The 112,441-nt window shown below is 38.5% G+C and overlaps 11 protein-coding genes and 1 non-coding gene across 22 annotated transcripts; 8 read left to right on the top strand and 4 right to left on the bottom strand.

Annotated features, from left to right (window-relative positions):
* The first annotated feature begins 285 nt into the window (after positions 1 to 285).
* On the top strand, positions 286 to 13,622 carry LOC111605013 (myosin-6). 8 transcript variants are annotated; one of them, XM_023323339.2, is made up of 16 exons: positions 286 to 531; positions 3,148 to 3,362; positions 3,446 to 3,513; positions 5,023 to 5,210; positions 5,282 to 5,472; positions 5,529 to 6,483; positions 6,544 to 6,756; positions 6,819 to 7,197; positions 9,521 to 11,237; positions 11,319 to 11,421; positions 11,486 to 11,656; positions 11,716 to 12,180; positions 12,263 to 12,769; positions 12,823 to 13,050; positions 13,119 to 13,358; positions 13,428 to 13,622. In XM_023323339.2, the coding sequence occupies exons 2-16, from the start codon at positions 3,181 to 3,183 to the stop codon at positions 13,485 to 13,487; spliced, it is 5,667 nt and encodes a 1,888-aa protein (XP_023179107.2). In that variant the 5' UTR covers positions 286 to 531; positions 3,148 to 3,180; the 3' UTR covers positions 13,488 to 13,622. The 8 variants fall into 8 exon arrangements, with proteins under 8 accessions (XP_023179107.2, XP_023179104.2, XP_023179110.2 ...); XM_023323336.2 differs by having other exon boundaries at positions 5,005 to 5,210; XM_023323342.2 differs by lacking the exon at positions 6,819 to 7,197 and adding an exon at positions 9,056 to 9,146 and having other exon boundaries at positions 13,428 to 13,493.
* An 8,759-nt stretch (positions 13,623 to 22,381) lies between these two features.
* Positions 22,382 to 26,830, bottom strand: LOC111605053 (heterogeneous nuclear ribonucleoprotein 27C). Its single transcript, XM_023323390.2, has 3 exons — positions 26,673 to 26,830; positions 23,922 to 24,698; positions 22,382 to 23,219 (listed from the first exon to the last, which is right to left on the bottom strand). Exons 2-3 carry the CDS (start codon positions 24,414 to 24,416, stop codon positions 22,443 to 22,445), a joined length of 1,272 nt encoding a protein of 423 aa, XP_023179158.1. The 5' UTR covers positions 24,417 to 24,698; positions 26,673 to 26,830; the 3' UTR covers positions 22,382 to 22,442.
* A 531-nt stretch (positions 26,831 to 27,361) lies between these two features.
* Positions 27,362 to 32,624, top strand: LOC111605054 (probable splicing factor, arginine/serine-rich 6). The gene is made up of 2 exons (XM_023323391.2): positions 27,362 to 28,091; positions 32,199 to 32,624. The coding sequence occupies exons 1-2, from the start codon at positions 27,655 to 27,657 to the stop codon at positions 32,536 to 32,538; spliced, it is 777 nt and encodes a 258-aa protein (XP_023179159.2). The 5' UTR covers positions 27,362 to 27,654; the 3' UTR covers positions 32,539 to 32,624.
* Positions 28,537 to 30,529, top strand: LOC111605052 (nucleolar protein 58). Its single transcript, XM_023323389.2, has 2 exons — positions 28,537 to 29,921; positions 30,128 to 30,529. The coding sequence occupies exons 1-2, from the start codon at positions 28,651 to 28,653 to the stop codon at positions 30,399 to 30,401; spliced, it is 1,545 nt and encodes a 514-aa protein (XP_023179157.1). The 5' UTR covers positions 28,537 to 28,650; the 3' UTR covers positions 30,402 to 30,529.
* On the top strand, positions 29,968 to 30,042 carry LOC111605055. Its single transcript, XR_002751784.1, has one exon. It is a non-coding gene; the product is annotated as a small nucleolar RNA SNORD53/SNORD92 (small nucleolar RNA).
* Positions 32,625 to 33,805: 1,181 nt separating the features above from the next.
* On the top strand, positions 33,806 to 36,632 carry LOC111605015 (wee1-like protein kinase). The gene is made up of 5 exons (XM_023323344.2): positions 33,806 to 34,781; positions 34,850 to 35,186; positions 35,249 to 35,944; positions 36,011 to 36,144; positions 36,214 to 36,632. The coding sequence occupies exons 1-5, from the start codon at positions 34,313 to 34,315 to the stop codon at positions 36,363 to 36,365; spliced, it is 1,788 nt and encodes a 595-aa protein (XP_023179112.2). The 5' UTR covers positions 33,806 to 34,312; the 3' UTR covers positions 36,366 to 36,632.
* A 432-nt stretch (positions 36,633 to 37,064) lies between these two features.
* LOC111605022 (DNA-directed RNA polymerase I subunit RPA43) lies at positions 37,065 to 37,983 on the top strand. The gene is made up of 2 exons (XM_023323353.2): positions 37,065 to 37,705; positions 37,766 to 37,983. Exons 1-2 carry the CDS (start codon positions 37,163 to 37,165, stop codon positions 37,979 to 37,981), a joined length of 759 nt encoding a protein of 252 aa, XP_023179121.1. The 5' UTR covers positions 37,065 to 37,162; the 3' UTR covers positions 37,982 to 37,983.
* Positions 37,984 to 39,335: 1,352 nt separating this feature from the next.
* On the bottom strand, positions 39,336 to 73,784 carry LOC111605032. Of its 3 annotated transcripts, none has more exons than XM_023323364.2 (14): positions 73,138 to 73,784; positions 62,237 to 62,318; positions 50,490 to 51,282; positions 45,513 to 45,745; positions 42,716 to 43,126; positions 42,457 to 42,652; positions 42,241 to 42,342; positions 41,984 to 42,179; positions 41,728 to 41,916; positions 41,520 to 41,662; positions 41,130 to 41,458; positions 40,918 to 41,073; positions 40,691 to 40,852; positions 39,336 to 40,638 (listed from the first exon to the last, which is right to left on the bottom strand). In XM_023323364.2, exons 3-14 carry the CDS (start codon positions 50,921 to 50,923, stop codon positions 39,596 to 39,598), a joined length of 3,594 nt encoding a protein of 1,197 aa, XP_023179132.2. In that variant the 5' UTR covers positions 50,924 to 51,282; positions 62,237 to 62,318; positions 73,138 to 73,784; the 3' UTR covers positions 39,336 to 39,595. The 3 variants fall into 3 exon arrangements, with proteins under 3 accessions (XP_023179132.2, XP_023179134.2, XP_023179133.2); XM_023323366.2 differs by having other exon boundaries at positions 42,716 to 43,123; XM_023323365.2 differs by lacking the exons at positions 62,237 to 62,318; positions 73,138 to 73,784 and adding an exon at positions 51,411 to 51,431.
* Positions 73,785 to 81,052: 7,268 nt separating this feature from the next.
* LOC111605029 (sodium/hydrogen exchanger 9B2-like) lies at positions 81,053 to 93,172 on the top strand. 2 transcript variants are annotated; one of them, XM_030224456.1, is made up of 6 exons: positions 81,053 to 81,199; positions 88,559 to 88,821; positions 89,123 to 89,237; positions 91,166 to 91,417; positions 91,506 to 91,678; positions 91,735 to 93,172. In XM_030224456.1, the coding sequence occupies exons 2-6, from the start codon at positions 88,573 to 88,575 to the stop codon at positions 93,013 to 93,015; spliced, it is 2,070 nt and encodes a 689-aa protein (XP_030080316.1). In that variant the 5' UTR covers positions 81,053 to 81,199; positions 88,559 to 88,572; the 3' UTR covers positions 93,016 to 93,172. The 2 variants fall into 2 exon arrangements, with proteins under 2 accessions (XP_030080316.1, XP_023179127.2); XM_023323359.2 differs by lacking the exon at positions 81,053 to 81,199 and having other exon boundaries at positions 88,406 to 88,821.
* Positions 93,173 to 96,182: 3,010 nt separating this feature from the next.
* On the top strand, positions 96,183 to 100,161 carry LOC111605023 (sodium/hydrogen exchanger 9B2-like). The gene is made up of 6 exons (XM_023323354.2): positions 96,183 to 96,277; positions 96,356 to 96,640; positions 96,903 to 97,020; positions 98,285 to 98,530; positions 98,593 to 98,765; positions 98,825 to 100,161. The coding sequence occupies exons 1-6, from the start codon at positions 96,269 to 96,271 to the stop codon at positions 100,097 to 100,099; spliced, it is 2,106 nt and encodes a 701-aa protein (XP_023179122.2). The 5' UTR covers positions 96,183 to 96,268; the 3' UTR covers positions 100,100 to 100,161.
* A 2,390-nt stretch (positions 100,162 to 102,551) lies between these two features.
* On the bottom strand, positions 102,552 to 109,411 carry LOC111605021 (HEAT repeat-containing protein 1 homolog). The gene is made up of 4 exons (XM_023323352.2): positions 108,151 to 109,411; positions 107,828 to 108,096; positions 103,949 to 107,725; positions 102,552 to 103,885 (listed from the first exon to the last, which is right to left on the bottom strand). Exons 1-4 carry the CDS (start codon positions 109,317 to 109,319, stop codon positions 102,729 to 102,731), a joined length of 6,372 nt encoding a protein of 2,123 aa, XP_023179120.2. The 5' UTR covers positions 109,320 to 109,411; the 3' UTR covers positions 102,552 to 102,728.
* A 392-nt stretch (positions 109,412 to 109,803) lies between these two features.
* Positions 109,804 to 111,651, bottom strand: LOC111605019. Its single transcript, XM_023323349.2, has one exon. The coding sequence runs from the start codon at positions 111,264 to 111,266 to the stop codon at positions 109,962 to 109,964; it is 1,305 nt and encodes a 434-aa protein (XP_023179117.2). The 5' UTR covers positions 111,267 to 111,651; the 3' UTR covers positions 109,804 to 109,961.
* Positions 111,652 to 112,441: the final 790 nt, after the last annotated feature.

Here is a 112,441-nt window from a genome sequence, read left to right as displayed (position 1 = left end):
GGAAATATTGTAAATTGAAAAGAAAAACAAATCATTTCCATAATATTCAAAGATAAGTTTCGAAAACGGTTTTGCATTTGAATTCTTTTTGAATGGGATATATGTATGTGGAGAGTGCGCTGCCATTTACGAAAAATTCTATGCTATTTATAAAACACAGCTAATTTTTCGGCCGTAAATTTTCGATAAAGTGAATATATCAAAAAAAATAATAAAAAAATAGCTGAAACAAACAAACGTCAAAGAAAATATTGAAAAGAAAATAAAGAAAAGCTTTACGCAATTGAAATGCTGCAAGTGAATTGAATTTAAATTACATCTATTTCCAAATGCAATTTAAAAGCAGTTAAAAAGTCTCGTTGCCTGCCAATAAAAATAAAATTTCTTGCGGTTACGCAATTAAACATTTGGTAAATGAAAAGTTTCGCACGATTTGCGTACGATCAGGAGCAAATGCAGCAGCAGCTGTAGCTGTGGCCCCATTCCCAACTTGCCCAGCTTCAAATTCATCTAAATGCGGAATCTTCTTGTGTGAGTTCTAAATTTGCAATTCGCTATACACTTATAAATACATACATATATTTATATATATATGTACTTAGTTGAAAAATGTTGATAATTATTTTTAACGTGCTAGGGATTTGCAATGTTGTAGCCCTCCTTTGGCAAGAGTACGTTTCTGTCTCACGCAGCTTTCCAAACACACACACTCTCTCTCTCTCAGTCTCTCTTGAGTGTGCTAGATTTATCACTCATTGTCTATAGAGTCTCATCGTTTATCTCTTTTATTTTAATTACCCAAAAAACATGCGCAAACCTGTGATTTCTGTCTGCGCGTTGCCCACCTGTAAAGCGATCGTAAATTCTCTTTAAAACTATCTCTCTCTCTCTCTCTCTCTCTGTCTCTGTGCGCATCTAAATATATATAGAAGGCAGTGTAAACATTTGTTATTGTTTATATTTACAAATAAACTGATGTTTGTCTATATAAACAACGGGGCAATTTCTTTTTCTTATGCCCGTTCATGAAGTACAAAGAGTATATTGGCTTTGAACAATGCTCAACTTCCTGTCCTTCCTGTCCTAATTGACTTCCAGACTTTGAGTCGGGTACTCCAATGCAAGATATATATTTATATATAACATTTATACAGCTACGTTCATTTGATCGGATTCGTATATAAACTGTAAACTCTAAGTATTTCTAGCAGTCAGTTAGTATTGTCCTTAGTCGTAGTCGAATCATTGTTAACCTGCTCTACAGAGTGACCTACAAATTATGACAACTTCGACAACATTGATATTTTACAAATTTTATACATATTTTATTCCACTAACAGGCATTATGCAGTCGATTGCACCCGACCGAAGCGTTTCAATTGCTTCAATTTGAATAATTCAATAGTTTCTTGATTCGGATATTTCAAATCAAGCAGCTCGTAAATTTCTACCTCTTCCATTTTTGCGTTTAATTTATGCACATTTCTTCAAATGTTGATTAGAATATTTTGCTGGACTATAAAAGTATCATCGGAGCGCAAATTTGCATATTCGATGTTAATTCAAATTGTTTTCGATTTAATTAAGTGCTTTTTAGGTTTTTTTTTTTAAATATTTTTTGAACATATAACATTAGAACTTAGAACTTCACAGCTGTTAGGATTTGTGCTTCCCTGAATATTGTGCTTCCTAGAATATAGGTTGCTTTAGCACTTGAAATGCTTGAGGTATTCTGCAATAAATAAAGGTTGCTATCGACTTTAAGCAATCTCAAAAATCCAACTTTTCTAGCTCAAATAGACTGATTTTGCTAAATCAACTCGTCTGTTGATCTTGATAGAGTATATACGTATATATGTACGTCTCCTTCTGCCTTGAGTTCCAATTTTATAATGGAAATTTCGTTTTTGTAGTGCTGAGACCAATGCAAGTTCTTTGGAGATTTATTTCATATACTATACAAAATACCTTATTTTCTAAAAATTAAAAATTCACTGTTCAGTATTCAGAATTGGTTCACGTGCTCCATAATTATTTTGATTATGACTTTGATTTACTCAAACGTTTTCTTTAGATGTTCTCAAATGTAGACAAACTGATTCAAGGTTTATTGATCTATGTCAACATTGAAAATAAAGAAAAACTTAAGATCTTTTGTAATGCGAAAGACAAAAGAAATTGTGTGTAGATCGGTTGATTGCGTTACAGAATTACAGAACAGGCAAATAGACAGACGAACAAACGAACATCTCTCTTTGCCATCAAATTTAGAACATTTCGTACAACATTCTTCAGCTTGCTTGGATCAATGCCAAAATTCCAATGAAAGCGTTTAAATTTAGTTGATGCCCTGCATATGATAGTGTCCACTGCAGATAGAGGGTGCATACTATACAATAAGTACCAGCAGCTCCAACAAGCAGGTGAGAAAATATGACGCATGTATATGGATGACGTACAGAGAAAATTATAGACAATATTATTTCAGTGCTTTGTTGCAATTTTTCAAATCAAATCAATTGCGGATATATATTATGATGATATATACCTTATGCATCTCAAATTTAAAGATATTTCATGAGTATTATAACAGAGAAACAAACTGTTATAATTAAGCGAGATCAGTAAAAATACTATGGTTACCTTTACCTTCAAACGAGAATTTATAGTATAACAGTTTACGAAATAACTTAAGTTTTCAACTTTAAAAAGTATTCGAATGCCAGTGTCTTAAATAGTAGAACCGTATAACAGTGTATAACAGTGGTAACGAGTATTTCTTTGAATTGCAGAAAAGTTTGATGATTTTTTATAGACAGCTCAATCACTCGCAGTGTTATAAATTGTATGACAGCTTAGCAGTATAACAGTACATATACCAAGAGTTCCCACATGAAGGTTAGATATGATCATTTTTCCATATTACCTACTAGAGATAGATTCGCGTACAGAGTGTTATATTGTATAACAGATCTAGTGCATAACAGTGGCATCCATCCATGAGAAGCAGCCAACTTACTGTTTACTTTTTATTCAGTTCTCCAACTTACCATAAGTATACTATAACAGTATAACAGTTTCAATTGTATAACACTTGCTCACATATATAAATTTGGTCTAATTGATTACTTTCCTTATGATTGACAGAAAAGGCAAAGCTGACAATTTATATAGACACAGATGCATCATCTGTACCCATCGCTGAAAGGCGATCAGCTCTGCCCGCTCGGCTTTCACCCACAGACGCGTTATCCAACCAGATGCAAACGCTGCTTTCGCGACTACAAGGAACATGGAGCCCGGCGAGCAGGCGAGGAGGTGGCCGCATCCTCGCCAAATCTTTCAGATGCGCAGAGTTCACGGTAGACAACAATCGCTACAAGATATCACCATCGATATCGATATCTTATCGATCAGCTATGACATTTATTTAATTCTTCCACAGGCCCTCCTCGCGTACATGGACATCCACACAGAACTTAAGCGCAAATTCAAATAACAGCAACGATATAGGTATGAGTGATGGGATATGTTGGCCTAGTTTCTGTTAAGTCGAATAGAAAGACGTTTCTTAAATTAATCAACATTCATAGAGTACTTCTTTAAAATATATTAACTTTAACTCTTTACTATGACTAAAGTGCATTGCGTCTATCCAATAATCAAATGACTCATAACATATTTATACTGTTCAGATTCTATAGTGTTATATGTTTAATCACAGTATTTTTTACTAAAATGTGTTAAGTTTTTATGTTATTCAAAGAAAGTTTAATGTTGTTTTGTAGTTGTAGTAGTAGCTAATGATTATTCAGTAAGTTGTTATCATGAAACAGATTTGGTTTCTGAACATTATCTCAACATGAATATCGAGAGCACATCACATTCCATAAGTAGCTTAGAAAGAAGGAAAACCCTTTTTTTGGTTTTTTTAAGTTTCTAAGAATTTTTAAATTTCTTTTAAGGTAGCTATTTTGTTATTTTCAATAACTTACGCACATTCAATGAAATTAGTTTTATAAATATTTTTTTTTTTAGATTTCCGGCCACTGCTTGTAGAGCTACTTGTTGAAAACTTTATAAAATAAAGTCTATAATCAATACCCAGCAGAATATATGAGAGTATCGCAAAAAAAAAAACAAAGTAATCCATGAATATAGATAGACACGAACTTGGGAGGACTATTCTCGTTGTTGAAAGGATCTCTTTGTTCTTTTATGTTTCATTTTATTTATTTATATAAAGTCAAGACTTTCAATCTTGTCTACTTCATAGAATACAGCTTGTCATCTTAAGATATCTGCCATTTTATCTGAAATGCCTTCCAAAAAACTTTGAAAATATTTCTGTTCAACAATTACTGGCAGATATTTTCATTTAAATAAATATCAATAGACTCCAATAAACAATTTAATATGAATAAGATATATAGATACTCAGTTAATAGATACTTAGTTAATCAGATACTTAGTTAATCAAGTTTACTATATCATGCATAATATTGCTCATCCAGATGCTATTTTTACCATATATTTCTGCAGGGGTTTTAATATTTCGGTATATATTCCGAAAATAACTGTTATTCGTTTCTTGTATCTTTCTCTTTCTATCTTTCACAATTGAACTCACTGAACTCTTGCACCAACTGTACTTTCTTGTGTGCTGGTATCACTCTCTCTCTCTCTCTCTTGCTCAACACTAATCTGCATAACGTTTGTTAACACTACTTTCTACTCACATCGTATACTGAGCTGTGCTGTTGCGCTGATGTAAATCACTTTTGTCGCACCTGTGTTACGTAACAAATAACGGCACTATTTGGTTGGCCAACGCTCATCGCCGAATCAATAAAAACAAAAACAAAACTGTGACTGTGAACGTGACTGTGATTGTGATTGTGATTGTGATTGTAATTGTGACCCAACACAATGATGTTCATGTTGATGTCCAATCCGCTGCTTGCTGTTTGCATTCGCTGCACTTGACGCTTTTACTCAACCCAGTTGTACACTTCAATGTAGAGCTAAAGAAACGTCCGCAGTCCTGGGCCTCCACGCCGGACATCGATGAGCCGCCGGATGAGCCGACCCAACGCCAAAATTCGGCGTCTGCGTCGGCTGGCCGACCCTCCGCCGATAACAATGTGGCTGTCACCCTGAAGCTACCAGTTCCTCCACGCCGTCACACAACTGCCTTGGACATGGCTGAGGTGAGTCCGGTGATTCATGACTAACTAGCTCGCATCGCTGAGATCAAACACCTTCCCTTCTACACTGGCAGGTGGAACAGACGCTCACGCAAGGCCGTGCCACAGCCTCCCCCAGTAAAACTTCAAGTATTCCAGATGAGCTAGTCATCCTATCGACAGACAGTCTTGCCGAGCGTGTGCGTAAAATGAATTTGCTCAAAAAGCAGCGTAGTCTCAACTCAAGAGAGTCCAGCCGGGAACGCTCTGTGCCGCGTCGAGATGAGTAAGTCCAAGCATCCATCATATATCTCTGTCCCAACTAAGCCTAGTGTATCTCAGGGAAAGCGAATCTACAGCGCCACCGCCAGATCGACCGGAACGCAGCAAGTCCGGCACATCGCTCAACCAGCAGACGGAGCTCAAGCGCGCCTCCCTGCCGCCAAAGAAGGTTCCAGTCGTAACAACGGCCACAGCAGCTGCCACTACAACTGCATCAGCGACCACAACTATAAAGTCCTCCTCATCAACTACATCTTCAAGTCACACAGAAACCAAGGTCTCAGCCTCCAGCTCTAGCTCGAGCAGCAGCTTAAGCAGCGCGCGTCGCAAGGAGACGGAAATCAGCAATGGCAAGGAAACTATCAAAAGACAAACTGTGCCGGCAGCAGCCACGCCCACAACCGCCAGCACGCTGAAAGAGCAGATGGCTACGCTGCGCGCTGATCTGGAGGCCATGAAGGCGCGAGCGGAACGCGCGGAGCGTGAGAAGAGCGACATACTGCTGAGACGGCTGGCCTCCATGGACACCGCCTCTAATCGCACAGCCGCCTCGGAGGCGCTGAATCTGCAACAGAAGCTGAACGAAATGAAGGAGCAGCTGGATCGCGTGACGGAGGACAAACGTAAGCTGAATCTGCGCATGAAAGAGCTGGAGCACAAGGACAGCCAATCTGAGCTGAAGCGTAAGCTGCAGGCTGCTGAGCAAATCTGCGAGGAGCTCATGGAGGAGAATCAATCGGCCAAAAAGGAAATCCTCAACTTGCAGGCGGAGATGGATGAGGTGCAGGACACGTTCCGCGACGATGAGGTCAAGGCGAAAACCAATCTGCAAAAGGATCTCGAAAAGGCAACCAAAAACTGTCGCATCCTCAGCTTCAAGCTGAAGAAGAGTGAGCGCAAAATCGAGACGCTCGAGCTGGAGAGGCAAAGCTCCTACAATGCCGAGCTGTGCGCCAAGGTCAAGAAGCTGGAGGAGGAGCTGCGTTTCTCCAGTGAGCTAACCCGTAAACTACAGGTGAGCAAGCCAAGTGCAATGATCTATTCAGTTCACTCATCTACTCCTGCTTCCCTGCAGACAGAGGCCGAGGAGTTGCGAAATCCGGGCAAGAAGAAGGCGCCTATGCTGGGCGTGCTGGGCAAGTCCACGTCGGCGGATGCAAAGATCACGCGCGAATCTCTGACACGCGGTGGCTCCCAGGAAGATCCGCAGCACTTGCAGCGTGAGCTGCAGGACTCCATTGAGCGCGAAACGGATCTCAAGGATCAGCTGAAATTTGCCGAAGAAGAGGTGAGTCCACATACCAAGCGACAACGAATTTAGATTAATCACTTGACAACCTTAACGTGAAGCGACGTCAACTCAAAGCTAGGGCGTCCAGGCAACGGGCTCAAGTGAATCGCGGCACCCAAACGGGTGACATGCTGGCCATTCCTTTAGGCTTCCCGCGCTCTACCCAGACAGCGCCCATAGCTCAAGCTGAAGCTGGCTGCAATACGTCGCCCCTGCCCGAAACTCAGGCCATGCATACGCAAACCCAACTGGTCGAGTCTTCCGACATGGCGACTCAAACCAATTTCGAGCTGAGCGCCAGAAATGTTTCCGTTGAACGTGAAGCTTCACCGTTCGTGTCGCTCTTTGCACCCAGCACCTCGACCAGGGTTGTCAATTCCACCTCTTTGCTCTTTCCCAGCGCCATGTCTCATGTGCTCTTGGCAGGCGCCTGCGCAGGTACCTAGTACAGCTCCTGCTCACTAAGATCTCACCAGCAATGACCACAGCAATGCGAATTTCCCAAATACTAAGAGTAAAGTGATTTTGCAGATACTATATGGAGGAGGTAGAAGAGGCGGAAGAAGGGCAGGAGAAGGAGCAGGAGCAGTAGCAGGAGCAGGAGCAGGAGCAGGAGCAGGAGCAGGAGCAGGAGCAGGAGCAGGAGCAGGAGCAGGAGCAGGAGCAGGAGCAGGAGCAGGAGCAGGAGCAGGAGCAGGAGCAGGAGCAGGAGCAGGAGCAGGAGCAGGAGCAGGAGCAGGAGCAGGAGCAGGAGCAGGAGCAGGAGCAGGGCAGGAGCAGGAGCAGGAGCAGGAGCAGGAGCAGGAGCAGGAGCAGGAGCAGGAGCAGGATCATTATAATTATCATTATCATTATCATTATCATTATCATTATCATTATCATTATCATTATCATTATCATTATCATTATCATTATCATTATCATTATCATTATCATTATCATTATCATTATCATTATCATTATCATTATCATTATCATTATCATTATCATTATCATTATCATTATCATTATCATTATCATTATCATTATCATTATCATTATCATTATCATTATCATTATCATTATCATTATCATTATCATTATCATTATCATTATCATTATCATTATCATTATCATTATCATTATCATTATCATTATCATTATCATTATCATTATCATTATCATTATCATTATCATTATCATTATCATTATCATTATCATTATCATTATCATTATCATTATCATTATCATTATCATTATCATTATCATTATCATTATCATTATCATTATCATTATCATTATCATTATCATTATCATTATCATTATCATTATCATTATCATTATCATTATCATTATCATTATCATTATCATTATCATTATCATTATCATTATCATTATCATTATCATTATCATTATCATTATCATTATCATTATCATTATCATTATCATTATCATTATCATTATCATTATCATTATCATTATCATTATCATTATCATTATCATTATTATTATCATTATCATTAGTTCGATCTACATTAGTTTATTTACAATAAAAAGTTAATTTACATAATATTAGTATAAAATCTGACGTCTACCTTTGGTCTTTGCTGGTTTTGATCTGTCCACGCGTTTATGTAGTGCAGTTAAATTTCTTGTTTCACTCTGTTTTTAATACGTACATTTAAATTTGTATAAATATGTTTTAATACACTTGCAATGACCATGATGCGAAAGTAAAGTATATTTAGATATGTCACATATATATATATACATATATATATATATATATATATATATTTATATTCCTTTGTCTGTCCGTTTGCTTGTGAACCAATTATTAAAGTAAAATTGTTTAAATATTAAAAACAAAAATATAAATATATTTTTCAACAAACAAGATAAAAGATAAAAGCTAAAAGATACAACTTATTGTAGAGAGCTCCACTAACCAAAAGCGAGGCTTATGAATAGTTAAGTCAGGTTCATTAGCCAAACCTCAGGAAACAGTGGCACTTTATATACGTTTTTGTTTTGTGAAGAATATGAGTTTCAGATTTATTTATTTAAATTAAATTGTTTCTATTTACGGTGCATAATTATAGTCTGCAAAGGTATTCAAGCTTCGGCCCGCCGCAGGAAACTTTTTCTTATTTCTGTTTCCATGTTTCCATGCCATGCTAACCCAGTAGGTTAGAGTTGTTCACTATTGGTATATCAGCTGATATCAGGGCAGAGTTTTTATCCTCGAATACGAAATGATTTTAATTGAGCTAATCAAGTTTTACATAAATCAAATGTTGTGTTTTATACATTTCAGGCTGAACATTTGAGGAAAAAGGTGACTCGGTTCGAGGATGAAAATGAGTCTTTGATGATGCAGTTGAAAAAAATGGCAACGCGCTCAAGAAGTACGATCAAAATTTGTTCACAAATTTATATACCTATATATATATTTAATACTTACATAGTTTTTACTAATAAAAAAACAGAAATTTTAATGCAAAACTAAAAAAAAAAAAACGATTCAAATGATATAGAGATTCGCAAAAGTCGTTTAAATCGTTTCTTAGACACGATATACTATATAGTCTATTTAACATATATATATTCTATCGAACTAACGATATTTCTCATGCGCTTCTAATGAATAAATTCAACAAATAATTTGCCATTTTTTGCGGCTGCTCATGAAATGTAATTAATCAATGTGAACCTCGCATGCGACTAATTAATACCCTAACTGTGAATATTTTTTAATCGACATTTCGCTATGCCCTAACAGCTCGCAAATTGAGTCCTGCGCCGCACCCGCATCGCTTGGCGCCCGAGGTGCACGCCGATCGGGATGAGGGCATTTCAGATGAGGATGATCCCGCCGAGCTGCGCATCTTGCTCGAGCTGAATGAGCAGGAGGCATCCATACTACGTCTCAAGGTGGAGGATCTGGAGAAGGAGAATGCCGAGTCGAAGAAATATGTGCGCGAGTTGCAGGCGAAGTTACGCCAGGATAACGCCAATGGCAGCAAGACTTCGCTGCTCAGTTTCGGCAGCTCCTCCGGCGCCGCTGAGAAGAAGCTGAAGGCGCTCAACGATGAGCTCGCCCAGCTGCGCAAGACTCTGCAGGAGAAAGAGCAGAGCGTGGAGACTATGCGCGCTCAGCTGAATAAGCTGACGACGCTGGAGAGCGAGAATGAGAAGTTGAGCAAGGAGAACAAACGGCTGCAGCTGCAGTCGCTGCGCAAGGCGAACTCCGTTGAGAAGAATGGCGAAACGGAGCTGCCCAAGCTCAAGGATGCCCTGGCCCAGGCGCAAAAGGAACGCGACGAGCTGACCGCCAGGGTGAAGCGCATGCAAGTGGAGGCCGAGGGCAAGCTGCCATCGCGGACGCCCAAGCGAGTCAATGATCTGACGCCCAAGAGTCACCTGAAGAAGTGGGTGGAGGAGCTGGAGGATGAAATCAGTGAAATGCGCGTCCAGCTGGGCAGCAGTGGCGCCGCTCAACTGAAGACGTTGCAACTGAGCAAGGAGTCGCTGGAGGAGGAGCTGCAGAAATGCAAGCAAAAGTTGACGCTGGCTGAGGGCGATTTGCAGCGCTTGAAGCTGCTCAATGGCAGCAGCAGCAAATCCAAAGAGCTGGAACAGAAGCTCAAGGCCAGCGAGGAGGAGTCCAAGAAGCTGAATACCAAGCTCAAGGACTTGGAGGATAAGTTGAAGAAACAGGAAAGTCAGCTGAAGCAGACCGAAGCCAGCAAATCCACGCTGGAGACGCAAAACAAGCGTGAAAAGGAGAAGTCGTCGAATCTGGAGAAGGATCTGGAGAAGCAAGCCAAAGAACGTGAAAAGCTCGAGTCCAAGCTCAACCAACTGGACAGTGAGCTACTCAGCGCCAAAAAGGCAGGGGAGAAAACGAAAGCCTCGCTCGAGAAGGATATCAAGGATCTGAAAACGAAGTCCAGCAAATCGGACAGCAAGCAGATGCAGGAGCTAAAGAAGCAGCTGGAGGAGGCTCAAGCTGCGATCAGCAGCGAACAAAAGCGCTATGAGGAGCTGAATACCCATTGGGAGAAGCTCTCCGAGGAAACCATACTCATGCGCGCCCAGCTAACCACGGAGAAACAGAATCTGCAGTCCGAACTCACTGCGGCCAAATACAAGCTCGCTGACATGGACACCATTCGGATTGAGCGCACGGACATGGCTCGCAAGCTGAATGAAGCGCAGAAGAAGATCAAGGAGCTGGAGGTGAAGAGCCTCAAGACGGGCAACAGCGGCGACCATGAGCGCTCGATGCTGAAGAACAAGCTGGCCGAGAAGGAGCACGAGTACGAGCGACTGCGTCGCGAGAACGAGATGAACATCGATCTGGTGTTCCAGCTGCGCAAGGACAACGACGATCTTAACAGCAAGCTGAACGATTTCAATCGCATCGAACAGGCGCAACTCTCGCTCAACGGACACGGCGCAAGGCGTGAAGCGGAGATCAAGGAATTGAATGAAAGGTAACTATCCAAGTGAGGAATAAGGCCATGGCCATACAAGCTGAATCGTTCCCTTAACTCACTTTTATTCTACTATTTTAGATTGCAATCCGCTGAGCTGCAGCTGAAGTCGGAGGTAGCCTCGACCCGTTTGCGCTACGAGCAGCAGGTGAAGAATCTCAGTGGAGAGCTCAACTCTATGCAGGTAAGCAGTGAGAGGAGCTATTGACATAGCCTAATCGAATACTGATGCTTCGAGTGCATTGCAGCGTCAGTGTGAGCGCTTCAAGAAAGACAGAGATGCATTCAAGCAGATGCTGGAGGTGGCGCAGAAGAAGATCGGCGATCTGAAGGCCAACAATACGGGGCGGCAGAGTCGCAGCTCGATGCACAGCAGCGACGACGATGACAAGAGCAAAATCGCTTACCTGGAGCAACAGGTGAGATCCAATTCAAGCTGTTAACTAAGGGAAACTGCAAGCCTTGAATGCCCTTGCAGATTGGGCATCTGGAGGATCAGCTGGTCGAGTCGCGCCTGGAGTCGAGCAAAGTGAAGACGGAGCTCGTGTCCGAGCGCAGCGCCAATGAAATCAAAATATCTGAAATGCAATCGAAGCTGAACGAGTTCGAGGAGGAGCGTGTCATCGGCTCAGGCAGCACCAAGCTGCCCGGCATGAAGACCAAACTGGAGCTGTCCTGGCAGAAGGAGCGCGAGGATCAGCAACGTCTGCTCCAGGAGACGTCGACGCTAGCGCGCGACCTGCGCCAAACTCTCTTCGAGGTGGAACGCGAGCGGGACAAGGAACGGCTCGAGTCCAAGCGAAAGCTGGATCAAACCAAGCGCGCAACCGAAGAGGAAATGGAGGAGGGTCGCAAAAAGATTGCCGAGCTGCAATGCGATCTGCTCGAGCTGCGCGACGTGCACGCCAAGCTGCGCACCTCCAATGAGAAACTGCGTAGAGAGGTGAGAATAGGCTCTCCAGCTTAACTAATTGAAATCTAAACACCTTTCCCTCCGTCTCCCTCTCTCTGCCCCGCTCACTCAGCGCGAACGCTATGAAAAGGAGCTGATCAAGCGTCGCTTGGAACAGGATGGTGGTGAGCGCAAGGTGGGTGCCTTGCTGCAGACTGTGGACGAGCTGGTGAAGATCGCGCCAGATCTGAAGATAGTTGGCGGTTCAGCCGCACGCAGTTCGTCCTATGCAGACAACAAGCTGCGCCCGGAGCAGGCGGATGTGCGACGCAGTCGCAGTCCATCGCCCACGTTGAGCAGCGCACAGATCACCAATGTGCTGGCCCGCTTAGCAGAGGCTTCTGAGGAGCTGCGCAAGTTCCAGCGCTTCAACGAGGACGAGCAGGAGCGCAGTCGCATACGCCGTGGCAATCTGCGTCGCGCCGCCTCGCAGGAGAACGATCCGCATGGCAGCACCAGCTCGGTGGCCAGCGCGGCGGGCTCTCAACGCGGTGGCGGACGTTTGTCCCGCAACTCAAGCAACAATGGCAGTCTGATACGCAAGAGTCTTTCGCTGGATCACTCCATACAGCGCGATCAGGTAGGCAGTGACCGCAGGTGTGGAAAGAGGAAATTTTGACTCTTTGCTTGCAGAATATTTGGCGCCAGGACGATGGCAGCGTATCATCCATGCAGTCCATTGACTCTGAGCTGGGCGGCTTGGTGCGTGACTCCAGCTTGGACTCACGCCTCGACTCACGCCTGTCCGGCGGATCCACCCAGAGCGACATACCACGCGGTCCACGCAAGAAGAAGAAGGGCATCATGGGCAAGCTACGCAGTCTGACCAAGAGCAGCCGCAATTCCGAGAGTGAAGTATCGGTGGGTTTGCGATAGAAACAATGTCGATGATGTCAATATATAAATAATTACACTTTCTTTTATTTTAGATTCAAGGATCAGATTCAGACATAAGCGTAGCGAGCGATATGAGGTCCAGTAAGAAGGACTTGCGTGGTCGTCTCTCGGGCATGTTTAAGCGTTCCGGCTCCAATTCACGCAGCGAGAGCATCGAGCGCGCCAGCTCGGAGCAGAGGCCGGTTGCTGTAACCGTCGTTGGCCATCCGGATGGACCGCATCCGCGCGACCCGCCGCCAGCCAATTCGCTTACGCCCAAGCCCATACGTTCGGCAAGTTGGAAAGCAGCAAATTCAAATGTTCGTTGGGAGTTACTGATTTCCGAAATTTCTTACTTATAGATAAAGCCGCCGACGGGCACGCCCACCACACCAACCACAAGACGGCGCCAAGCCAAGTAGCCAATTGAAGATCTAAGATTCATCAGTTAGTTAGTATATACCCGCATAGTCCACGGTTCCCAATGCTCGACGCACTGCAACTGGAGCTTTATCATTTTCATAACTTATTTATTTGACTTGCAAATGTTCTTCAATTATTTTATTTTCATTGTTTTCAATTTGAAATCAAAAACATATACATCTTAAAAAAGAAAACTTATCGCGACTTTATCTTTTTCTATTCATCTTTGTCATTCCACCACTAGGGGATGATAGAATTCGAAAATAATCGGGTAATACTCAAGATCTTTTGGTATGCTCACATGGTAACACAAACACGTAAACGTTGATACAAACAGGATAGTAGATACGACCAAAGTGAAGTGCCCTTCCGGGGGTGACTTATCAACGCCAGAAACGAAAAAGATTAAAGCGCTACCGACCACAAATAACGGAATTTCCAGCATTTTCTGCCTTGTTTTTTTTTTATATAAAAACTCGTAAACTAAAATTTTGACCTATACGACGAAGATAAGTGTATTCTGAGATTCGAATTCCAAATTTTGTTTATGTTAACTTTATGATATATTTGAAATTCTTCGTTATATTGTATACTTGGTTCTTCTGCGGATCTGAAGTTAAAAAACTTTTTTCGTATTTTTCGGAATATTTTATAGTAAGAAGCTGCAGTGATCTACTCTGGTTTCATGGATTTTGGAGTTATAAAAAGTATATTGCTCTATTATTATTCGATTTACTTGTGGGATATTTTAGCTCATATCGGGAATTATCATACATTTTAGGCAAAGACTTGGAACTTGTAATAAATTATAAATTCTAACTTATATAGCTCGTTCATCGAAGCCTGACATATCCCGATTATTTAAAGATTTGTAAAGAATTTCAGAATACTTGGTCCAACAATTTTTCATTCATAGTTGACTATATGTTAGATATAGCCTGGATATTTGTAGAGCCAATGAATAATGTTGAAATGCAGTTGAAATAAAAAGAGTGAGTGACATTTATTCTATTTACTTGCAATTTATGTATATATTCAAAGTATTTTTTTTTTGTTTTTTCTTTATGCTTAAAACTTTTTTTTTACAAACTACATTTAAAGTTAAACATAATTAAAAATGTATAATTCATTTCGTGTATTTTAGTAATTGTTTTTCTCTTTCTTTTTTAAATATATTAAACAATTGAAATTTGAAAACTTGAATTGCCAGACCAAGAAGGAAAGAAAATACAATAAAAAGGAAAATTATATACTCTATATACTTAATAGCGCTTTATATATATTTATATATATATATATTTTGTTATAAACAAACTTTGTAAATAATATTCAACTTTGCAATTGATGTTAATTTGAGTATGTGGCTTGCCTAGAGTTTTTATACTATATATACTATATACTATATGTATAGTATTTTATATAGTATTTATTTTAGATAACAAATATGAATTGGGATCAAAAGTTCAGATCTTTAAGCAACTTATTGTGGGTGGTCTTTGTTTTCTATGCAATATTTTGATACACATACATATATACATACATATAAATGTACACACATATATATATATATATATATATATATATAGTATTTTAGTTATATATGAAAGAGAGACGTATGTAGGGGGTACGTTGCTATATTTATTAGTACGGTATTTTATGTTTTTTTCTTCTTCGTTTTTTAGCTTCTGAATATTGTTTAAGTATGTCAGTTACATTTATACAATTATGCAATTTCGGTATTTTTGTTGGTATTTTTTTAATGTATTCTGCTTGAGTTTTCTTTGAATTTTGTTCGCTTCGCATGTTAATTATGTTTCTTTTATACAATTATGCAATTTGGTATTTTAGTTGGTATTTTTTATATGTATCTGCTTGAGTTTTCCTTGTTTTTCTTTAATCATGTTTTATATTCATTTAAAAGTTAGCTTTTATTAATTATTATTATTATTATTATTTGTTTGTTTGTTTGTTGTTGTGTTTAGTAACAATGTTTTTTTGACAGATATTTTGTTCATTTATTTTTTTTTTGTTTTTTGATATTACTTAGGCACTGTGTTCGTATTACATTAAAAAATTAATTAAAAATTTAAATTTAGGTATGTATAAATACATTGTAAAAAATTTCATTAAGTTTACCGTAAACTAAAACTTGCAACTCTCTATATCTCTGTCTCTTTCGCTCTATATGTATGTATGTAATTTCCATTGTAGTTTATGTTTCCTTAGCTTTTTCTTCTTCTTACTTTTCGTTTCGTTTTTTTTGTTTTGTTTTTTTTTTTGGTATTTTTAATATTTTTTCTTTGTTTATGTTTTTGTTGTATTTCTATGTATGTATGTAACTTGTCTGCCTCATAACAGGTTCGGTTCCTAATTTGTTATCTCTAAAAAGTACACGTAGAAAAGTCTAGAAAAAGTGAAACGAAACAAATCAAAAAATGTTTTTCATATAATATGTATGTATAGCTTTTCTCTATAAGTGTATTTGTGTGTGTGTGTGTGATACGTAAAATCTTGTAAGTTAAACTAAATACATATTTTTTATTATTAATGCCCAGCAGCTAAACCGGAATGATCAAAACACTTTTTTCCACACATCTGGCAACACTTAAATGTCTAAAAATACCGTTACAACTGCTTTACATGCTATAACTATATGTATGTATGTATGTACGTGTGTGTGTTTGAGTAACTGTTTGGTCAACAGCTACAGTTACAGCTAAAATTATACGCTTAGCCTGCCTTACATTTGTCGTAACTAATGCTTAGTTGTCATAAATAAAAACAGTTATATATGTATTTTTAGTACCTAAATAACTTTAGTCGCGCCTTTAGCCATACACTATACATACATAGTTAACAAAAATTATGAGTGTAGGTGTGTGTGTGTGGGTGTACGTGTAGGTATACGTACATGTGTGTGTTTTTCTAAACATGCAAAGTGAACAAAAAGTTCTTTTTAAAAAAAAAGAACTTGAAACTTTCTTACTGAAATCGTTGACAAAATATGAAATGCATTTACTGCAGATATAGTTTATATATATTTATATATAAATAATATAAATTATTCGAAAAAATATTGAAAAATTCTTCTGTTGCTGTTGTCTCTGCTTTTTCCTTAGACGAACTTATGTAGGTAGCCTATTCATCTGAGATTTCTTAGATTTCTTCGTTTGTCTTTTTTTTGGTTTTTTCTTTTTCTTGTATTACGAGTTAAGAGTTATTTTAGTTTAAGCTTTACTTTCATCTTATTCTCTGCTTCATTTGTTGCATTTGTTTAACAGTCTCAATTTTTGGTTTTATTTTGCATATTTTTTCTCTTTTTTTCGGTTTTTTTTCTCATGTCTATTATTATTTTTAAACTACATACAAATTACTTTTGTTTACTAACTGTTTTTTTGTCGTTCGGTTTATTTTCCTCTTAATTTCTTTTACCATATATAGATATACACATACATACCTCATGAAACGAATTGAAAGCCAAAGTAAGAAATCAAAAAGGAATTAAGAATAGTACGAATCTATATAATAAATTATTTTCTGGCAAAACTTGTATGTATCATACATCATATCATATTATATAACACGCCTCGAATTCGATTTGAAAACAAAGTATATGCTCACACACACACACATAGCCAGTTCATAAGATCTGAACTGATCTGATTCTGCTAGCAAGTTCCGAGTGTTTGTGCTGCTTCTTCTTCTTCTTGTTCATCTTTAAGCCTAACATCAATCTCTGTCTGTCATCATTACCATTATTATTATGATTATTATCATTATTGTGTGTTTCTCTATAAATTTAGTCATTACAAAAGGTGTCTTAGGTGGAATCGTTTTTGTCTTAGGAATTTAGCTTAGATAACTGTTAAATCTTTTTGTTTCGCACTCTTATTTCAAATCATTCTAGTTTAGTCTTACGAAAATCAAGAAATAAATTTGTTTCAGGTGAAAAATAAAAAAAAAATAGAATATTCAATCTTATTTTCATTTAGCTTAACTATTATTATGAGATACCAGTCGAAAATTGTAAACCCAAACTATAACCATAACTATTCAACGGACTTTACATTGGATCTTCGTTTATATATCTCTTTGTTTACCATAGATTTCTCAGTTTTTTTTCTTTCTTTATATATAACTTCTCTTTTTTTTTTGCATTTTGGCGCATTGTTCGTAAGTTGTTTTTTTTGTTTCGCTTAATTTTTAAAACATTTTTTATAGCTATTTCATTGTCAAATTTCAAGATCGACGAATTTGAAGCAGAGTTATATTATTGATGTAACAATTTCTCAAAAGACAACTCGAAAACCCAAAACAAAAACCAAAGAAAACGAAATACCAATTTTTTAGATCATATTTTTAGATCTGTCTCTCTCTCTCTTTCTTTCTCTCTGCTGTGCCAAGATTCCATAAAATGTAAAAGCAAAGAACACAAGAAAAATAATATAGATACATATATTATATAAATATATATATATATCTGTATATATTTCCGATTCACAATTGTAGAAATGAAAAGCCAAAACCAAATACACGAAATGAAAACACAAAACACAAAAACGAAAAAAAAACAAACAGGTTTAAATATTATATGCGTTTGGACATATATATATATATATATGGATATATATATATATACGTATTATAGTCCTTGATTCTTATATATGGACATATGCTACAACAATATCCTTATACAATCTAAACTTGATTTTTGCTTTGTTCATTAACTGAAGTGAATTTTTTAGCATAACTTTTTTGTTTTATGTTCATAGTTTGTTTTTTTTTTAGTACAATATTTAGATTTATTTTTACTGTTAAATTGATATATTTACGCATATATTTATGTATATAATAATATATATATATATATATATATATATATATATATATATATATATATATATATATATATATATATATATATATATATATATATATATTTATATATATGTATATATATATATTTATATGTAATTGTATATAGTAGTTGTAATTACGTTTAGATGCATATATATGTAGTTCATTTATTAGGTTTTTATTTAAAAAATTTTTGTTTTTTCTTTAACTTTAAATCATAAATCGTACGGATTAAAAAAGAAATTGTTTTACAATTAACAGTCAGTGTTTTTTTTTGTTTGTTTTTAATAATTTTTTTACATTTTCCATTACTTTAAACCTTGCTTTAACTATTTATGTATATATTTCCTTGAATTAGTTATTAATTTTACCATTACTTATTTCAAATTGTTAAACATCACTTTTTTATTTTAGATTTATTTTTGTGTTTTTTCTTGTTTTCTGTAAATTTTATTTTAACTGTTTCTGTATGAAAAAAGTGGGTTTTGGTAATTAAACAAAAGATATTTGTAGATATATATATAAATGTATATATATATATGTATATGTAGGTGTAAGTATGCAATGATCATTAATCAGAATAATAATAATAATGTTCTGCTTATAAAATTACATCAGGTGTTTTCTCTTAACTGCATTAGACCAACACATTTCGTTTACTCCATTCTCAATTGTTAATATTAGGTGTAGTTGTGTTGTTGTTTTTGTTTTGCTCAATTATGTATATATGTATGTATATTCATAAATATACACACACATGCATACATGTATGCTTGCATGCATGCCATATAACGGTTTTAAATGTCTAGGTTGTTGTTGTTGCTGCTGTAGAGCAGTTTATGTTGCTGTTATTCATTGTGTTACTGTTTCTCTTGTTCTTGCTCTTGCTGCTGTTGTTGCTGCCTGCTGGAAAAGAATACAGAAATTACAAAGAATTACAAGCGGAAAGGAAATGGAACAAAACTTCTTTCGCTCAACTTTGAACAAATCTTCAACAACGCCACGTGTGCGTCCCGCTGGCCAAGCGCAGTGATTTTCTATCTTTCATTTGTTTGATTTATCTTTCTTCAATATACAACATACAATTAGACATGTACACACACACACTCACACACATACATACACATAGACAAACAGACTCGCCGAAACTCTCACACGTACGAGCGGCAGCACAGCATTTTCTGCATTTTGATTTAAAAATTAAAGGAAAACAAAAGCAAATTTTTTGTTGGTATTTTTTTTTTCAAAATTTTCAAACGTTTTTTATACGTTCCACTTTACTTTGTCGTTCTCTTTTCTTTTTTCTTTTTTTTTAGATTTAGTTTTAACTTTTACTGTGTAGTTTTTGCATTGTTTACGTTAGTTTACTTTGTTAAAGAGTTTTTTAGGTGTATAATTATATAAAAAATTTAAGCATATGTTTATATGTATATTTGTAATTTAAACGAAATTAAATTAGGAATTTATGATTGTAGGATCTGCTTGCTAAGTAGATTTGTAAAAATTAGACGAAAAAAACACACTATGCAATAAATCACCGAAAAATAAAGTAAGGTATATATGTATGTATGTATGTGGTATGTATGTATGCAGTAGTATGTATGTATGTATTGTATATTGTAATTGTAAAATGTTCGCGTAATCAACAAATTAAAAATTACGTTTTGTAGTTTGTAATAGCAAAAAAATATTACTTCATATGTTTGTATATGTATGTAAATATGTAAGTATAAATGTATCTATTAGCGTAAATAAGCATATACATATATATAAATACATATATATATGTACGTAAGGTTTTTGTAATATGTAATAATAAATTGTAAAATCGCAATTATTTAAAAATTAGTTTACTTTATGTTGTTGTTTTTGTTTACATAACACATTCAAATGATCATGTATGTATGTTAAGAGTAAATAATATATGTAAAGTAATTAAAGATATATATATATATATAGATGTATGTATATAATCAATAAAATATGCAATTCTCATGTTCTCTTCGCGCGTGTGTGTGTACGTGTATATACGTAAGTCTGAGTGTGCGTGTGTGTGTACAGTTGCAGTTGCACGCACACACATACAGACGCATACGTACACATGCTAATTGTTGTTGTTGTTGTTGTGGTTGTTGTTGTGGTTGTTGTCTGCTTGGCAAACGATGAAAATTTAAAAAATGTGCAACGCAACTCTAAGCATCGTTTTCCTTCTTTCTCATTCTCTCTTTTTATCTATTTTCTCTTATGACTTTTGTTTTCTATGCTGCTTCTTTAACTGTAGTTTAAATGTATGTATATTATATATATACATATACACATACACATATATATGCATACATATATATATATATACATGTATATATATATATATATATATATATATATATATATATATATATATACATATATAGATGTATATCAGTATGTATATAGTTTTTTGCTTTTATTCTTTTTCCGTTTTTTTTGTTTTGTTTTTTTTTGTTTGTTTAATGTTTAGAGCGATTCGTATTGTTTTCCTTGTTTCTTTTATAGCTTTCAGTATTAATTAATCAAGTTGTTGTTGTTGTTATTAGCGATTCTCTCAATCTGTTTTTCTTTAACTAAATAATAATTCCAACACTATATAATTCTAGTTTCAAGTTCAACTTTCGCTTACATGCAAACGACATACGACATACGCTTATTAATTAGGTTTTCTTTATATATGTAGTTTAACTTTTAGCTAGTTGTGTTTACTTTACTTTTAAATGGTAAATTTATAAATTTTGTAACGTGTTCTCTTCATCCTTTTCTTGTTGTTGCTTTCTTGTTCTTGTTGTTGTTCAAAGCCAACACAGCCCGAAACACATGCCACGCCCTCGCCCTTGCTCGTAACAACCCACGGCAAACGTATTGACTAAGGCAAGCAGCTTTGCATTTCCTTTTTACTGTCTATATTCTTAACTGTTTGTATTTATAATTTGTTTTTGTTTTTCTTTTTCCTGTATAAGCCTTACATTTGTTTTTTCTTTTTTGTTATTTCACTGCTACGCCTTGTCGCCAAATAGTTTGCATGTTTGATCCGAGCTAGAGAGCGCGGCATGTGGGCGTGATGCGCTTTCTCTTATCTCTTTACTTTTTCATTTACTTCGCTTTTTTTTGTTTTTTTTTTTTTTGTTGCCAACTAGTCAATTTAAATGTACAATTTCGAATTTGTATTTACTAATTTTAGTAGTTAGGGGATGTTTTGTTTTTGTTTTTAAGTATAATTTCTTATAATTCCTTTTCTTTCCTTTAATGTTAATTTTCTTTTGTTGGTATTCCGTACACTTTTCTCTTGTGTCTCTAATTGGCTAAACTTTATACTTTAATATCTTCACAATTCTATTATCATTATTATTATTATTATTATTAATTTCGTTTTTGTTTTCAATATGCATGTATTTGTGATTTTAGTTGGATTGTTATTGTTAAAAAGGGAGGGACAGGACACAGCATATATATACGTCTGCTAAGAAGGGGCGGGGGAACGCATGAAAAATGTTTTTGTTGCGCGGAATTGAGTGCTGTTTTGTTTGCTTGTTATATTTTTGTTGCCTATGAATTTTTACATACTCAACGCTATATATATATATATATATATATATATACACATATATATATATATATACACATATATATATATATATATATATACTTATACATATATATATATATATACTTATACATATATATATTTATGTATATATTCACATATATTTATATATATACATATATATGTATATATGTATTTATATATATATATATATTTATATACACATGTTATATATAAATCTATGTACCTGCCTTGTTTCTAGGGATTCGGCTTTCAAGCTGATTTTGTGTTGTTTGTGTGTGTGTTTGTGTGTGTTAAATTATGTTTTTAAATTATTTGTTGTGTACACAAGAGTTACATTAATTAATTTCAACAACTGATCTCAAATAAAAAATATCTTTTAAAAATATGAAACGAACAGACGACGCTTTAGCTTACAATTACCACCATCTTTTTGTCTTCTTCATCATTCACCTCTTGGGGGCCGCAGGATGACACGAGACAACACGCGGGCGCTGGCTCTTTAGACAGCCTGCGATGCGGCGTACGGCGGCTGTGTGGAGCTGTCGTTTCCGTACGCTGCTCGCGGACCGGCGCCGTAGTTGGAGGCGCCCTCCTGCTTAACATAATTGCTATAATCGTAATCGTAGCCTGAGCCAGAGCCGTAACCGCCATAATCGTACTCGGATCCAGATTTGGAGGCCGAGTTGCCGGGTCCAGTGCGTGGCATGCCACCCACGGGCCCAGTGGTCGATGGTCCGCCCGCTCCCCATGTCTGGGCACGCGAGTACATGTCCGTGCCGGCGCTGGCGCCAGCACCTGGTGCGCCTGTTGGCCCAGCCGAGTTGGGTGGCATGTTCCAGCTATTCCAGTTGCCGCCTCCCGATGGTCCTGACGGTGCTCCGGTCGAAGTCGAGTTGTACATGTCATAGCCGCCGTAACCCTGGGTTTGCTGGGGTCCAGCATAGTTCGACCATTGTGGTGGTGGTCCCTGGGGGCCGGGTGGTGCTCCCCAACCCTGATACGAGCCCGGACCGCTATTGCCATAGCCATAGCCCTGCTGCTGCGGCGAAGTGCCCCAGCCTTGATAACCGGGCATCATGTTGGGCGCACCAATTGGAATATTCAATGGTGGGCCACCCATCTGACCATTCTGGCCTTGCATCATGTTGATTGGCGCATGATGTGGTCCCCAGTGGCTACACTCGTTGCCTAGTTTGCCATAGGCACCACCCACAGCGCTGTTGTTCGAGTTCTGTCCACCGGAACCATCGCGCGGCTCTGCTTTCTTAATTTCCACCTGCAAAACAAACACAAAATCATATTAAGCCAAAGATCTATAACAAAACTTGAGTTTTAGTCTTATATTATCTACTACACAATGTATAACTATGTCCTCATACAAATTATCGGTGTTTAATTTGACATTTTGTCACTTAACCTAAATGCGAACTTATATGCATTTCTTTATCAGAATGAGTCAATAAAACAGTTGTTCGTCTGTTTTTGTGTTGTATTGCAGTTATCGTACAATTGTCATACAACTCAAATGTTCTTATATGTCAAAACATTGCGAACAAAATGTTTATTACATTATTTACATATGATATATTATTTTTCAGATTATAATTTAACCTAGTCCACCACCAGCAAAATTTGTATATAATTATTTTTATTACTTTATTTAAATACATTTTAACTTTCTCTAAGCTGAACTTAAAATCGTATTTAAAATCAGTTGAAACAATTATAATAACATGTTACCTTCTCAAGTCGAAATATTTAACATATATCTTTTCAAATACTGTAATCTACATTTCTTTCTTTGTTCATATATATATCACGGAAAATCCCCCATAGCAAATCCTTCCCCACCTAAAACATAGGTAAACTAAACTACATAATATTTAAAAAACCGACTTTTTTGCTACTCTCATATTTATAATGGCCTATAAGAAAATTTGCACTTTTAATTAAACGCATAAACATTATAAATACGCACCTGCTTGCCATTCAGATTGATGTAACGCTCGTTGGTAACATGCTCCACGGAGGCCTCCTCCTCGAAAGATAAGAAGCCAAATCCACGTGATTTCTTCTTTTCCTGATCGTACATGATGACCACCTCGGTGACCTTGCCATAGCGACCAAAGAAGGTGCGCAGATCGGTCTCCGTAACATTCGATGGCAAGCCGCCGAGGAATACCTTGTATCCGCCGCCCTTTTTCGGCTTCTGCAGCGTACGAGGATTGCACGGCTTCGGATCAATGGTGCGTCCATCTAGCGTATGCGGCCCACTTTGGAGAACATGGTTAACGTTCCCGGGATCGGCGAAGGTAACAAAGCCGAAACCACGGGATCTGCCACTCTCATTATTCTTCATTACAACACAATCGATAATGTCGCCGAAGCGACAAAAGTAACGAGAGAGATTCTCCTGCGTTGTCTCCCAGGACAGGCCACCAACAAAAAGTTTGCCCCTCTCGTCTTCTTCCATGATGTTGTTTTGGTGATTGTGAGCTATTGCGCCGGGTAGATTTTCAATAATTGACGTAATTTTGCTGCTGTTTATGTTGCACTTGTGGACTTGAAATTGTTGTCGGATATCCGTTTGTGTTTTGTCGCTTATTGTTGCTTCTTGTTTACACTTTGAATTTTACACTAATTGCTGTTGTTGTTGTTGCTTATGTGTTTTGGGATTGGTTTTAGTTGCCAAAGTTTATTTTTTATTATTATTCAAAATAATAAAACAAAAGCCACGACGTTTACACGTAACTTTCTAATTATTATCAATGATGATGTCCATGCGTCGGTATTTGCGGAAGTCGTTTTTATGCGTAAAGAAAAAAATGCAAATCAGATCAGTTAAAGAAATACCAACAGTTAAACTTAAATCTTAACTAACTCTGGCCACATTGGGCGAGAGAACGGATGACAGCAGCAATAAAATAGAAGCACACAGGCATACACATACAGAGAGACACGCACACAGAAATGGAATCATATACACATAAGTAGCATATGTATGTACAGAAAGCAGCCAAAATAGGCACAAATAATTATGAAAGGCAGGTAAGCAGCAGCGGAAAGCAACCGGCCGGTACCAATACATACTTCCATACACATATATAAGTATGAATAAATATATACATGTATGTTGTCTTCTCTTGCCGTCTAACTGCTTTTTGTACACGTTCACGAGTTGTTCGGCGTTTGCAACGCTCCGCTTGCTCTCATGTGGTTTTGAAGCGCGCTGGTCGTTGATTGCCGTTTTGTCTTTTACACACTGCTCAGTTTTTCTCTTAATTTTTTAACGTTTTCTTTTTGCTGTGTAACAACATGCGCTAACGTAGTTGTCGTTGCGATGTCCCAGCCACAGACACAGCGTCATTCATTTTACACTCTCACACCTACATTCACACACACCACAAGTGCCTATCGAATAGTTGTGAGAACAACGAACTTTTTTCTCAAGGTAAAAATGGTGAAAACTGATTGACGGACAGAAGGGCAAGCATAAAGCAAAGTGCCGGTTCACCACATTTGCGCGCCATTTGTTCTATATTGCCACTTAATTTTTGTGCGACAGGAAAAAAAGAACATATATATCTATGCACTGCAATGAAGAATACACTCACGATATTATTTTTACAAGTCAACAAAGTATGCGAAAATTATTTGTGCCGTGTTTGCGAGACTGTAGCTACATGCGTACGTTTGGTATAAAGAGAAATATTTTAAAAACCATGTGGCAACGCCATGTGCGATGTGAAAGCGAATATAAAATGAAAAGAAAGATGCAAAAAGCAATGCCCTCAAAATGTACATATGAACAAATACACATACACTAGAACGCACAACAAAACACTACTTTCAGAGTACACACATTAAAACATTTTAGAATCTACACGTAATGACGTTTAATTACAAGAACTCAAAACAAACGCAATGAATTGCATGAAGTGCGAGAAATTCACCACGAATAGCAGCAGCGACAGTAGCGGCGCGGCGGCAGTAAAAATAAAAAAAAAAAACAAAATGGAAGACTTGTCGGTGACGACAAAAATGCTTCAACAAAGAAATCTGAAGAACTGATTTTGCAGACATAAATCTGTCCAAATGAATTGGGAAGAAACCATGCCACATGAACTTTTTTCTTTTTCCTTCCATTTAATATATATTGTCAATTAGAAACATTAAATTGACCGTCGAATATCGCGCACAATCTACACAATATTAAACATTTCCAAAGTTCGGATAAATTATTGCGTTTTCTTACTACGCAATTTTAAAATTTCGCATGATTTTTGTATTTTGCACCGCAATCTTTATACATACATACGCAATTACGCTTACAAGCTCACACGTGTCCATGTGTGAGTTTTGTATTAATGTGTGTGTATGCGAATGGCCGATGTGTCTTGTGTGTATGTATATGTTGGTGTGCTGTTATACATAGCATTTTTTGTATGTATAAAAATATGAAATTTTCCACTATAATAGGAAAATGAAAACTAAATTTGTTTCATTTACCACACACAAATATAAAAATACATTTTCGAATGAAAAAACACAAAGTGAACCTATAGTGTTTGCGGCGTCATAATTACACACATGAAATCTGTTTTGTACACCAGGCAGCTGCTGCTGTCGCACATTTAATTTTGGAAAGGAACGCAGTCTTCGTTTTTCGTTTTATAAAGCACCAAATTCGTTATGTAAAATTTATATTTGTGTTGTTGTTTATGCTTACCGTTTGTGCCAAGTGTTCGTCTGTGGTTTTTTAAAGATTTCGCACTGCAAATTCACTAAATTTAAGTGTTTTTTCCTTAAAAAACTAGCTTATAAATAATTGTATGATTTGATGCATACGATATATAACCTAACTTATGATAGAAAACTCGCCACCGCCACGTTTAATGGTGGTAGCCATTCACAATTCACCGCGAGACTCTTGTAATCGGTTGCTCACGGTTGTATTATATATTTATCAATATGGTCTTCAGGGGTGCAACTGCATATTCCTTTTTAGATTTAATACAATGTTTCTTAAAACAGAACTTTGGCTGTTATCAATTTCAAGCATAGAAACGTTGTAAATGCAATTGAAACTATTTTTGTTGCTGGTTTCAAGTTGCGATTGTAGCCCTGAATTGTGTTATTATGATAGAGGTTAATCTATAACTTACCAAGAAGCTTTAGACTTAAATTATCTATAACAGCTATTATTGTCAATGGGAGAGTAGATTGTTTGTTAGGAAATGTACATTTAAGCAAATAATAACTTTAAAAAATATCGCCAAGATGAAACTAAACATTGACCGGCTTCAAAGTATCGATAGTGTAGAAACTCACCACACTACAACAAATATTTAAGTTAAGTATGGTCACACTTATTGTGGTCTAGTTCAATTATTGTTTACATTTTTTTTTTTTGCTCTTGACAGAAAGAACTTTTGAACTAGTGCATCATTTCGTGAACAGCTCTGTTTGGTTCACTCAACCAACCATTTTGCGAGTCGGCAAAAAGTTTTGTGCCGAAATAAATATAGTGCCTAAATAACAGAAAGCCACAAATATTTACATAAAGTAATGATAAGCAATCAAGATTTCGATTAACCGAATGTGCTTTTGACAAGGGCAACAAACGCGAAAGTTTTGCACTCGAATCGATTTTTTCTGCGCTGCGCTGCTTGCGATTTTCACAGCGCCCACCAACAAACCCAAGCTAGAAAATGTCGCGGCATCCTAGCGACCGGAAAGTGTATGTTGGCGATTTGGGCAATAACGCACGAAAGAATGATTTGGAGTATGTATTTGGTGCCTATGGTAGTTTGCGAAGCGTCTGGATTGCACGAAATCCGCCAGGTTTCGCATTCGTTGAGTTTGAAAGTGCCCGAGATGCAGCTGATGCAGTGCGTGGCTTGGATGGACGTACATTATGTGGCCGCAGAGCTCGCGTAGAGCTGTCCACAGGGAAATACGCTCGGTCCGGGGCAGGTGGTGGTGGCGGTGGCGGTGGAGGAGGAGGTGGAGGCGGCGGTGGTGGTTTTGGAGGAGGACGTGACCGAGGAGGCGGTGGTGGTCGCAGCGACGATAAGTGCTACGAGTGCGGCATGCGTGGTCATTTTGCGCGCCATTGCCGCGAGCGGAAGGCTAGACAACGACGCAGGTTAGTGGACAATTTCATTCATAATTTTGTATTGTGTGCATACGTATACACACATACATATGTAAATGCATGAACACTGCATATCAAATTTAAAATTGTTTTGAGCATGGTGAATTTCGCAGTGGTGATTTAAAAAGAAGTGTGTACACATCTTGATATTGAAAAGGCGCGCAAAATGTTAATTTCACCAAATTTCGGCAATATGCTTTCGATATTATTATATAAGTGAAGTATGCTTATTCTTAACTGGTTTCGCAGTGCGTAAAGTAAAGTGGAAGCACATAAATACATTTTTTTAAGTGAAAACTCTTAAGTTACCTTGTCACTCTTGACAAAACGCGATATTCTTATGATAACAGAAATTTATCGATAGTTGCGTGGGCTAACTATCGTATATATTTTAAGAAAGAGCAACACTGGTTCCCGCACACGCACGTGTTTGCACGCCTCATTTTGGATTTTTCTTTTACACGCGGCGTTAGACTAAAGAAGGTTAAGTTCGTGTTTGCTGCGCGACAAAAAATATTTTTAACTTAAATTAATGCATTGAACGTGCATAATGTTTGTGTTATATGAAACGCCGGCGGGCTACGCAATTTTTAAACTGCTGGACGAAAAAAAACTCGAGCAGGTCGATAATTTATACTTGGAATTTGAGACACCTGAAAGGGCCAACAAATTGCTGAAATTGAAGCATTTTGAAAAATTCAATGATACTACAGAAGCTCTTGCAGCCGCCACTGCTGCTGTAGAGGGTAAAGTATCAAAGCCGTTGAAGAAGACACTTAAAAAGCTGCTCGTCGACGATGTACAGGCATCCCTCCTGGTGGCGGATGCTAAACTGGGCACAGCTATCAAAGATAAGCTAGCGGTACAATGTGTCTATAATACGGGTGTGCAAGAACTGATGCGCTGCATACGCCAGCAGGCAGACAGTCTCTTGGGTGGCCTGCCCAAACGAGAAATGACAGCTATGGCTTTGGGTTTGGCACATTCGCTCTCCCGCTACAAGCTGAAGTTCTCGCCGGACAAAATCGATACAATGATTGTGCAGGCGCAGTGTCTTTTAGATGACTTAGATAAAGAACTTAACAATTATATGATGCGTGCCCGTGAATGGTATGGCTGGCACTTCCCCGAACTGGGCAAGCTGATAACAGACAACATTGCTTTTGTCAAGACGATCAAACTAGTGGGCACCAGGGATAATATGGCTACATCCGACTTGTCTGACATATTGCCCGAAGATGTGGAACAACAGGTCAAGGAAGCGGCCGAAATTTCAATGGGCACTGAGATCAGCGAGGAGGATGTGCTTAATATTCAGTGCCTATGTGACGAGATCATTTCCATTAATGATTATCGCACGCATCTCTATGATTACCTGAAGGCGCGTATGATGGCAATGGCACCCAATTTGACGGTACTCGTTGGCGATACTGTTGGCGCTCGTCTCATTGCACATGCTGGCTCCCTCATCAATCTAGCCAAGCATCCCTCATCCACTGTCCAGATATTGGGAGCTGAGAAGGCCCTTTTCCGTGCCCTCAAGACAAAGAAGGACACGCCGAAATACGGTCTCATCTATCACGCACAGTTGGTGGGCCAGGCGAGTCAAAAAAACAAGGGTAAAATGTCGCGATCTCTCGCAGCGAAGGCGTCACTGGCTACACGAGTCGATGCGTTCGGCGAGGAGGCCACCTTTGAGCTCGGTGCCACACATAAAGTAAAGCTGGAATCGCGATTGCGTCTGCTCGAGGAAGGCAATCTACGAAAACTGTCCGGCACGGGCAAGGCAAAGGCCAAGTTCGAGAAATATCAGGCCAAGAGGTTAGTATATTCCAACCATTGCTCATATGTTTGGTCAAGTAAAAACTTTGTATGATGATTACAAAAGGTTTCGCAATTTGCTGAATTCCACAGTGACGAAAAACCTTGGCTGTCTGATTAAGTTTTCAACTTGTTCAAAGATCGTTGAGCATCTCATAAAAGATGTGTTCACATTTTTTGCTCACTTTGCCCGTTTTTCATTTTAGCGAGGTGTTTACCTATCAACCGGAGGCGGATAACACATTGCATGTTAAGAAACGCAAACATTCAGAAGTTGAAACGCCCGTTAAGCAGGAGCAGCAGGCGGAGGAGGAGCCAGCAACTGCTGCTGATGAAACAGAAAGTAAAACTGAAAAGAAAAAGAAGAAGAAGAAGAAGCAAAAGGATGAAGAGGCACCTGAAACAGCCGCGGAACCTTCAGCAGAAGCTGATGAAGCAACGCCTGCAAAAAAGAAGAAGAAATCCAAACATCAGGAATAAGAAGCAACACCTTTGGGGCTTTAAAATAGTGCTTAGGTATATAGTTATTAGCAATTACCCTATAGTTTTACAGCCAAGAATACACTTTTATTTGTTGTGTACCTACATTAGAAATAAAAAATGTAATATGCACTCTAAATGAAATGAAAATCGACTTTCTTTGCTCTAAGCTGATTCGTTGTGAAACTTAATCTAATCGTTTTAAAGCGATTGTTATTTATAATAAACATTTCAGTTTCATATATACAAATCTCAATTTATGTAGAGCATTGTAAATGGTAAATTTAAATTTGTTTTCTAGGGTCGATCATATATTAAGCGCGTCTATATCTATCTCTATACAATGACAGTAGTTAAGCTTCCTTAGTGCTATTATATGTTTCATAATTGACATAATGACTTGTCTGAGCTAATATAGCTTAGATTAAACTATCTAACCATCTATCTGTCTGCCTATGTTAATGGCAGAGGGGCATGCTCAACTAACCACCCATCCATTCTCTGTATTTCAAGCTATAGTTTTATTTATATAAGAATCGCCAGCAATGTGGCCCACTGTAGGCTACAGAGTACTTCGATTACGAGCAACAGACTACGTTTAGTCATAAAAAAGGTGTTTGAATGCGCGATCAAGCAGAAAATTTACATCAGTCGTTGGGTCTACAAAAGACATCTTGCATCACTCGGGTCTGTGGATTTTGCGGTGGGGCCGACCGAGCCCAATGCGTATTCGATATAAAAGCGCTAGATATGTCGAGACTTAGTGCTCAGTTAGACAGAATGAGGGGCCAGTTGAAGGTGTTGTTGGTCTTGGGCCTGTTGCTGACATTCGCAGCGGCCAAAAAGAAGGAGGCTGCTTCCTCCGAGGAGGAAGAAGGCGGCGAAAAGCATGAGAAGAAGAAATATGGCGACGAGGAGCACAAAGGCGAGCATGGCCACAAGGAGCACAAGGAATGGGATGAAGAGGAGAAGAAACATCATGAAGAGGAGGATCATGAGCATCACCATGGCGACAAGGGCGAAAAGAAGAAGAAGCACTACGACGAGAAGGACGAGTATGGCGAGAAGCATGAGCACGGCGCGCACAAGAAGGGCGGCAAGCATCATGAAAAGAAAAAGCACAAGAAGGGTCACAAAGAGATGGAATACCATAAGAAATTCAACAAGGACGAATACTACAAGGAGAAGAAGTTCTACGATGACGAGCACAAGGGCGGCCATCACAAGAAATACGGCAAGGAGCACAAGCATCACGAGGAGGATCACGGCGAGCAGAAGAAGGGCGAGAAGCACGACAGCGGCAAGAAGAAGGGCCACAAAAAGAAGGAGGGACACTACAAGAAGGGCCATCACGACGAGGATCACAAGAAATACAAAAAGGAGCACAAATACGGCGACAGCTATGACGAGAAGGAGGAGCACGGCAAGAAGGGCGAAAAGAAACATGGTCACAAGCATCACAAAAAGAGTGGCAAGAAACATGGCTAAGCGGACGTACACATGCGATCTACAATGTCTCTAATTTGTGCTTGTTAAAAGATGATAATAAACTGTATAATATCTATATGTAAATCTTGTTAATCTTTAGTTGATATGGATTAGCGTAGGGCGTCTATGGGACTTAACACTGACCGGAAATGACTAGATAAACTTAGCTTAAAATTCTGATCTGGAATATATATATATATGTACGATTCATTCTGTCAATAGAGTGATTTATTTTTAGATAGATTCCCGAAGCATAAATTTATGGAAAACATTTACTAAAAATTCTCATCTGTTTGGTTTTCATTGCAGAAGCAACTCATTGAGCAGATCGCGCAGCACATCGAGACGCCGCCGCACTCGCTCGAAATCTGCCACTCGTTCGCGCAGCCGTTCAGCCGGTTCGGTGGGCCGACGCTCTGGTCGCTCCCGTGAGAATGGCCGGGATGAGAACGGTTCGGTATCACGTTATAGTGACCAGGATCGAAATGGTAGCGGAGTGGTGGACTCGCCGCCGCCAGTGAAGCGGCGATACGATGATGATGATGATGACAGAGATCGGGGCTCGCGATCGCCATCACCGCCGCGTCGCGGTTCCCCGTCGAGGCGTCGTGGCGATTCCTCAGTATCGCGTTCCATGTCCAGGGATTAACGTTGCCAGGAACCTGATTTTGGCCATTTACAATAGGGCTCAACCTGCTGCTCCTTTCATTCCTTCAATCCAAACACAAAAAAAAAAGAAAAAAAAACAAAAAAAGTAAACATCCAAAACTTTACATTTACCTATATGTTCGTCAGGCAGTCAATCATTTTAGTTGCCCACATTCTTAGCTTAGAATATAATCTATAGATTAATATACACAGGCATTATGCATATACTCTCTTCGCTCTATTTTCTCCATCTCAACTGAGAATGCCAGGTAGAACAAATTATTTTGTGCCCGTTTCAACGCTCATTAAACAGAAAAGTTACAGATCGAATCAGTTTTTAGTATAGTCGATCTAGTCATTCACCACATTATTATTGAAAATCGTTTGCTTTTCACAAATACATACAAAGAAACAAACGTACATACATACGTACATACATGCATACATACATACATATATAGAAACATATATCAGGCTAAGAATGTTTTTGTATCCGAAGAAAAAAACGTAATTAAATTAAAGTGGCAGCTTGAATCTTTGTAGGAATATATGAAAATAATTTTCATTTCGGACAATTGAAATTCTATCCTCATGTCAATTTTATGATGTAAACTTATCACATTGAACGAATCCTTTTAATATTGAATGCCAGACAGACAGAAAACCCCGAATGATATTTTCACTTCAAGTTTGTAAGGTGTTTTTAAATATTCATTAAAATTAAGCAAAATTATTGCAAACAAATTCAGATTTCTCATACATTACGTCATAGTTAAGTATTATAATAATAATGTATGAATTTTTTGAAATGCGCATTTTGTATGTAACAGATGCGTATAGAACCTACAATACATTAATATTCAATCAATAAATCAAATGCCAAAAAATTGGCTTTGTTTTATTTAATATTATAAGGCAGGAAATTCAAAAAGAAAGTGGAATTTGGGAAATACTGACACACCTTAAATAGACTTAATATTACTCTCATCATACTTGCGTCCAGTTCACAGATACTGGGACACTATTCAACTACTAATGCCTCCTAAGTTTATAAACAGATTCTTTGTCCAAGAATTGGCCACCAAATACGAACAGTTACTCGAAGCTTGGTCTGGAGAATAAGGCTATGGCATAGTAATTGGAAATTTAAAGTCTGGCCGTCATTGTAATGATAACGACTTGGAAAGGGATCACCTTTTGCTTTAAACTCAACATTCCATACCTAATTGTTTGTGCTGTGTTTTTTTTTTCATTAGAAAGCAATGCTTTAACTTTTGAAATTCAAATTATTTCCCAAATTTCTTAAATACAAATAACTAGTAACGTATTAATCCGATTAGGATCAAATTCAGTTACTCATATGCATATCTGCAAAGGAAGCTAGTTGCAAGAAGAATTTAATTTAATATATTTTTTTCGGCGAACGATTTTCCGAATTTAAAATTTTGCATTACGATCGATAACACAATAGTTCGATAATCTCAATGCAGCCACAAATCGTTCAAAGGAACTCTGTGCTTGTTGATACCAATATAGCAATATCGATATTCAGTAGCGTAAGCCGAAGAATTCACACAGGCAGAAATTGTTATCGATGGACGCACATATCGATATAAGATCAATTGCGCTTCGCATTCCTACACTTAATACTGTTTTGTGTTTTTGTTTTGTTTATTTTTTTTTACTTGATCAAACTAAAAGCGCGATCAACAAAAAATTCAGTTCAGCAATTTGGTGAAGTGTGTGGCTAACGTAATATATTAATTGCAATTGCAATGGCAATGGCCTTTCGCTTGTCCAAGCACGAAACGAGCATCGTCAGTGCGGAAGACACATCGCTTGAGCAACTCGATTCTAGCATTGAGATGCGTTCGCGTTCCCCATCGCCGGTTTTATTTAATCCACGCAAATTGCGCTTCGCCGATGATGATTTTGACAAGGATCGACAGGAGAGTCCGCAACACAAAAAGAAGCCAAATGACGTAGCGCGCGACGTAGACATGTCGCCACCATGCCAAAAAGTGCGCGCACTTCGTCTTTTCAATACACCAGCAACGCCAAAGACCATATTGCAAAAGTCAACAACTAACTGCAATCATCTATCAGCCGCTGCAGCCGCGCAAAATTTGGTCAAACGTGAGGATGTCTTCAAATTAACAGAGCGTCCACGCTCGCTGCCGTTGCACAACCACAGAACGATGCAGCCACAGGACACAGCCAATGTCAATCCCTTCACACCGGACAGTAAGTGACAAATTAATTCATAATATATGAAGATCATATAGAATATCGACTTTATTACTTTATTACAGGTCTGTTAGCACACAACAAGAAACGCTGTCGCACTCAGTTCGGACGCGAGAATCTCAAAGTGAACGCCATGCAAAAATTTCTGCTCAGTGAAGCCGGCGAGGAGGATAGCGTGCAGGATGCCAGCGGCCTTGATAGCATGCGAGAGATACACCAACAGGCACCCAAACGTTTGGCTCTGCATGACACAAATATCAGTCGCTTCAAGCGCGAGTTCATGCAGGTCAGCGTAATTGGTGTGGGCGAGTTTGGAGTCGTCTTTCAGTGTGTGAATCGGTTGGATGGATGTATCTATGCCATTAAGAAAAGCAAAAAGCCCGTTGCGGGCAGCTCATTCGAGTAAGTTACTTAAAATCTCAACATTAGCAGATCTATTAATTTCCTGCTTTTCATGTTTTCAGAAAGCGGGCCTTGAACGAGGTCTGGGCACATGCGGTGCTGGGTAAGCATGACAATGTGGTACGCTACTATTCAGCCTGGGCGGAGGACGATCATATGCTGATACAAAATGAGTTTTGTGATGGCGGCAGCCTGCATGCGCGAATCCAAGATCATTGCCTGGGCGAATCTGAGCTGAAAATATTGCTAATGCATGTGATTGAGGGCCTTCGTTATATACATTCCAATGATTTGGTGCACATGGACATCAAACCGGAGAATATCTTCTCCACCATGAATCCCACAGCGCTTAAGGCGCAGCAGCACGTCAGCAAAGATGATGATGGCATGGATAGCGTGTACGAGGAGCTGCGTAGCTCTGAGAATCTCGTAACATACAAAATTGGTGACTTGGGGCATGTGACGTCCGTCAAAGAACCTTACGTCGAGGAGGGCGATTGCCGTTATTTGCCCAAGGAAATACTGCAGGAGGACTATAGCAATTTGTTCAAGGCGGACATCTTTTCGCTGGGCATAACGCTCTTCGAGGTAGCGGGCGGTGGACCGTTGCCAAAGAATGGACCCGAGTGGCACAAGTTGCGCAATGGCGAAGTGCCTGCTATACCAGCATTAAGCAAGGATTTTAATGAGCTGATCGCGCAAATGATGCATCCCGAGCCAAATGAGAGGCCCAGTTCCATGTCCATATACAGTCATCCGTAAGTATATCTATATATATATTTATCTTAAAGTGTACTCTAAACTTGGTCTCGTTTTGTCAATAGAATTTTGAGTGCTGTGGATTCTAAGAGCAAATTGCAGCTTGGTCTGGAGCTGACCGTGGAGAAGCGCAAAAACGAGATACTGATGAACAAATTGAGGGAGGCAAAGAAACAAATTAAGCTGCTCGAACAGAGAGGTGAGTAAAGCAATTTATTATATATTTATGAATCTAAAATTTTCATTATTTATTGTATTATTTTTGTAGTTTCTGTTCTGGCTGCTGCAAACACACCGGAACAATTGGACGGTCAACGTTGTCTGCGCTCCTTTACGAGGCGCATGCGTACACCGTTTGGATCGCATGGTAAATTTCATAATCTGGCCGATCGAAATAAGAATGTCATTACAAATGTTTGACTATTGAAATCAATTTACTACAAAACGCCGGCACTAAACTCTTCCGCACTTCAACGTGAACTAAGCTCACATTCTTGTTAATTTTAAGCATGTAATCGTAGTTGTAAGTTGTTGCTAATATCAATTTGCAAATCTCATGCCTCGATATCGTTTGAGGCCTGTTCCTATTCTATCAGCAAAAGAAAATACCGGATGAATGCTATATATATATCTATATTTCTCAACTCAGTGAATTTTCTTGAATAAAAAAGGCGCGTATTAAGGTATTGCCTTTAATTTTAATTTTTTTTTAATTTAAAAAAAAAAAAACAAAAAACAATATTTATGTATATATCGAGTTATAACTGTAAAATAGTATGTATTGTTTTCGTATTAAACTATTTATTATGTTATATTGAAAGCGAAAATATTTAAGAAAACATTCCATTCGCGAATAAAACGAATGCTATCCATTAAAATTGCATATACCAATATTTATTGTATTCATTGTTCTACAACCTATAAGAAAGTTCCAACTGTGAAAATCCAGTTTATTCATGTAAAATACATACGTACAGCGTTTGCATTGTTCTACCACGTTCTCGATCATATCCTGTTTTTGAACATAACAACCCCTAAAATAGACGATGCTTCGATATATACAGCTATCGATAAGAAGATTGTATAGAGATGAACTACACTTAAAATACATTTCGTTCGATAGTTGGTACACTAGGGTTGACACAGTGCCAAATGTATCATTGAGCAACAGCAGAAACTCATGTGGTTGCAAGTTCTCCAAGGTATTGATAAACAGAATGGCCAAAATACTTCAGAAATATATAAAATTTACCACGAAGGAGCTAGAACAGTATGCGGCCAACCCGGAATCATGCGTGCGCTGCGTTCAAACAGACCTACACCTGGCCATGGGTCCATACGGCATGGCCAACTTTAAGCATGCGTTGCACGAGCTGCTCATCCGCACCAAAGTTGGCATATACGATAGCAATGTGAATGGAATAGTACTTGGGATCAAGAACATTAAGGTTTTGGGTCAAACGGCAGCGTTACGCACCGATGATCCCACGCTGCACTTGCTTATTAATGCCGATTTTTACGTGTTCAGGCCAGTCGCTGGTGCGGTGCTCCATGGCGTTGTTCGACACATTTCGAAGCATCAAATCAGCGTTATCATCTACAGAGTGTTTAATACAACCATACGATTTACGAATAAGAAACAAAACAGAAAGGAAATCGTCATGGATCAGGAGATTAAGTTTCGGATAAAGGACTTTAACATAGGCAGCGCCATGCCATACATCGAGGGCGAACTATTGACCGATGAAGCCGTACAACTGGTAAGACCCAATACAATATATTCATGTCGACATAAATTTGAACCCAACTGCCTCTCACAGAGCAAAATAAAAAAATTCGACGAAAATGGAGAGGTGGAGCATACAGAAACAACAGTGGAGCTGGATGCTCTGGTAGAGCTAATCAAAGAGGAGACAGGCATAGAAGCTGAGGAGAAGGCGAAAAAGAAAAAATCGTCAAAGCGTAAGCAGACCTTACCGCCTGATACAGTTGTAGAAAAGTTGAAAAAAATAAAATCAGAGCCCATAGATATATAGAATACAAATGCCTTAAACTTAATCTGTTATTGGTACAAACTACATATTTAAGATATTAGTTGGCCTTGCTACGATTTGAATGAAAAACAAAGTCTCGTTTCAAACTCGTTTCAAAATCAGCAGCTCTATGGCAACCGAATGAACCGCACGCCTTGAATCCCAAAATGTATAGCCGCAATCGTTTCACCGCCATATACAATGAATACCAAATGGAAATATGCAAGACCGTCTCATTGTTGACCATGCTGCTTGGTAACTTGCTACTGGGCTCCAGACTACTGCAACACGAATAGGCAAAGCAACTTAAATGGAGAACAAGGATGCTGTGCTCAGATCACCTTTGGCATGAGTGGGTTAATATGTCAAGACGTCTGCATGCCCAGTTAATTATCGGCAGCGTTCATTTACCTTCTGCCTGCAAACGGCGTCGATTTCACAATGGTCTCCCTGCAAGCCAATAGCCTGGTTAACTATAGACATCGTTGGCATTCTAGAATCAGCCACTTATGTAAATACCTTGCAAAGCCAATAGCTTGTCTGTGATGTAAAGTTGTAATGCAAAAGAATTATCTGGACTATGTAGTTTATATCTCTCCTTGCTGGATCATACCCATCTGAGAGGCAGTATACGACATCAAAAATAGCATGCAGTGGATATGACGCTTCGGTTGCCATAAACCTATTGCTGGCAGACTCTTCAACTACAGTTTCCTGCTCTAAAAATAAAAAAACTTTCGGCCAAAAGTACCAAAAAAAGTTAAGTAATGGATCAATTAGCAATAAATTAGTAAAGTGAACACTGTGTGCCTATGATTCTCAACTAATTAAAGCCCAAATTGAGTAAGGAATAAGAAATTAGATTTGTTTTTTGTTTTCTTTTCAATATCATAAAAATGCAGAGTATACATAAGTATAATTTTATTACATGTGTATTTCATACAAATAGATTCAATATTTTACAATACATTTACTCGCAAATACATTATGTGTATTATATATATATATATATATATATATATATATATATATATATATATATATATATATATTTATATATATATATATATATATATATATATATATATATATATATATATATATATATATAGTATATTGTTGTAATATTTTAAAAGCTTGTTTTACTTGTACATAATTTTGTTTTATTATTTTATTTTTGATTTGGCTAATTATCAAATACATAACAAGCAAATATGTGGTAATAAAAATATTAGTTCTTAATCAGTTAGTCGAAATAAACGTAAACTATACACACACATATATATTTATGATGGAAAACAAACTCGATACGATAATAGAATATATATCATATATATATATAAATAGTTTACCTGGCGCTACATATTCCGATTTAGTTTAGGAACATTTACATAATGTACAAACAGACAATAAGTACGTACACATATACTTAACAGATTTATCAGATACAACTACGGCAAAGTATGCGAAGGATATATGGAAAGTATAGTTCAAGTTGGGCTGGGTCTATAGGGGTAAAATAAGTTCAAGCACTTTGAGCACTTTTCTTTAGAATTGAAATTCCATAAGCTAAGTTGAGAGACAGCGAGAGAGACGGAGACAGAGCCAGTGTCATGTTTAGACCGAGATTTCCTGAATATGTACACGTTTCTTGCCGCTGCTCGAGTTGCTGGCTCCACCTGCAGTGCCCGCCTGACGCAGGATTCCCATTTGCTGCTGCTGCTGTTGCTGCTGCTGTTGTTGCTGCTGCTGCTGTTGGGCTGCTAGAAAGGAGCGTGGTGGCGGCGGCGGCTCTGGTATATCATCGTCTCGCATGATATCTGAATCGCCGCTGCCGGCGCCAGCAGCTGCCTTGACTGCCTCCTCGATGGCCTTGAAGGACATTTGATCGGATGACTGCACGGCATAGTCGAACTGCAGCTGACCGCTGGTGTCCAGGAAGGAGCCGCGTTTGCTGCCCGGCGCAGAGGCCACCGCATTGGTCTCTATGACCGCTGCCAGCGGCAACGCACTGTAGCTGACCATCTCGATGTGCGAGCTGCTGGGTGCCGCTCCGTGTACCGCTGGTCGTGTCTTGAGCAGATCCAGCGTGCTGGTGGAGCATGCCTCCCAGCTATCCATCAGCAGTGTCGTCTGTGCTGTGTGCGGCTGCGGTGGCAGCTCCACGAGCAACTTGTCCTCCTTCATTTGCTTGGTCTTCTCGTCGTAGCAGCTGTACTCGCCAAAGACCATGCCCATGCCGCCCTTGGTGTCCACAACGCCGCCGCTCAACGTGTAGGCATCGCTGCCATCGCCAGCGCCTGCTGCAGCATTCAGCTTCAGTATGCTCGAGTTCTTGCTCGTGTCGCTATCCTGCAGCTCCTCCTTCGTTTTGGCATCGCGTGCCCGTTTCTCTCGCTGATGATAGATGCCCGCAAAGATCAGGACATTGAGTATGAGCAGGAAGCAACCAACGGCCACTGTGGCTATCAATGCTGTCGTATAGCTCTGGAACTGCTTGCCGCTCAGGCGGCGCAGCAGCTCCAGATTGCCAATGATGCCCGTCGATGCGGTGGCCAAATCCTTATGCGTCTCCACCTGTGTGTGCGTGCGATTGTCTTTCGGTGCTTGCGTGGTGGTGGTCAGCTCCGACACAGACATGGCGCCATCGATGCCGCATTCTGAAAGAATTGTTTCAGAGTGAGAATTCTAAGCTCGCACCCATTATATTACCTGTTGTGGCAGTTGCACCTGTGGCGCCTAATGCGTTTGTTGCGTTCGCAACCTCATGCTTCGAGGTCGCTGGCGGCGGGGCAGTTGTGGTGCGCGTGGCTTGCACAATTATGATATTATCATCTTCCGCTGGCTTCGTTTGCAGCTGCGGACGCACCACACCTGGGCAGAGGAAAGGTGACGGCTTTAGTCTTGGCTTCAGCTAGCTGGCCTAATCAATTGCTTACCCTCATATAGATCTCGATTGTTGAGATCGTCCTGGAACTGATGATGCCGCATCGACTGATCGTTGATGTTAAAGTGCCGATGTAGCTGGGGTATGAGATTGAGCCACATGGACAGCTTGTGGCCACGATAATGACTCTGAATGTTGGCCTTATTGCCTGAGAGGGCCGAGACTTAGCAGGGGATGCGGTACGCTACATCAGTGTGGACTTACCTAGCTCAATGTACAGCTGATTGACCACATCGTAGGCATCCCAGAAGGGCAACTCATCGCCATCATAGTTGCCCGTTTCCAGCTCAGTGCCGAGACTCTGCTGGGCTGCATTGGCATCGTTGCTGCGCATGCGTCGTCGTATGAAGGAGCGCTTCTCATGCATCGCATTGCTGCGCCGCTGATTGTAGATGACGGCCAGGTTGAGTGCCTCACCTGTGGCCAGTGCATCTTGATACCTCGGCGCTGAGCGTTTGCGCTGCGGATGCATTGTGGCTCGGCTCTGGCTGGCGGTTGGCAGAGCTTGGCCAGAAGTGGATTGATTCGGATTGCTAAAAGGTGCAAAAGGTGAGAATTCATGGATAATTCCATATCTCCGTTACCTGCACTCACCCTGTTTTGGCAAAGTTGGCCAGATAGCGCAGCATCAGTCGCCCAATTTGTTGCTCCTGCGTGGTGTAGTTGTGTGGGAAGAGCGGAGAGACCGGCAAGCCCAGCCAGAAGGGCACATCTTCGCCGCGCACCGAGCCAGTTCGCTGTGGAGGTCATCGGGTCAGGTCAAGGTTAAGGGGTCATTTATGCGCACTATACGTTTACCCACCTGTGGATATTCATCCTCAACAGTGCGATGCTTGAAGTGCACAAAGTAGGTGCGACCCCCACGCAAACTGTGCATATAGCCGAGCTTGATGAGGGGCGACGCCGTATGGCCATCGCTCAGAAATTGCAGCGTGGCATCCCGAGCGCTCAACGGATTCCTGATGGCCTTCTCCCAGTCCGTGTACTCGTTCTGCAGTTGCAAAGAGGGAGAAACTGTAATTGAACACCTGCGTTCTTGGCGCTTAGCCACGTCTCACCTTGAGCACCGCAAATATCTCATTCAGATGGTAATGGAAATTGTTGCGCACAAATGTTCGCAAAATGCGATCTCGACGCGTCTCATTGAAACCGAACTCCAGATCCTGAGCGCTCAAATCCAAATACGACTCCACAGATGTCAAACAGAAGATGAGATCCCGCTTGGGAAAGTTGGCATATTCAATTCCTGAAGTGCTGCTTGATGACCAGAGGAGCAAAATAAGCTCAAGTTGACTCTTGTGTGCTCTTGACTCACCTAACTATGGCTGAGCCCAGGGGCAGGGCTGTGCTGGACATGGCATCAGTTTTGGACGTGATGACAGTGCCATCCACAAAGGGAGCGAAGCCAACAAGGAAGCTGCAAGCAAGAAATTGAAAAGGTTTGCTTAAATTTAAGTGCAACTGCAGGAGAGAGAAATGCTCCATCAGATGGAGATGCTCAAAGGACAATCAATTGCATGTCCTGACTCACCGCGGATGATCGATCTTAACCGAGAGTAGTTCGGCGACGCTTTTGGTGCGCAAACAGGGCGCAAGATCGTCGTAGAGCATATCGCCATGGCAGCCAGTTTGCTCGGCCACGCGCCGCTTCACGAACAGCGGATTCTTCTGTATGGCCCAGGGCGAGAGGGCGGTGCCGCTGATGAGCACTGCGCGCTGTATGAGATCTATAGCAAACGACTCGATATATAAAAATGTTCTTTAGCATATTCAATTTGCATCTGACGCACCACTGGCCACGGGCGACACGGCCAATATGTTGGCCAGCACGGCTCCGGTGCCGTAGCCCAGGAGGGTGATGCTCTGTGGATTGCCACCGAAGGCGGGCAGGTTCTCCTTGAGCCAGTGCAGGCCGGCGACCAGATCCATCAGACCGAAGTTGCCCTGAGCGCTCTCCTTACCGCCCGTCTTGAGAAAGCCAAAGATGCCGAGCCGAAAATTGATTGTTACGACGATGACGTTGCCATGGGCGGCCAGTTCGGAGCCATCGTAGGGATTGCCGGAGTTCCAGTCGTAGGACTCGCCGTGTATGAACAGCACAGTAGAGAGCAATGAATTGGTACCAGAACTGGAGCTGGATCTGGAGTTTGAAGTGGAGCTGGAACTGGTACTCGCAGTATCATTAGCAGACTCATTATCTGCTAAAAATAAAACAAAATATAATGAATATTAATGGTATTAGTAATACGATGTGATAATGATAATGATAATGATAATGATAATGATAATGATAATGATAATGATAATGATAATGATAATGATAATGATAATGATAATGATAATGATAATGATAATGATAATGATAATGATAATGATAATGATAATGATAATGATAATGATAATGATAATGATAATGATAATGCTAATGATAAGATAATGATAATGATAATGATAATGATAATGATAATGATAATGATACTGATAATGATAATGATAATGATAATGATAATGATAATGATAATGATAATGATAATGATAATGATAATGATAATGATATGAATGATAATGATAATGATAATGATAATGATAATGATAATGATAATGATAATGATAATGTATGATAATGATAATGATAATGATAATGATAATGATAATGATAATGATAATGATAATGATAATGATAATGATAATGATAATGATAATGATAATGATAATGATAATGATAATGATAATGATAATGATAATGATAATGATAATGATAATGATAATGATAATGATAATGATAATGATAATGATAATGATAATGATAATGATAATGATAATGATAATGATAATGATCATGATAATGATAATGATAATGATAATGATAATGATAATGATAATGATAATTATAATGATAATGATAATGATAATGATAATGATAATGATAATGATAATGATAATGATAATGATAATGATAATGATAATGCTAATGATAATGATAATGATAATGATAATGATAATGATAATGATAATGATAATGATAATGATAATGATAATGATAATGATAATGATAATGATAATGATAATGATAATGTAATGATAATGATAATGATAATGATAATGATAATGATAATGATAATGATAATGATAATGTAATGATAATGATAATGATATGATAATGATAATGATAATGATAATGATAATGATAATGATACTGATATGATAATGATAATGATAATGATAATGATAATGATATTGATCAATGATAATGATAATGATAATGATAATGATAATGATAATGATAATGTATGATAATGATATGATAATGATAATGATAATGATAATGATAATGATAATGATAATGATAATGATAATGATAATGATAATGATAATGATAATGCTAATGATAATGATAATGATAATGATAATGATACTGATAATGATAATGATAATGATATGATAATGATAATGATAATGATAATGATAATGATAATGATAATGATAATGATAATGATAATGATAATGATAATGTAATGATAATGATAATGATATGATAATGATAATGATATGATAATGATAATGATAATGATAATGATAATGATAATTGATAATGATAATGATAATGATAATGATAATGATAATGATAATGATAATGATAATGATAATGATAATGATAATTGATATGATAATGATAATGATAATGATAATGATAATGATAATGATAATGATAATGATAATGATAATGATAATGATAATGATAATGATAATGATAATGATAATGATAATGATAATGATAATGATAATGATAATGATAATGATAATGATAATGATAATGATAATCTTAATGCCAATGCCAATGCCAATGCCAATGCCAATGCCAATGCCAATGCCAATGCCAATGCCAATGCCAATGCCAATGCCAATGCCAATGCCAATACCAATGCCAAAATAAATAAATAAATAATTTATAATTATAATGCTAATGATATAGCTACTGATAGCAGCGATGTGTGGTGCTCTGTATGCTGTATATACCGCACGCTCATTCATTAAGCCCAATTAGCTTCATTTTCGGAATGCTTCCATATGCTGTGTGTGGTCAGCGGAGCTGCCAATTCTGCAGCGCTTGCAGTAATTCCTTAAATCAACTGCAATGCACTACGGAATTGAAAGTTACGTAGCCATTGGTAATCAACTGCGCGCGCTTAACTGTTTGTTCGATGCGAAAGTTTGTAAAAAATAAATTCATTTAATTTCATTTTCCTCGTTTGGCCAGGGGCGAATCCCTTTCGTTGCCAATTAAGCTGTCAATTGAATCACTTTTGTAATTTTCCACATTTTATCTTTGAAGTTTCGCACTTTTTCCATAGTCAATTACAGTCTCAAGCAGACATTGAAAAAAGTTATTTAATATTTATGCTTGATTTTATTTATTTTATATATAATTCTAATCAATTGCTTCATTTAACATAATTGAAATCAAGTGTATAAAAAATATTGACAGCATAAAACTATGGCGCAAAACCGATTAACCGGAAGGATTTAGCATATCTAATGAGTTTATGATTTGATGATTTGATGAGGTTCTTTTTTTGAATAACTTACGTCTGGTTCGCTGCATTTCGTAGGGCACATAGATATTAAGGTATAAGCAGTCTTCCGATTGGTTCTTGAGCAAGGGCAGCAGCCGTCGCAGCTGGGCGAGACGAGCGCGTGGCAGCTCCAACAAGGCCTCCGGTCCATTGGGCGGTATGGGCACATTCTGCGGGCAGACGGGCGAGAATCGATCCGCGTTCCGGGCCGTTTTCCACGTCGATGGCGTTATGGGTGGCATAAATCTGCAATTCAATGGGAATGGCCCCAATATGTACAATATATGTGTACACTGTATAAATATATGCCAGCTACGCGCTCAACGTGCTAATGGTAATGGCAGCCAACTATCGCGACTGCGTCCGTTTGGCTATCTGAATCTGAATCTGGCAAGCGGAATCTGTGGGCGGATAAAGGGTTCGTGGAGCTAAGTACCAAATGGCCATCAATCACAATTGGCAAATGCTTTTGATTAATTGTGCATTTTATTGTTTCGCATCGAATGCCATCGATCAAAGACCAGCTGAGTGTAGCTCTTGGCCACGTTTATAGCGTTTATGCCCATCGCGCTGGCTTCAATGTTGATTTTATGACACAACAATTGAGGCGAAACCTTTTTGATTGTTTTCGCTCTGATAAGAGCTCAGCCCACAGCATCGCTGCATCACAACAGCCGAGCATTTTCTCTTCATTTTGTTGCCTGATGAGACAATAATGCTCATAATTTTTCGTTTTTCCACTTTCCACTCTACATTTCCCATTCTGGCTCTTCTGCCAACGCCGTGGCCTTAATCAGTTTCCACATTTTGCGGTTTCTGGGATGCTCAAATGGATGAAAGCCAAATTATGCTTTCAAATTAAACGGGGCATTTTGTGGGTTTCGCTTTTGGCTATAACAACGTCTTAACAAGCGATAAATGAATAAGTGTTCGGGTGATACCCTGTAGCATTGTGTCAGGTAGGGCATATCATGTTGGTAAGATTGAGTTTTACTACTACTTCTACAAGGGGCAAGAGTTGCTTGAAATAATTTTTAATCTTAATTTCTAAACATAGCAAAGGTATACTGAAACTTTACAAATTTTAAAGAATAAATAATAAAATATCCGCTATCGAAAATTTAATTTTGTTCATATAAATATTGTTCTTCGATGTTCAATAAGAATTTATAAGAAACCGAGCAGAGAGAGGGGGAGAGAGAAATATTTAGAATAAAGTCTTCTTATATTGAATCATTAAATTTATAATTTATAAATTTTATTATTATTATTTTCCAAATATATATATATTTTATATATATTGGAATTTAAAATATGTAGAAAATTATAGAAGTGTTTAGTTGAAGTGATATAGTATATTAAAAATGATTCCAAGTAAAATATACTTAGTTTCAAAGAAAGAAACAAAACCTTCAATCATAGAGAAGGTTTGTTCGCAAAGCATTGCGAAGGTTAAAAATTTGTATTGGCGTTGCGTTGATTATTTATTAGCCAAACCGCAATTAAATAAAAAAAATTTATTACCCAACACCAAGACACTAATGATGCCTCAGTCACCGTAGTTCGCAGATTTGGTCACCTTCGACTTTTTCTTATTATCAAACTTAAGAGGAAATAAGGAAAAGGACAAGATGGTCTTAATATTAAATATATATATAAATAATTTATTAAAGTGCTTTGAGGATGGGAAAACACGTAAACTTGTATCACTATATCCTGGGAATTACTTTGATGGGCACAAAATATTTATTTATGAATAAATACAAATTTTGAAAGATCTGAAGACTCGCAATAACTTTTGAGCAAAATACATCATCATATATCTCATTAAATTTATCTATATATTCTAACGAAATCAGAAGTTCATCTTCTAATACCCTACTTTAAACTCTGCTCAGTCACCTAGGGTATTTGAAAATAAAATTTAATTAGTTTTTAATTTGTTTAGTTGTTCACTCAGCAGATTTGCGCAGCTCTACGCTTGCTATTTGTATGTTGATGGATAAAGTTTGCTGGTCGCGAAATTTTGCAAGACTTTTCCAATAAACATGTATATGTATATATATATATATTTATATATACCTGATTTGCCCGACTTGTGTGCAGATTTTATAGCACAATGTTTGGCTAGGTAATTCTCAACATGACACAACTTTCTCTCTCCCTTACTTTAGCAGTCAAGAAAGAAAAAGAAAAAGAATTTCGATGAAAGATCTGAACAAAATTTAGTTTCGGCCCAGACATCAAGCGTGCTGCAAGCTGAAAGTAGTTGGCGTTGCCGAACAAAAATCTGTAGCAAGTTTGCGGCATATTGCAAAAGTTTTCTGCCAACACTTTGTCACCTCGTGGAGCGTGTCCTGCATCTGGGCTGTCCTGTCTGCAGCGTACTTACACTTCGAGTGTAGCTAATATATGTATATTTAGTCACAACAAGTGTGTGAACTGATTAGACGCTGTCTGTGTCTGTGTGTGTGTGGGGTGGCCCCTGTCGGGGCTGCTAAACTCTGGCAAATTGTTGTTTAATTACTTCCTGCATAAAGTGCCGAAGTCAATGGAGTTCGCTTATGAATCCTGGCTCATTGTTATGCAGCATCAACAGATGCCACAAATGAGCAACAGGACTTAATCAAATGCCACTGAATCTTTCGTCTGCGTCCCTCGCACACACACACACACACAGAGTCAAGCTGAAGTCTACGTGCGAATTATTCATGCTCCAATGACAATTGGCAGCCACTGTAGGTGGGCGTTGGGTGGGGACGCCGGGACGTGATATTTGACAAATTGACGATTTGCCGGATAGCAAGCAAAAGCTAATTAATCATTGCGTCTAAACAAACCAGTGTCTGTCGCCAAAGATACTAATCAAAAATTTCAAGACAAACCAAAACTTGTTTTTAATTCAATCAGAAAAAAATATACACGAAATTTAGTTAATCATTTCAGATGTTTTCTAGATATAGATAGTATTGAAATAGATAGTATAGATGATATAGATATGGTAATATAGGAGTAGAGGAGTAGAGGAGTAGAGGAGTAGAGGAGTAGAGGAGTAGAGGAGTAGAGGAGTAGAGGAGTAGAGGAGTAGAGGAGTAGAGGAGTAGAGGAGTAGAGGAGTAGAGGAGTAGAGGAGTAGAGGAGTAGAGGAGTAGAGGAGTAGAGGAGTAGAGGAGTAGAGGAGTAGAGAGCCTCTTTAACTCTACTACTTAGAGTAGGCTTTGAGTCGTACATACTATATATGGACATTAGGATGGATATTACTAAGCATCTATCTTTATATAGCCTTAAAATAACAATTATTATAATGGCTATAATCATCTGTTTGTCGCTTGCACACATATTCTTAAGTATGATCGACTCTGATAAATATTTATATATTTCTTAGCATTGAAACCAAGTTCCCCATGAGAGCAAAGCAATTTAATTTAAGTTTAGAGTCTGCACATAAAGCCATCATTATTTGCTGTTGGCTTTAAGTCATGTTATGCCAGTTAAAAGTTTTCTTATGAACATGACATGCAGAAAAACAAGTTGAGCTAGTTTGGCAGAGCACAAAGTTGTAGTTTTTATTCTTGCAGAAACTTTTATTACCTATAACAGCAGAGCTGTTAATAGCAGAATGTTAAAGTCAGCTTAACATTAGAGGAAATAGTGGATTAGTTTGTCGCCTTGTTTAGGGATTGCTAAGCGAGGCAACTGCTTCTTACATTGAAATAAATGAGCTCGTTTAACGTGCTAAGCTTATTAGGAGAAGCCACGCTCTACCCTTTGGGCCCCCATTTTCTTAGAGAATTAGTATTAAAATACAGCCAGCTGCTAATTGTAAAATAAACACGAGCTGCAGTTAGCTTCATTAAGAGCCCTTTGGCTATTGGCCGGGGCCGGGGCCAGAACCTTGGAACTTAAATCCAGCAAACAATGTAAGGCGCATTGTGGACAGAGAACTCTGACTCTGACTCTGGCGCTGGCACTGGCGTTGCTCTTTGTGTTGGCAGTGCAAGGACGTGCAAAGTTCCGGACGTTCTTTGTGTGGCCATGTTCACGTGCATATTATCAAAATAATTATTAAAATTGCTTTTTGCCTGGCTCAGGAGTCGAGATAAAGTTGCGTTGCGCTGGCAAAAAGTTGCGGGCAAAAATAATCAGAAAAGAAAAAAAAATTAAATAAAAACAAAGAAAACTCGAGTGTAAAAACTTTAGTTGGATGTGCTCGACTAGGATATGAGGTTACTTTATAATATTAAAGTTTTATTCCAGAGATAATAAGATAGAAATATACTCTCTTGTTCTTAGCTGAACTCTGTGGCATGTGCATTCTTGAATGACACTCTTAGGCTAAGTTTGGCATCTAGAACTGCATAAGATATCATGATAGGCTCTATGGGTTTTTACTGCATTTTAGCATATTCAATCTTTGGGCGGGTATCGAAAAAATAAAATATTTTAAGCCTGTGCATAGTGTCTTATATCTTAGATTTATCGAATATCTTGTGTTGATTCTTATTGAATTTTTCCAAATTTTTATATGCTGAATTAAGGCATAAAGTCTGAAATCTTAGCTAGCATCAAAGTTTTATAATAATATCTAGTTATTCTAAATAAAAAATATTTGTCTATACTATACAAGAGCTTACAGACATTATGTATCTCTAACTTCATACAATAATTTTTCTAGAATATTTCGAAAAGATTTTAAAATTTGATACTAGCTAAGTTACAGTTCTAACTGCCAAATATTAAGTCTTTGGTCATTGAAGTCTTCGAGATATTCACAGTCCACTGCGAGGCGGCTATCTTACATCTTCTTTGTTACATACGTTCACACACTACTAAACAACTCCTTCATAACACACATTCGCACTGGGTATATAAAAATGTTGCACGCAGACAACAGCTGCAGGCAGAGATCACACACACACACACACACACACACACCTATAGACACTTATCCGCGGGTGGTTAGCCCGCATTATCTGAGTTTGAAACTCACCTGAGACTGCCGACGGGCGGCGATGCATACGGAATGCCAAGGAATGCCTCCACCAGGGGCGAGGAGCGCACCACAATGCCGCGCAGCAGGCCGTACCTGGTCTTCACAGTGCTGGAGCTTAGCTTGGCGCCATGGAGGCACTCGCAGTCCGGCCAGAGGGAGGACAACAGCAACAGCAGCAGCAGCCACGTGCTGCAGGATGCCATCTGCGCCGGGTCCTGTGTGTGCCATAAATGGCGTTTCCTATGCCCCGATTGTTGATGCTGGCCCAGCTCCTGTATGCGCTGCCTTTGATTGTGTGCTGGCATGGCCAAAATGTGTAGAAATCTCTTTAATGTTATCAGTCTTATAATGCAAATGGCTCGGCTGCGGCGAATTTGCATTGCCTGCCATCGCGGCACGCTTGCTGCACGAATAGCTCTAATGTAGCTCATCAAGGAACCAATGAAAACGTAAAAGTAAATACGTAGAAAACGCGATTGGATTAGCTTAGTCTGCTTGCTTCTTGAGTTTGTCGTCAATTGGCTCGGCCCGCTGCCGTTTCCTGCTGTTGGCTCTCCTCCTCCACCGCCTCCTCCATGCTGCTGGCACGACTGATTGACGGCATTTTCATTTTGACAGCCGTGGTGCGCATGTGAAGCTTGTGCTTGAGATAGTGCCGCACCGACATGCTCATACCCTTTCGCTTTGATTTCAAATATTATACACTAAACGCGCTGTCCGCCGCACAACAACAATGTCGTCAATCGTTTCCTGCTGTTGCCCCTACGCCGCCTCGCCTCCGCGCTCTGTGCTGCAAGTAGAGAAAGAGACGGCCAGAGAGTGAGTGAGTGAGTAAAAACAATGGCAAATGTTAAGTATCCATTAACTTGGGTTCTGGCTTGAATGTGAATGTGTTTAATGGCCAGCGCCCGGTCGCACCTTGTCGCTGGCAAGCTCGAGTCCTAACTGTGCAACGCATCAGAGCGTGGCATCCTTAAATAGCCTTGGCCACAACTGGCCCGAGTTGCCTTTGAAAACTGGACTCAATGCATAGCCCAAGCCCCCCGGGCTGCCAGCCCACCTGCCTGCCCCAGCCTCAATACAAGCAATTGCTTCTTTTGACCTGGCTTTTATGCGCCATTTTAAATGCGCATGCCGCCTGCTTGCAGCGTGTCTCTTGCCCCCTGCCCCTGCCCCTTGCTCTGTGCCACTTGCCGCAAACGTTTTATCAAGCGTGGCACACGTGGCGCATACCTCATGAGCCAACCAATATGCCACACACACTGCAACTGCAGCAGCGCTTGATACACCTGCAAATGAACTGAATTCAATGGACCAAAGATAACAGTCATGAAATATAAAAACACTTTCACGTTTCGCTTTTTTCAAAAGAAACAACTAAAGATTTTCTGCTCAGTTTTTTCTTTGTGCACAATAAAAAGGAACTTGTTCTTCAGAATATAATACGTTTTTATATTTTTATATTAAATAGAAGTAAATTAGTTGATAAAAAGCTCTTTATATAAATTTATGTCTGCGTAAAAATAATCTTAATCTTGAACCTCGGACTGACTTTGCTAAACATTTGAAGCTTAAGTTTTACAGCTCTCAAATTATTTATAATTTATATTATAATCTCTAATATATTATTCCATAATATATATTCTTTATTTAGCAAAGAGAAATGTTCCTATTTACAAATAAAAAAGTAGAAAAAAAAAAATAAAAATAAAAATATAAATAAGAATAATATTTATAATAATACTAATTATAATTATAATTACTACTAATAATTACCTGACAGAATTTAGTAGAAATCATAATGGAGATGGACAAAGACAAAGAAACACTTGCTTGGTGAAACACTGGAAAGAGTGTCATCTGGAACACTAAGAACAATGCTTAGTTAGAGCACATAAAAGTGCTACACCTGGAATGTGTTTATAACACTTAAGTGCGAGGCAGCCAATGAAAGGTGCGAGCTTCCAGTCGGTAAGCAGCTAATGGCTAATGCAGTCAGGTTAATGGTCTATTAAAAATTAAATAAAAAATATAATAATAATAGTTATAGTAAAAAATAATTATAATGATAAGAAAAATAGTTATAATAAAAAAAAGTTATAAAACAAATAATAATTGTATAGATAGTTAATAAAAAACATAAATAAAAACAAAAACTATACAAATAAAGGTAATATTTAGTTAAGTTAAGCTAATCAATTGTGGGGTTAATATTGTCAACGATATAGAAAACTAAATTAAATTAAAATAATTATAGTTTTGATAAATTCTCAAAAGTCAAATAATATAAATAAAATAAAAATAAACAAAACAAAAATAAATTTAAGAATTAAATTGAAGAAAGAACAAACAAAAAGATATGCATAAAAAATAAATATAAATAAAAATGAAAGCAAATAATAAAAATTAATTTGAATATAAATTTGTTAAAAAAACACAAATATTTATTTATTTAGTTACGAATTGGCACAACTTCCGAAACTTGTAAACAAAATCAAATAACAAAACTGGGACGCATTTAACAAACTTTCTTTTATGTTTATAGATACAGTTTGCAGTTTTCTGTGCTATAAAAAATGCTATTCCAAAATCAGGCCACTAAAACCAAAATTAAATTGAATTTTTCTTTGATTTTCTGCTGTGCTCAGCCCTGGAAAAGCCCATATGTAAATATATATAAGCAAATATATGTGTTTGTATGTATGCGGAATTTCGTTTGATTGTGTGTTCACTGTAGCGAATCGCTGAATACAGTAATGTATCCAGGCGAGCGCAGTGAACTCGAAAGTTTTGTGTCCCCGTTTCTTGGAACTAGCTTCATAAGTGAAATGTGAATATGTTTATTTGCTATAATCAAAGGATCATTTGAATGTTATTTTTTGTATTTTTATTTTATTGCTTTGCATTGTTTATCTGGCAATTCTTTAGCGAAAAGGCAACATTTTCATGTGCTTGACAAATATTTATATTGAGCAGCAAAAACTTTGTGTAAACAAACAATTCCTGAAGTCGTTTAATTGGCTAGAAATTTGTCCTTCGATTTATAAATTTTTTCTATTGTTTAGTTTAAATTCTAAAAGCGAGTTTGCTGAGAACTGACCAACAAAGTCTTAATTAAGCCGAATTGAAATTCAATTATTTTAGACGTTTTGACATAGGTCAGGAATCCCCAAGACTTTTTTAATAAAAGTTTTTTAATGTGCTCAAAATTAATCTGAATTGTGTAATTGGAACTTCATACACAATCAGGCTTTTAGATATATCCTTCTTATCTTTAAGCTACATTTGGAAGAGAAGCAAAGGTAGTTATTGTATCTAAAGTTACCCCTCGCCCCATGACAAAGCCTTTTTAACGTTTTATTGTCAAAAGACTTTACTAAACAGCTAGCCTATACCGTTTCTTCTTCTCTATCCTTTCTCACTCTAACTTCTGTTGTGTCTTTCGTGCTTAGCTTACATTTTTGGAGCTATAACATCCATAATTTCAACCGGACTTAAACTGTGAAATTAACAATCGAACTTATCAGTTGCTCAACCAAAACCCGAATAAAAATGCGAAATTTCCCTAAGGGGTTTGCTCTGATCGAAAAATAAATCGAGACCGATAGCTAGGATTAGATATTGTAAAGAAAACATAGCTTAAGCTGAAACTCTAGCTTTAAGCTAACCATTTTGGGTCGAGCCAAATAGAAATTTAAGCTGAGGCATTGACTCAAGACCGAAACGATAAACCATAAATTTTTAACTTCAAGTAAGGCATTTATTTTAATCCAAGCCCCTAGAGCTGATAACTAAGCCTTAATTAAAATTTAAAATCCCCATAAATAGACACGCTACGCTCATTATAAAGGCGAGAAGGCTGCCACAAAAGGTTACAGCCAGGTTAATGCAATAAGCATAAAGTACCTGCAAATGTTTATACGAAATTTCTTTGTTGTGGTACAACATGTAAATCTGTTAAATATACACACACATATATACTTAAGCCATGAAGGGCTTAGTCCTTCACTAAACAGCAAAAAAATGAGGCGACCCCTTCAAAAAAAAAAAAAAACAAAAACATGGAAAGTGATGTGAGCGGTTAAGCTGCTTGGATCTCATTAACAATGCTCACACACACACTCGTGCCTAGTCCCAATGCTCAGACACATGACGAGTAGTGTAATTTATCTTTTGGTCTAAACAGACTCGTTTAAAACGCATATATAACTGAGGCTAAACAATTGACTGAAATGTAACGATTGTGTTGGTCTGCCGACACTCACACAGTTAGAGAAAGAGAGAGAGAGAGGGGAGAGGGGAGAGAGGGAGAGAGTGAGAGAGACTTTTAACCGGAGTCACAGCCGGAACGACAAGCGAACAATTTCTCTAAATTGCAGCTATAAAACTAAAGTTTAACTATGAGACCCGAATGCCACACACCACACAGCATCGCCAATGTACTAAGTATTCCCCTGACCAGCTACAGCTACGGCTCTTTCATTTCAATCTCTTTTTCTGCGAGTGTATGTGTGTAAGTGTGTGCGTGTGTTGACAACCAAAATGTCGGCACGTTTTTAACGAAATATTTGTATACCCTGTAGTCTTAGAAATGCTATAAAAAGGGTATACGAATAAATTAAATATGTAAATATATTTTCTTTGAGGGATCGAATTGAATTGATTTAGTACATTTCAATTTGGATTATAATTTAACTAATTAAAGATATTTTTAAACAGAATCGAAAACTTTTGCAATTCGCTTCAAACATTCATTGTCATGATTCTTTCGATAAAAATCTATAAATTCGTTGTTGCAGTGGTTAATAGTTGCCTACGCATATCGATAATTATCGACGTAGTTTTTAGTTAATGTGCCTAATAACCTAACCGTCACCGTCACTGCTAATAGATATATATATCTTCAATCATTTTTATAAAAAAAAAACAAATGTATTGATAGAGATATATCATTATATTATTGTTGCTAATCGCTTAATATTATGAAGACTGCAATTAGATAATTATCATTTTTGTTTTGGATGAACTCGTTTGTAGCTGACAATATAAATGCCTAAATAGAGATAAATATAAGTAATACAGCAGATATCTACTGCATTTATATCTCTTGGTATTGTAGAACTATTCTATATTATATTTGAATAGCTTAAAGATATAAGCTTAGTACGACTACCTGAATTTAGATCACTAAAACTCAATAATTACACAATATTCCGACATGCCAAACTTTCTATAAAAGTTTTCTTAGCTTATCTTTTCTATGACAGCTTCTTTCTCTAACTTTCTGAGCAGTTGGCTAACTTTTCACATTACTGGGTATCTGCTAGTCGCTTACTAATGACTACTTTTTCTCACATTTTTCGTATTTTTACTTCACTTAGTCGTAATTCTGTTTGGGTGTGAGTCATGACAACGCGTTGGCAGTTGGGGCGGGCGCGACCAGTCGGCGGGACAGCGAGTAACAAAATGTTTGGATTTTCAAATAAATTTCAACTTTTAAATTAACTAAAAGCTTAAAACGGCATTTGGCTGCAGCATTTGCAGCCCCCCAGCTCGAGGGGGCGGCGTGTGAGAGTGCGAGCTAAGCAGAGCGAGTGAAGCGTAGCAACATTCTTTTGCGATTTTAAGAGCATGTTTGGCGAGAAGGAAATATGGGAGAGAACGGGAGGAGGGCCCCTATCTACGGCTTACCAAGTACAAATTGAAGTAGACGTAGCAGAAGCAACGCATGTTTCCGGTATGATAAATATTTACATTTTTGCTTGGCAAACGTCTTTCATGCCATGCGTTTCACGAAGCTCTAAGCCCGGACAGTTTCAAACTCAGCTATGTAATCTGTATACCCTGTTTAGCCAGCAAAACTGTAGCATGGTCTGGGTGTGAAGAAATGTAAACAGGCAGAAAATCGAGATGTGCTTCAGATCTATTAGCAAGAAATGTGTGAAATTGTGAGAATTGTATTATGAGTCTGTCTTGATGTGCTCATAAGAATGAAATGATATGGCTGGACTAGATTGCTTACAGACTGCTGTAGTCGTAAGATAGTTGTAATATAGCTAATTAATCGAGTGTACTTCTTGAGCACTTCTTCACTTCGTTTTCTGGCAATCGATAAAAATCGATATCAGTTTATCTCTCGCATAATAAACAAACATTGAGAGATCATTTCTCTCCAGCCTATCTTGCTATCATATCTATCATATATTAACATAAATCATATGGAACCACTTGATGCTCCCATATTTATATCTTAAATATTAACAAAGATCGATAGCAATCAAAAAAGTATTTTCCCTAGTCTGTACAGGATAACTCAAAGTCGTGTCAACTGTCAGCTGACACACTTATGTGTTTTCCTTTTGATTTTCTTTTTGTGGCAAATCTGTAAAGACCGATAAAATTGCATATTTTTGAATGAAAGGCAGTCAGATGAGGTAGAATGCGAGCCAACAGTTGCACACAGCCAGTGGAATAAGTAGAAGCAACCGAAGCAGGAAAAAAAAACAGTAACAGAAGAGGAAGATAAAGCAGCTGAGGCAGCATCAAGTAGACATTACTCCAGGCAACTCACACGCCACTCAGATGCCAGACGTAGGGGGGAGTGGGGGGCGGGCAATGACTGCAAATCATGGCAGTGCAAACAGGAAATGTTGCAGTGGCAGACATGCAAGCAGCAGAGTCACAAAAAGCAAGAAAGCGACAAAGAAAATTGCCACACACACTAGCGCACACTCGCGCTCACATGCATCGCGTCGAGCGCGTGCAACTTTTTGCATTAAAACTCGAAAATAAAAGTTGCGAGCGCATTAAAAATTGTTGCATTTGCCAATTGCATTCACAGTTGTCATACTGGAAATGTGTCCTGTGTGTCGCCTGCTTGTCAGCGCTTTTCTTTCCTCTTATTTCAACTGCTTTTTTATTTATCTTTTATAAGCTGCCTGTGAATTCTGCAGACGAGTGCCGCGTGCCACATGCCGCATGCCGCATGCCGCATGCCGCATGCCGCATGCCGCATGCAGCGTGTTGCTCGTTGCTTGAATGCGTCGTCATTGTTCGAAGCCATTTAAAGTGAAGCGCATCAAATTCCCAGAGACGACTCATCAATTGCGTGTTATTGGCCAGTTAACGAGTGAGCTGCGTATGATGAACTCACAGATACCCTCGAAACGATATTTTTAAGTTATATAGATATATTTTCATCTGGATTTCTATACGCTGTTGCTATAGTTAAGCTATGATGTTATTGGGATAAATTATACTAACTTCGTGCTTTACTGTTGACCTCAGCTATAGATAGATAAATAAATTCAATATAAAAATGATCAATATATATCGATTATATATCAATATTAGAATATGTTGAATTGATGAACATAATATCTTCTACAATTTCATGTATATATTTATGAAATATATATTCACTTCGACTTCGAAGCAAATCATATCTTCTACAGCATAACAGCTAGAAGTCAGAAATTTAACTGTTCAAATTTGAGTTGCTGTTGACCTACTTTGATTGATCGAAACTGCAAATCGATGTCCATTTTGAAGGCAACAAATCAAAAAACAGCATCAAAACTAAATCTTGCATACTTTTGAGGCTCAAATCAGGATGCTTGGGAGATGAATCACAGTAATAGACGTGTCAACTGAACTGCTCTATAGATAGAACTATGAAATTGATAGCTGGAAAATATCGATTAATAAGTGTAGCTGTTTTTAGTGTTGATTTGTCTGGCAACCTGAGTGACAAACATACTGACTACATTCATATATACAATTTGAGCAAACTTTAAGCTAAGAATCACAGAGTCAAGTCCTCAGTGCCTAGCTGTGCATCAAATTTATTCATTGAAGCATTGCCTTAAGTAAGCTTATTATATTTTTTAAATATTTATTATTTAGTTACCAGAATTTTTCTTTTAAAAAACTTACAATTTTCTTCCAGTATTTAATGCAAATAATTGCATAGAAAAATCAACTCTTCAATTATAATTCGTTGCAGTTTAAGGAAATTCATTCACTTCTTTTGAAAAGAGGAAAATTTCTTTTTAAGGATACTTAGCTCAACAGTTAAAGGGAAAAAATGAAAGAGAAAAAATAAATCTTAAAAAATCGCTTTGTTGCGCAATCAATGAACAAAGTTATGGCTAAAAGGAGCATCGAAAGTGCGAGCTTTTGCCCAAGTTGGACGACAACTTCTTGAAAAAGTCGCCCTTAAAAAGGCATCTGAGTGGAGAGTAACGCTTGAAAGTTTCGCAAAAGGTCCTAAGTACATATGTGCCATATTCATGCAGCTCGTAAACATATATTTCAAAAAGAAAAGTTTCCGCTGAGAAAACTTGCTAACTAGACATAACTGTGACATAAATGTTATTTAGTTGCGCTGCTTTTAAAGTCACTCGAACGAAGTCCGATTTTGAAGCTCAAATTTTACATAACTGAGTCATTGAACTTGTCGGTTTTTATGCTTCTAGCCTATAGCGCAAGTATACAACAAATCTGAATATATTATGAGACGGAGTTATACACAAGTATCTCTTGTAAATTTCAAGCATTTAACAAGAAGATTTGATGTTCGATTAAAAATTTAGTTTGATACAGAAATCTCAATCTGATGGATATTACTGACTATATCTATCTTTATTTAAAGATATAAGTAGGGTAAGTATCTTTATCTAAAGCTATAAGCAGTGTATAAATAGTATATGTATGTTGTGTGAGATTATAATAAAATATTTGATAGAATATAGTATAGCATAGATCAGATATTTATCTTGAATGCACTCAATCATACTATATTTTTAAATATTTATTTTTTAAAAATTTCTTTCATTTAATTTTGCTTTCATTTCTGTTTAACAATTAAGATATTTGAATATATTATGTACACAAGTTGGTTGTACGTCAGCCGTTAGCCAAGTTTATCTTTGGCTTAGTCTGTTCACAGCTGTCCTTGCCTTCTTTCTGTCACCTTTTTGACCTTCGTCATTAAAATAATTAACGTACCTCAGGCCCTGCAGCTAGCTCTCAACGTTCTCTCTTTCAATTATAATTAAAAACTCAACTTCGTTCACTTTGCCGTTGCTTGATTTAATTCTTCATCATATTTTTTTTTTGCATTTTTTAACGCAAACTTTACTTTCTGCTTTGACTCGTCTCTACTTCCGACACACTTTGTGTGCTTCATTGACATTTTAAATTTTATCATTTAACAAAAGAAATACAAAAAGAATTTGTAAAAAGAAGGTAAAAGCATCACCTTATTGCCCCATGCATCCTTTAACTCAGGCTGGCTTACTCTAGCTATTTTTTTTAGAATATTTTCACAGGGCATGTTTTCTTAACTCTTCAATAAACAATGGAAATTAACAGAGCAAGGCGGAAATTAAAGAAACTTCCGAATGAAATGTTTGGTTTAAAAAAATTTCAGTTCAAGAAATCCAATGGAAGAAAATCGTTTGGATAAATAAATCAGAATGAGGAACTCCTTGCACTCTCGAGATTTTTCTTGGTGTCTACGGAACTTTCACACTGTTAAGAATTTTTCTCCCACATATTTGTATCTTTCCTTCACACTTGGTAATATTTAGATTTTCCCTGAAAGCTTTTTGCTCTTTGTAAAAAATCGTAAGAAAAGTTATTCGATTTTAATATATCAATATATCAATATATCAATATATCAATATATCAATATATCAATATATCAATATATCAATATATCAATATATCAATATATCAATATATCAATATATCAATATATCAATATATCAATATATCAATATATCAATATATCAATATATCAATATATCAATATATCAATATATCATATATCAATATATCAATATATCAATATATCAATATATCAATATATCAATATATCAATATATCAATATATCAATATATCAATATATCAATATATCAATATATCAATATATCAATATATCAATATATCAATATATCAATATATCAATATATCAGTATATAAATATATCAATACAGCAATTTTAATTTCTTCATCGTTTTCCTTTTGCTTTTCCACTTTCCAAACACTTTTTCATTAATTCGAGGCCCTTTATAATAATAATTCTCTTAATTCAAACAAATCTGAATAAGTAATCATTTGGGAGCTGACAAATTGCATGAGTAATCCACAAAGAACCTATTAAAAAGCAATTTCCCAGCTCGGTATTTGGTCATCATAAAAGTGAAAGAAAAAAGGCGACATGTTCCAGCTTCAATATGTTGGTCAACTTGTTTTCGATTTCCGCTGGAAAAGAATTGAGGCATGAGATGCAGGATGCTGGGCACACAGGAAAATAATTTCATGTTAGGGTTGGCCAACCGCAGCGCTGCCACTCGAACAGAAAAGAGAAATTTCTGCCCTGACATTGGACACTGAACATTGGACCATAAATCCAATTGTCAACTGCGCCGCAACTTTCTCATATTGTCTGCGTACAAAAAATCATTTTATTTTTCTAATTACAAACAGAACGACCTTAATAATATCCCTCCAAAGCCAAAAAACACACACACACACACCCCGAGGGAACTTTTACTGTTACAATGTGTGCCAGGATCTGTCTCTGTGTGTGTTTGTGTTTTCCTTTTCCAACTTGATTTAAAATGCTTTATTGACAAAAATTTGCTAGAAAAGAGAGCAGAAAAAATTGCATTTCCGAATGTAATTCGCCAAGTTGGCGATTCCTGACAAAAAAAAGTCCTACCAGGAAAAGTCTATATATATATTTATATAGAAAGTTTGGAAAAAAATGGGAGCAGAGTATCCAAGCGCTTGGCAGGCGGTGTCTCATTCGGTTGTGGATTCAAGTAGGCATGTAACCTCGTTTATTTTTTGCCCAGCATAATGAAAGGGGAAAGTTCTGCAATTTCACCGCCCATGGTTCCGGCCACACACATAGCTCGAGTGTGTGTGTGTGTGTATCTGTGTGTGTATTTTAGGTGCACTAAATGGCATTTGAAAATGTTTTGTAGTTGAACTTTGGTGCCTGGTGACTGGGTGACGCTTGTTTCGCCTTTGCCATTTGCAAGTGGAAGGCACAACTAGCTCTGACAGCAGCCTGAACAGACGAGACGGCACAGGAGTTATCCTAGCTGCAGGCACGCAAATAGAGAGGCCAGCACACACTCACACACACTCACAAATCATTTCAGCACACACTCACAGAAAAAGGTCAAATGTGAATTATAATTAAAAAACAAAATGAAAGCGTAATTCTTTTTCTAGGAAATTGAAATACCAGCCCCTTGTGGACCGCTCGCTGTGAAGCCTTCCTTCTTGAGCTCCCACTTTATATATATATATCTGATTATATATATATACGTATTGCATATATATTTGCGTAGCACACAATGCTAAACAACTTTCATAACTTAATTAATTGAGTTTAACTTTGTGTTAATAATAGCTTGCATATCAATTTCTTGCTTTTGTTGTTTCGTTCCTTTATAGAAACGAAAACAAAGAACAGTTTTTATAGGCAAGTATTCACACAATATTTTGCATGTTTTATTGATCATTTCTTTTTGAAAATTGCACATTTCATAGAACTCTCAACAATGGCTGAAAAGTATGCAATAAAATTTTTGAACAAAGATTTTTTGCTTTGTTGGTTTTTATAATAAACAATATTTTATAATACTGCAGCACATAAACTGAGTTGCTTGAAAAAATATTTATATATAGATTTTGCTTGCATTTAAATAAAATGAAAACTTACCCAAATATTCACATAAACGCTCACGTTTATTATATTGCTAAATATTAGTAGAAAGGCAGCAGAGCTTTACACAGACACATCACTAGAAGAAGAAGAAAAGCAGAGAATGTGTTAGAGTAAGACTAAAAGAGTAGGAGGAAAATAAGAAGCGTCAGAGTAAATGGAATATAACGAAAGATTTCGAGGCGAAGGGATAAGTAAGGGAAGATATGGAAGAGCTATATGCAGAGAGACACAGAGAGATGTAGGGAGAGACAGAGAAAGCTTAAGAGAGAAGGCGAGAGAGAGTTAGGGATAAAGAGAGAGAGAGAGAAAGAAAGAGTGAGAGAAAAGGTGACATAAGGAGAGGCACAGATACGTAGAACGAGATTGAGAGAGAGAGTGAGAGAGAGAGAGAGAGAGAGAGAGAGAGTGAGAGAGAGAGAGAGAGAGAGAGAGAGAGAGAGAGAGAGAGAGAGAGAGAAAGAGACAGAGTGAGAGTGAGAGTGAAAGAAAGACAGAGACAGAAGATTTCTGAAATATGTAGTAACAGTAAGAGAGATAATGATTAGAAGAATGAGAAACAGATCAATAAGGAGTAAGAGACAGAGAGAGAAAGAGGCTAAACGACCGAGCAACTGCAACATGGATAGGGAGACAGAGACCTGAACAAAGTGTGAATAGCGACGAGGATGGCCAGCACAGCTAAGTCAATTTCTTAAAATCATAGTTCACTTTCATCTACACTATTTTGAAGTCTGTATAGCTAAACCTTATACATATTATACACTTTCAATAAATTTGCAAGCATTTGAACTCAACACATAGTTGAATTCATGACAATTGCTTAGTAGGGGCGATACTAAATAATTCCATTTTATTTTGCCCAAAATGTGGCACAAATGGGGACCCTAAACAAGTTTATATTAATTCCACTTGCTATGCATGAATTGAATGATATATTATTTATGACTGAACTTTATAGAAAATAATGATTTTAATAATGAAAAATACATTTGTTGCTTATCAGAATTAATTATAAATTGATGGCAAAACTTTACGCAGCCAGCAGAAATTATTTGTTTGTGTATTTTTTTTCTATTAAACGTTACGTTTTCCGGCTGAGTTGGCTTAGCTGGCGATAGTAATAAAACACAATAGTAATTATCATAAAATATAAAATGAACATAAAAAAAACGAAAATAGCTGACAGTTTTTATGATAAGCACATTTAAAATTGACTGCAGCAATGCATACAAAATGTGGAAATGTCAAGATAGAAATTATTTAAAGGGGATTAAAAAACGTTTTCACATTTTCCCATTTTCACATTTCACTGAAATGTAAATCATTTGTTTTGTGAAACCCGAAATGGGAAAACAATTCATTTAGTTGAAATATCTTGTTCGACCATAATTATATAACGTTTACTTAAAACACCTTAAATATTTAATCAACTATTTCACACAGATTCCAAAAGGGGCAGGAGAAAGGTAAAATTTATATGCTGCATGTTGGTGTCATTTGATAATGTGAAAATATCTAAAACAACGACTTGGCAATTCTCTATGGTAAAATTAAAGTTTGATACATGTGGGCGTGTGTGTGTGTATTAATTGCATGTGTGGGCTTGGTCTGAGCTCTAATTAGAACCCAGGGACTGTTGCGCCTAATGGCTGCGTCCCAGCTTAGATGCAAATGAGCTCGAGCTGGCAACGGGGCGAGGGCGTAACAATTGAAACAAGGGCGAGCTGCTGATTTGCACACTACATAAGGCTGTATGTGTGCGTGTGTGTGTGTGTAGGTGACTTAGGGGCGGGATTAACATGGAAATGAAGATGAAGACATCAGAGATGCTCGTTTGTTTTTAGTGGGGCAAGTTTCGGGCTCCAGTTGACCAATTCACGGAGGCATAAATTATTTATGACTGCGTGCAAACAGTGTATGAGTGTGCGTAAGGATATCCGCAGGCAAATACTCAAGGACTATAGCATGTACTCAGATATGAGTAAGTGCTATAGTTGAGCACAGAGTATGTGTATTATGGCATGCTGTGCTGGCTAGTGTGTGTGCAGCGGGTAATAGTGGTTCGAATACCCGACCCCGCCTACCGCCTACCGCCTACAGCCTGCCGCCTGCCGCTCACCTTAGCGGCATGTAAACACGCAACTAGGCTCGTCCGTCGTATTTACTATGTGCTTAGTATAATTAAATGGGCTTAATGCAAATTCCAGCGTTTGGGGCAACACAAGTTTATATTCATCATCCGCCTGGGCGGGCAGTTCGAACAGCTGCGCGACAGGAAGCGAATGCGAATGTGGATGCGGATGCGAAACATGGACATAAACATGGACATGAACATCGACATGGACATGGATAGGTACATGATGCCCTTAGACTCCAGGCGAGTCTTGTTTTTCGCATTTTGCGAGTGGATTTTATGCCAAACAGTGAGATCCTTTTGTAATTTAATGAATATGTAAATTAAAGCATGCACTTAATGCTACACACACACACACTCGAGTGTCTGTGTGTGTGTGCTCATTTGCGATACATGCATGACGCTGTGTAAATATATATATATATATATATCGAGTCGTTAATTTATTGCTGCCTTGAAGCGGAAAGTTTCAATCGGTGCCAATGGAATTAATCGCACAGACAAAACATACTTGCCATTAAGTACACACACACACACACACACGCACAACCACTCTCTCGCTCATACATTTATGCATGTGCCTCTGTGAAGTGTATATCTTCTATGAAGAGATAACACTAGAACAACAAGTACCGTAGCACAATTTCCCTCTGTGTGCGGTAGAAACAATAGCAGTTTGTGTTAGTGTTAGTGAAAGCATCTTGAATACAATTCGATTTGAACGGCATCTGCTCTACTGAAACAGTGCCACGCCCCGTTGCGACGCCCAGCGGCAAAAACTTGTGCACGTTTTCTCTTGTTTTGACAGCAATCCATTTGAGATTTGCTTCTGCTCGTCGCTTGCATTGATGAAGAACTTTGCAAGCATTGAAGTCGATTAACCCATTTTCAGCAAACTGCCTGCTCGATAAATTGACAATCTCTTGCCAAAAGCTTGCCAAACTAGATTTAGTTCAAAGTGGCTGTTGATATTTAACACGCATGTTAAGGCCATATGGATAAATATTTGAGCTGCTGTATAGTTAGATTGCAATATGCATATGAATATGCCATATAGACAGCTCGACTATAGATTGACTACGGTTTGTCAATCTACATTTACTGTTGGCTGTTGATAGTTAACATGCATGTTAAAGCCATATGGGTAAATAATTGAAGTGCTGATACTACACAATTTGGGGTTGGAATATATATATGGCAACGACAGCTTGACTGTGACTTGACTGAGCTGCTGTGTGGCTATATGTGGTTGGAATACATATAGGACTAAGTCAACTATAGATAGTTTGACTAAAGCTTGACTAACGTTTGACTGTTGATATTTAACATGCATGTCAAAGCTCTTGATAAGTATCAGTTGCAGCATTTATACTTAAACTAGATAATTTTGGCCAGTTAAGCTAAAGTTCAATAAGAATAAATTGAATTTAATTCACCAACAAATTTAACATGCATGTCAAAGTTGTAGCTACCTGATACTGGGCATATCGTGAAGGTTAGCTGATTTAAAGACTTAAAGTTAGCTTTGCAATTTGTTTATTTAAATTGTCTTCAGTTATGAAACATAAATAGCTGAAATAATTGTCAGCTTTATCTTACACGCAATTTTGCCACTCATCTTATTGCCCATTCTCTCTGCTGTAGCTGCTGGCACGCCACTAATTAATTCTTATGTGCAATTAAAAGCAACTCATGTAGGTCAGCTGTAAAAACAATTAGCTCTTTCCCTTATATATGAAGGACTTAAACCATGCTGAGAGAGTGCAAAATATTTAAGAAAGAAAATAAGTTGCAGCCCGAACATGATTTAGATTACAGCAAATGATGAAGATGACTGACTGACTGACTGACTGAATGAGTGATTGAGTGACTGACTGGGTGACTGAGGAAGTGGTTGACTAACTGACTGATTGATAGAATAATTGACTGATTGATTACCTGTTTGGCCGTCTAATTGACTGACTGATTCATTGAATAACTGACTGATTGATTGACTGACTGATAGCATAATCGACAGACTAATAGAATGATTGAGCAATTCACTGACTGCCTGAGTGACTGATTGACTGACTAATTCGCTGATAGAGTGATTGACTGACTAATTCGCTGATAGAGTGATTGACTAACTGAATGATTGACTGATTGAGCGACTGCCTGCCCCATTCACTGGCTAAATTGTTACAGCAGTTATCTGAAAGCAATTTCTATTCACTCATTCGTATTAAAAATTAAGATGTAAATGTTCAGCTTTGCAAATTGTATTATAAATTAATCTGTGTATATAAAAAAACATACTTTATGCATTTATATTTAAGAGTCTTAGTAACAAGAGAAAGATTGTTGCTATGGATTTATGTTGACAGCAGTTGACTTTGGGGTCGGGCAAGAGATTTGCTTTTTTCCACTATTATTTTTTTGCGTGGGGGATTAGGTTGAAAAAATGGGAGATGGTAGCTGATAAGACGCGTTGCTAAGTTACATTTTACTAAAAATAACATACACATATATATATATATAAAATGTTGTGAGTGGGCAGTTAGCTCAGCACAACAATGAGTGTCGACCCCAGGCAATGTGCATTAACATAAATAAATTAAATCATAATTTTGATATACTTCTAATTACTTCTTCTTTTTTTAAAGTCTTTATATAAATTTAAGACTGTTTTACTGGCAAATAAATTAGTGGAGGCTCAAAACACAGCCTCAATTTGAAGGACTACAATTTTTGCAAGTTCTTAAGTTAGTTTTCCTGAGGGCTTTTGAAAAGTTTCACTAAAGTCAATTGGAGAAGATGAAGAAACATGAAAACACTGAAAATATTTATGGAAACGTAGGGGAAATGCTTAAGGTCTACAGAACAGAAAGACGTAAATATAACTGGAAGCAATAAGTATAACATTCCTTATCATATAGTTCTGCATGTGCATAAGAAATATGACTTCTCCAATGACTTCAAGTACTTTTAAGATTCTCATTTTGTTTTTACAACACTGAGAGATTAGCTAAGTAAAGCAGCTGAAATTTTAAATTCATCAAACGTGAAGAAAGTTCATTTAGAACTCTCAACACTAACCAAGAAACAGATTGAAACTTTTACAAAAGTTGTTGATGTGTTTCGTAAACTTTACCAAATGCCTTTGGTCTGCTTAAATAAAATTGTGCTTTTGGCTTTTGCCAAGAGGAATGCAGGCTTGTGTTTCCGCTGATAGGTCTCCACTTTGGGTAATTTAACAACTTACCGATAATCATATTACATATTCAACTGTCAATTTACGTAAAATACATAACGAGCACGCTGTGTGGGCGCGAGGTCTGCAAATGAGTTGTTGTTAATGTTGACAACGCACTGCGATGTAATTGCAGTAATTGGAAGAGTTCGCCGTGCCGCACAAAGGCCAATTCGCATTAAAATAAGTTTAATTAACATGTAATCAGAGTCGTAACGATTTTGCAGCGGCAGCAGCTCGTAAATGTATATTTTGAAATTGGCATAAATTTAATTTGGCTCCCATTTCCCAACACTTGATGCTGTATCTCCTGTGTGTGTGTGGCATTTAAAGGAAATATAATTGCGTAATAAAAAACAATAAAGTTGAGACTGTAAAATCAACTGCATAAATCAGCCAACCCTCTCTCTTGGCTCGCTCGTGCGTGCTGCCAGATGCGAGCTAAATGGCATATCAATGCGTGATTACGTATACGCCGCTTGTGCCCCACAACAAATTGGGGACACTGGCCATAAGTACGGCCCAATGCTGAGCGACTGGGGGTGCCAGGGTTTTCAGCTCGCTTCATTATGCCGAATGCCTACGTGCACTACTTATTTATCAAGTGATGGCGGCGGCGCCTTTATTTATGCGCCAAGTGCGTCGTCCTGCGCCTGTTTCCGCGTCATCAGCGTCTGTGCGGGACAGCCAGAAGGACGCTGTATATATATATATATGTAGAAAAAGTACAGAAATGTACTGCATATCTCGCTCACTGAATGTGTGCGTGGTGTGTGTGTGTGTGGGTGTGTGTTAAGCGCGTGGTGCTGTTGATAATGAGAAAGAACGTTGCTGCCGCTCGCTGCCGCCCGCTGCTGCCACTGCTGCTGATGATGTTTACGTTTGAATAATTTATGACACAATAAAAATGTGGAAAAGCGAAAAAAAAGAAACGCACTGCAATTGCCGCAAGGTGCAAAAGTCCAAAGCGTGGCTATGGAAATGCCATTTAGATACATCCTGTGTATAGCTATGCGCGACAGGCAACATCCTGTCTGGAGTCAAGAGTCGTTTTTATTCATTCAAAATATATATAAAAAGAAGAAACGAGAATGAAAATGATAATTGGCTACACACACACACAGGCAGAGTCTAAAAACTGACAGGCAAAAGGGATGGACAGCTTAGGCAGGCGGCAGCCAGGACATGGGGCGTGTGTGCGTGTGTGTGGGCGTGCAACAGCAACAGCAGCAGCAGCAGTTTTTGTGTGTCTGTGGCCGGCCAGGCCTGGCCAGAGAAATCAGAAACAGTCGCGAACGGAAACTGTAGCTGAAAGTTGAATGGCATTTGCGGCATAGTTGCACAGCAAGAAAGAAAATACAGGCACACAAAAAAAGGGAATATAAATTGCCTCTTAAATATGGAATAAGTGCGCAAAAGTCGACAACAAGCGTGCAGCAGCAGCAGCAACAACAACAACATGCACATAGATAAACTATATAGCCTGCTGGCCAAGATAAACACGCACACCCACACACACACACAGTCTGATTTACACAGACAAATAACTAAGATGTTTCCGTTTGCACAGCAACAACAAAAACAGACGGCCCAAAATACAGAGGACTTCGGCCGTTTTATGGAGCACACACTGTGATAAAGTCAAGTGGGCGTTGACTGTATGTGGGCGTGGCCACCTTTGATACGTTTTTGTGCCCATTTCTTTTTTTTTTGTTGGAAAATAAAAGAAAATGCCTTGATAACGCGTCACACGCCCCGCCCAGACTCATTTGACAGGCAAAGCCAGTTCGTTATTCGATTCAAATTTTCTTTTTATTAAAGCCAAATGAATTTGACGTTGCGTGCAGCATCATCAAAAGCTTATTTGGATTTATGTCCAGCAATCAGCTAAATGATTATTCAGCGCTGCAAGTGCTGCAATAATACTTCACCTTGCCATGCACGCTTCAATTTATCAGCGAAGGTTCGAGAGGCGTGAGGGGGCCGAAAGGTCTGACAAATTGTTTTCCATTTAAATGAACTCTTAAAATATGGCATAAATTAAATGTGAATCAATTGATTTTTGAATTCGAGCCACTTGCGAGTGCTGAGCAAATACTAAAAACATATTCAGAGTGCAAAAGTTGTGGTAAAAAAGTTATTTTACAATTTGTGTTAACAATTTATCTCTCCAACTGAGTGGCAGAGTGGGGGTGAGGGTGGGTGAGCACACATAGTCAAAGATGGATAAAAACTATTTGGCATATATATTTTTATAAGCATTCAATGTATGTATTGAGAGTAAACTTTGCAATATGATAAAAGCAATAAAACTAAGGTTCAATGGTATTAATAAATTGGTTTGCTCTGAAAATAAAAAAAACTTTTGAAATTGAAGGAACTCTTGGTTAGTCTACGCTTGCAATATATTTGATGGAATAGTAGCCAACAAGATATAAATTAAAAATATAGTTTAATAAAATGCTAAATTAAAAATTGAAAATATTCATGCGGAAAACTAGCTAAAAACTTTTAATGATGAAAAACTAACTTGCCAACAGCACCATGGCTACACTCGCTATGCAACTGTAGAAAACTATAGAATTTTCCACTGGTTAAAGCGTGGCGTGGCGCAGCACAGATGAAACATTTGTCAATGGACAAGTCGGCAAATCATAGCAGTGGAAGCATGTTCATAGAGCTATACAGACAACCAGCTGCCTTTTTATGTTTAGAGGAACCTTTAAACGAACGAGAACTCTGCGAAAAGAGCTAAAGATTATACAAATAAAGTATATGATTTTACTTAGAGTAACAGTTGGAGTCTGCTAAATAAATAATAATTTATATCCAAGCAACTTTGTAAGCTAATTTTAATCCATAAGTCAATCAGTAGAGTGGTTCAAATATCGAGCTCTAATAATTGGTATTACTAGTTTCAAAGCCGTAGATATAAAACTTCTTTTTAGCATTCCAAATATACATCTGAATAACTCATACTAGACTTTATATTGTAAGTCTTTAGCGCCTCTCTCAATACAGAAATAAATAGCAACATGGAAGGACTGATAGACAAATAATTATAGATACGTAGATGGGTGAATTGGGTTAGGAAGATTCATAGATAGACAGATATAGATGGACAAGATCTTGATAGATTTAGATAAATAAAAATATAAAGATATTTAAAATTATTTAAAATTTAGATTACTTTAAAGTATTATTAATTTTTTTCATTTATTAAAAATTGATTTATAAAATATGTACTCAATATCATTTAATATTCTGAACAATTGTTTTATTTTCCCAGAAGTTTCATTACAAATTCGCTTGCCTAAAGTTTCTCACGTGAGAATTTTAAAGTCTCGACTAAGTTTCAGTTCATCCTTTGCCAGGCATCTTCATTCTAAGTTGAAAACATCATCATGGGAATATCTATATTTAACAATGTCTATCCACACCCAATAAGTCCTTCACTCTGCCACTTAAGCTCTGTCACAAGGGCTGCTCACAAAAGTATGCAACGAAAATGTAGTTTCATTTCAAAAGAATTACTAACAAATTGCTTGACAAGACAATTGATTAGGGTGACCATTTACCATCAATCTTGAGACTGAGTCAGCTTAAGGCATTACTCAACTTGTACGACATGTATTTGAGCATTGCCAACTATGCGTATGAGTAATAATGCATAGATTAGAAAAATTGTTTCGAGTTTGTGAAAAATGTTGTGTGATCAGCTTTTGTCACACCATATATATCTATATAAATATATAAATATATATAAATATATAAATATATATACATATATACATAAATAACTATAATTATATAATATATATTATATATTTCAAACAGTTTTGTAGTATTACATTTTTGATTTATCTATAATAATATATATCTATATAAATATATCTATATATATACATATATAAATATATAAATATATATACATATATACATAAATAACTATAATTATATAATATATATTATATATTTCAAACAGTTTTGTAGTATTACTTTTTTGATTTATCTTGAGGAAACACATTTTAATATAAATTTTGTAATTTGTTAGCACAAGCAAAAGCTATAAATCGCGTGCATATTATATGCAGCAATGTACACGTTTTTCGCGCTGATAAGAAATTGGAATAAATTGTTTGGCATATTTTGTAAAGGCGATGTAATTGCTCTTCATCGAATATTCAGCTTTTGGCTATTTGGCTTAGCGTTGATTACCTTTGTACCGTAACACGGATACAAAGAGATGCCTTGGCTGCTAAACAACAGCACAACAGCTTAGCAGCAGCAGCAGCAATTTGCACGCCAAGCTGAAAAATGTTGTTACAAATACAAAGACAACAAAAAGTCATTCAAGATTGTGTCCTTTGTGGAGGAGGGCGCACCCAGCGACTTTTGCCATGACTGGCAAACAAAAGTTGCCGTTGGCAAAGATATGCTAAAAAACACAGACACACACACGCACACCCACACACAGAGATTCTCGCACACTCACACATGGGAAACGTGTCGCTGGCATTTCGACTTCATGGCCTTGCTTCCATTTTTAGGTAGCAGCGAACACACACACACAGCGCCCAGTAAAAATCCCATTGCACATATTTCAAGCAAAAATTTCAATTAAGACTTTTACTCTGAATTCATTTTTGTTGTTGTTTTTTTTCTTCGTGTTTTGTTTTTGCTGCCCGCCATTTTGTTTGTTTTCGCTGCTTGATGTTGTCGTTGTTTGTATCGCCCCTTTTTTTTGTAACCTCTGCGCGCCTTGCGTGGTAATTTTGTATGTTACAAACGGAGCCAAAACACTTTTGTTTGCTCTAACCGGATGCAATTTTAATCTGTCGGAATGTGACAGAAGCATGCGGGGAGTGAAAGAGCTAGAGCGCGACAGGGATAGCAACAGACGGAGCAGACGCATAAAATATTGACTGCCAAGCCACAAATACAAATACAAATACAAATACAGTTACAGCTAAGCAACACAAAAGGCACAGTGGGTGGAGGGAGGGAGGTGGATAGCACACATAATATTTTAGTTTTTGACCCAAAAATGTCAGTAGGACATGAGTTATCACCGCTGCCGTTGTCGCCGCCATTGCTGCTGACATCAACGTAATTGTTGTTGTTGCGGTTGTTGTTTTAGGCTTGCAGGTTGCTCTTTCGCTTTGCCTTTTGCTTGTGTTAAGTGTGTTTGCAGCAACAACAACAACAACCACAACAGTTGTGTGGGAGAGCCAAAAGGCGGACGTCTTCGTGCGTAACTCGCGAGCACGCACGACACCCCACAATCCGAACCCGAGCATACGAAGGCACGCAATGATACCAGCCGCCGTCGTTGCTAGTGGCGCTGCCATCGTCGCTGTCACCTCTCGAGTCGTTTTGGCGAGGCGACGACTGTCACTTCAAGAAGGAGCAAAAAAGGAAAGAAATCTGTTTCGGGCGTTTTTCTTGACACTGCTTGCCCAGTCCACCCCTTGTCAGCTCGGCCGCCTGTCTTGAGTTGTTGCCTTTTTGCATGACTTATTTTGCGCTCACCTTTCGTACTGCTTCTGCCGCTGCCGCTGCTGCTGCTGCTTCTCCCGCTGTCGCCAAGAGCAAAGCTGTTTAATCGTCTTTGTCCTTTTTAACTTATGCGCCGCCAATGTTACTGTGCTTTGCTGTGGTTTTTTTCCACTCAACTTTAGTTGGCAACACTTTTTTTTGCCTGCCTATGTGCGTGTGTGTATTGAAATTCTTTATTTGCATCTGTATTAAGTAGTTACACAAATACATGCATAGCACTGTTCTTACTACGTATCTGTGTGTGTGCCTGAGTCTGTGTGTGTGTTTGTGTGATATTCTTCACTTTTGCTTTCTTTCGGTCGCTAGTGCGAACGCTACAGTATTCAACAAATTGTTTGCGCTCGTCTATCTCGCTCTCTTTCTCGTTCACTCTCTCTTTCACTCTTCTACTCTTCACACCTCATAGTTTGTTCTTGCTGAAGCTGCTTTTTACAGTTAATTGAGCCGCTTTGCATTTACTATGATTTCACTCACTCACTAACTCACTCGCAGGCGCACGTTTCGCTACGGTTTTTGCAAAATTGGGTTTATGGAGTTTCAAGCTATCACACAAAAAACACTGTGCTGCGTGTTACGGTTTTTATTTGATTTTATCCGTGCGCCGTGTCCGTCTGCGTGCGCGTTCGCTCTGGATCTGATGCGACGACGATGCTTCGGTCTCTAATTGCGTTAAAATATTTTTGCTCCCACAACAACAGCATCCGCTACAACAACAACAACAGCAACGGCAACAATGATAGCTCACTGCGCTCTCCAATTTGTCTGTCTCTTGTGTGATTGCCAGCTGCTTCTTCTTTCAATTCGCACAGTTCAATTTCAAGTTGAAAACTTTTTTTTGAACCATCGACACACGCACACAGACACACACGCACACCCATGCGAAATATGACTTTGAATCTGAAGCTCTGGGAGCTATTCCTGCTGTTCGCCTTTTACCGTTCAATGCGAACAGCGAACACGACTGCGACTTCGTGCTGCTGCTGCCGGTTCACTGTGTGTGTGCGTGTACGTGTGTCTCTGCTCGTATGTTCGCTTGTATGTATGTACATGATTTTATGTTGCCATCTCGCCATTGTTGTCTCCCAGCTTCGTTGCTGAGCAGAGAGCAGCGCTGCTTTCACACATTTCAAATTTCGGCGCAAGCTCAGTTTATTGTTGCCATTCACTGTTGTTCTCATTTCCCTTGTATTTGCTGTTGTTGTTGTTGTTGTTTTTGCTGCTGCGTTGGCATTTCTATAGAAGCACTGCTCCTTGTTGCGCTCAGCATCTATATTTTGCTCCCGCTCCCATAGCTTCTACTCCTGTTGTTGTTGTCGCTAGCTGGTTTCTCACTGTTTTACTTCGTGTTTTGTGTTCTCTCGTTTCCCAGGCCCGCGAGCATTGGCGAACTGCCGTCTCAGCCACCAATATTTGGCGCCTTCGAACATTACCAAAACATTAAGCACAATCAAATTGAACTTAAAATAACTATAAAATGTTAACTTCAATTTATTGTTAAAGTTGTACTTTTTATTTTAAAAAAAATTTATATTTATGAGTTTTGTAAAATATTTTAACTGTTTTGTTTGAGTTTTCTTTAAAAGAAAAGAACTTAAAAATGAATTTTAAAATTAAATTTGAAAGTTCTTATATTGAAGAAATAAATTTAGCTTATATATAAGAAAAGATGATAGAAATATGTAAAAAATATATTTTTTTATTTATGTTGCTTCATATTTTTATGACAGATCTGCGGAGATGGTCAACAGGAAGTTCCGTTGACGCCACTAATTTATATATTTATCTAAAATATATATTTATATTTGAATTTAAAATCATATATATCACATATATCATTGAAATGTATGTATGTATAAATTATATTTCTCATAATAATAAAAGTCTGAAGAAATTCTGAAGCTCGCGCAATACTTAGAATTAGAAGTTAAACTGGAAACTAATAAATTGTATGAAATGCATAGAAAAAGAACTATTTTGTCACATTTCAAATTAACACTGTCATAATCTATGTAAAGTTTACTCTTTAATATAGAAAAATATATTCAAAGAATATAGATTAAAAGTGAAAATTTGGTGTTAATTTGAAATGGGAAAAAGGTATTTAATCTATATAGATATGAAAATTTTGAATATATATTCAACAAACTTTTCATTGAACTTTAAAGTCTTTTTATTCCAAGACAATCATATCAATCATTTCATATCAATGCATATCAAAAGCAATTTGAATACTTTCAGCTGTTCGTAAGCTCTTGAGAAATCTTTAAGCAGCGCTAATTAGTTGATAATTAATTATATTAGTATTAATTTAAAGGCTGCATCAAACTGTGTCAGCTTTCATTTCAAATTAATTAGTTACGGCAACAATCATAACAAAAAAAGGAATTTAAGCTTAACTTGAGCTGAGCTTAAATATTTGTTTTCATATTTATATTTATATTTATATTTATATTTATATTTATATTTATATTTATATTTATTTTTTACGCTTTTATTTTGTTTTTAACGCTTTTATGTGTGCTTGACAACTCCTTGGCTGAGTAGTCCGCCCCTGGGCGTGTCTCTGCCATTGTTGGCTATGCTCCATATTATATATATGGGTGTATGTATGTATATGCATGTGTGCATGTATGCATGTGTATATATGTAATTTCAATGTGTTTTTTCCTCGCATAGTTTGCCGGCTGACTGGCGTTGTTGTGCGTGGTTCTCTATTGTTGACGTTGGCTCTGGCTTTCGCTGTGAATGTAAATGTGTGAACGTGTGAGTGTGTGCGTGTGTGGACGTGTGGATGTGGCTGTGGATGCGGCCTGTGGTTGTTTCTGTACTTGTCGAGCACCTGGGCGAGCTCTGCTTGTTGTGTTGTTGTGGGTCGCCGGCTCTGGCATACTGTCTGAAGTGCAAATTTGCTTTAATTATTTCGTGGCAATGGCAACGGCAACTGCAGCAAGCGTCATCATCTACCTGTCAGCAACGTCTCCCCTCGCGCTACCCCAAACAATCCACAAAATCAGTTGTGGACACGAATGCTAGCGTTGCTGGCGACAGCGACATTTAGTTGTGCCCGCGAGCTGAAATTTTTTATTCTAACTCCTTGCCACACAGGTGTCTGTTCACCCTCACCTGGCGCGCTGCACTCCCTATCTGTTGACATGCATCGGGCAGAGTGTGTTTTTCCTTTGGCAAAAAGTTTCCTTCTTTCAGCTTAACGGCTAAATTTGTTGAAGATTAGATTTCGGATGCGTTCTTTACCCTTTCTCTGTACTAGAAATTTCCCATGGGTTTGGGGCTTTTGCTGGTATTAGAGATGGACGCGTGATTGACAGCACTGGAAAGCTATTGAATGGCCTAAGTGTGTGACCGTATTCTAGTTTTATTGTAAACACTTATCTTATATCAATCAGTATGATCGCATTTTATTGAGACTTTAATTGACCTATCGCAAGGCATGACCGTATTATTTTCTTGAATTTATTTTTTATAGGAGTAGAGATTTATTCACCTCTAACTCTAACTCCCAATAGCTGAAAGGCTAATATATCTGCATATTCCATAAGGACAGCTGTTGAGCTTCTCTTATATTATCGAAATATTGCTAAAAAAATATAGAACTCTTAGACTATTTTATTATGAATAAAAATCTCTTTGATCTGATCACTGACACAACTCTACTTGCTCAGCTGACCTCCTCTCTTACAGCTTCTTCAGGCTTCGGTAGGCACGACTTCAACACTAGAAGTCGCTTCACATTAGCCCGATTTCGCGCAGTGTAACGCATCGCATCCATAACTGTGCCACAGTCCGGCGATACGGACAGTTCGCTCGCCCACAACCGCTGATGCCGCATCCGAGTGTGTTGCCAAATCGCTGTCGCTGTCCACATCGAATGTCGCAACGTCGTCCTTTTCGAGCTCGTCGTGCTCTGCGCCTTTGACGCTTGACATTGTTGGCATTCGATATTGGCTGTAATTAGCTTTAATTGAAATTGCTCCTCCAGCTTCGTGATTTGGATTTTAATGTGCTAACTGTGTGTGCGTGTGTGTTTGTATATTTGTGTGTGTAATTTTGTCAAACTTAATTTATGGCTAACTCTGTAGCAGCTCCCTCTACAGTGCCATTCAGCCACGTCCCTCCTGCTTTGCTCTGATTTGCTTTGCTTTGGTTTCTCTTATATTTCTATGCGCGCTTACGAAAGATGTGGAGAGTATATTGGTTTTGGGTGAGGTGTGTCTGTTATATCGAAAACTTGAGGTCTCTCTTTGTGAGAGTTCTCTTCTGAGTAAGTACTTCTGTCTTGGCCGATAGGACTAACTGTTATTATACTCTATAGATTTACCAACGATAATATATATGTACTCTTTGAGGGCGTGGCAAAGACTGTATCTTCTCTATAGCCTTAGAACTTTTCTCCTCTACTTTTCCTTTACCAATAGATCAACAAATTATCTGATCTATCTTTAGAGCTGGCAGATCGGGTATATCAAGACATCAACTTGTCGTGGTTTTAGTGCCCTGCACAAGCATTCTGCAGTCAGTTATGCCCGTCTGTTTGGCTTGTTGTTCGATTTTTGATTTTCGTGAATTCAGTTTGCTTTGATAGTTTGATTGAAATGATTGGAGAAACCCAATTAAATAAATGCAGGCAAAGCTTTAGTTAATTTCGGTTTTATTTGCAGAGTTCAGTTAGAGTCGGAAAAATAATCACTTTATGGGCAAAAATGTTTGCATTTCACGCAGTTTAATTTGAGTGCCAAAGCGAAATGGAAACTGAACTTAAAACTTTTGCCGTATTTATGTAAATAATTTTTAATGTGCATACTGATATGCAGCTCGGATGTGGTGGGCGACGTCCAGCAAATATTTCATATGACCACGAAAACGAGCTGCGAAATTCCAATTCGATTTCAAGAAAGATAATAAATTCATATATTTTTTCAATTTGCATTCACTTGATGCACGTTAAATTGTAAAATAGCTGCAGCTCATTGAAGTCCGTTTATCTTTCTGATGTGATAAAAACCAATTAATTACTTTCAATTAAACAGTGCAACAATTTTTTCATACTTAAAATAATTTTTGCAGAGTTTAATGGGAGCACTTAGAGCTATCTAATATGATTTTGCTAATGCTCCGGTAATATATAGAATCTATTTGATATTTATAAATTTATAAATCTATCTAAGTAATGATCAATTAAAGTCTATTAGCTGGAAAGTAAACGAAGGACAAACTTTCCGCTTTGCATCGCTGTGAAAAATGTTTTTCTAAAGTTTATTCTAATATTTTGTTAATTAATATATATATATTGCAAAGCTGCAGAAATATCTAAAAGAACTCAAATCTCGCAGGTAATCAGCCTGATACCAAAACACGTGATGTTCACTTGCTATAGCCATGCCCTAAAATGAATCAGAACTTTTCATATATTTACTTTGCCATCATTGCCAAAAGTTGTTGATAAATTTACATAGTTGTATCTAGCTAATGATAATTCTGATGATTTGTTTGCCAAGTCTGTGCACGTCCCAGCCCAAATAGCTCAAATAAATATCATTAAATGATATTCCACAATTGATGGCGTCAAGATTTATTTTCTTTATCGTGCCGAACGTGAGTTCAAATTGGATTCACAGATAACAGCAGAAAAACATGAAGCAGATGCAATAAAAAGTGAATTTATTTTCCATACAATTTTATCATTTTGATTAATATCGACCAATACAAGAGAGCTGAATTAGACACGCAGTCTGTTAAAGAGAATCTCGTATTCAACTTTTAAAAAATATCAAATTCTATTTTGCTTATCAGTCTTTGATAGCATTTATCATTGAGAGACTTCGGAGCTTCACTCGAATCATTTCGTTTTATTAGATCATATAAAAAAGTTGATATAAAATATCATAATCGAGCGATTGCTCAAGATCTGTGCAATGATTAAACGCGATGAATGGAAAATTTCTCAAATTACTTTTAATCAAGCAATAGCACTTTGGAATTGTATTTAATTATTGTATTTGTGTTAAATAAAAGTGCAAATGTTCCATTTGTTATAGAGAGCCGTGCAATGCCTTCTAAAGATATCCATATCGATATACTATATACTAATCGATCTATCTGTTCGAGTGGCTGAACGGTGTTAAAACGGCCAAACATGTTCATCTGCCTCTAGTACCCCAAATATATAAGTCAATATAAGAGTATGACTCAAGCCATAGACGATATTGCCACGCTCATAGTGAGCGTAGATATTATATATAGAATTTGTCAGACTCTAACTTCTAAGGCGCCGACAATAACAGCCAGAATAATAGACTCAAATATTTTAATTTGCGATTTGCCATGCCCCAGTGGGCGTACCCATCAAATCTCAATAACTTAAGAGACGTGCGTAAACATAAATATATATAAAATATACTCAGAATGCTGCTCCCTCATGCAAACAGATATGGACACAACAAGACGGATATTGCTGAAAGCCAATATACTCCATTAACTTTGTAAACGAGTATAAAAATTACATTATAAAGAAATTTGATTCTTTGTAGATATTTCATTAAATTTAAATGAATTATAAAACTATGAAGCAGCTAAATAATAATTTAATATATACATATATGGCTATATACATATATGGCTTTATTTTCTATATAGCCTATGACAATAGACAATCTAGTGTATTAAGCTGCCTGAATAATGCTATAATAAATTAAAGAAAATAAAAATATTTATTGCATTACTGAGCACTTTGTGCTCTCAATAAATAATCTCAAATTAGACAAAAACAACAATTTCCGACACATAGTTGCTGATTAACATTCAATCATGGGAACTGCTTTAGGCTTTGACAGGTTTATTATATTTTTATTACGCTCCAAATGCAAATGGCCATAAAATATGAATGAAAAAAAATGAAACGAAAATGTGAAACGCCGCAATAAAAACAATTTTTACTCACGGCTGTATATTTTGTTGATGAAATGTTTGAGGGCAAAAACTAATTGAGTAAAGTCAACACAATGTTAAAAAACAATCTAAGCCATCAATCATTTTTATTGCATACTTTTGCGTATCACACACACACATGCAAATACACTCGTCAAGTTGTTAACTCGAACTCGAACTCTGACTGCTCGAAATTGGGCAGAAGGAAAATCGTTTCAGTGCAGACAATCGCAAATATTTGTGTATTTTAAATCATGAAAGAATTTAGATATATTTATTACTGTTACTAAAATTTTTAATTTAAAGAAAAATGAAAATAAATAAATGAGAATAGTAATAATAATTTATAATAAATAAATCAAATATACGTATAGAAATCTATTTGTATATATATTCTCCTATATCATATAGATTTCAAAGGAATGATTGATTTAAAAATAAGTTCTTTTAAATTTATAAATTTAAATATAAAAATTTCCTTTTATATACAGTCAATGTATATGATTATTTGAAATACCTATAATTTGTAGTCAATAGCTACCTGAAAAATGTCATTTATGAAGCTCATAAATTAGGTAAACATTTTAAAATAAATATAAAAATAATTTACGAGTCTCGTTGGCTCATGCGGAGTGATTTATGTTCAGAAGCACTCGTGCTTTTGGTAGTTCACACGCCTATCAATATCAATCCATACAGATATTACAAGCAAAGCTAAAGCTTCGGCTCTGCCTCGTGGTTATCGGCTCGACGCAAGAGCGAGCGAGATAGCGCCTATTGCAGGGGTAATCGCTGCGCTTCAATTTGATTCGATTTGATTCTTTTTCAATTTCAGTACGAGCAACGATTACTTGTAACTGCCTGAGTGTGTGTGTGTGTGACTGAGTGTGTGTGCCTATAAAGTGTTGACAAGAATTGGCTGCGATTTAGTCTTATTAAAAGCGGAGCCACGATCGGAAGTCCGGGAATTCGTGGAACGCGTTCGTAATTGTGCCACAAGCCGTGATATCAGAGAGAGTGAAAATAAAAGCAAAAATTTGACACATACAAAAATTCAAACTAATTTCCGGCACGAAAATCAACGTAAAAGAATGTAGGTTTTCTTACCTTTCATGTTCTCACCTTTGTTAAAATTAAAAAAAAAAAAAGATTTTTTAAAAAATTTGTGTTGTACGTGCGAATAATTAAAAACCCAATGGAAATTGCTCAAATTAAATCAAGTGTACCTATTTTAATGCACATGAATGTACACATATGTAACTGTACACATAAATAACTGAATGCATTTCACACACATTAGTTTTATAATTGGGCTTGGATGACAATAACAAAAATTTAATTTAACACATTTTAATTGTTGTTGAATTCTAACGGAAATCAGTTCAACGACTTTTTCAACATTTTTATTAAGTGCGTTAAATATGTCACAATTGAAATATATATCATATATGTATATGTATGCTAAACTGGTTTACTCTACAGATATACATATATTAATCATGATGCATTGAACTGCATTTAATATTATTTAAGTGAGAAATTCCAGAAGCTGACTTTGACTTTCATTAATTAATATTTACATTTATATTTAATTTAAATTTGTTGAACCCATAAAGTTAAACAAGTCCATCAGCTGTTTAATATATCAATATATATTTAATGATGTATGTATGTGTGTGTATTAGTGTCTATATGTATGTACTAGTATTGATGTCATGCTTTGAACCTTTGCTGAGGCTTGCTCAAGCAAAGCGCCTGTCAGCTTAGCCTTGTGGATAAAAATGAAGAAGAATAACAATGAAAAAGAAGGCGAAGCATGCGTTAGGTCATCTTAGTTAAATAAATAAAATATTTAAGAAATATAAATAAATAAAGACATGGATTATATAAGTATTTGGAAATGTCTGCTTCTTATATATAGATCTATAGATACCACGATTCTCTTAATGTATTAAGTATCCTTGATATAGTTTTGAAATTCTATCTATATCTTCAAATTTGTTAAGAGTGGTTAAAATAAATTTCATTGTATTTTAAGCATAAACACAACTGTGAAGAAGAAAGTTGGAATTCGGAAGGAAATGCAATGAAATATGAGAGTAAAATTTTATTTGCTGCCGCTGTTAGGTGAAGTCTTTTGGCAAACAAAGGAAAAATCATTGCAAAATTACTTTAAATTTAACTTTATTGAAGCTATTGCGCTGACTGCTAGAAAAACTTACTGGAAGAGAGCCTTAGAGATTAGAGATTTGGTTTAATACAAAAAGAATTTTAGGAAGTCTTAAAAATTTTCAATTATTTTTCATTTTCATGATTCAAAGCAAAAGAATTTGGTGTATGTAAAAGATATCTTTAGTTGCGTGGATATTCAGAGTCTATGGCGCAAATCAATGCGTAGATAAGGTAATTCAGATTGCTAGACTCTCGGAGAATCTTGTGAATGGAAAATAAAGAGCGCTGGCAAATGGTAAAAAATTGAAATATCTTATCTATTTCGGGAATACGAAAAATATCAGCCTGACTCGTGACATTCTAACAGCCATTAGCTATGTTTCGAGTGAAAGATTGAAGTCACAGTATTCATTCGTTTAAACGGAACACTTAATTATGATAGTCACGCAATTCGACATGTTTCTTGAGCAGAGCGGAGCACAGATAAACACTCGAACTGATATGGCTATAGCTGCCAATCAAAACAATCCAATACAATACATCCGGACCCACATAAAAAACAACAAAAACAAACAAAACTCATAAGTGGTTAAGGCGATCATTGGGTAAGCCATAAACCGTTCAGGGCTGCTTGATATTCAAGTGAGCGAAGATTGCCTCTAATCAAATGGCCAGTAAGTGGAGTAATCAACCATGCCAAGATCCGATCGGCAGCTAGTCCATCTGTATTCCAAATCAATCACAATTCACGCCAATAAAACCGAATGTGTGAACTATATACGAGAGAATATCAGTCAATTAAACGGAAAACGATAAGCAAAAATGTGGCTATAGCTGACTGCACTATACTCGTTCATCATACGAAATATAGAATATATTTTGTTTAATTCCAATCTAGATTTAATGATGGATATGTCTTTCTGTAGAACAACTCAACATTGTTCCACCTGCAAGACCTGACGATTCTAATCAATCTTAAAACTATATGAAGAGGAGATCGATCTGAAAACTTTTTGAAGAGGAAATCAATCCTAAAGCTTTATATTTAAAAATATCAACTGCTTGTGCAGCTAATATACTCTTCTTACTTCATGAACGTGTATGAAAAACCCTGCGTAGTAGAGGAAAAACGAATTTGGATTTTGGATTTTGGATTTTCTTATGCACAAATCTTTTGCTGTACTTTTCACGATTTCTTATCGAGACCTTAATATATATATATATACACCATATATAGGTAGAAATATTCATTGACTGGCAGATAAGCTGGCCAGCGAGTGGGCACTTAGCCAGAATGAACACGGCTTTCTGTACGGTGCCATCAATCATGGCAAGTCTTTTATAAATGTTATAAACAATTGCCAATATATGGCCTGTGATAAAATAATGAAGGCAACTATAAAATGTGGCTCGAATCGTGCAATTGGCTGCAAATTATATACCAGCTATATATCATCGAACTCTTTTTTCCCCCCTTTATTGACCTGCATACCAACTCAATTGAGCAGAGGAAGTTTATGCCCAATCGAAATTTATTTTGACGTCACACCCAACTGAAGACTTTATGATGATAAGTCAATAAACTCAAATTGATCTGTGATATATATACAGAAAACAAAAACAATCCAATCAATTCCTGCATACAGAGTATCTTTTCTTCCAGATTTCCAAACGCCATTCGATAAGATACGTAAACAGTGTTCCAATAGTTTATAGACACAAAAACCGGTTCAGAGCATTCAATTTTGATTAGTTAAATAAGTATTTATTTGATATATATATATATATATATATATATATATATATATATATATCAATTGATTATTCTTCGAGTTAATGTATATATTTTTGAAGCCTTTTAAATTGTATTATAAAAAATTATATTGGTTTTTATTATATGTTAATTAAATAATAAATAAGCAGCGCGATAGCAATGAAATTGTTATAACAATTTGTTTTTGGGAATTTTGTTGCTTATAAGCTATACTCAGCATACTTTTCAAATGGGGTATATTATCTGGCTAAGCCAGACCACCATTTTCTATATCAGATAAAAATTAAATAACAAAGATTCAGAATCATCTGAATACTAAAGCTTACTTTATCTTAATCTTGATGTTACTCCTGATCTTACGCCGGAACTTACTCTCGATACCCATATCTGTAACTTCTATAATATGGTAGTCCAAGCCCTCCAAAGAAAGTCTTTACTAATTAATACCCTCAGAGTATACTCACATATATATTACTCTATAGTGCAAGTTAAATAAGTAATATTTGCAATTGAACTGCAATCTAAGCACACCTCAGTTCGGAACTAGTTCCAGTGCCAAGTGGAACTGGCTTGCTGAACCAATCGTACACATGCTTGCTAATAGCCATTGTAATGGCTGGGATCTTAAGTGTTAAATATGAAATTCTTATCAATTATAATTGACATGAATTTCGTTCGCTTCGATTTGAAGTATTTTTGTCTATAGAGCGAATATCTATACACATAATATTACTCTCGATTTGAAGTATTATTATCTATGTCGATTATCTGTGGTTAACAACAATTCTCCATGCCTGGTGCTCAGCGGCGATTAGATTAATTCGAAATCACTTGCTTAAACTTTATAAGAGATGTGAAGAAACGAATCAAAATAAATAAATAAACAAATAAATAAATAAATAAAGAGCGCAAGAAGAAACACTGACCCACTGCACAATATATATGTATATAGTGGCTGAATGCTAACCGATTGCTCGCTGAATACTCATCCGACTGAGTTGTGAAACGTGGCTTAAAAAATGCACAAGAAAACGTGCAGCTTGATGAGCGATTGACTACGATATACCCTGTAGTTAGGTGCAAGGCATATTAAAGAATAATATTTAATATGAAAATGGATTTTAAGGAGACTGTGAATTGAAATTGAGCAATAAACAGGGTAGCGACAGGAGGCTAGAGCTTAGATTGTGGTAAAAAATATATTTTTCTATAAATAAATATGAAATATGAATAGCTATTTTTATGGAATAATACCTTTACTAATTTCTACATATTTAATATTCGACTTATTATTATGATTTGGTTCTTCAATGTTTCATATAGAAAAGTGTATAGCTGAAGAGAGATGAAGATAAAAGATAAGAATTAAAAATAGTTTTAAGTTTGAAAACAAAGTAAAATATGAAGAGCTTTTCAATGACTTATTAACTACGTAAAACTATTTTTAATAGAAAAATATTTATATAATTATAAAAATCATTCTTAAACAATTTTTATTGCCTGAATCCATTGAAAATGAGAATTCAAAGTGTAGTTCCCATTTTCAATGGGTTCAGGCTACTTAAAGCAAATACAATATTGAGTTCAGTCATTCAAGTCCTGTCCATCTGCTCCTCCACCTATTTAAATGTCTCTGAGCACCTATAAGAGCTGCAGACTTCGAACCATGCGCAGTTGTAAGTCATAAGTCTTCGCAGCTAGATTCTTCAAGTTTTGCATTTATCTAGTTTCCTTAGTGAGTAATATCGACACAGTATAAATAAGATAGACAATTGTTTTATTTAATTAGGCGAAATATTACTTATCTATATATAAAAATAAAAAGCTATTTATAGAAGCACAAAAATATGTATATTAATATATCAAATTGCAGCCTTATCTAGTTGTTGTGAAAGCACCTTAGATTAAATTTAATTAAGAATAATAATAATTTTTAGCTTACATCAGACTTAATTAAAACTGTTTGAGTCACCGCCACGTTCAGATTGTGTGTCGGCTCAACTAAGCTACCCCCTTTGAAGTCGATTTGTGCAGGGTATAGAAAACAATGCTTGCGATTTGGAAACTCTGAGTGTCGACCGGCAGTTGACCTGGTCGCTAACTAAGCTTGAAAATTTGCTTATTGCCAACTGGGCAAGTGGGAAACTGGGCAACTACTTGAAGCTTTGGAGCTCGGCATATTAATGAAACATGTCACGTAGAACAATTTTTCGTTTCGGTGCCAATGTGACACGCTTTTTTCTCTGTTTTTGCGTGGTATGCCACCTCTGGCAAGGTCAGGCGCTGGCAGGCGAGCTTCGCGATTTATAGACGGGCACTCGTTGAAAGTCGAAAGCGCATTCGCCACTGGGAGACTACTTGAAGGTATTATGCAAGCCGGATACATGCTCAAAGCAAAAAATCAGCTGGCTGAGAAGAAAAATGAAATTTGCTTCGAGTATGCTCCAGTTGGCTTGTGCCATTTACACGTGATCGTCGCAATTGTGTGTGTTGTTTGATATCAAAATAAAGTATTATCATAAATGCTAAAAAGCTGACAAATGACACCGGCGTGCTAATTAATCCGCTTTGTTCGCCAATCTCTCTCCAGCCGGAGCACGTGATGCCCCAGTACAAAATGTTTGTCAACGCACTTGCCAGACAATCGACAATTAGAATCGCAGCGACATACCAATGCACAGTGGTTCGTATTCTATGGAAATCGCTGGCAAATGTAGCTTCAAAAGCTCATTAAAGCTTGTTTTTATACGGTAAACAAATTTCTTAAAAAATATTGCAAATAATAAAGTAAAATTAAACAAAAAAATTTTAAAAAATATTGTTAAAAATTTAAATTTATATTTTAAAAATATATAATCAGTTCTAAATTTGAAAGCTTAAATCTTCTTTTCGGTAACGTTAAATGAATCCCATAAAAATAACCCATATAATTTTACAAAAATTTCGAAAAATATTTAAAAAAAATATAATATTTAAAAAAAATATAAACAATATACACCTTAGTTTAATCGTCTATAAGCAAATTATATGCAGAGTATTTGTAAGTCGAGCTCACGTAAGCTATCCACACTTAAAGTGAGCGAATGCGATTCCTTCTTGCGGGGGCATCGAATCAAAGACACGTCTGCTGTTCCGGAGCAAACGAAATGAAACTCACAATCAATTGCGATCATAAATATTGTCGGTATCAATTTTAGCTACGAATTACTCATATCAACGTCGAAATGGCGTTAATTACAGGTGAAAATTGAAAACATTGTACGTGTCTGGTCAATTATGCAGATTTGATTGCAAACAGGCATGGATTGCTCTTCCCATATACTATATAGATATACAATATACATATATATAGAGTCTATATAATATGTCGATATAAGAAGCATATAGTTAAATCTATATTTAGTGGCTTTATTAGTGCGTGAACGAAGTAAACAAGCGAGCTTGAGGTGATCAATTACCAGAGATCTATAATTGGCTACTTATACAGTAGCTGGCAAATAAATCGATCGAAGTATTGATGGTAGTTATTATATAGATATGGGTATATATAGGATATATTAGTATTGTTAAAGGCAGCAGAAGGCTAAACGAGGCTCATTGACAGCTGCAATTGATTTAATGATTTCAATTTGCATATTTATATTACATATATATATATATATTTATATTTATCAAATATATTTCAAGTATTTCATACTCTTTGATCTTTCAAATATAAACGAATTATTAGACAAAGTATTTCTGTTTATGCCTAACAATTGTTGATGACATTTGTCTATGGGAAGTTTTAATGTTTTGCTTTATGACCTACGAGTGTATTTTAACTACTCTTTACCTAGTTGCCTGAATGTGTAGTTAATATTATTTGGACCATAAAAAAGACTATAAATCACTCGACGAATTGGAATGCTAATTGTCTAATTAAATCTGATGACACATCTGTGACTAAGTTGCAAAACTATTTTTAGGCGCATTCAAAACATGCTAAAAACTTTCGATGTTGCTTAGATACTGTGTAAAAAATATTTACTAAAGAGTAATTCAAATTAATTATTAATTATCAATTGAATCTTGAGAGAGGCTTAAAGTATTACAAGTCTGAAATATACTGCTCGAGTATTGCCATTGCAACTAGCTGCCGTGAGCTACTTTACTTATTTGAGCCATGTAATAAGAGCTAATTGTTATTAATCTATAAAGTATAATTTGTTTGCCGAATGTTTTGTTAAAGCTAAATATTTGCTTTAATCTTTAGCCCTTTCACAAGCTTGTGTCGAATTCGACACACACACACACGTACACACATACTGCGAGTGGCCCTGCACAACTCCCACGAACGCCAACGCCGCATGATAATGAATTTATTTCAACGCTAAACGTTGAACGAGATAGTTGTAAAAATTCGCGTGTGAATGAAAGCAAAAAAAAAACAATATCGGAAATATATTTTCGTAACAGTCATAAATCGAGATAAATTGATAAACGGGCGCAACTCTCTTCCTGCAGAACGGCATAGCAGCATGACGGCCAATGGGGAGCCCGGCGCCAACAGCGACGAGAGCAGCCTGAGCACTTTGCCTCTGCCGGATATCCGCACCTCACCGATGCCAAATGGCAATGGCAGCCATAAGAGCACCACTGCCATCGAGAGCCAGCCCAAGCGCCGCGTTAGCATCATATCAGATGCACCGATGATCGGCGCCAGCGCTGGAGCCGCCGGCTACGACAATCTCGCCTACGAGCAGAATCCCCGGCGCAAAATATCCCAGGTGAGTTGACGGCGCTGTAGTCATCGAGTGGCGGCAGCCGTCGAGCCGTCGAGTGGACTGGCGTCTATCGGCCACAGCGTGTGCAATTACCGATTACGATCAATGTGGCTAATGGGCTCGTAAATTTGGATTTGTGTATTTATTTACGTGCTGGCCATAAACATGAGAATCGCCGTCTATCGCCAAACCCCTTGATTGATAATTTCTTGGCCAGCGTGATAGCAGCGCAGAGATAATCGTCTGGGATTTCAGAACCGGGCCATAAACGTCTAATATTCGTTTATTTATTGTAACTCGATAGACTTCCACGCATTCGCACACCGAAATCGGCCCAGCCAGAAGAAGAAGCATTCTGAAAGAGCCCTCGCTACCCAGCAATGACAATGAAAGCGATCGCGGATCAACGCACAGCTTCGGTAAGTGGGTGAAAAATGGGAAATGCTTTGTGTAAATGGAAGAGTATATATTATGGTCGAGATGTCTTTGAAGTGGAGATTGATCGAATGAAATTTAAATGATGAAAAGCACAGATTTAATAGGAGTTAACAGCCTAGGCTAGATTTGTGGTAAGAGATAATTTGAGTTGAGTTCTAAGTTCCCACTTAAAGTATTATTGCTGGATGTTAATTCGCTTAGTACCGTGCACAAATAAACATTTTTTTAAAGCTATCTCAATTGACAAACGAAGCTCAGCTAGTTCTCATGACAGTCATGTGATATGACCATAAGATCAGATATATCTGGGCAAATAAAGCAGCAGAATGTCCAAAATTGCATACAGATAGACGAACATTTCTATATCGACCTGGCACAAGAATATGACGTTGCACAAGAATATATATTTATATAACGTATACGCCATATTACGCATACGTCATAGACATTAATTTATTGACAATTTTGATTGATTTTGTATATTTATTTTATGCTTATGTGTTTAGTCTATTTACATTACCACAAAATATGTATTAAATCTATCAAAATGTCAATAATTAAATGCTTATTAAAATACAAACTGGCCCAGAGTTCGTATGCGTAATATTCGTAATTTTCCACTAATATAGCCAGACTTTAACAGGTTACAATCACAACTATGATTTGTTGACTCAAAGCATTCCATGTGAATCATATCTGGCGCCGCTTTATACATATTCATCCAAATAGATAGTCGCATAGGGCAATTTGAGAAAATGTTCCGAAGGCCAGCCAACGACTGTCGGTTGGCAGAAAAAGCAAATACGCTATTTGCTATTTGAGCACTTGTGCCTCTATTGTCAATCTAATTTGCCATCACACCGTTAACATTATCAATTAACAGTCCGGAAAGTGATTTTCAATTTACAGTTGCTATTCGCAACTTCAAGACACACACACACTTACACTTGTTATCGAGCTTTGATGAGGTATATTGAGTGTTCGAGTGTGAAAGCCTTAATGTATTACGTTTCTAATACTGCTCTTATGTGTTAATCTTGGCTTAATGCAACTTAGACTACTTAATGGCCTTATTGACTTGTTGACTTAATTACTGTGTTCTGCGAAATTTGATTTTAAATAAAATAAAATTATAAAAACCATATTCATGAAATTTATATAAAAAATAAATAAATTTAAAAATTTAAATTTAAATTGAATTAGGCTTTTTGTTGAATCTGAAATAATTATAAAGGTTATGGCTAGCTAATTCTAAGTTATTCTAAATTAATTATAAATTATTCTAAATTAATTATAATAATATTAAAAAATATATGTAACTAAAATAAATGAAGTTAACAGACTTGTAGTATTAATATTTGATATTTCATTCGAGAAAAAAAATTTTTTTTTGATTTTTTTATCATACTAAAAATATAGAAAAATGTTTGTAAAATATTCTTATTTAAAATTTGAGTAAATGATGATAAGCCTTGACTACTGAGCTGAACATTGTGGATCATGTAGTGTATCTTTTTATCTAAAATATAATTCCTTCATTTTAAGAAAATTTAAAAATATATTTTTATATACAAGTAGTTTTAGAAACAAGAACACCTTAGAATTTTTCTCTATCAAATATCAAAAATGCTTTTCTGTGATATATGTAGAAGGATTCGAATCATCAAATACGTAAATTTCTGCATGATATCATTATTAATTATAGCATCAGTCTCTACAGTTCCATCATTCATTGGAGCATATCTCATAGTCGATATTTGTTTTGTTTCATTGAGTCTCTGCTCGCAGAGACAATTAGAAGCGCATGCCAAATGATGATATAATTTGTTTCTGAAGTTGTAATCAGAGTACACATGCAAAGTTCGCTTGCACTCGGCAAATACATTATCTACGGATGCTTCCCTTGCAGAGAACTATCGGCAAAGTGCATTGGATGTGCTCAATGCCAAGTACCAGGGCCATCAGCAGCAGGTGCCCCTATCGCAGGACGGCAATGGGGCTAACTATGTGGAGGATTCGTGGATCTATACGTTCTGCCTGAAGTGTCGCGGCGAGGAACCCAGCGAATCGTGGGAGCCATCCTTCTGGCAGAAGATCTTTCCCTATCCGCTCTGCCCCACCTTCAGGACATTCTCTCGTCTCATCGTTCTCATTCTGATTGGTGAGTGGCTAACGATCTCTACCCCTCTCTCCTCTCCCTCTCCCACTCTTTCTATAGCCTTGTATATATATATTTGTATTTCTCTCAGGTCTGCTACTCTGGATTGTAGCCTTTGTGATCATTGGGGACACAGCTGCGCCGGGTGGACAGCTCTTCAGCCTGGTGGTGCTGACAGTGGCTGCCAATTTCGGCGGCTACATAATATCATTGACCACCCTGCCGCGGCTCATTGGCATGCTGCTGGTGGGCATACTCTTTCAGGTGAGTCCCAGTCCGTATTCACCTGTAATCTTTACATATTGTTTTCATGCTTGCAGAACGTTGGTTGGGTAGATCTCGACGGCGACTTCTCGAAAGTTACTGGGCATTTGCGCAAGTTTGCCCTGACCATAATCCTGACTCGAGCTGGCCTCGAAATGGAGCCGGAGGCCTTCAAGAAGGTCTACAAGACCATTCTCAAGCTGGGCATTGTGCCGTGGATCGTGGAGGCAGCTGTCATGACGGTTATGTCACACTTTCTGCTCGACCTGCCTTGGATGTGGGGCTGTCTGCTGGGTGCCATCATTGCCGCCATCTCACCGGCTGTCGTCGTGCCCTGCCTCTTCAGGCTGCGCACCAAGGGCTACGGCGTGGTCAAGGGCATACCCACCTTGGTGGTGGCTGTGGCCGGTGTGGACGATGCTCTCTCCGTAGCCATCTTCGGCATTATAAGCACAATTATGTTCTCGGACAAGGGAGTGGGCTATCAGATTGCCCAGGCGCCAGTCTGCATATTGGGCGGTCTGGCCTTTGGCGTCATCTGGGGCTGCGTGGCGCGCATCTTTCCCGAGAAGGGCGATGCCTACGTGGTGCCGCTTCGCACGCTCATGCTGTTCGCTGGCAACCTGGTGGCCATCTATGGCAGTGAGGAGCTGGGCTTTGAGGGCGCTGGACCGTTGGGCGTTGTGTTCTCATCTTTCGTATCGAATCTGTTCTGGTGCAAAGACGGCTGGGACGTCGACGACAATCCGGTTTCGACGGCCTTCGAGATCTTCTGGATGATCTTCGAACCGATTCTCTTTGGCCTCACCGGCGCCACCATCAAAATCGACGAGCTGGACTCGCACACAGTCTCCATTGGAGCGGCCTGCATCTTTACAGGCGTCATCATACGCATCTTCGTTACGGCCGGCATTGCCTGCGGCGATCGCCTGAACACCAAGGAGAAGTTCTTTGTGGGTCTGTCTTGGATGGCCAAGGCGACGGTGCAGGCTGCTCTGGGGCCCGTCGCCTTGAAGAATCTGAGCAGCGATGCCACAGACGAGGAGCGCACCTGGGCCGAAATTGTGCAGACCATTTGCGTCTTTAGCATTGTCCTGACGGCTCCACTCGGTGCCATCCTAATATCCGTAACGGGCACCCGAATGCTGACGAAGACCAAGCAGCCGCAGGTGCTCTCCGGCTGGCGTCGCAGCCATCGTCCCTCCATACGCGACATCAGTATTATCGACGAGGAGGAGGAGCGCGAAGATCCCGAGATACCCAGAGACAAGGAAACCGACAACAACACACAGAACAATGCCCACTTAACAAATCTGTCATACACTGCAAACAAGTAGAGTCCTTTGTGATTTGCCTTGGCTCCAGTTCTTGTTGGATTAAGATAAAATGTTGATTGTTATTATACGAAACCCTAGCCTAGTGGACTTACATTCCATATACCATAATAATAATAAGTTGAAAACGAACATGTGAATTTTGAATCTAAGGGGAAACCATCAACTCAGGACTAAGAATAATTATGGAGTGTGGGCAGAGACTTGAGACTGCAAGATAAAGCTTTGTGAATTGAAATACTTTGTATTGATAGATTGACTAATTGAAGGCTTTAAGTGAATCTGAATTTTGTGGATATATTTATCATATATGTGCATAATAATCGGAATAATCCGTCCAGGAAAATATGTGAAAAATTTGTAAATCAAATTATTTTATTCACTTTTCATTCGCTGTCGAAGCCTTATTCGAAGTTCCATGTAAATACACTTGAAAGAGCTACATTTCGTAAAGCTTATGCGTATAAAATACATTTCCATTTAAATTTATATATATATATATATGTATATATATATATATATATATATATATATATATATATATATATATATATAAAGCTCACGCTGTTTTAGCAATTCTCTAACATTTCAATTTATATCGTCGCCTGGCAATCGAGGCCGAAAATTGAATTTTTCAATTGATTTAACGTCAATCCTTTTGTATTTTCATTGTAAATTCTATTTTTATTAGATTTACATTTTTAGTTTGGGTTTGTGTCCCTGCTGTAGCCCTTTGTGTAAGTCAATTCACTGCCTTCTGCATCATTATGCATAGCATACTTTTTGGAGTCGGATGGAAATGGTGCAAGTGACTGGAATTGTTTTATGTGAGCAAATACATATATTAAGTAAATTATAATTGTCAAGAAACAATATTTGTAAACTGAATTATTTTAATAATATTTTAAAATTGACTTTAATTATTATTATCAAATTTTAAACATTGAATAGATTCAGTTCTTCTTCAAGTTCAATTTACACAAAAAAATTATGATGACATCTCTAATTATAGCTAAATTAAATAAATCTAATATGTTATTATTATATAATAATATTTAATTTTATTTTGAACAATGGAGTGAGTGTTATGGAATTTATAATAAATTATTTTAAATACTTTTTTTAATGAAATTTTTATGTCATTGTTAGACAAAATATTATAAAAAATAAACATTGTATTATTATTTTATATATATATTCAAGTGCTTTGCTACGCAATAATTATTATGAAATTATATATATATGCGCTACTAGTTAAAAAGGGGTCTTTTGTCTAGTTAGACGTGAATGAGCACAGCCCACCCAAACGCAATTAAAGATTTGGTACGTGAATTTGATTTGCCTCAGTCGTAAATTCATGCTTTGAGTTACTTTGAGTTGAGTTGGTCACGTATATTTTGGAATGTAAATAAAACAGTTTAATAAATAATTCAAAATGCCAACACATAGCCACTTTTAAATCAGCTATATAGATCTTTTAGCACCCCGACAAAGCTCTTTTGTCCTGTTTACTCACACTAAGTGATTAATAAATAATAATTTACCAAAAAATTATGTTAAATAAAAAAAGGAAATTCCAGCCAAAAAGGCTAGTCATTTGTTTTTGTTTTTAAAATATGGTCAACAAATTTATTCATTACGCAATATTTAACCGCCTTTCGCTTGTTATTCTTAAATTGATATTTTAAATTATTGGGGAATTTTTTAATTTGTTGTGTGTGAAATTCGTCAGCTATTTTAACCATATAGTTTACATAAATTAGTACCAAAATAGAGTTAAAAAGCCATATATAATACTAACTGTTTCAGCACTAAACACATCCATTTCACAGCTGCATATTTCAGACATTAAATCATATGTTTATTGAACAAAATTGACGTGCAAAGTTAACAACAAATAAATTGAGTTTGTTTTCTGTTCTGGGCTTATAATCGGAGTTACCATTGCGCCAGAGATAAATAATAAAAATGTATAATTAACGATTTAAGTGACTTGGGACAAAAAATAAAAAAACCAAAAAAAAAATGCCCAACCAGTTCACATGGGGCGCGCTGCTTTGTTGGCTTTCATCTAACTCTAACGAACCGCATGACTTGATGCCACATTCTCGGCAGCTGGTCACAAAAAAAAATAAAGAACAAATAAAATGAAAGTAAGAGTGAGCCTAGAGATACCCTGTAAACTGATTTGAAAGACTTTCCTTTGGTTTGAGCATGAGAGAAAATTAATTTTGATATTTCATCTGATATTATATTTATTTTAATATAATATTCCATTTTTGTTTGCTTTAAAGTGAAATTTTAATGCATTTAAAGTTATATATGAAGATTTCAAGCAAAGCACTTCAGAAAGATAAATATTATGTTTTTTTAAATGTTATATATTTTTAGTCATATTTTTTATTTTTATATAAATATAAATATATATATTGTATAGTGATATTTTTAATGAGTAAACTACATATGATGTAGACTTTCAATATGTAAAATATATTTATTAAATATAAAATTAAATACATATATTTTTGCTCGCTCTCTTATTATGTCTTCAGTCCACTATAAACTTTAATATTAATAAAAGAATTTTCTTTTATATTTCCTACAGGGTATCACAGCAAGCATCACTGCAATACAAATTACAACACAAAATACCACAAAAATAAAAAACAAAATTGAACAAAAAAAGATATAGAAAACAGAGGCGATACAGTAACAAATTTCATTAAATAATTAATTCAGCCTCGTTATTATGAGACGATTGTCTGCGGGGCGCTCACGTGAATTTGTTTAGATAAAATGCGTCACAATTAAATGACAAACAAACCGATCAAAAGTCAAAAACCGACAACTGCTCGACGAGGCTCACCTGCGCTGTTCGAGCCCATGCACTGGTTTTCTCAGTTTTCCAGTTTTTTCATCGTTTTTTTTTTTTCGAAAAGGTGTTAACAAATTATAGCTAATTATTAACAATTTTTTCGAATAAGTTTTGTTTGTTGTCTGTATAAAATCATAAATGTTTACATTAGGCTTTAACACGTTTCACACCTACCACAGACTGATGCACACAGACACACGCACAGCTGGTACCATCGAGCCCACAAAATGTCCGTAAGCCGGTCGAAAAGCCGAGCTCAGAACCGATTGTCGCATTCGCTGATGGATTTATTTGCACGCTAAACGCGGAACGAGCTGGTCGTAAAGTTCGCGTTTCGCACAACAATCGATAATCGCGCCGAGTGTCGAGTGTCTATGTGTGATGTATATAGTAAGCGGACTCAATAGACCCCTAAGCCCATTGAAGTCAAGCTGCATTTAAGCCCAACTAACCAAACTCCTTCTGCAGAGTCATAAAACGATGACGACCAAGGCAGATGAGGGCAGCCCGGCGGCAACGACGCCTACAACCACAGGCCAGCGACCCACAACGCTGGCCATCAATGTGCCAACGCCTGTGGTGCCGCCCGCCGAGGGCCAGACCCCATCGCCCAATCACAAGAGCACAATTGTCATCGAGAGCCAGCCCAAGCGCCGCGTCAGCATTGTCTCCGAATCTCCAACGCTGGCAGCCAATAACTCTGGCTTTGATAATCCCGCCTTCGAGCCAGCCCATATGCGAAAAATATCGCAGGTGAGTTGGGGTTGAACGATTAACGACTTGTTGATTGATCGTAAATTTGATTGAATGTGATCAGAGGCGAGTGCTCAAAACATTTCTATATATATTATATGTGTGAGTGCATTTATTGAATGACGACATTTATAATGATGCGCGTAATTGTTGAAATGATCATTGCGATCAAGTGATCAAGTGATCAAGTGATCAAGTGACTGGGGATTACGCGCAATCTCAACTAATATGAAAAATAATTTCGATTTCAATTTCGGCACAGGCCTCAACACAATCATACCTCGACAACGGACCGCCAGGGCGCAGGAGAAGCATCCTTAAGGACTCCCCGCTTCCTCACGACAATGACAGCGTTGATCGTGTATCGACGCACAGTTATGGTAAGTGTAAGATAAGTGTATGGGAAAGAGTGTTCATAACGAGGCATATTTCATTTATATTTTTAATATTTTTATAATTTTTTTAATTTTTTAAATGTTTTTCTCATTTTTAAGCAGTTAAATTTTATGCAATAATTTTTATTGTTCAATTCTTTTTTAATCAATAATTTTAGTGTATTTTTATAGACTTTTCTACTTCTTTTTTATTGATTAATCAAATTTTAACTGCCAGCCTAGTGCTAAAAAATCGTCTTTAAAAATATGGACAAGGCTGTAAAGATCTGATAGCATCTCGTCAATGGCCTAAAATGTGATTCATATTTGTGTTAAGGTTCTCGTCACGTCGGAGAATTAATGTCTAAAGCTTTAATTAGTTTGTTTGCCTTAAGCAATTAAGGGCGGCCAAAAAAAGTTTGAACGCAGATACCCTGTACTCAGTTAAATTAAAAATTGTTTTAGAATTTTGAGATATATTTAGGATTTATATAGACTCATAGCTAGTTGGGCTGTTCAGCCTGAGCTTCCTTGTTGAACTGCTTAGCTATTTCGCGCTAGTCTAATATACCCTTAACTATACAATTTCAATGGTATGGCTAAAAATTTATTAAAATTAAATATAAATAATAATAATAAAATTCTCTTTTATCAATTATAATTTTCATTAAATTAAATATTATTTAAAATATATAAAATATAGAAAATGCCTGTAAGAATTCTTAACTATGCAATTATTAATTATAGATGCGTAAATATTGTTTCTGAGAAATTAAAAAAAAAAAAACATAAATATAAGAAATGACCCAAGCATCAGAGCTAAGAGCACGTGATAGTAATTTCGTAAAATGATATATTTGGAATTTAAAATATTGGCACAGCTGAAATACTCTGAGCTGCATGAATTTCGGCTGAGAATATTCTGAAATGTTTCATTGAATCAAGCCACAGACCATTGTTTGGGCAGACAATAATATTGATGATAGTAATAATGATGGTATTGATAATTAGAAATATCTATTCAGGGCCAAAGAACACTTATGGAACTAATGTCAATTAAATTTGACATCTGTCAATAGTTGACACGAGCAATTAACATCGGCCAGAAAGTGACGTAGCAATTTTTATCTCCGATCGTATTATTATTAGATTGGCTTGCTAATTCCTGAAGTCAATATGGTAGTGAACAGCTCTGATATGGATGTTACCCGGCGTTGCGCGTTGAATGTAATACTCATATATATACAATTTGATATCTTCCCTTCCCTAGAAAACTACAGACAGAGTGCGCTGGACGTGCTTAATGCCAAATACAATAATCTGCAGGCAGTAAACGACTCACGGAATGGCAGTGGCCATTACGTGGAGCAATCATGGATCTATAATTTCTGCTTAAAGTGCCGCAAAGAGGAACCATCCGAATCTTGGGAGCCACCTTTCTGGCAAAAGGTATTTCCCTATCCGCTCTGCCCCACCTTCAGGACATTCTCCCGCCTGGTTTCGCTCATTGCAATTGGTAAGGATCACGCACTTTCTTTACCAAGTCTCTATCCGCATCTACATCAATCCGTCGTGCAGGTGCGTTACTCTGGATCGTCTCATTTGTGATCATTGGACACTCGGCTGCCCCTGGCGGGCAGCTTTTCGATCTGGTGGTGCTGACCGTGGCTGCCAACTTTGGTGGCTATCTCATATCGCTGGCCACGCTGCCGCGCCTCATTGGTATGCTGCTGGTGGGCCTGCTCTTTCAGGTGAGTGCTCATCCGTGTCCATCTGTAATCCTAGCTTCATACTACCTTTGTGCTTGCAGAACGTCGGCTGGGTGGATCTCGATGGCGACTTCTCCAAGGTGACGGCGCATCTGCGCAAGTTTGCGCTCACCATAATTTTGACTCGAGCTGGCCTCGAAATGGAGCCGGAAGCCTTCAAGAAGGTCTACAAAACGATTCTCAAGCTGGGCATTGTGCCTTGGTTCGTGGAGTTTGGCGTCCTGGCGACCATGTCGCACTATTTACTCGGCCTGCCTTGGATCTGGGGCTGTATGCTGGGCGCCATTATGGCGGCCATTGCTCCAGCTGTGGTCGTGCCCTGCCTGTTTAGGCTGCGCACCAAGGGCTATGGCGTGGCCAAGGGCATACCCACCTTGGTGGTGGCCGTGTCTGGGGTGGACGATGCCATTTCGGTGGCTATTTTTGGCATCATCAGCACAATCATGTTCTCGGATCGTGGACAACTCTACCTGATTGCCCAGGTGCCTGTTTGTCTGATTGGCGGCCTGGGCTTTGGCCTCATCTGGGGGCTGCTGGCGCGCATCTTTCCGGAGAAGGGCGACGCCTATGTTGTGCCTCTTCGCACGCTGTTACTCTTCATTGGCAACCTGGTGGCCATCTATGGCAGCGAGAAGCTGGGCTTCGAGGGTGCTGGTCCGCTGGGCGTAGTCTTCTCATCTTTCATATCGAACTACTACTGGTGCAAGGATGGCTGGACCATCGACGACAATCCCGTGGGCACTGGCTTCGAGATCTTCTGGATGATCTTCGAGCCCATTCTGTTTGGCGTGACGGGCGCCACGATTAAGCTGCGTGAGCTGGACCCGAATCTGCTCTACATCGGTGCCCTGTGCATATTCTCCGGCGTCATCATACGCATCCTTGTCACGGCCGGCATTGCCATCGGCGATCGCCTCAACACCAGGGAGAAGTTCTTTGTGGGCCTTTCCTGGATGGCCAAGGCGACGGTGCAGGCCGCCCTGGGACCGGTTGCTCTGAGGCACCTTAACGATAAGTCCACAGACGACGAGCGCAGCTGGGCCAAAATCGTGCAAACCATTTGCATTTTCAGCATTTTGCTGACGGCGCCGCTGGGCGCGATCCTCATCTCTGTAACTGGACCCAGAATGTTAACCAAGACGAAACAGATGCAGCAAAATCTGACGGGCTGGCGTCGTCCCTCCATACGCGACATCAGTATTATCGATGAGGAGGAGGAGCGTGAGGATCCAGAGATACCAGAGGACAAACAAACCCAAGATAATACCCAAAACAACTCACAGCATCCCAACTTTTCATATATTTGCAACAATTAATTTGGGATAATGTTGTTATTGTTAAATTGTAGTCACAATTCTCGCTTTCACTTTGTACAATAACAACCAAAAAGTAATTAAAGTTGTCCTTATCTTGTTTAAAATATTTGGTACTACAAATGTAACTTAGATCTATGGCAATCATATGATCTGTAATCATATATCTGGCATCATATGATCTGTAATCATATATCTGGCAATCTTAACTTGACTTTGGCTAAGGCCAGCTTCCACCTGTTAAAGCTTACCTGATTCAAAAGGCAAGCAGATTAGAAATCTCTATGGATCTATACGAGTTGCAATCTCGATTTGGCAAATAATTATATATAATATACCAGTAAATTTAGAACAGAACAAAATACATAATAAATTTATAGTAGGTTATACGAGTTACAAGTAAAATATATATTATCTATTATAGAGTTTATAGAATAGTGAATAAGTGTGTCCTAATCAAAGTTCCATAAAATGATTTTTATTTATTTCAAACTGCAAAATCTGTCAAAATAATCAAAGATTCAGAATCTATTCACTTCGACTCAATATGAAGAGCTTTTAACTTGATTATGACTGAGACTCGCTTCGCCTCCCCTCGCATCACAAGCTGCCCTGACTGAGGCTAGATACTTTTTCGCTCTCCAAAGGGCCAACTGCTTAAAGCCATAAACACAATTATTTATTTTTCTTTAGGTAAAAGTCTTGTCAACTAAAATATATCTGATTTATGTGTAGTTTTCCAAGGATTTATTTGATTCATTTGCGCACTCATAAATCAAACATGAATTTTAGATTGTGAAGATAGTTAAAGCAAACAAATTGTTTGCTTGTCTGATTTCAGAATCTAAATTTTATTAATGAGACTAAAGAAATGTGAGCAGAATACCTATTATGATAGCCCCAATTATTCTATAAGTGCAGCATTAATTTAGCTTAAATTGATATCAGGATCAGCTAAGATTTTTTAATTATTAAAATTGGCTTGCTTGATTTTTGGTAACTGAGAACACTTCTCAGGCAAGTTTAGCTAATGGATTCGCATCACATGACACAGGTGGGGAGACACAGTGAAAACCTGCTGCAATTCACTATTAAAATATTTTATGGTCTTTTGTTTATTTTGCTATATAACAACAGTCGAACGGTTCAGCTCGCTTACCGCTCACATTAAAGATCATTAAAGTGATTGAGATAATTGCTGAAAATGAAAATCTATTATTGATATACTAGAATATTTTTTCCTAAACCGAATCTGTTTCATGCAATTGCACAATTAATTATATTTTTATACCCTGATCCCATTAAAAATGGGAAATCAGGGTATAATGGTTTTGTGCAAATGTATGTAACAGGCAGAAGGAGGCGTGGCAGACCCCATAAAGTATATATATTCTTGATCAGGATGACAAGCCGAGTCGATTGAGCCCTGTCCGTCTGTCTGTCCGTCCGTCTGTCCGTCTGTCCGTCTGTCCGTCTGTCCGTATGTGTGAACGCGTGGATCTCAGCATCTATAAGAAATTTTTTTTGTAGGTCCGTATATAGCACGCGCAGGTCAAGTTTGTTTCAAATATTCGATAACTATTCGCATTTAATTGTTATCGAATAAAAACATTATTGAAATGCAATAAATAAATTATATCTCGAACGTCTTAAGAGCTAGAGCCTCCAAATTTTGTATTTAGTCTTATGTATATTTTATGCAATTTTGATTTTTGTTGGATTTTGGATACCGGCTCCAAATTCCCCCAAATTCTTAGAATTCAAGTTTAGTTGGAACTAGGGCCATTATGTGAAGACGTTTGCATCTCAACCAAGCCAATAGGATATGTAGATCATATGCTGAAAATTTCATTAAAATCCATTAAGTAAAACAGAAGTTATTAAACAAAACGTTTGGTCAATTTGCAAAAGCACATGTCAGCAGCGCCACGCGCACGCATTTTTCCTATGCGTGTGCACACATACATTCAAATGCGTGTATTCTTTTCTATTCCAAGAATTGAAATTGCGATTGAATTGAGCTGAATTATTAGCTGCTACTTATGTTCAAATTTGCAACGTCTAGCGTAAGAAGGGCAGTGGCTGCGTTAGTAGAGGCGAGGCTCGTATGCAGATTGGTCCCGGTTCGAGACCAGTGGGGACGAACAATTTTTTATTGTTTTATTTTTTTTTTTAATTATGAAGTGGCGGTGTTGGTAGAGTTTGTGCACGTTGCGCAAATAATCCGGGTTCGAAACCTGGTCTCACAATGTCGATTTTTATTTGTTTTCTTTTCTTTTAATACTCGATAAGGAAAATATTAAAAAACTCAAAGGACTGGGATCAGGGTATCTCCTAGTCGGGCACCCCGACTAGAGCTTTCTTACTTGTTTATTTAAAAATCTGCTGCTCATGGTTAAATTTACAGGTATGTACTATTTATGTATAAATGACGTCGATCTACTTAAATCTTTTGCAAAAATACTTTATTTACGTGTCTTTGAATAAAATTATAAATCATATATTAATAAGAGTTAGATGCTCTGTAAATTTACCGTATTTCAGGTAATTCAGTTAAAAGATCTTTGCGTACAAAGAAGTTTTTGTATACAACTCAAGAAGTATTACCAGAGATGTCGGCATTAAGTTGAGCTTATAAATATTTCTGCACCGATTCGCCCAGAATCGTTTCCAATTCCTGCACAGCGCTGCGTGTGTTCTTCTCGACACGCTCGTGCTCATCTTCCAGGAGTTCGGCTATAAATGGCACAGTCTCGGGCAGCAGCGGGGCAAAGCTTTCGCCCAGCTTGCGAGCAATGGCCACGCTGGTGTTGAAGGCCAGGATGCGTACTTCGGGCGTGCTGGTGCGCGTCTTGAGCAGCACCTGATTGTTGAGCTGCTTCCATAGCACATCGTTGGTAGCAGCGGCCAGCTGGGCAATGCAGTCGCTCAGCGTTTGCTGCAGCTGCTCGCGATCGCTGGCCAGCACCAAGCTGTTCTCCAGCTGATCTACGAGTGGGGGCATCAGCGTGTGGAAGCGATGATCGTTGATAAAGTCATTGCTGCAGTGCAGGAAGACGTGATGCAGTGTGCTGAGTATAGCAGCCAGCAGTTCGACAATGTCCTCCACGTCCACACCATCTGAGACCTCCTGGTGCAATGTGTTGTGCTCCTGCAGCAGTCGAGCAGCATCCGTGATAAAGTCGCCGGCGAAGAGCACGAACAGAGACTTGAGCGCTGCGGCAATGCGATTAGTCAACAGGAAATAGGTAAGCTGCGGCTCCAGATCACTCCGCTCCATTGCCCACTTGTGCACCCTGCCGTACATGGGCCGGAAACTCGTCTCGGACAGCTTGAGTATCCAGGCAACGAAAGTCTCACTCACGGACGCCTCAATTTGCGCCACGCGCTGCCGCTGCAGCTGACGTCCGCGCACCTGCAGCCGGAACTCGAGCGCCTGGAGGAACAGCTCGGCGAGCGCCTCTTGTACAGGCGCCAGTTCAGCGTTTCCATTGTGCTTGATGCAGGGTAGCAGTAGTTGATGCATAAGCATGCCCAGCTCATCGTAGGCTTGCGCTTCCAACAGACTAGCATAGGTCTTGGCGCAGCTGGGCACCAGAATACGCGCCTCAACACCCTGCGCCACCGCCGTCCACACGTCTACGATGCGCAGCTTGAGCGCCTGCGTGCGCTTGTCCTGCAACAGTTGCGGGCTCTCCAGCTGCACGGAGAGTCTTATTAGGGCGCCAATAATGTCCACCAAGTAGGGACCCAGGAACAGAGGCAGCGTCAGGAAGAGCTTGTGCATCGCTTTAAGTGGAAAGATTTAAGCTTTTTTTGATGCTAAGATAAGGATTGGTATTGAAGACTTACCAGTGACCAGAGCAGAGCAGACATAGTCGGGTGTCTGCCGTTGGGTGAGCAGCATTTGGACCTGCTCCTTGAGCAGTTCGGTCAACTGTGGAGCAAACTTGGGCAGCTGGGCAAGCGCGTGCGCCTTGATGCTGCCACAGATTTCGACGAGCGTCAGCACCACATTGCCGATCACAGCCTTGGGCACATTGGCGCGTCGCTTGGCGATGCGCGTCAGCTTGGCCAGCAGCGTGCGACATTCCTCGACATATTCGCGTCCATGATAATGGGCCAGCAGCTGCATGGCATGCAGTGCCGACTGCTGCAGCTGAGCCTGCTGCGCATTGCTGCCGCCTGTGTTATCCAGCACGCCGTCAATGATGGCGCCCAGTGGCTCGAAAAGCATGCCGAAATGCTGCACATGGCACTGGGTAAAGTAGTCGGCGGGCGGGGACAGCTTGGTGACCAGCAGCTCGAGCACCTTGATGCGCACATAGATAAGCTCGTGCTGCAGCAGCTCGGTGATCACATTGAGGAAGTATGCGGGCGAGAGCAGACCGATGGCATTGTCCAGCACATCGTGCACATGGTTAGCCAGCACACGCCAATACTTCTCCAGCGAGGGCGTGCCCGCTGCCAACTTGAGCGCATTGTTGACTACGCCCACATAGGCAAGCGTCTTGAGTATGAAGTCCTGGTAGAGCGGTTTCAGCTCAGTCAGCTGGGACTTCTTAGTGCTGCCCACCTTGGCCTGGAACTCAGCGGAGCTGCTCAGTCCCGACAGGTAATCCATGATGAGGTATTTGTAGTGTCGCAGCTGCTTGAAGCTGCGCGAGCGCAGATCGAAGAGCTGTTGCTCTGGTGAGACATTGCTGCTAGCTCCGCTGGCTGCTTTGGTTTGCGACTCTTTGCTGATGGGCAGCTTGGTCAGATAGTCGAGCAGATGCGCACACGTATTCAATATAACCTCGGGTTGCTCAAACATCAGCGTCAACTCACGAGCAAACTCCACGCGCGTCTTGTCCAGCGGCTTGGCCGTCTTGCTGCCGGCTTTGACTGGCGCCTGCTCCAGCAGCATTTGCGATTCGAAGACAATGCAAAGGAATTGCCAGAGATGCTGGCGCGGATCGAGCACTCGAAAGAGCGTCTCGTAGAGCGGCAGACGACGATGAACTGGCACATCTGTGCAAATGACCGCAAACACCTTCAACACGGCTATGACCAGGCGCTCACCCTGCTCGCCCGACTGCAGCAGCAGAGTGGGCACAATAGTCTCCACAACATTCCTGATGATGTGCAGACTGAAGGCGTCATCGTGGCGCGCCACTGTGGAGCCCACAAAGGTGAATATCTCGACAATCTTGTGCAGCACTTGCTGGGGATACAGTGCAGCGCAGCGGGTCAAGAAGAGCAGCGCATGCTGTTGCGTTTGCGGATTCTGTGTGTTGCGCAGGCACAGCACCACCTGCTCGATGCGGAAACAGGATTCAGGCAGCACCTTGGACAGCTCCACACCAGCTGCCTGCGACACATCGCAGCAGTGCAACAGGCTGGATAGGATTAGCTGTTTGGGATACTCCGCTGAGCTGTGCTCCTCCAGCGTCAGGCACAGCTGCAGCAGTTCGAAGAGCTGAGGTATGAGTAGCTCGGCGCCAACCAGTTGATTTTTGTGCTCCAGCAGCTCGAGCAGCGTCATGCCCTGCTTCCAGGTGACGCAAGTTAAGTCCAGCTTGGTATTCGGTGCGTCACGTCGACGTTCCGGTTGCTTGGGCGCCACAATGCGCGTGCTCTTGCTGCACATGCTGGACAACATGCTGACCAGGGGCTTGCACTGGATGGTGCAGCGCTTGAGCAGACGATGGGCAGATAGGAAGATGCTATCGTTGTCGGATGCAGTCGCTGCTTCCACTATAAGCTGCATTAGCGCCACCTTGTGCTGGCTCTGCAGCCGCTCGTAGGACTCCGGCGTCAACGAGTTCAGCAGGACACAGGGCAGCGGCTGCAGTTTCTGTTCTAGCTGCACGTAGGTGGTGTAGCGCTTGAAGCTAGCCTCCAGCAGCTGCCAGGCGGCAGGCTTCTGTCCGAGCACAGCTAATCCCGCAGCTCCTTCGAAGCGTTCGATGACAGCGCAATAGATGTCGCTATGTGGCCAATTTAGCTGCTCCAGCTGTGGTGTATCCGAGCTGTGATCATGTTTGACTACCGCCTGCAGTGCTGCCTCGCCTAATGGCAGCAGCGCCGTCAGCAGTGTCTCATTGTTCATGTGCTTCAGCGCCTTCAGCAGCGCCGCCGTACAAATGGCCGGCTGTGTGACATCGCAGACCAGCTCTAGCAGTGTGCGCCGCAGCTTTACCAGCAGCATCTTCTCGCGCGGAGTGCTCTTGCTGCTCTGTAGAATGGTGTGCAGTATGAGCGCGTATTGCTCGTGATCCATGCACAGTTCGCTCTGGCGGAGCAGCAGACACTGCACTAGATGCGCTACGTGCGTTTCCAGCTCCTTAAGTTCGATCAGTTGCAGAGTGGCTATCGCCTGCTGGCGCAATGTTTGCAACGGCGAGTTGCAGGCATTGGCAATGCGCAGCACATGCATCAAGCTGCAGTTGACTGCAAATGGACGTGGTCGCAGCACTGCCTGCAGCAGCTGAAAGCCTCGCACGCGTAGAAGTGCATAGTCAGAGGCGTTGCTGTACAGCTGAGGTAGCTCCTCATAGACATAGAAATTGCAGAGGAATTCCAGTTTTTCCTGTGCCTCCGGCAGCATATGATTGAGACAATTCTTGAGCGCACGCGTCCACTCCCTGCGCTCAGCTGGCGGACAGTTTTCGGCATAGACTCGACTGCACAGCGCGTCTAACAGCAGCAAGCACAGACGCAGTTCTTCATTGACCTGTGTCCACGGCAGATTGGCCAATTCAGAGAACTTTGTATTCTTGGCTAGCGTTTGTAAAAAGTCAACGTATAGCTGCAATGGCACAAAATTTTTGTGGCTGTTGTCGCTTCCCTCCTTGGCTAAACGAAACTGAAAGCCGCGACTGAAGACGTCCAAGCGCTGCAGCATGTGCAGACTCTCGGCTGCGCTCAGTTCACGCTTTGCATAGGCTGTGAGCAGCAGCAGTAAATGCGTCAGCTTGGACGCCTCGCTGCGCAGATAGTCAACGCCACCGTGCTGCTCCACACTCTCGAGCAGCGCCAGTTGCTGCTTGCCCGGCTGCCGAACGTCGGCAATGACGTCCAGAAACTGTTTACGATGTTCCCACACATTGAACTCTCCATGCTCGCTGCTCACGTTCAGCTGCTCCAGGAAGGGCAGCTTGCTCACAAAATTACTGCTCAATATAATTAGCAAAGCGGCATGCTCCCTGGGGCTCAATGCATCGCAGGGAAACAGATAGGGCATCAGTGCCAAGAGCAACAGGTTCGTATCATAATTATCGCTCACAGCGGCTGTGGTTAGATGCTGCACCGCTTGCGGCACCACCGAATCCCACTGCGTTTGTCGCTGCTGCTGCGCTCGATGCAACAGCTCACACAGCGTCTGGGCAAATGGCTCAGCGCCCAGCATCTCCACAAAGTCAACGGTGGGCAGCACCAGTAGCGCCGATACCACAGCGGGACTGTCGTCTTTAATACGATCAGGCAGACACTCCTGCAGTAGGCAATAGCTGCGCTCACGCTTCTTGGGCACCTTCAAGTTCTGCAGCAGCTGCTGCACAGCGCCTAGTCGAAAATCAGAACTGTAATGATAGAGCTTTTCATAGGCACGTTTCGCCTTCTCGTCCGTGGTGTTTAATCGAAAGCCTGTGGAAGAGCGGCAATTAGATAATGGTTTGATTTAACAAGAGAGGCGAGGCTCAGGTTAGACTGGTCCCAAAATATTGAAGTATTTGTCTTATGACTCACCCAATGCCAGTTTTAAAGCCTTCTGTCGATTGCTAGTCTTGGATTTGGCCCTCAAAGATGCCTTGACGCTCAAATCGAATGCTTCCGGATAGCGACGTTCGAGCTTCTCCAGAAACTCTGTATACCAAGTCTGGAAATTGTTTTTGATCGGCTCCATTTCATCATCAGAGTCAATGATAATAGTATCGTCCTCATTGTCATTGGTGGTTGTGTCCATTGATTCCGGTCCATTCTCAGTTTCCATGTCTACATAAGTGTCCAGGAAGCAACTGAAATAGAGCACGTAAATAACTAAAATTGTGGAGGGTCAATTAAAGATCTACTTGATTAGCTGTTGTGCGCTGAGCTTGGAGAAGGGCACCTCGCTGATGAGATTGTCAAGGAACTCCTGATGTGAAGATGCGGACGCATCGCCCTCTCGTATAGCCGCAACGGCGCCACGCATTAGTGGCATGCAAATCGCTGAAATAGCAATATTCTCCTTGGCGAGCGAGGCCAGCGAAGTGATTAACCACTTCTGGCAGACCAGATTCAACATGGTTTTTGGCGTGAATTGTGGGCAAGCTGCCTGCTGTTTGTCGTGTATCCAGATGAGCAGCAGCAGCGCAGTTGTATGCAGACGCTCGAAGGTGCAGTTGGCCACCCGCTCGAGTAGCGCATCACAGACTTTTGTCTTGAGCTTGGTACGCGAGACGAGTTGGGCCACAATCACATAGGAGGCAGCCACATAGTCTACAGTGTCCGAGACGAGACCCTTCAGCAGCGTCTCTAATATGGTGCCAATATGCCAATCCTGTAGCGGCTTGGCCGTTTGCAGAGCACCCACAACAACAGTGGCATAGAAATTTAGCTGCGCTTGCAGCTGATGAGCGCGCGGTCCGAGCTCCTTGACAGCTTTGCGTGTGCTGCGGCAGATGAAGCTAAGGAAGGCGGGCACGCTCGATGCACGATTAACTATTGTGGTTTTGGAGAGCGGAACGCCGGGTCGTTGCAGGGGACGCAGCCAGAACCAATCCTCGTCCGATTGACGCAATCGCATCGTCTGCAGCACCTGCACAAATGTGTTTGTCTCATGGTAGGGCATTATCAGGGCCATTACCTCCTGTCGGTTGTACTCGTGCACCTGGAAACGGCGCAACAGCCACTCAAAGCACATATGCGCCGGGCGCAACAGAAAATATGGCGACAATAGACGCAGAAATTTTGCAATAGCCGCATCGATCAACTTGTTGACATCTGACTGCTCGACAGCGCGCTCTAACGTGAGTGTGGCCTCATCGAAGAGCGTCAGCTGGAACTCCTTGAATGTCGGGTTAAACGCCGTTAGCTCCAGCAATCCACTGAGTCCGATTTCATAGATAGCTCGCCTATCTTTAGTCGCTGCTTCTTTTGGACTGAATAATATTGAGGCACGACTGCGTGCATCCGCTATAGGAAGAGATGTCTGCGGTGCAGCCAACTTTTGTAGTTGTTGAGCCAAAGATGTTGCCATTTTCTTAAGCTCCTTTTTGTGTGTAGAAACACTTGAAAATAAACTTAAAATGTGCAACTATTTCACACGTGCTTCGGCGGTTACTAATAAAATATGTATATCGATAAGCGTGTAGACGAATGCAATCATCGAGTGGTGTATCGATAACTTAAAAGTAATACGATATGACGTCACAGCTGACTTTTATGCTCTAATGACACCTAGTTCTAAATACTGAAGTAGTGATTAAGGTAGATACTTGAAAGTTTGTTAAGTCTAAATCAGAAGCAATTTATAAGCTCAGCTCTTTCCCAATTTCTAATAAGATAAAAACTACGTAGCTAATTAGGTATATCTTTTACAAAAACTGTTTATTTTATATATATATCAAATAATGTAAAAAGTGTCTTACGTCTATTTAATCTCACAGAGGTACAAGAATGTTGAGCATACGTTACAAATGAAGAGAAATACAAAATAATAATAAAGTTTGATGACATTAAAAATGTGAACATTCTAAGTTGATGCGATGTCGACGATTATAATACTAGTTAAACATTTAAAACAAAAACCTTGGTACAGTTGAATGTTCATATAACTAAGACTAAAAATACAGATATTTGTTTTTTAATGCTTTTTGTTCGATGTTCTTCTGCTCTCTGCTTAAAAGTTTAAGCGCTTCAGCGAATTCTTACGACTCAGTTTATAGTCGAATTTTTGATTGCGCTTGGGCGGCGTAATATTCTCACTGGGCATCATCACTTTCGAGGGCGTGCCCATCTCTGTGACCAAACATTTTTCGCCAGGATGCGGCGGGCAGCAGCAGTGGACGCAGAAACGGAACTTGCAAAAGACGCTGGTGCATTCGCCTATGGAGTAGGGTTGAGAGGGTCCGTTGGCCTGCCCGATCGGCGAACTCTTCACCTCGTCCAGCGAATAGAAGCGGATGAGCCCCGTCTTTGGCTCGTTAAAGGACTTGGCATGTGGCAATGTATTTGAAAGGGCAGCTCGGGATAGCAGCTGACGATTCAATTTCGGCGTTTGCTCAGCGGGTGTCTTGCTGTAGAATACTTTGCTGGACTTGCCGCAACGTGGACACTTGATGCGTTGCACCTGCTCCACCAGCGGGCAGTTCTCATCTTTGGGCTCGATCTTATGGCTATCTTGTTTGTTTGGTCTCCGAATGGCATTGGATGGTTGAAATGGCACTAAATTGTTATTCGAGTTCTTGGACATCATTCGTCCATGCTTCAGGGGCTGTGCGGTGTTCTCCTTGGTGAGGTTCATCTTAAAGCGATGATTGTGCAGACGCTCCGTTGCCCGCTGACTCTTGAGCACCGTTTGCGCCCAGCGCTTCGACACCTTGGTCATGTCGTCCAGTGTGTGTGAGCTGACGTGGGACAGAATGCATTCTAGCGCGGGCAGCGTATTGCTGAGCATGCCCACGATGTCCAGGTGTTCGCAGCCGTCATAATAGCGGGTGCGACAAAGGGAATCCTGAGGTGGCTGTGGAAAGAGGTTTCTCTTCGACTTTTTGGGACTACTGTGATGAGCCATAGGCTGGTAATGTGATTTGCGGCGTTTGCCCGCACATTGTAGTTGATTGGAAAACTGCAGCAGCGGTGACTTGCATGACTGAGCATCCTCATCCTCGCTCTCCTCCAGTTGCACGCAGCTGACGGCGGGCAGGCTAAACGATTTGTGCCAAAGTGTGGAATTGGAATCGTTGCAGTTGCTGCTATCCGGCGTTTGGAATTGTATCGAATTGAAGTGTGAATGTGTTGTATTCGATGCGTTGCGGCAGTTCTCCGACTCGCTATCACGTTCAAATAAAAATGGCGCCTCCACGGTTGAGTTGTGCAGCACTCTGAAGGATGCGTAGCCCGATTCTTCCATTGCACTGTCCGCATCAAGAGATTTTCTGCCGAAGCAGTGTTTTTTAAATACTTTACGATTGTAGGCACTCATTTTGGAATGAATAGCCAATTAATTTTTTGTTTGACTTTTACATTTGTGTTTTTAATTTTTAGTTGCTTGTTTGTGTCGTCACAATTGGCGTCGATGCAAATATTAGAGCTGCTTTTGTTTATATCGATGCAAGCGCATATCGATAGCTATGCACCAATTAGCGGTGATGAAACTGTGTGAGGTAAGCATCAACAAGCTGCTTGCTATGTGATTGGTGATGTTGACTGCCGCAAGCTAACTGATAAGTAAATTCAATTTTCAATTTATAAACAAAAAATTAACTGTTGCATATAAAATAGTAGTTAGCTACATAATTTAATAGTTATTATTAAAAATGTTAAAGCATTTTGATAAGCGTATTAGACCTCAATATATTGGTTCTCTTAAATGTTATATGATTCAAAACTTGTATAGCTTCTGTTAGTTAAATATTATTAATGAAAGTAAACTAGAATGTTGCTTCAACTAACTGATTTACTTTTTGATATTACTGAGTTCAAAATCATTTCTTTATTCTACTTTGTAATGGATATCTCTATATGCATACGGCATATTTCATAATAATATAGATAACAATTTCCCTCTGTTGTGACCGAAGACAACACACGATGATAATCTGGCCGGGGCATTAATGTCAGCAAATTAACAAAATCCACCAATAATTTATCATTTTTCTCTGCTTCACATTTCCTTCAAACTTGACTCACGTCCATTCCAGTTATCTCCATCTCCCTCTCTCTCTCTCTCACTTTCTCTCTTTCTCTTTCTCTCTCTCGCTCTGTCTCTCGCTCTTGACAAATTTGCCCGCTCAAGTTTTTGTGCAAATCATGCCGAGGCATAGATTTCGAATTCATGTGAAAATCAAGCTGGCCACCGCAAAAACAACCCCTCGACGTGGTGATAGTTTCATCAGCTGTCCCCATTTCGTTTCGTCCACAGCTTCATCCACTTGCTGCAGTGCCGACAGTGCGCGTCTACGTGTGTGTGTGAGAGAGAGGGCTACTCATGGGTAGAGGAAAATCAATGAATGATATTTCTTTATGAGGCTCAATTATTTGTTGCGGGGATTTGGTTTTCTTCCTTCGTCCTGTCATCTGGGTGCGTGCCTCATTGTCCTTTTAAATGCTTTGGCAAAATATTTTGGGTATTTTATGCACTGCCTTTTGTCAGCCCCT

Source organism: Drosophila hydei, unplaced genomic scaffold (assembly GCF_003285905.1).
Source record: "Drosophila hydei strain 15085-1641.00,03,60 unplaced genomic scaffold, DhydRS2 tig00008114-arrow-pilon, whole genome shotgun sequence".
Taxonomy (NCBI): Eukaryota; Metazoa; Arthropoda; class Insecta; order Diptera; family Drosophilidae; genus Drosophila; species Drosophila hydei.
This window is presented reverse-complemented; position numbering and strand designations above follow the sequence as displayed.

Coding starts and splice junctions, on each gene's coding strand:
- LOC111605013 (XM_023323340.2), top strand. CDS start 3,181: ATGCATCATCTGTACCCATCGCTGAAAGGCGATCAGCTCTGCCCGCTC. Junction 12,181..12,262: donor ATGAGAAACTGCGTAGAGAG/GTGAGAATAGGC, acceptor CCGCTCACTCAG/CGCGAACGCTATGAAAAGGA. Junction 12,770..12,822: donor ACTCCATACAGCGCGATCAG/GTAGGCAGTGAC, acceptor CTTTGCTTGCAG/AATATTTGGCGCCAGGACGA.
- LOC111605053 (XM_023323390.2), bottom strand. CDS start 24,416: ATGGAAGAAGACGAGAGGGGCAAACTTTTTGTTGGTGGCCTGTCCTGG. Junction 23,220..23,921: donor TCAATCTGAATGGCAAGCAG/GTGCGTATTTAT, acceptor TTTGTTTTGCAG/GTGGAAATTAAGAAAGCAGA.
- LOC111605054 (XM_023323391.2), top strand. CDS start 27,655: ATGTCGCGGCATCCTAGCGACCGGAAAGTGTATGTTGGCGATTTGGGC. Junction 28,092..32,198: donor AAGGCTAGACAACGACGCAG/GTTAGTGGACAA, acceptor TTTTCATTGCAG/AAGCAACTCATTGAGCAGAT.
- LOC111605052 (XM_023323389.2), top strand. CDS start 28,651: ATGTTTGTGTTATATGAAACGCCGGCGGGCTACGCAATTTTTAAACTG. Junction 29,922..30,127: donor GAGAAATATCAGGCCAAGAG/GTTAGTATATTC, acceptor TTTTCATTTTAG/CGAGGTGTTTACCTATCAAC.
- LOC111605015 (XM_023323344.2), top strand. CDS start 34,313: ATGGCAATGGCCTTTCGCTTGTCCAAGCACGAAACGAGCATCGTCAGT. Junction 34,782..34,849: donor CAATCCCTTCACACCGGACA/GTAAGTGACAAA, acceptor ACTTTATTACAG/GTCTGTTAGCACACAACAAG. Junction 35,945..36,010: donor ATGTCCATATACAGTCATCC/GTAAGTATATCT, acceptor TTTTGTCAATAG/AATTTTGAGTGCTGTGGATT.
- LOC111605022 (XM_023323353.2), top strand. CDS start 37,163: ATGGCCAAAATACTTCAGAAATATATAAAATTTACCACGAAGGAGCTA. Junction 37,706..37,765: donor CCGATGAAGCCGTACAACTG/GTAAGACCCAAT, acceptor TGCCTCTCACAG/AGCAAAATAAAAAAATTCGA.
- LOC111605032 (XM_023323364.2), bottom strand. CDS start 50,923: ATGAGCTACATTAGAGCTATTCGTGCAGCAAGCGTGCCGCGATGGCAG. Junction 42,653..42,715: donor CGTGTCGCCCGTGGCCAGTG/GTGCGTCAGATG, acceptor CGTTTGCTATAG/ATCTCATACAGCGCGCAGTG. Junction 42,180..42,240: donor CTGGGCTCAGCCATAGTTAG/GTGAGTCAAGAG, acceptor GTCATCAAGCAG/CACTTCAGGAATTGAATATG.
- LOC111605029 (XM_023323359.2), top strand. CDS start 88,465: ATGAAAGCAAAAAAAAAACAATATCGGAAATATATTTTCGTAACAGTC. Junction 89,238..91,165: donor CGGATCAACGCACAGCTTCG/GTAAGTGGGTGA, acceptor CTTCCCTTGCAG/AGAACTATCGGCAAAGTGCA. Junction 91,418..91,505: donor CATCGTTCTCATTCTGATTG/GTGAGTGGCTAA, acceptor TATTTCTCTCAG/GTCTGCTACTCTGGATTGTA.
- LOC111605023 (XM_023323354.2), top strand. Junction 96,641..96,902: donor ATATGCGAAAAATATCGCAG/GTGAGTTGGGGT, acceptor ATTTCGGCACAG/GCCTCAACACAATCATACCT. Junction 97,021..98,284: donor TGTATCGACGCACAGTTATG/GTAAGTGTAAGA, acceptor TCCCTTCCCTAG/AAAACTACAGACAGAGTGCG.
- LOC111605021 (XM_023323352.2), bottom strand. CDS start 109,319: ATGGCAACATCTTTGGCTCAACAACTACAAAAGTTGGCTGCACCGCAG. Junction 107,726..107,827: donor GGCTTTAAAACTGGCATTGG/GTGAGTCATAAG, acceptor GCTCTTCCACAG/GCTTTCGATTAAACACCACG. Junction 103,886..103,948: donor CTGCTCTGCTCTGGTCACTG/GTAAGTCTTCAA, acceptor TTCCACTTAAAG/CGATGCACAAGCTCTTCCTG.
- LOC111605019 (XM_023323349.2), bottom strand. CDS start 111,266: ATGAGTGCCTACAATCGTAAAGTATTTAAAAAACACTGCTTCGGCAGA.